Source organism: Cornus florida, unplaced genomic scaffold (genome assembly GCF_030987335.1).
Source record: "Cornus florida cultivar Cherokee Brave unplaced genomic scaffold, ASM3098733v1 CherokeeBrave_3.0.0_Hap2_Chr10, whole genome shotgun sequence".
Classification (NCBI taxonomy): Eukaryota; Viridiplantae; Streptophyta; class Magnoliopsida; order Cornales; family Cornaceae; genus Cornus; species Cornus florida.
The window spans coordinates 76,382,673-76,526,851 of NW_026775580.1; the positions used below are offsets into that span (position 1 = coordinate 76,382,673).

Genomic DNA, 144,179 nt, shown 5'->3' on the forward strand with positions numbered 1-144,179 from the left:
GATCCAAGGGATACCAAACAATTAATATGTAACCAAGCAAGAATACAAAAGAATTAAAAATAAAATAATAAGCTGAAAGTAATTCTAAATACGAAAATCCTCCAAAAATGTTATAGATTTATATAATTTAATCTTCCAATCCGTACAACTCAGGATTTCATCTAGTGGACCCCTAATAGTCCCAAATGAACAATAAATTACAAAACCAAAATTCAAAACTAAAATAAGAAAGGAAATCCTATGTAGTCGAAAGAGTGAGTAACTGTATCTGCTTCATCAAGATCAAGCTCTAAGTCTGCTACTGAAGAACACCTAAAAAATAAGAGTGGGCCCACATGCTAGTTCCATCCTACTATAATCCATACATAAACCCGATACGCAGATACATCCTAGATAACTCGACAATAACTAAAATAGTTCATATAGATATAGATACACACTATAGGACGCTTACTAGCTTATAGTGTAGTTCAGCCTGAATAGAATGTAACATGTAACTCACACATTACGGTGTGCATGTGCCCTAGACCTATCAGGGAACATCAGCAATATCTAGTGACTCATCCCTTGCAATATACGCATCCTAACCATGATCCTGAGACTCAAGCTCCTATCACGGTACCATAAATATATATATAAATTCTTTCTAATACAGAAAAATAAAACAAACTTCTGATATGTCATTCAATTGTTTTAGTTGACAGGACATGCATCTATGTAGGATTTAACTGTTTTAGTTAATCCATTCCGTATGTATGAATAGGTAGGACTTAGCGTTTTGATCTAATCCATCCTTTAATATGCCACCATCCCATACCGATGTATATCATGCATATGATCCATAAATGATACACACACATTTGAACATCAAATACATCCAGAGCCAAACATAATAGAAATCAACTATAGATAAAATCCTATTATGCATCCAGTATATGATTATAATCATAGAACATCTGTTTAAATTGGTAAAGTAATGATAAACAATTTAAACCATCTATATCCATCCAATTGACAAAACAGAAATTAGAATCGTTTATCAATTTTAAAATCCATAGCATGCTATAACGAAAATCAGAAATATTAACTGAGCACATTATATGAAAGTCCAAAAGTATTTTCATAATAGTCCAGTTCGTTTGCTAAAGTAAAACTAGCAATTAAAACCAACACAATCCTTGGCGGCGTGCCAATTAATGTTTAAATTTCATGACGTCCCTTTCATCCTCAATTATAAATCATGTGCCAAATATAATGACACACAGAATTCTACATGGAGTACATTATATGAAACCCCAAAAGTATTCCCATACTAGTCCTTTTAGTTTGCTAAAACAAAACTAGCAACTAAAATTTCTACAACTCCTGACAACATGCAACTTAGTATCTAAAGTTCATGATGTCTATAACCATATCCTAAATCAATCTTTCTGGTCTTCATTAAATTATATATATCAGTTATATAACATCCCATAAGTAATTTCATACCAGTCCGTTTAAGTTGCAAAAACAAACTAGCAATTTAATTCTTCCTCTTTCCTTAACAGCATGCATATTATATGTTTATATTTCATGATGTCTGTAATACCCCTAATTTTAAAAGGACAATCCTATAATTTAATATAATTATTTTTATTTAATTAATTGATTATGTGCTTGTTTTAATTAATTAATTATTTGCTCATTTGATTTGTTTTATTTTTAATTAACTTAAATGTGTTTTTCTTTCATTAATTATTTTAAATTGTGTTTTCTTTAATAATTGCTTAAATTGTATTTGGGTTTGTTTCTTTACGTGTTTATGTAAATGCACTGTTTTGGTAATTAGGGTTTTATGTTTTACATCGTGTTTAGGATTGGAGCCGACATATAGTTGGTTTAGGATTTAATTTAGGGTTTGGTTTAGGATTTAAATTAGGGTTTCAACTTAAGCCTATAAATACATAAGTATACGTCTGCTAGGGTTTCCTATAAACCATATTCACTATATTCACGTACATAAGGATACAGAGGGAATTCAGAGAGAACTTTAAGAGAATAAGGTAGGGAATCAAGGAGGAGTTCTGGATTTAACTAGGAGTGGCAGAGGTTGATAACAACTATTGACATTGCCAAAGTTGCTAGAGACAACAGTTTTGGATTTTCAGTCAGAAATCAGAGGCAAGTTTCTGTTCTGCTCTATCTCTTTAATCTGTGTTCTGTGCATGCCTAGGAGGACTTCAGGGACTTAATAAAGGCTAAAACAATTGTAAACAAACATAATATCATGGATTTATGCATATAAGAATCTGGTTTAAATACTCGTAAGATAACTGTTTTGCCTATTTCTGCTTCTCTGTTAATCTGTTTTTTCTATAGTTGTGATTCAGGTTGTTGTAAATTAAGGTTGTAAATTATATGTGGGATGATTTGTAACTAATCTAGGAGTGAGTTTAAAGCCTGGAACAAGATCTTAAAACAGTTTTGATTTTTACAAAATAAATCTGTTGTAAGTTGCTTAAGGTTGCTATTTGAACGTTCTGTAATTGTGGCTTCCAAACTTGAGTCTAGTTCAAATCATGGTTGCATATCAAGGGGTTAGGATTAATCTATAACTTTGATTGGACCCTAGAACAACTGATTAAAACATTCCAGAGGCTCTGTTAGTTACCGGAGTAGAAGAAGATGAAGCAAGAACGGATGACGGTGTCCAAAGGAGCAAGAGCAAGCTCCAGAAAACCTATGAGCCGCCTCTAAGCCTTTGGAGCCGGCTCCTAAAGGATTGGAGCCGGCTCCTGGCTGTTTTGGAGCCGGCTCCAATAGTCCAGAGCCGGCTCTTGAGGCAATTTGAGCAGTGCTCTCACCCGGATGCGCTCAGTTTTGGTTTAGTGCACTGTTTGGCTGCGTGGGGTGTTTTAAATGGTTTGAATTGAGTTAATGGATGGATACAAGTGTTGTAGATCCATTAAACAATAGAGAAACATAAATTTATAATTTAATTAAGGATTGGACAATGCACAGTTAGGCAAGGAATTTACTGGTTGCACCTTGAATATTAAACTGTTTACACTAGAGAATTTAGAGGATCGTTTGTATATGATTTAATTAGGATTAAACATATATAAATAGGATTATAAGTAACATTAATTACTTAAATTTAACTGAATTTGTGTTGAATCAAGTTAATTTTCACCTTGTTATTCAACTACGGCAGATACGGACAACTTGGAGGATGTGAATGCTTATACTTATTTTGCAGATTACATTATTGGAATATTGATTTTGTTTATGCTCTATAATGAATGCTTATTATTGATATATATGTATCAAATTATAATGATACATATTTTGGATGATGGATGTTGATTATATAGTGTGGTTCAATTAACTACGCAGTTTGGAGGAGTTAAATGCTCAGTAAATTTTTATCAGCTTAAAGGAATTGGTTTAGGATTTCTAAACTTTATATTGTGTGCATAATTTGATCCTAAACTTGATAGGTTATAATAAATGCTTATTCTGAAGTATAGTTGGTTTACATCTATTACTGTTTTAGCGATTATATTAATTGGAGGATTGTATGTACCGGTATGGGACGGTGACATACTAGGTATGGATTAGTTCAAGCACTAAATCCTACCTAATCTGGAATGAGTTGGATTAACCATAAAAAGGTTAAGTCTTACTTGAATGAATGTGTATGAACCGGTATGGGACGGTGTCATATTAGGGATGGCTTAGCTCAAAGCACTAAGACCTACCTATATTGGAATGGATTAGTTCAAAACACTAAGTCCTACCCAAATTTGGATTAAGGTATGGATTAACCATAAATGTTAAGTCCATCACCTACTTGTGTCATGTCAATCAAATAAAGTGAATGACCTACTATGGTTTCAGGATGAATTTGTGCTACATATATCAGACCACTATACAGATGGATGATATTTTGTATTAGGAGTGCGGACTTTATATATTTATTTTATGTGTCATGGTATGAGCTTGAGTCTCAGGACCATGGTTAGGGCGTGTATATCGCCTGGGATGGATAACTGGACATAGGTGTTGTTCCCTGGTAGGTCTAGGTAGTCATGTCCACCTCAGGGTGCGTATTTGCATGTTGCCTTCTATTCAGGCTGAGACAGACCTATTGGACTAGCGAGCGTCCTATTAGTGTGCACTATATACATATATGGACTACTTTAGATATGGTTGAGTCTTCCTAGGATGTATCTGCGTATCGGATTACTGTTTGGATTGTAGTAGATCAGGACTTGCATGTGGGCCTGACCCACTCCTTTATTTTTCAGGTGTTCGTCAGTTCCAGGGTTAGAGCTTGGATGTGTAGAGCAGATACAGATATTCATTCCTCCGACTATGTAGGAATCTTCTCTATGTTAGCTGTAGAATTTATTTCTATGATTTAAACTCCTATTTGAGAATTTTATAAGGGGTCCAATAGATGGATTCCCGAGTTGTAGACTTACAGAGGTTTTGAAGCTTGGATTTTTATAATTATATTTGGAAGATATTTATTTCTAGTTCCTTTCAGCTTTTAAATTTTTATTTCTTAAATCAATTTTGTATTCCGTGTTTGATTTAAAATACTTTAATTATTTGATATCCCTCGGGTTTGGGCCTGGGCCTGATCAACCCGTGTCTCGGATCCGAGGGGTATCACAATGTCCCCTTAAGATTAGCACACTAGCTTGTACTAACTATTTTAAGGTTTTAACAGGTTAATTTTAAACATTTAAAACCTCCCACAAATTTCCAGAAATCACTTTTAAACCCCTGGAACCACTAAAACCTCATAAAAACACCCCGTAGGGGTGCACCAACAAGGGAGCCGGCTCCCCCTTCATGGGAGTTGGCTCTCATGCTTCCAGAGCCGGCTCTCCCTCATGGAGAGCCGGCTCTCTCACCTAGGGAGCCGGCTCTCTCCCTGAGAGCCCCTCTCTGCTTCGTCCTTTGTTTTCTTCGCTTCCGGCGAAGTTCCAAGTCTCTGTCCCAATTGTTTTTAAACTTCTTAGGGTCCAATTTACATCCAAACAATCCTAGAAACTCCTCACATTCCATTATGAATTAATTTACAAAAGATTAAAACCTAATTGAAACAGTTTATGCAAGAAAAGCCATTTCAGTAACAAAAACGTAAAACAGTTTTCAGCATATCTATCATGCATAAACATTCATTTTAAAATTAAATTAGATTCCTAGAGACTATATAGAATGGACAGAACACAAGTTTACAGGAAGGAGATAGAATGAAACTTGCCTTTAGGTTTCGATTTGAAACATTTCAACGTCGTCTCTAAATTCTCCGACGACTGCCAACTACCGGTAAACCTCCTATTGCTCAGGTTCAATCCCACAAGCCATCCTTTCCTTCCTCATTGGTACAACCTTCAGTCCACGGCCGACATCCTAACTGGTTCTCTCAGTTTTTCTCTCAAGTTGCTCTCTGTTTTAGAATAAGGTTCTGTTGATTTCTCCTAAAACCCTAAGCCGACGTCTAGTGTTATATTTATATAGGCTTACACTAAAACCTAATTTTAATTACCTATCCGAGAAAGAAAAATAAAATAAAATATATCTAAGTCGGCTACAACGTAAATTCATAATTATATCTATATAAAACCCTAAAACTACATTATATTTATATAATGAACAGTGACCTAATTTAATCATTAATAATAATTAACTAGTAAATAAACCTTATATACATATATACCCATATATATATGTATAACTATCCATGGGTATTAATTGTACCCATCTCTACAAATCAAAGTAATCCATGTGACCCCAAACGGTTGGTCCATTACTACTGTCCATGTCCATCCTTAAATAAAATTTAAATCAAAATATAATAATTAAACAATTACACACAAACCTAAAATTAAATTAAACCAAATAAGTTAAATAAAACAATAAACCAATTAATCAAATAGGCAGATAAACAAAACCTAAAACGCACATCAAATAAATAAACAATTAACATATACATGAAATAAATAGTCAAATAAAATGCACATTGAAACCAATTTAAATTCCAACTATATCATTTAAATTTCAATTATATCCTTTTGAGAATTAGGGGTATTATAGTGGGGGTTTGTTGTATATATATATATATACCTAATATCGCCCAACTCTGAAGCAAGAAAATAGATCAAAAAAACAATGGCTTCATGTTGGCTGGGTAGAGTCAAAGATCCGATCAAAGATGTATGAAAAAACATTTCGATCAAAAAAAGAGTGGAAATCTTTGTCATAACTCTCATGACCTAAATGAATACTAGATGGATGTTGGGGCTTTGAGGGGAAAAGAAATGGTTCGTTCAAACAACATACCTTATTGGTGCCGCCCAATGCTTTCTTTCTGAAAATTTCTGATGGATGTTGGGGCTTTGAGGGGAAAAAAAATGGTTCATTCAAACAATAGACCTTATTGGTGCCGCCAAATGCTTTCTTTATGAAAATCTCTGTCAGTTCTTATCAATGAATGGTTATAGTATATGGACATTTGAGTCATTTAACATACTAACTTGAGGGCATTTCAATAAATTTAACGGGTTTGTTAGTCTATTTAACGGTTCGTCACTTAGAGGGAATGTCCGTGTAGGATAGTTTTATTTTTTAGGGGAGATTCGAGTAAATTCCCAAACTACTGTGTAATTATGACAAAACATAAAAACTAAATTATCCAAATTTGAGTAGAACCCAATTTTATTGGATAATGGTATATTGAATCATTGATATCTTATCCAATTGTGCAAATATTGAGTGAATTGTAATTTCATGGACTTATTAACTTCCACCATAGTTTGAGCGCTAAAACTGTGAACGTGATGAGACCCCAAATCAATTAATTCATGAAGAGGATCACGATTCTAATACGTATAACATAATTAGGATTAAAATGCAGCGAGACCATTCAAACAAATAAGGTCTTTTTGTTCACTGATACATTGGCACAAGTAACCAGAGTGTGGCCATAAACATGAAACCAAGAAGACATGGTAGCCCTAAAATAGCGATAGTTTACCTGTAATATTTTTGATTTTTGCCATTCTTCATTTTTTTGGAATTTAATGTTTTCGCAAGAGCATTTTCGTCTTTTCACGTGTTACGTGCCAGACACCGTGGGGTGTGCTAAGAGTGTCAGAGAGTTATTTGGGGCATTTCATTGAATTCATAACTCTTTGAAATGTAAGGGTTGTCATTTTTGCATTTTTTCATTTTCCGGGCCTGACGGTCCCGTGTGGGACCCGCTACCGAAATTGTTACATACGGGGATTTTAGTTGGGTTCATTTGCATCTCATATATTTTATTTAATATGTTTGTGTGGGGTTGTGTGCATGTATATAATTTTGTAGTGAAAAAATTAGAAGGAAAATAAATCAAAAAGGATTTTAAAGTTGTGGGACCCACCACTACCATTTTTAGTGATCAAAGAGACCACATTTGGTCTCTCATCTTCTCTCTCGCTGTAAGATCTCTCTCTTCCTCACTTTCCTTTTCTTTTTCTTTTCTCTTTGTTTACAAACTTCAACCTTTGATTTCTTCCTCGTTACTTGAAATTTTTGAGTGTCGTTTGAGCCAATTCGAAGAGCTCGGTGAGATCTTCAAGTCAATATAAACAATTTCAGCTTTTAGCCACTCTAAGAATTCTGAAAATTTGGACCCATTTGGGGGTTTTTCTACAAAATTGAGACAAGGGTTCCTAATCTACAAAATTTCTAATTCCTTTGTTAATTTCCTTTGTTAATTGTTGCCCAGTATGCTTAATCTGTGTTGAGTACCTCTAAAATGATTTATTTTTTGTATATGAAGTTCATAAAAATGTGTATTAGTTGATTTATATGAAAACATGCCTAAATGTTAATTTTCTATGCCTATTGTGTTGTTGACTTGTTATTAATATTTATCAGGACATGGAAAGGAGGTGTCGGACGACCATCTACCGCAAGATTAGACAAGATTTGAGATTTATATTTTGCTATTTTTATTTTAGAAGTTTAATATTTTGTAAATAAAAATCTTGACTATTCTGTAAAACTTTAATATAATTTGTATAATGTTGTAAATTATAGACTTTTGATTTCAGCTATGTTTTATGGACTGTAAATTGATGTAATTAGAGTATGTTCCTTGTAAAGGAGTCTAGGACTAGGTAGTGAACTGGCATTTCCATATTTTTTTTTGAAAGAATCGGAGGAACGGGACTCTTTTTATATGTATATTGTTGTTTTGGGAATATTTTATATTATTTGCGTTGTGCGTTGGGACATGATAGATTAGTTTATGGACAAGTGAGGCCATTACATTTTTTTTTTTTTTTATGCATTTCAACATGTTGTGGTAGGACCCTTTTTAGCAGAGGTCATGCCGAAATTTTTTTATGACTGGTATCATTTTAGGGTTATTACAAACTTGGTATCAGAGCTTTAGGTTGGAAAACCTAAGGACGACGGGTAGGGTTGATTTAAGTAGGACTTGAGTTGATTTAGATGCATTGCATGTTAAAGTGTTTATCGTTTTAAGAAGCATGTTTACTTATTACTTGCTTACATGTTTACAATTTTGAAGGCATACCTATTTGCTAAGTGCTTATGTGTTTAAATGCTAAAATTTGTGTTACATGGCCATGCATGTGAAGTAGTTATATAATCTAACTATGAAAATGAAATGTGAATGTATTTGAAAGCATGTTATACGTGATAAAATGGTAAGTTGTGAGTACAGATTGTACAAGTGTGTATTATATGAAATAATGATGAGGATGGAAGGGATGTTTAATTTCACATAATAATTTAATGGATTTATTGTTTAAACTTATGTGATAGGACATGGTCATGTCAAGGGTTATGTTTCGGTTGTTGTGTATATATATATATAAGTATGTCTTGTGCATTTACCTATATTCTTATGTGTATATACGGTCGAGCACGGGATGGTTGTGTGAGTTTTGACCTGAGTAGGCGAGGAGATCGGTTGCTCTAAGGTTGTTTGGCGCCAGTTCTTATCGACCGAATAGCTTGGTCTTTTAGCTCGCGGATTGAGCTATTTGGTGTGTAGTCATTTTGATTTTCTTGTTGTATTTGTGCGGTGCTTAGAGCACAACTTCAGAATGGGTTCGTATTTCATGGCACAGTGGTTATGTTATGTATGAGTTTCATGCATCGGTGTATGGGTTCTTGTGACCGTGGAGGTTAGGTGTGTGAGTGAGGGTTTTGTGGGAGAAAGGTATGACCTTAGAGGTTAATGGTTGTGACTTGGGTCACGGTTGGGTGCGGAGGTTCTTTTTGAACCGGTCATGGTAGGTGTGACAGAGGTTATTTGAATCACAAGTGTAGTCTATGGGTTGTAGATGTATATTGCGGTGTTCTTGTACGGTTTAGGGGGTGTGTTGATTACGGTTCGTTGAGAAGTGATTCCCATTCCAGGAAACTGCAGGAGTGCGTCGCGGGTAATTGACTCTCGGTGAGTTAATTGCGTGGCTCAGTTGATGAACGGGTTTTTTTTGGGTTAGCACGGTTATTGAGACAGTCTTGAGGTGGTGTATAGTAATCAATTGTAACTGTGTAGTGCAGGATTGCACGATAAGGTAAATGGTATGTAGTCAACAGTGTGCCTGGTCATTTTCAGATGGAGGGATAGATAATGGGTGTTGCGTACCAAATGGATTGTGTTTTGGAAATTAGAAGTTATGGGCTGGAGTTGTATTCCGGGTATGTTTAGAGTATTAGGTGATTGTGCTAGATGTTTGAGGATTCAAGTGATAAATTGTTGATTTGAAGTGATTGATTGCATCGTTGATGGTTTTGAGGTAACAGTTGGGTGTTGAGCATTTTGGTTTTTATGCTCACTTTTGTTTTGAGGATTTGTCGGCATATCATTACTGTATCGAGGTTCTTTTTTAGTGGTAAATAATGGTCGTTGTGGGGAGTAATGAGAGTGATGCCTATTCTCTTGTGATGATGGTGTTATCTTAAGGATGTTGGGAGAAGAATTGCTTGGTAGTGGCTTGATGGTCCAGTGGGATGATAAGTTTGAACTGTTGATTTGGATGAGTGGTAATGAAGGTGTTAAGGTGTGATGTTTAGTGATGATGAGCAGAACAGTTTAAGGTATGATCCGAGTGTGCTTTAAGATTGTAAGTGTTGTTGGATGTTGTCAGGTAAGTGATGGGATTGTGCGCTAATTGAGGCAATTGCGGTCGGCTTAGTCTTTAGAGCCAGTAAGAGTGGTGTTGCCATGTAGGCATCTTTTTTCTTTTGATGAGTCAGTGGGTTGCTATAACTGAGGTCATGGGTATTATGAGCATGGTGTTTAAGGGAGTGTCGCCTAGAAAGGTAGAGATGGAATGGATGGTAAAGTGTTGTTTTATGGGGTAGAGGTTGTCGGTTGGGAGTGACTGATTCTAGGTAAAACGGGACACGGTGTCCGAAGGGCTGTGATTGTTTTTAGTATTAGTGTGTCGTGAGCGTCGGTGCTTTTACCTGATTGGTTTTGGTTAGCAGGGGTATCGCGGTGTATCATATACGAGGTTTCTATGTTAATAGTGTGTGACTGTCCATCAATGGCGAGGTCGCTTGGAATCGAGGTCGTAGTCCTGTGTATGTTTCCAGTTGGTTCTTCTCTTTATGTGTTGGGAGTTCATTTCATCTCAAGCGAAAAATTGGGTGTCCACGGTTGAACGATTAGTAAGTAACATGTGACAGGGTGTCGGGTGCATTCAGGTGCGAGTCGTCAGTCTCTTGCGAGAATAAGGTTCGTTACCCTTTCCGTTTGTTCTAGTCCTAGCAAGGACGTCGTTTGTCATGAGTCTTGTTCTTCGTTTACGAGTTGTGCGCGTCCATGGGTGGATGGACCTATGTGCAGTTGTTATGTTGTTAGAGTTCATCGGTAAAGGTTTGGTTAGTTTGGTCGACTCACTCCCACGGAGGGAGATAAAGTCATTGGGTTTTAGTAGCGTTTATTTTGGGAGTGGTCATGATCGGTGGAATGTGAGGCACGAGTTGCCGAATAAGAATTGTGTTTCCGGTGTTTGGTACTAGCAGAGATGGCTAGGGGATGTGTATTGAATATCGGTTTAAGGACGATTAAATGATGGGAAGTGAATTGTATACTCGGACGTTTCTGTAGGCATTTGATTCGAGTAGTGTCTTGAGGTTTTAGGTATGAGATGGTCTTATTGTGTGTTTTGACGAGGTAAGAATTGAATCGAGTAATGTTATGAGTTGTTTACCTGGTATAGATGTCATGAGGAAATTAGAGATCTTTAGTGATGGTTCATAATTGTGACGTTTGGTGCTGTGTTGTTTTTAGCTTGGTACGAGTTGCATGATTGAGGAGTTATTGAGATTCTTGGAGCTGGTGTGTGACTGTATAGTTGTTGAGGTTATGTGGAACAATGGATGAATAGTGAGTGGATCTCTTAGTTGTTTTGTGGACTGTGTGAGACTGTCTTTGAGGTTTAGACCTGAGGACAGGAACGACGTCTGTGTTGAGATCGAATCGATGATGAGAATGGCTTGGCCAACCATTTCTCTTAAGTCAGTCCATCTATAGCAGGATGTCAGGTCAAAGGTCCATGATTGTTTTGATTTGTCAGGAACAGTGAGAGCACGAAATTGCGGGTTGTGTCGGTGTGATAGTGTGGATTCAGGTGGTTGTCTTGAGTGACGAAGTGTGCTAGGTAAGACCAAGTGTCTGATAAAGGTGTTTGTGGTACAATCATTGATTATTAAAGATCTTGTTTTGAGGATTTGTGACCTGGGTACAAGATAAATTGTTTTATTGTTCTGGTGACTTTTGATTATGTAGTCGTTGGGAGATCTGTTGCTTTGTTTTCTTGGAGTTGTCTAGTGTGATGATCGTCGTATGGTGCGGTGGTGTAGCTATGCGGTAGATAGCGAGTGCTTGGTCTGATTGGGATGTGTAGATTGAGTTTGAGCTTGATTGTGTGATGGATAGGGTTCCTTGTCTAGGATTGTGTGTTTTTAAAAGGATGAGTTGAGTCAGGATGTTGTCATGTTCAGAGATCTTGTGACCGTTTTTCTTTCGATTCCGAAGCCTTGTGTAGCGGTGTAGAGGGACCAGTGTTGGTTTAAAGTCGAGCGTAGAATCCAGCAGGTTTTGTGTATGATGTTGTGAGTGATGTTATGAGTACCCTCATAGGGTGGTGAGCATTGGGTTTTCTGACGACAGTGTGTGATTGTTTATTGGCATCGGGTGTCAAAGGCAATATGGTTGTTGAGTTCTTAGTTCTGTAGTTTGATGAGGTGTTTCTCAGGAAGATGTGTGGTTGTGGGTCTCCTTTTTTAAGGAGGGTAGATTTCGAAGACGAAATCTTTTAAGGAGAGTAGATTGTAATATTTTCAATTTTTGACATTCTTCATTTTTTTGGAATTTAATGTTTTCGCAAGAGCATTTTCGTCTTTTCACGTGTTGCGTGCCAGACACCGTGTGGTGTACTAGGAGTGTCAGAGAGTTATTTGTGGCATTTCATTGAGTCCAGGACTCTTTGAAATGCAAGGGTTGTCATTTTTGCATTTTTTTCATTTTTCGGGCCGGACGGTCCAGTGTGAGACCCACTACCGGAATTGTTACATACGGGGATTTTAGTTGGGTCCATTTGTATCCCATATTTTTTATTTAATGTGTTTATGTGGGTTTTATATGGTTGTGTGCATGTATATAATTTTGTGATGGAAAAAATAGAAGTAAAATAAATCAAAAAGTATTTTAAAGTGGTGGGACCCACCACTACCATTTTTAATGATCAAAGAGACCACATTTGGTCTCTCATCTTCTCTCTCCCTATTAAATCTATCTCTTCCTTACTTTCCTTTTCTTTTTATTTTCTCTTTATTTACAAACTTCAACCTTTGATTTCTTCCTCGTTACTTGGAATTTTTTAGTGCCATTTGCACCAATTCAAATAGCTCGGTGAGATCTTCAAGTCAATATAAACAATTTAAGCTTTTGGCCACTTTAAGAATTCCGAAAATTTGGACCCATTTGGGTATTTTTCTACAAAATTGAGGTAGGGGTTCCTAATCCAAGAAATTTCTTATTCTTTTGTGAATTTCCTTTGTTAATTGTTGCCTAGTATGCTTAATCTATGTTGATTACCTCTAAAATGATTTATTTGTTGTGTACGAAGTTCATAAAATTGTGTATTAGTTGATTTATATGAAAAACATGCCTAAATGTTAATTTTCTATACCTATTGTGTTGTTGACTTGTTATAATTGCTATATGAAAGCATGTTGTAATTTCTTTAAAATTTCTTGTAAAGTATGTTATGTAATTTAAGTTGAATTAGTTGTAAAATGATGATTATTGATATAACATGATGCATTTTTTTTTTTTTTTTTGTATAAACATTGGAAAGAAAATGGGAAAATTGTTTTGAAATGAAAAAAGGGAATTTTTGGGACATAGTTTCGATAAAAAGAGTTTTGAGAAAACTCGGACGCCGAAGAGGTACCGAAGGTCCGTGGAGTTAATATGACCTAGAGGGAATTAGGGAAATCACCCTAGTGTGGTTGAGTTATCTGGGACTCAAATGACGCCGCGGAGGTACCAAAGGTCAGGGACAATAGGCAATCATTCTCTCATGTCACTGTGGAGTCACCAAAGGACGGGTTATATTAACAGTTTGGAAATGATGATGGAAAAGGTTTTGGAAATGAGGAGTGATATTGCATGGCACTGCATTCTATAGCTTGGTCATTTATGACTTGGATTATTATTGTTGATGTTGTGGTTATATTTTTTTTCTTCTGAAAATGGCATGATCCCGGTTCTTTTTCCTATTTTTTGTTTGGATTCACGGGGTCACAAGAGATGTGTCTTAGGCACCTCATACTGAGCCATTGTGCTCACCCCTTTATTATTAATATTTTTTCGAACACGAAAAGGAGGTAGTGAACGACCATCCACCATAAGATTAGACGGGATTGGAGATTTATATTTTACTATTTTTTATTTTAGAACTTTAATATTTTATAAATGAAAATCTTGACTATTCTGTAAAATTTTAATATAATTTGTATAATGTTGTAAATTATGAACTTTTGATTTCAGTTATATTTCATGGGCTATAAATTGATGTAAATAGGATATGTTCCTTGTAAAGGAATATGGGACTAGGCAGTGATTGACACTTTCATATATATATATATATATTTTTGAAGGAATTAGAGGAACGATCTTTTTATATGTATATTATTATTTTGAAAATATTTTATATTATTTACCTTGTACGTTGGGAGGTAATAGATTAATTTACGAATAAGTGAGACTATTAATTTTTTTTTTTATATAGGTTGCTAAAACTTTTTAGCAGGTTCATGTCAAAATTTTATTTTATTATTATTATTTTTTTTTTATGACTGTTATCATTTTAGAGTCGTTACAGTTTACCCACACTCAACTCCGTCGCTTCTGTATCGGGCTCACACAACCACAGAAACCATTCGCCAATCACTCACGTAATTATCTTCCCTCAAACTCAAACGCCTCCCTATAAAACTCTCTCTCTTCGCACCACCCTTACTTTAAATACTCAAAATTCTCTCATTCAGGCCCCCCTCTCTCTCCTCAAACCAAGAACGTGTTCGATTTTCGCCATGGACTTGCCATTGCAGTATCCAACAGTTCGCAGAGACGAATCCGTCGTCGATAACTATCACGGCGTTGACGTCCCCGATCCTTATCGATGGTAAACAATAGTCAATTCAATTACCTCAGTGTTTTGCAATAGCGGTTTTTTTCATGGAAATGTTTTGTGTTGAAGCAACCAGTTTTTCGAAAAATCTGATTGTTTAGTGTCCCTTTTGTTTGGAAAGAAAGTAAATTTTTTTTAGTGCTTCTGTTGTCGTAATATCGCAAATGTCAATAATTTATCATTTGTCCATGTCTAAAACTCTTCACGATTAGGAATTTGTTTCTGGTTTCCTGGAAATGTATTCTCTTCAAACAAACAGGGGTTATTTACAGGCGTTTGGGAGAATTTGATAGATATTGATTTGATTGTCGTGCTTAGGCTTGAAAATCCTGATGCGGAAGAGGTTAAAGAGTTTGTTCAGAAGCAGATGAATTTGACTGAATCGGTGCTTAAAACGTGTGACGCCAGGGAAAAGCTCCGAGAGAAGATCACAAAGCTATTAGATAATCCGACCTATGGAACTCCATTCAGGCGAGGGGACAAATACTTTTACTTCCATAACACTGGTCTTCAGCCCCAAGCAGTGCTCTACGTGCAGGTATAGTATAATTATTTTAAAAGACTTTTTTATTTTTTCATTTGTAAATTAATGAATTCATTGAATAATTTTCTTTCAGGATAGTTTGGATGGAAAGGCAGAGGTTTTACTCGATCCAAATGAGCTCAGTGAGGATGGATCAGTCTCATTGAATACATTTGCTGTTAGTGTAGATGCTAAGTATTTGGCATACGCTCTTAGTTTTAGTGGCAGTGATTGGGTCACAATCAAAGTTATGCGGGTTGACAACAAGACAGTTGAGCCTGACACCCTGTCATGGGTACGTATTCATGAAACTATGAATTTATTTTCTGGGTTTTAAATATATATGCACATTCTTCTTTCCAGGTATGACCCTTTTGGGTTTATATATATGCACAAACATAGTTATATATCTATGTTCTTTCAGGTTAAGTTTGCCATTATTAGCTGGACGCATGATAGCAAGGGTTTTTTCTACTCTACCTTTCCAGCTCCCGAGTAAGCATAAATGCAATTGAGGACTCTATGATGCACTACCCAGTGCCAAAGTTGTCAATCTTTGCCCAACTCAGCATGCGTGAAAAACTTTGAGAAATAATAAAATCTAGCTTTCCCGCAAATGTTATGGGAAAATAACAGATATATTGATATAATATATTTCTCATATATCAGTTGATAAATAATGATACATTACACGAAGAACAATATACTATGTTACATAATAGTTTTCCAAATATTCAGCTGTAGTCTACCTATTCTGGTTTGGGAAGTGTAATCTTCACATTTGGCATCGTGTTTTTTTTTCATAGTTGGTACTCACACACGCATGCCTCCACTGAGGCTTGAACCCCTGACCTCCGTTTGGGAGGTAAGGGGCTGATACCACTAGGCCATTGACCCATTGGTGGCATCATGTTATTCTAATTCTGTTGCACCAACTCTTTGTTTAATCTTTGTTTTCACTCCACACACAGAGATCTGTTTGTGATGTATGTAGCTTTGGTTTCTGTAGGGAGGGAGAAAAATTGGAGGCTGGGATGGAGACTAGTACTGTCTTAAATCATCAGCTGTACTATCATTTAGTCGGAACCGATCAGTCTGAAGATATTTTATGTTGGAAGGATCCTGACTACCCGAAGAGCTTGTATTCAGCAAAAGTAACAGAGGATGGGAAGGTAACAAGCTTTCTAACTTGCCATTATTGACAATTTTATATTCAATTTCATGATATCTTTGTAGGAAATTATTGTAGTAATCCTTTTTTGCTGCTTTTTTTTTCTTTCTGATTTTACACTCTATGGCTTCTTTAAATGCGCGAATAACAAGATCCAATGAAAGTCAAGAAAGCAATCACACAAAAACACAAGATATAACTAGTTCGATCGGAAGTGGTCTACATCCACGAGATTCCACCGTGATTCTTGGCAATATTTTAATCGTTGAGTACCAACATGATATACATGCCTTTTCACCATGTATCACTCCACGAGTTGACCATTGGTATTTTTTCTACTCTACCAACCCACAAACTACCTCTACCCATCAACTCTCTCATGAGACTACATCTCTTCAATCTCCCAAGTCTCAACCCGTAACCTAGGAGCTTGTTTATAGAGTTCCAAACTCGATTCCTTGTTGGACAAGGATTATAATTCCTTAGGAATTTGTTGATTTATGTAGCCCACCTAAAGTATTTATGTAAGGCTTTGTTGAGTTGAGTTTAATTAGCATTAATTTAACAATTGGACTAAAGATAGTTGTGGAGCTGCCATGTGTCATCTAGTTTTGTGATTTAATGCAGGAAGGCTTTGATAAAGGCATTTCTTAGTGCATATGTCAATTTTGTAGTCTGAGGATATACATTTGTCTTGCGTCTTTTTCTTTTTCTTTTTTTTTTTTTAGTTGAGAACTCTCTCTTTTGTACTTGTAATTCAGCTCTCTCTCTTTTATTCTCGTAATTCAGTGAATAATCCATTTCCTATGATGAAAAGAATAATGTATAAATTTTAGAGTAATTCATATCTTGCTTAGCTTAATCCCAGTTAGATCAGTGCTGCCATAAATTATTTTGTAAATCGGATGAAGTAATATTCCATATTGGAATTTGAAGCTTATTTCATTTCTGTAGCATTCCTTCCTGTTGGGGCAGCGGAAGCGCAAATAACAAATAGTTCAAAGAAAGCCAACAAAGCATTCACACACAAACATAAGATATACATGGTTCACCCAAACTCAGGGCTACATCCATGGATGAGAAAAGATTCCACTATGATTTGTAAAGATATTACAACAATATGGCACCAACACCACATACATGTCTTTTCACCATGTACCGCTCCACGAGCCTGTCTCCTCGCTACTTGTGTTACCGGTGTTTTTCCTATTCTACCCATCAACTCCCTCATGAGACAACATCTCTCTCACTCTCATGAGGCTCAACCTATAACCTAGGTATCTATTTATAGAGTTCAAAATCCAATTCCTTGTTGGACTAGGATTACTTGCTTAATAAAAAATTTCCTTACAGAATATAACTCTAAAATAGAAACCTAATCAGAATAGGAATTTGAGACACAATTTCCAACACTTCATGTGCTGACTGGCATTAATCATTAAAATTCTTTTCGGAACTGTGCAGCTGTCCCCCACCCTAACCATGCCTGCAGCATTTTAATTACTGAATTCGGACCTTCCCTCTTGTGATTTTGCTGTCTTTGTTATCGCTCAAGTTTTAGTTTTGTCTGTGCGTGAGAGAGAGATATAGAGACTAATTTGTGTCATTAACTCCTAGGTTAGCATCTTAGAAGTTAGAACTCAATATTGTTTATAGTTTTGGCAAGCTTTATAACGAAGGCAGATATCTCCATTTTGTTTATTTTTGGGCCTTAATCAGCCCTTTGATCATCTTTCTAAGTTCTACAAAATTTTCTTTCTTCTTCTAATCTTGTTCTAGATACATAAGATCTACTGGTTTTACGTAATCTGTGGCATATAGTTTGAGGCTACTAATGATCCTAAATATACTGTGGCATGAGTGTGATTCTTTGTGAGCAGATGATAGAAAATTTTGGTTAAGTTCTTATAAAATGATTGATATGGATGACCAAACAAGGACATTGGTAGAATTCAGTATTTTTAAAATTAGTTTATAGTATGAGGCTGGTGATGACAGTTTGGAGCAAACACGAGGAGCATTATGCTCTTTAGGAAACTTATAGATATCTGTGTCAGGAAAAGTATAGTTGATGGGGCTGAATAAGAAGTGTCCTCGTTGCTGGAATTGGATGTTTAATACGAGGGACATAATTAGGTAACTTTTCTCTAGATATGTGGTTATTGCATCCAAAGGGATCGACATAAGAAACATTATCATGTCGTGAGGATTATATGTGCAAATGTTTTCCTATATATTGAACTAATTTTATTTGCATCACTGTTTGCATTATTTCATGATTGCCTGAATATCCAACTGATTTTTGTTCCTTTTTTTATTTTTTATGAAATAAATTCTTACATAAATGATTATATATATATATATATTTCTAATTTTCCCTATTTTTTGCAGTATGTTCTTTTGTATTGTACAGAGAGTGTTTCAGAGAACAAATTTTATTATTGTGACATGTCTACACTTCCTAATGGGCTTGAAGGTCACAAGGGGCAAAAGGACCTGCTTCCATTTGTTAAGCTTGTTGACAATTTTGATGCAAGTTATGATGCTATTGCAAATGACGATACTGTGTTCACTTTTCTGACTAATAAGGATGCTCCGAAAAACAAGTTAATCCGGGTAGATCTCAAGGAACCAAGTTCTTGGACAGATGTTGTCCAAGAAGCCGAAAAGGACGTGCTTGAATCTGCTGTGGCTGTTAATGGTAATCAAATTATTGTCTGTTACTTGAGTGATGTGAAAAATGTCCTGCAATTAAGAGACTTGCAAACGGGTTCCTTGCTGCATCATTTACCCATTGACATCGGCACAGTTTATGAGATATCTGCTCGGCGAAAAGATAGTACGGTTTTTATTAAGTTTGCTAACTTCCTTACTCCAGCCATTATTTATCAGTGCAACTTAGGGACCGAGCTTCCAGATATGAAAGTATTCCGAGAACTTGTTATCCCTCAATTTGACCGCACAGATTTTCTTGTTAACCAGGTAGATGCTTTGATACTTTCAACATTTAGCATTAGAAACAGGTTGATTTTATTTTATTTTATTTTTTTCTTACATATGTTGAGTTGGTTCTCTGTTTATTGTTCGTTTGGATGTTTAATTTATTTACTAGCCTTTGCTTGTGGATTTACAGGACCCATCTGATCGTAAATTTCTTCAGAGATGATCCTCATGGTTCAGTGCAATTTCTTTTTTTTTTTTTTTTTCTTTTTTTTCACGATGGATCTTACTTAAAAACACCCAACCTCATATATTCTAATTGCTGGTCTTGTTACCATTGTCCTAAAAAGTGTAGGATTTTTTAATTTCTCTTGCAGAAAAGTAGAACAGCAGCGAAGACCTCTTTCCAACTACTTAGGGTCGGCAACATGAATCCCATGTGTCCATTCCGCTCTATCTGCGGTCATATCCTCAGTCAAACCATATTCTATCATACTATTCTTTACTAACTCTACCCGTGTTAACCTTGGTCTCCTCTTTCCCTAGTATTACATTAATGTAGACTATGTCACTGCTCATAAATGGCGCATTTAAAGGTCTTCTTTGCACATATCCAAACTGGTCTTAACCTATTTTCACTTATTTTACCTCCATTTGGTGATACTCCAACCATCTCTTGAATGTGATCATTTCTAATTCTAGTATTTCTAGTCGTACCACAAATCCATCTCAACAATCGCATTTTCGCCGCACTCACTTTTCTCAGCATTTGCATTTCCACCACACTCACTTTATGCATATGTTGTTTCCTAGTTGACCAACTGTGCCATAAAGTGGCTGGTCTAATTGCGGTTCGGTAGAACTTCCTTTTTGTTCTTAAGGGGATACGCCTATCACACAATAGACTTGATGCCAAGGACGGACCTAGGAAATTGTGTGACGGGGTCAAAAGTGATTTTTTATTTTTTATTTTAAAATTTTTTTTTTTTTAAGGGTGGGCAGCATTAAAATTTCATAGTTATATAATTCATAAAGGGAAAAAATACTAACATAAAATACTGAAAAAAAAATTCATTGGGGGCAAGCCCCACGGACTCTTCTTTAGGTCCGTGCCTACTAGGTAGCATACACTATGGAATCTCATCTTGGACGTGTCTTGTCAGCTCATCCATAATTAAGGCAAAAAGGTGTGGGCTTAATGCTGACCCTTGATGTAAGCCTACAATGATTTGGATTTCACTCGTTTTCCCTACAGGTGTTCTAACTATAGTCTTGCAACCATGAAAAAACATGTCTGTTATTGTATCAATGCATCCCTCTATAGCTCCTTTCTTTTCTAAAACCCTCCATATTAGATCTCTAGGTATTTTATCATAAGCTTTCTCCAAATAAATAAAAATCATATGCTCATATTCTCTCTATATATTTTCATTAGTGTCCTCGATAACTAAATAGCCTCCATCGTTGACCCTCCTGACATGAATCCAAATTGATTTTCTGACACTTAAGATTCTCGTCCTAGGCGTTGTTCAATCACTCTCTGCCAAAGTTTCATAGTGTGATTCATTAATTTAATATCATGATAATTATTACAACTTTATATGTCACTTTTTTTATTTTATTTTATTTATATATATAGGCAGTAAGATACTTTTGCGCCACTAATCAGGCATCCTCTTTTTTCTTTTTTCTTTTTTTATAATTTTTATTATTAAACAATTTTGTTAACTACGACAAGCCAACTTTTGCTAGACACTTCCAAACCTCAATAGGATCGTCATCGGGCCTGAAGCCCTTCCAGATCTCATCTTCTGTAAGGCATTTCTAACCTCCCACTCCTTGACCCTACAGAAAAATACCTTATCTCTAAGGCCACTATATTCATCTAAGCGGCTTATATGCGTGCACCTATCCAAACTCGCCTCACCTGGGTGCATGTAAGGCGCTAAAGCTGCGCCTTGATGCGCCCGGTGCCCGATGCGCCTTTAACAACTATCTCCAAGCCTAAACGTCCTTTATAGTTTTCATTTAGCAATTTCTCAAAATAACTTTTCCATATTTCTTTATTTTCATTGTCTTGCACTAAACCCCGTGAATCTTCACTCATAATACATTTAATTTGGCTAAAATCTATAGTTTTCCTCTCCCTTAGTTTTGCAAGGTTATATATATTCTTCTCCCCTTCTTTTGTGTCTAGTTTAGAATAGAAATTGTCTTATGCTTTATGTTTTGCTTCACTTACTACTTTTTTTTTTTTTTTTTTTTAACTTTGTTAGTTTCCTTTTTATATTTTTCAAAGGTTTCACTATTTTTAGTTTTTGGCCAAACTTTATAGCATTCCCGTTTGGTTTTTACAACTTTTGAACTTGTTCATTCCACCACCAAGTTTCCTTAAATAATGATCTCGTTCTTTTTTATTCCCCTATGACTTCTTTTGCAACTCTTTTCATACATGTAGTCATTATATTCCACATTAAGTTTGTTTCATCTTCTACAGTCCATATTGATTCTTTTAACATCTTATTTATTTATTTATAAATAATAATAATAATAATAGTAATTCTGCTTTCTCCCCTCTTAAATTCCACCACCTAGACCTTAGGTTAAAATTCTCTTTCTCCTCTTAGGTTGTCCTTATATATATAAATCTAAAACAAAAAGCCTATGTTGTGATGTTGAACCTGAGTAGATGGTTGGGAAGGAACAGCTTGATCTCGATTCACCATTTGATATCTAGAGCCTCACTGCTTTAGAATCTTTTCAGTTAAGAAGAAATCGATTTGACTCATATTTGATCCACTTTTGATGGTGATTAAGTGTTCATCTATTTCTTTAAAATAGAAATTTCTAATTCTAAGATTATATGCTACCGCAAAATATAAGGTAGCCTCCCTGCATCATATCTATCTCCAAATCCATGTCCACCGGTACCATCTAATATACTCCCACCTCTTCCTACATGCCCATTAAAGTCCCTCCTATATACACCTTTTCTCCTTCAGGCATCCCTTAGTTTAATTTGTCCATATGTTACCAAAATTGTATTTTAATATTTTCATCTAATACTTGGGATGCATAAGCACTTACTTTTTTAACGATTGTGATGTTGTTGCCCGAAGTTGGTGTCGGGTTGCATTGCGACACGATGACCCATTGGATGTTTTGACCCAATTTTTTGTTTGCGGGCTGTGAACCCTATTTAATACTCTCTGGTAGCCTGATATAGAAGGGTGCTTAGGGTTTGGAGTGGAAAATATTGAGACACTGAAAATCGCACAGAGAGAGAGAGAGTGGGGGGTTGAAACTTGTAATCTTCTATTTTTCGCATGAACACTTTCGCCGGATCTCTACTGTGGATGTAGACTTTGCTGAATCATGCTAAATCTTTGTGATCTTTGTGTGTGGTGTGATTACTTTTCTATTGTGTTTTTTGATTTATTATTGGGTTTGATGAGTTTGTCATAACAATTATATTTCCTCCAGATACGAGTTTTACTAATCTTATTCTATCTTCTTTTCTAATAACGGTTTCCTCATCTTCTTTTAAATTCTTATCTATAATTATCCCTACTCCATTTCTATGTCTATCTCCAGTGCAATTTAATTTACATCCTTCAATTTTTTTAGCTTTTGCACGTACCCACTTAGTTTCTTATAGACACACATTTATGCAAAAGTAGAGAAAATAAATTAAAACAAAAGAAAAAGAAAAAAAAAAAAAAAAAGTGTTGGATTTCTTAATATTTTATTGGGATGATATGATCCCTGTTGGGAGTTAACCCTTGTTGGATTTAATCAGGCAATAGAGACATGTTTACACTGGTTGATTTAGTTAGTACTATGTGGTATCTATTGTTTTATTTTATAGTCAGACACCCTATATAGTTGATTTTATTTTATTTATTTTTATTTTTGTATTGCTACGGTGTACTATTTCTTTACTTGTTTTTTCCTCCACGTGTTGGCAAATTCTGCCTTTGTCTTGTCATTTTTCATAGAATTTCCATATGTTCTCTATTATCCTACTCATTGAGGGGGAAAAGTTGTTGCTTTACACTCGCTATAGAAATGCTTTGTATGATCGTTTGGAGCTTTGGGGAAGGGCGTCTTTGAGTTTGCCAAAGCTTGTGTCCTATGTCTGTCTTCTTAATTTTTAATTTTTTTATTTTTATTGCCAGGTATTCTTTCATAGTAAGGATGGTACTCGAATACCTATGTTTATAGTGAGTAGAAAAAACATTCTTCTGGATGGATCACACCCGTGTTTGTTATATGGATATGGTGGATTTAACTTCAGTGTTAAATCATCATTCAGCAGTATTCGTATTGTACTTTTAAGGCATTTAGGTGCTATTTTCTGCATTGCAAACATTCGTGGTGGTGGAGAGTATGGAGAAGAATGGCATAAAGCTGGTTCCTGCGCACAAAAACAGAATTCATTTGATGATTTCATTTCTGCTGCTGAATATCTTGTCTCTGCTGGTTATACCCAGCCCAGAAAGTTGTGTATTGAAGGTGGAAGCCATGGTGGGCTTCTTGTTGGGGCTTGCATCAATCAAGTATGGCATTGTTGGTTAATTCATGGTCACATTTCTTATTTCATCCATAATTTTTGTTATTTTGTGTTTATGCGCTTAATTGCTAAATTCTGTGGTTGCAGAGACCCGATCTTTTTGGCTGTGCACTTGCTCATGTTGGTGTTATGGATATGCTTAGATTCCACAAGTTCACCATGGGTTTGCCTATGTTCTTGTTTTTCTTTTTAAATATATTCTTGGTAAACATGTTCTTAGGTTCACTTGGTATAATTTTTTTACCTATTTCTGATTTCGGCCTCTTTTTATAGGTTCTTTATGCACATTTGAGGTTGGCTGTTCAGATAAGAAGGAAGAGTTTCATTGGCTAGTCAAGTGAGTAATTTTTATGTTCTTTACAGTATCTTGCTGCATCTTCTCCCTGAATGTAAAAGCTTCAATTTTTTGTAACATAATACCTTAAGTTCTAGATTCCGACTAATCCTGCAATCCCAACCACCAATTTTATGGGGATTGTGTATTGAGGGGATGGGGTATTCTAAATATATTTGATTTGGATTATTATTTTCTAACATGTGATTGACTTGGATACAATTTGAGTAGTTTTTCTTATTAGATGAAAGGTCATTACTACGTATTTGTTCCTGTTAAACAAGTGCTCTGACAGACTGGGTTTTGTTATTATTTATAAAAGTGATTGTCCTCAGACTTGACCTGGGTTCTCACACTTAACAGCCCAATTTCTCAAGTACTGCATCATGTAAGGACCCCTGTTCTTTTAATTACATATAAGATACACTAATTTATTTCTATAAAATGATTGGTTTATGTTGAGCTCATTTAACCTAGCCAATAAAAGAAATTTTTTATAGGGCGGAACATAAGCTCATTAAACCTAGCCAATAAAAGAAATTTATTGTTGGGCGGAAGGTCGTAGTTCTAGTTATTAAAAGGAACAAAAGAAAAAACTGCATCTGTGCAGTTACAGTGTTTGGTTCTCCTATGATTCGCCTCGGCTCCTCCTGAAGCAACTTTACTTTTTATTTTATTTTTTGTGTACTGGGACAAGTCATTTCTTGTTTAGAAAGAGAGAGAGAGAAAGTACATTCCGAGAACCACTCAAATAGATCCATATCTTCAGTGCAAGAGGTTTAAATTAGAGATAAGCTTATTTACCAAAAGGGATTGCAAGTTGCAATGATATTATGGATGTCTAAACCCTTTTAAGTTTTAACTTCTATGTTGATGGCATTTTTGGCATAACTATTGATGAGATTTGCCTTCTTGATCTAATGTCTGGAACTTGTTCATTCTTCTTGGGCTACTCCTTACTGACAAAAGGAGAACTGTGTTTGTTTATATCTTTGTTAGAAAGTGATCTCTCTACCATTTTTCGACAGGGTCGTCTCATGAGCATTTATTTTTGGCTTTGGCTTTTTTTCTTGCTTGGTGTTCTCTGGATAGTTTATATGATCCAATGTTATCTTCTTTCTTTCTATCTTGGTAGGCTGTTCTTCATTCTTGATTTTTTTTTTGTTCAACTGTTCTTTCAGGTACTCGCCACTGCATAATGTGAGGAGACCATGGGAAAAATCTCCTGATCAGCCTTCTCAGTACCCAGCCACCATGTTATTGACTGCTGATCACGATGATCGGGTCGTGCCATTACACACACTGAAGTTTTTAGCGGTGAGTTTTCTGTGAATGGAAATTTAGTGTTTTTTATTTCCTTCTTCTCGATAAATGATTGGAAATTACGTGTTTCGCTTCTCACGTGTTGTTTGCTTTCATATGATTAATATTGGAAGATTGGAGTAGTCTGTGATTTCTTGCTTCCGTAATTGCAGTTAAATTCTTTAATACAATTTTTAAGTGGATCCTCTATTTTGAAGAGTGATAGGAAGAGTGACATAGTCTACATTGAGGGTAATACTAGGGAAAGAGGAAACCAAGGTTAATGTGGTTGGGAGTTAGTAAAAAAGAATATGATAGCATGTGGTTTGACTGAAGCCATAGCCGCAGATAGAGCGAAATGGAAACATGGGACTCATTTTTCCAACCCCAAGTAGTTGGAAAAAAAGCTTTGTTTTTGTTGTACTTACGTGTAACAGAAATTAAGAAATCCTACACTTTTAACAAGACCTGCAATTAGAATATATAAGGTTGGCTTTTTGTAAGTAATATCCATCGTAAAAATATATATATTTATATATATATTTTGCACTGAAGCATGAGGATCATGTCTGAAGAAATTTACGATAAGATGGGTCCTGTCAATCCACAAGCAAAGGCTATTAAATAAATTAAATGACCAAACGAGCGCCAAACAGAGAGCCAACTCAACCTATATAAGGAAGAAAAAAAAAAAAATCAACCTATTTCTAATGCTAAATGTTAAATGTATCAAAGCATCTACCTGGTTAACATGAAAATCTGTGCGGTCAAATTGAGGGATAACAATTTCTCGGAATACTTTTATATCTGGAAGCATGGTCCCTAAGTTGCACTGATAAATAATGGCAGGAGTAACGAAGCTAGCAAACCTAATAAAAACCGTAATATCTTTTTGCCGAGCAGTAGTCTCATAAACTGTACCAATCAAGGAAGCCGTTTGCAAGTCTCTTAATTGCAGGACATGTTTCACATCAGTAAAGTGAAAGACAATAATTTGATTACCATTAACAGCCACAGCCGATTCAAGCATGTCCTTTTTGGCTTCTTCGCCAATATCTGTCCAAGCACTTGGTTCTTTGAGATCTACCCGGATTAACTTATTTTTCAGAGCATCCTTATTAGTCAAAAAAGTGAACACAGTATCGTCGTTTGCAATAGCATCATAACTTGCATCAAAATTGTCAACAAGCTTAACAAATGGAAGCAGATCCTTTTGCTCCTTGTGACCTTCAAGCCCATTAGGACATGTCAAAATAATAAAATTTGTTGGCTGAAGAACTCTCCAGAATACACAAAAGAACATACTTCAAAAAATATGGAAAATTAGCAATATATATATAATCATTTTATGTAAGAATTTATTTCATAAAAAAAGAAAAGAAAAAAAGAAACAGAACTTAAATGGATATTTTAATCATGAAATAATGCATACAGAGATGCAATTGAAATTAGTTCAATATATAGGAAAAATTTTGCACGTATAATCCTCACAACAAAATTAAGTTTCTTATGTCCCTTTGGATGCAATAACCACATACGGAGAGAAAAATTGCTTAATTAGAACATATGGATAATTCTGTAATTTTAATTAAATTCTTTGGCCGAACCACGCTATATCTTGTGTTTGCGTGTGTTTTCTATATTGGCTTTCCCTTAGATCTCCATGTTCTTGGGCTTTTTCTGTCCCAACAGTCTTATCTACCTGGAATGTATTTAGTGGAGTAGTTAATTGAGTACAATACTAAGGGTGTCATTTTGTAATATATGAAAACAAATTCAACCATTTTCTGTTTATTTGGAGCTTGGGCAAGAAATTAAGAGGTACGGAATTATAATATGGTATCAAGGTTGTCAGATATGCTATATGGGAAAAAAGAGGATGCTGAATAGTATCACGAGTTTGATACCTCTTAGTCCATTGATCAGATTTTAGAAAAATCTTCTTGGTGAAGCATGATTCTTTGGTTATTTTGAAATTTTGATTGGGAGTTGGATGGAAAGAGCTTTGTGAAATTCATATCGGTGTGGAAGCTCACGGATTCACAGTCTACTTTGTGGTTTCCTATTTTATATTTTGGTTTTTATGCATGCATGTCAAGTACAATTGCTAATTTCATTTTGTTTTGTTATAATCCTATTTTTTCAAATTTCCAGACATTGCAATATGTTCTATGCACAAGCTTGGAGAAAAGCCCCCAGACTAATCCAATAATTGGTCGCATTGAACGTAAAGCTGGACATGGAGGAGGAATGCCGACTCAGAAAGTGGCAAGTGCTCTATTCTACTAGATTTTGATACTATCTCAGCAACTTTGTTTTTGTTTTCATTATTTGACAATGACTTGCCCTTGACACCACAAAACCTCATACTCAAGTAGTGTTGTTCTCGTCCTCCTCAAAGGGGAGGTTGAAGGTCGGGCAATGCGTGCGTGAGTGAATTTATTTATTGAGGGAGATAAAAATGATTTGGCTTTTAATTCCTGCAATGCAGATCAATGAAGCTGCAGACCAGTATAGCTTCATGGCTAAGATGGTGGGACAGTCCTGGATTGATTAGATCATGTTGATGCATGGAAGCAGATAGTCACCAACAAGGCTGGTGGAGAATCATACTATGCCCATGATGAGAATCAAATTGTGCAGTCCTGAATGTAGTCTCTCTTTTTTTTTTTTATTTGGTTGTTGTTGTTGTTGTTGTTATTTATAATAAAGTAATTATAACTAGGGAAAAAAATAATAAAGTAATTATTAATTTTATTATTAATTTTTTTGATTGGGCTTGGTATGTCCAGCCCACCCAATATCTTTTCTGATTGTGCGAGATTGAGTGAGTTGTGATTTCACCAACCCGCTTGGAGTACTAAAAATGTGAACATGATATCATAAATTATTTCTCAATAGTAGAGGGGACCACAAGTCAATTATTTCATCACTAGAAATTTTACGAGTTTGGCAAAAGAAAAAGAAAAACAAAAAAGAAAAAGATTTTGAAATATATATAAAAAATAAATAAAAAATAAAAATAAAAAAAGTGAAGCAAAGAAGGTGGTAAGCAAAGCTAGAGAAAATGCTAGATGCATAGATGGAAAGAATTTTCAACTACCTCTGAATGGGAACTTTATAATGAAGAAGAAATTAAATACGATGAACATGATTCGGGAATGCTGAATAGGATCATTAAAAGATGTGTAATAACAAGGCGATGGAATTTTATGAACTAAGGAATAGAATTGCTAACAAATTTAATCAATAAAATTTTAAAATAATGAACAATACTTAATAATGGAGGGAAAGTATAACTGTCCCAGAGGCGTACTATAAAATTGTATTAATTATCGAGGAATAACTTTAATGACTCATACAATGAAATTGTTGGAAAGGGTTATGGAACAAAGAGTGAGGAATGAAACCATGGTGTCCAAAAAATAATTTGGTTTTATGCCAGAAAGATCTACCATGGAGGGCATTTACTTAGGCAGTTGATAGAAGAATGTTGAAGTAATCAAATAGATTTACACATAATTTTCATATACTTATGAAAACATATAATAGACTTCTAAAGATATAATTGGGTGGGTCTTACATCGAAAAATAAATATATTCCTTTAAATCTTATTAGCATTATTAAGAATATGCACGAGTATACCATGACTGGGTCTATATCGTTGTGGAGTTACTAACGATTTCTCTATAAAAATGGGTTTACAGTAAGGATCACTACTTAGTCCATACCAATTTACGGATCAAAACCCTATTTTGTGTAACAGTAAATCTGTCTCCTAAAATTAGTGATGCATGTTAGGAAAATATTAGGATATAAGTCTAACATCACAATATTTTCCTAACGTGCATCACTAACTTGAGGAGACCGGTTTATTATTGCACATGAGAGGATTTTAGTCCCTTATTTACACTAGTCTTTGATGAAATAACGAAAGACATACAAGAAAATATTTCATGGCGAAAGGTTTTTTGATAATATTGTGTTGGTGGATACTTCTAACAAAAACTTGAGTATATAAATTAGAAACTTGGTGAAATGACTAGAACAAATAGTCTACGAAAAGTAATAATATAATAATAGCCATTGAAGATCATACTATCATAGAAAATCATCTTTTTCGATACTTAGGATTAGTAATACCAAAAAAAAAATAAAAAAGATGATGATGATGATATTACTAGTAGGATTGGAGTGGGTTAGACTAAATGGAGACAAACTAATAGTATTTTATGTAACAAAAAAATATCAAATAGGTCAAAAGGAAAATTTTATAGAACTGCTATTATAATAGGGCAGCGTATTGAACATCAAAAAGGAACGAAGGACAATACATCTTTGTAACTTAAATGAGAATGTTGAGGTTGATTATGGGATACTAATCAAAGCACGAGGGAGATTATAGAAATAACGTCTATTACTTGTGAAATAAAAGAAAATGAACTTAAAGTCTTAAATGGTATCAAGTATGGAGTCTATGGACACATAAAACATAGAACCATTGATGCACCCACTAGAAAGCAAATAGTAGTCCGGGGTTTCCATAGAAGGTAAGAGAAAGCTGTGGGCGGGAAAAATAAACATGGATTAAAAATAAAATTCAAATATTAATTATTATAAGAGACATAGTATGTAATAAATACAATGGAATAGACAAAACAAAATCCGGACCCATTATCTGGATAAGAAAGCAAGGATGATAAAGATAATAATAAATTTAACAAGTTCGATGTCAAACTGGGAAATTGGAAGAATCTTTTTCCAACTTTCTAATGATTTTTGGTATAATAGTTTTTTATTGGTTACACTTACTTTTTTTAAAGTTTAAATAAAGGGTAAAGTGCAAATAACCCCCCTGAACTATGAAAAATTTGCAATTAACCCCTTGAACTACCAAAAATACAAAAAACCCCTCAAACTATACAAAAAAGTTGCAGATCACCCCATCCGGTGACCGGCCGTCCAAAAATGAGCGCGTGATTCACACGCGACAGACAAACTAAGTTTTTTGGACAATAATGCCCTTCTATATATGAAAATACCAAATTATCCTATAACCACCACCACCGTCGTCTACGACCACCACCACCTTCTGCAACCACCAACATAACCACCACCACCTTCTGCAACCACCAACATAACCACCACCACCGTCCGCAACCACCAACATAACCACCACGAAACCCTCCTGAACTCATGCCAAAACACACCGTTAAACAAAATCAAACCCACCACCATCACTACCACCTCCATCGGCATCTCAACGGCACACCACCAAACCCAATCGAACCAGTACACAAACCCACAGCCACCACCCCAATCCCGCCACCACCATCACCCGTCATCACCAACCACAGCCCAACCTTCTCTCCATCAAACCCATCACACACCGTGAAACCAAACCCCCACTAACCCACTGCCATCACCCCCTTCAATCACAATCTCTGGTTCTCCCTCGGGAACGAAGGTGGCATGGAACTGCTACTCGGTGGCGTCGGATTCCGGTCTGATAGCGGAGCACTAGTATGGGCGGCGATGGATCCGTATGCGAGCAACGAAGCTTTCAATTGCAGCAACGGCGATCTGTTCAAGTGGAAGCACTTGTGGAGAATGATTGCGGAGTAATTTGGGGTCGATGAAAACGAGAAGTGGGTGACCGTCCCGATCGGAACAGGGAGGTTGGCGGATGAGGCGAAGTTCGGCCGTTGTGCAGCTAAGCCGCAACCAGCCCATCGCCGCGAGTTAACCATGGTCGAACCAGCCCATTGCCGTTCAGCCCACCTTGCTCGCCGGTCCTCTCCACCATCCGAGCTCGTTCCAGCTGTCACCGCAAGAGACGGTGGCGGGGCAGGCGCAGGAGATGACGATAGCGAGATCCCAGCGGCGACGAGGATGATTTGGGTTTTGACGCGTCGACTCCGCATCGTCACCATAATCGCCGACTTACCTCCTCTTCCGTCACCATAATCGCCGCCGCCACCACCATCTTTTTCCTTCATTTTCTTCATGATTCAATCTCCAGCCTGATGCTTCTCTCTCTCTTCAATCTCCAATGTTATATATATATATAAACACATATATATAAATTCAGTTTAAAACCAGAAATATATATATATATATATATATATATATATATATAAACGCATATATATTTATATACCTTATACAGTAGTGAATAATCATAAGGGCAATTCAGACTTTTTATTTGGCCGGTTAAGTCAGTCACCGGAATGGACTGAAATGCAACAAATTTATAGTTTAGGGGGTTTTTTTTAGTTTAGGGGGGTTAGTTGCAATTTGTCAATAGTACAGGGAGGTTATTTGCACTTTACCCTTAAATAAATTACACGTAGGTAAAATGTTTACCTTTTATTACTTTTTTTACCTTTCCAAAATTTGGTGCGCATACTCAAAGGCAGATGAAAATTTAAAAAATGACTAAGTTACCCTTTTTTTTTTGGTTAAAATATCTCAATATTTTTTTTCATGTCAAAATATACTATGAAATTCAAAAGTATCAATTTTCATACAAATTTTATATTATTAGATTACAGAAGTATATTTATATATTTGTGTTAATTACATTTGATTAACTTTCTTTTTAGGGTTCGATTAGGTCTTTTTTTTTCAAAAAAAATAAAATAAAATTAGGAGGTCAATGTAATATTCTATTTATTACTACTGAAAAACAATTATATATATATATATATTCTCAACACCAGAACCTAAGATGTTCAACAAAAGAGTAACAAACCAAATGCCCAAACTCTCTCCCCCAAAATAATAGTATATCCAATCGAGGCCAACGTTGATGTGGGCCCACCGTCACAATTGGCCCCCACATCATCACTGTTTCTGTTCAGTTCCACGGGTAGAGAGAATCACAATTAAAATGTAACCCGGCCATATTCAAACAAGCAAAGCTCTTTTTATTTCATTGATGCATTGGCACAAGCAACAGTGTGGTCAAAACAAAGAAGACATGGTAGCGCTAAAACGGCGATACATCACCCCACTCTCACCTCTCAATCTCCTCCGTCGCTTCAGTATGGGCTCGCACACCACCGCAGAAACTGTCGGCAACAATGTTCGAGCTCACTCACATCATTATCTTCCGTCAAACTCAAACCCCTCCTCATAAAAGTCACTCTCTTCACACCACCCTTGCCTCAACTATTCAAACCTCTCTCTCATTCACGACTTCTCTTTCTCTCTCCTCAAACCTAGAACGTGTTCGATTTCCGCCATGGACGTGCCATTGCAGTATCCAACAGTTCGCAGAGACGAGTCCGTCGTCGACAACTACCACGGCGTTGACGTCCCCGATCCTTATCGATGGTAAACAAGAGTCAATTCAATTATCTCAGTGTTTTGCAATAGTTTTTTTTTTTTTTTTTTCATGGAAATGTTTTCTATTGAAGCAAATAGTTTTTTCGAGAAATCTGATTGATATTGGTTTGATTGTTGTGCTTAGGCCGGAAAATCTGAATGAATGATTTCAATGTGTTATGTCTATCCTTTTGTTTGGAAAGAAAGTAAAAAAAAATTAGCACCTCTGTTGTCGTAATATCGCAAATGTCAATAATTTATCATTTGTCCATGTCTAAAACTCTTCAAGATTTGGAATTTGTTTCTCGTTTCCTGTAAATGTTCTCTCTTCAAACAAACAAGGGTTATGTACAGGTGTTCGGTAGAATTTGATAGATATTGGTTTGATTGTTGTGCTTAGGCTTGAAAATTCTGATGCCCAAGAGGTTAAAGAGTTTATTCAGAAGCAGGCGAATTTGACTGAATCGGTGCTTAAAACGTGTGACACGAGGGAAAATCTCCGAGAGAAGATCACAAAGCTTTTTGATCATCCGCGCTATGGAACACCATTCAGGCGAGGGGACAAATATTTTTACTTCCATAACACTGGTCTTCAGCCCCAAACTGTGCTCTACATGCAGGTCAGTATAATAATTTAAAAGAGTTTTTATTTATTTATATTTAAATTAGTGAATTCATTGAAAATTTCTTTCAGGATAGTTTGGATGGAAAAGCAGAGGTTTACTGGATCCAAATTCGCTCAGTGAGGATGGATCAGTCTCATTGAATACATGGGCTGTTAGTGAAGATGCTAAGTATTTGGCATACGGTCTTAGTTTTAGTGGCAGTGATTGGATTACAATCAAAGTTATGCGGGCGGAGGACAAGACGCTTGAGCCTGACACCCTGTCATGGGTAAGTATTCATGAAACTATGAATTTATTTTCTGGGTATTAAATATATATACACATTCTTCTTTTCAGGTATGACCTTATTGGGTTTATATATATGCACAAACATATTTATATATCCATGTTCTTTCAGGTTAAGTTTTCCTTTATTAACTGGACGCATGATAGCAAAGGTTTTTTCTACTCTACCTTTCCAGCTCCCAAGTAAGTACAACTGAAATTGAGGATTCTAGGATGCACTACGCAGTGCCAAAGTTGTCAATCTTTGCCCAGCTCAAGATGTGTTAAAAACTTCGAGAAATAATGAAATTTAGCTCTTCGGTCTGGTTTTTCATTAACATTTTCAATTTCAAATGTTTTGGGAAAATGTCAGATATGTTGATATAATATATTTATCCTATAGCAGATAAATAATGATGCATTACACGAACCAGAATAGTTTTATAATTAGTATTCAGCTGTAATCTACCTATTCAGGTGTGGGAAGTGTGAAATCTTCATAATTGGCATCATGTTATTCTAATTCTGTTGCACCGACTCCTTAATCTTATTTTTCTTGGAGTGAATGTGATGTTCATGACTGTAACACACACAGATCTGTTTGTGATGTGTGTACCTTTGGTTTATGTAGGGAGGGAGAAAAATTGGAGGCTGGGATGGAGACTAGTAGTGTGTTAAATCATCAGCTCTACTATCATTTAATCGGAACTGACCAGTCTGAAGATTTTTTATGTTGGAAGGATCCCGACTACCCGAAGAGCTTGTATTCTGCAAAAGTAACAGAGGATGGGAAGGTAACAAGCTTTCTAACTTGCCATTGTTGACAATTTTCTATTCATATTCAAAATTTCTTTTTAGGAAATTATCGTGATAATCCTATTTTGCTGCTTTATTTGTTATTCTACATCTTAATGGCTTCTTTAATGTTGGGGCAACGGAGTTGACCTCGTTGTTTTTGAGGGTGGAATCTCGTGGGGAAAAGTTGTTGCTTTACACTCTTATGCTTTAATATGGTGAAAGGGCATGTGTGGTGCTTATTGTTTAAGGATTTATATATTTAAATTACACCCTCTCTAATAGCTTAAGCTTTTAGAGTAGATGGTAATTGACATGATATCAGAGCATTCTTTACACAACACGTAACAGTAATATTCTTATATCAGCCGCACTATATTGAAGCCACCAACACTACTTGGAATTTCTGAAATAAAATTAAGCAAGTTAGGCATGCCCATTGCCTGCTATTCGATGGTGCGGTTTGATGTGATAATCACCAACAATTCCATTTCTGTAGCATCCACTCGAGTTCCAATAATCTTTAATTGAACTTCACTGTCCTTTTGAATCTTAAAAGATCTGTCTGAAGTCGTGTAGTTAGGCATATCCCCAGATTGGAACTCCATATCATCTGGTATTAAATGATTGGACACAAAAATTTGGACAGGCCCAACTTCAGCAAAAAATCCCATGTTATTGACCATAGTAACAACAGCTTCTAAGATCTCCCCTTTAAAGGGTCGACATACAATGCACTGGTACTTCACAGGGAAGGTCACGAACCCAGTGCCGTCTCGAATAAGCCCTTTGCCGACGTTCTCTATACCCGTAATCGCGACCACAAATCTGTGTCGACCTCTGCAACTGCCCTCCACATCCTTCATGAGTTTGGCGACGAGCTTTTCTCAGAGGTCGCGGCCAAAGTGGCGAGGGTGGAGTTGCATGTTTCGCTCCAATACTGTGTGGAAAAACATTTTTCCAATTGCTGTGTACTTTCAGACTCGAATCCCCTAAGCATTGTCCTTGAGAACCACCAGACCGTCAATACCTACTCTGGTCAAACGTACACTCTTAGACATCAACCGAGACAATCCAAACGGCGGTTTCAGAGTGGAGATCCGTGTTAAACAAATTGAGGTTGAAGTGGGGTTTCATGAAGGGAAAAGAAAGGGTGACAGAGAGATGGATTAGGGTTTTTGTTATTTATAGAGTTCCAAACTCAATTTGTTGTTGGACAAGGATTACAATTCCTTAGAGCCCAAGACTTGCAAAACAAGAAATAACCTAATAAAATACAACTCTGAAATGGAAACCTAATTAAATTAACAATTTGAGACACAATTTCTAATATTTGTTTTTCCTAGTTGGTACTCGCACACCCCCTCCAAGGAATTGTTTGCACCCAAGAGGAATAGAACCTTAGATCTGATGCTTCATGAGGCACTGGGGCCAAGTGACTTCCCCACTTGAGCCAACCCTTTGGGGTTCAACACCATTAAATAACAACTCTCCAAATTACCTGTTATATAACAAAACGTAGAATTTTTAGTTCTGTTATTCTCTCAGACCATGGGGAGACTCATGTAGTGTGATTAGAAGCGCATGGATCTGTTTGCAACCAAATTTTACTTAAATTTTAAATTATTCAGGTAAAATTTTTTTTACTTAAATTATGGTTTATCAAGTGGAAAAACATGATTTTCGTAGCCCACCTAAAGTATTTTTGAAAGGCTTTGCTGAGTTGAGTTTAAATTAGCATTAATTTAACAATTGGACTAAAGGTAGCTGTGGAGCTGCCATGTGTCATCTAGTTTTGTGATTTTATGCGGGAGGGCTTTGATAAAGTCATGTTCGGGTAGTTACGAAAAAAAGAGTTGTGTTCAGGGATTCTATTAAGTTGTCTTAGTGCATATGTCAATTTTGTAGCCTGGAGGATGTACATTTGTCTTGCCTTTTTTTCTTTCCTTTTTTTTTTTTTGTTGAGAACTCTCTCTTTTGTACTTATAATTCAGCTCATTTTTTCTACTTATCAAAAAAAAAAAATTCAGCTCTTTTTTTCTTTTGCTCTTGTAATTCAGTGAATCATCTATTTCCTATGATGAAAAGAATAATGTATAAATTTCAGAGTAGTTCATATCTTGCCTAGCTTAATCCCCATTAGATCAGCACAGCCATAAATTATTTTTTAAATCGGACTTAAATTATTTTGCCTAGCTTAACCCCTTTGATTATATTGCTAACTTCTACGGAATTGTCTTTCTTCTTCTAATCTTGTTCTAGATACGTAAGATCTACTGGTTTTACGTAATCTGTGGCATAGAGTTTGAGGCTACAAAGTGATCTTAAACATACTGTGCGATGTGTATGATTCTCTGTGAACAGATGATAGGAAATTTTGGTTAAGTTCTTATCAAATGATTGATATGAGTGATCAAACAAGAACATTGGGAGAATTCAGTGTATTAAAAATTAGTTTATAGTATGAGGCTGACGATAACAGTTTGGAGCAAACATGAGGAGCATTATGCTATCTAAGAAACTTACAGATATCTATGTCAGGAAAAGGTGTAGTTGATTCAGTGTATTAAAAATTAGTTTAAGAAAGAGTGTCCTTGTTACTGGAATTGAATGTTTAATACAAGGGACATAATTAGGGAACGTTTCTCTGGTATGTGGTTATTGCATCCAAAGTGACATAGGAAACATTATTATGTCGTGAGGATTATGCATTATATGTGCAAGTTTTTTCTTATATGTTGAACTAATTTCAATTGCATCTCTGTTTGCATTATTTCATGATTGCCCGAATATCCATTTAAGTTTTGTTTCTTTTCTGTTTTTATGAAATAAATTCTTACATAAAATGATTTTATAATTTTTGCTAATTTTCCATATTTTTTGCAGTATGTTCTTTTGTATGCTATGGAGGGTACTTCAGCCAACAAATTTTATTACTGTGACATGTCTGCACTTCCTAATGGGCTTGAAGGTCACAAGTTGCAAAAGGACCTGCTTCCATTTGTTAAGCTTGTTGACAATTTTGATGCAAGTTATGATGCTATTGCAAATGATGATACTGTGTTCACTTTTCTAAGGATGCTCCAAATAATAAGTTAATCCGGGTAGATCTCAAAGAACCAAGTGCTTGGACAGAAGTTGTCCAAGAAGCTGAAAAGGACGTGCTTGAATCGGCTGTGGCTGTTAATGGTAATCAAATTATTGTCTGTTACTTGAGTGATGTGAAACATGTCCTGCAATTAAGAGACTTGCAAACGGGTTCCTTGCTGCATCATTTACCCATTGACATCGGTACAGTTTATGAGATTTCTGCACGGCGAAAAGATCGTACGGTTTTTATTAAGTTTGCTAGCTTCCTTACTCCTGGCATTATTTATCAGTGCAACTTAGGGACTGAGCTTCCAGATATGAAAGTATTCCGAGAAATTGTTATCTCTCAATTCGACCGCACAGATTTTCATGTTAACCAGGTAGATGCTTTGTTACTTCTAATATTTAGCATTAGAAACAGGTTGATTTTTTTGATTTTTTAAAAATCTAAAATAGGTTGAGTTGGTTTTCATTTTAGTGTTCGTTTGGATGTTTAATTTATTTACTAGCCTTTGCTTGTGCATTGACAGGACCCATCTGATTGTAAATTTCTTCAGACATTATCCTCATGCTTCAGTGCAAATTTTTTTTTCCACGATGGATCTTACTTAAAAAACCCAACCTCATATATTCTAATTGCAGGTCTTGTTACCACCTAAAAGATGTAGGATTTTTTAATTTCTATTACACAAAAGTACAACAACGAAGCCTTTTTTCCAACTACTTGGAGTCAGCAACATGAATCCCATGTTTCCATTCTGCTCTATTTGCAGCCATAGCCTTAGTCAAACCACATGCTATCAAGCCTATCATTTTCTTCTTTACTAACTCTACCCAAGTTAACTTTGGTCATCCTCTTTCCCTAGCATTACCCTCAATGTAGACCATGTTACTCGTCCTAACTGATTTTCACTTATTTAATTTTCAATTTGTGATACTCCAATTATCTCCTGAATGTGATCATTTCTAATTCTAGCCTTTTTAGGCTTACCAAAAACCATCTTAACATTCGCATTTTCGCCACACTCACTTTTCTCAACATTCGCATTTCTGCCGCACTCACTTTATGCATATGTTGTTTCGTAGTTGACCAACATTTTGTGTGATAAAGTGGCTTGTCTAATTGTGGTTCGATAGAAATTCCCTTTCAATCTAAAGGGGATACGCTTATCACACAATGTACTAGATGCACTCCTCCATTTAACCCATCTTGCCTTTATTCTATGATTAACATTATCTCCAATTTCTCCTTCATTTTGAATAATCGAACCTAAATAACAAAAATGTTTACCGTTTTGTACCTTTTGATTCTCAATTTTTACTACATCGGCAACAAGGCATGGGTTTGTTGCTGACCCTTGATGTAAGCCTACAGTGATTTGGTATTCACCCGTTTTCCCTACAGGTGTTCTAACTATAGTCCTGCAAGCATAAAAAGAAAATAATAAAAAAAAAAACATGTACTTTATTGTATCAATGTATCCCTTTATAGCTTCTTTCTTTTCTAAAATACTCCATATTTGATATCTAGGTATTATCAGAAGCTTTCGCCAAATAAATAAAAATCATATGCTCTTTTTCTCTCTATTCTTTTCACTAGTCTCCTCAATAAGTAAATAGCTGCCATCATTGACCCTCCCGGCATTAATCCAAAATATTTTCTGACACTTTAGACTCTCATCTTAGGCGTTGTTCAATCACTCTCTCCCAAGGTTTCATGGTGTCTTCATTAATTTAATACCATGATAATTATTACAACTTTGTATGTCACCTTTATTTTTATATATAGGCGTTAAGATGCTTTGTGGGGGGTGGAGGGAGTGATTGTCATCTAGGAATAAAAAATTACTTTTGCGCCATTCATCAGGCATCCTCATAGTTTTTTTATTAATTATTATTATATTTTTTTGTATTATTAAACAATTTTGTTAACTAAGACAAGCTAACTTCTCCTAGACACCTCCAAACCTCAATAGGATCGTCATCTGGCCCTAAAGCCCTTCCAGATTTAATCTTCTTTAAGGCATTTCTAACCTCCCACTCATTGACTCTACAGAAAAATACATTATCTCTAAGGTCACTATATTCATCTAATCGGCTTATAGGCATTCGCCTATTCAAACTCGCCTTGCCTGGTTGAATGTAAGACGCTAAAGCTGCGCCTTGATGCACGTGAGGCGCGTGCCCTATGTGCCTTTAACAACTATGTCTAAGCCTCAATGTCCTTTATGGTTTTCATTTATCAATTTCTCAAAATAACCTTTCCATCTTCCTTTAATTTCATTGTCTTTCACTAAACCCCGTGAATCTTCACTCTTAATACATTTAATATGGCTAAAATCTATAGTTTTCCTTTTCCTTAGTTTTGCAAGTTTATATATATATATTCTTCTCCCCTTCTTTTGTGTCTAGTTTAGAATTGAAATTGTCACATGGTTTATGTTTTGCTTCACTTACTAGTCTTTTGACTTTGTTACTTACCTTTTTATATTTTTCAAAGGTTTCACTATTTTTAGTTTTTTGCCAAACTTTATATATAGCATTCATGTTTGGTTTTACAACTTCTGAACTTTTTCATTCCACCACCAAGTTTCCTTAAATAATGGTCTTGTTCCTTTTGATTCCCCTAAGACTTCTTTTGCAACTCTTTTAATACATGTAGCCATCTTATTCCACATTTAAGTTTGTTTCATCTTCTTCAGTCAAATTGCTTCTTTTAACAACATTTTTTTTTAAAAAAAAAAAAAAAAATTTAAAATTCTACTTTCTCCCCTCTTAAATTCCACCTCCAATACCTTGGGTTTATAATTCTCTTTCTCCTCTTAGGTTGCTCTTTCATATATAAATCTAAAACAATAAGCCTATGTTGTGACGTTGAACTCTCTCCGGGGATAGCCTTACAATATTGTTAGTTAAAAAGAAATCGATTTGACTCATATTTGATCCACTTTTGAAGGTTATTAAGTGTTGATCCCTTTCTTTAAAATAGATATTGTTAATTATAGTATTACTTGCTACCGGAAAATATAAGGTAGCCTCCCTGCATCATATCTATATCTCCAATTATATTATTATATGCTACCGCAAAATTTAAGGTAGCCTCCCTGCATCATATCTGTTATGGCAAACGCAACGAACCAAGATAAAATCAAGAATCACGACAGAAAAGTAAACACACCAAACAAAGAATACAAAGATTTATACGTGATTCGGCAACAACTTATGTCCACGGTTGGGATTTGGTGAAAGTTTTCATTATGTGTAAAATCGGAGATTATGAGTTTCAGCCCCTCACTTTGTTTTTGTATGAATTTCGGAGACTCTCTCTTCGACCACTCCAAACCCTAAGCGCCCTTATATATCGGGTTACAAGAGACTAATTAGGTTCCACGACCCATGAGCAAAAACGGGTCAAAAACCAACACAAATCTCATCCAACGGGTCTTCATGTTATAAGCGGGTCACGTTAACCGGCACCAAATTTGGGCCACAACATCACAAATCTCCACAATATCCAACTATTCCTTTCGCCTCCTCCATATGCCCCTAAGGGCCTCAACAACTGCAAGTACCAATCAAGTCCAGACAGTATCTGAACTTGAGTGTAGGAATGACCTTAGTCATCATATCTGCCGGATTCTCTGCTGTCCCAATCTTCCTCACTGCAATAGCACCCTAGCACCCTATGCAACCACATCTTTGATGAAGTGAAATCTGACATCAATGTGCTTGGTCCTCTCATGGAACATATGATTTTTAGTCAAATGTATGGCACTCTGGCTGTCGCAAAAAAATTTCCAAGGGGTAAGCCCCCGAAACCCCAGAAGCCCACCAAAGCTCATCCAATAGGTCACAACCCAGCACCAAAATCGGGCCACAATATCTATATCTCCAAATCCATGTTCCTCATATACCATCTAATTTATTCCCACTCTTTTCCTACATGCCCATTAAAGTCTCCTCCTATATACACTTTATCTCCTTCAGGTATCCCTTGCTTTAATTCATCCATATGTTACCAATTGTATTTTAATATTTTCATCTAGTCCTACTTGGGGTGCATAAGCACTTACTATATTAACTATATACTAGTATTATTCCATCTTCTTTTCTAATAATGGTTACCACTACATCTTTTAAATTCTTATCAATAATTATCCCTACTCCATTTCTATGTCTGTCGTTTCCTGTGCAATATAGTTTATATCCTTCAATTTTTTTAGCTTTTGCTCCTACTTTCTTATATTGATCCCTACTCTATTTCTTTGTCTGTCCTTTCCCGTGCAATATAGTTTATATCCTTCAATTTTTTTAGCTTTTGCTCCTACCGACATAGATTCTTATAGACACAGATTTATGCAAAAGTAAAGAAAATAAATTAAAACAAAAGAAAAGGAGGATGCTCAAACACAAAAAAGTGTAGGATTTCTAATATTTTATCTGCATCATATGAATCCTTATTGGGAGTTAACCCTTGATGGTTTTAATCGGACTGTAGAGATGTGTTTACACTGGTTGATTTGGTTAGTACTGTGGTATCTATTGTTTTGTTTTATGGTCAGACACCCTATATATATATATATATATATATTTTTTTTTTGTACTGCTGCAGTGTACTATTGCTTTACTTTGTTTTTTCCTTGATATGTCAGCAAATTTTGCCTTTGGTCTTGTCATTTTTTCATAGAATTTCCATATGTTCTCTGTTATCCTACTCACTTGGGGGAAAGTTGTTTCTTTACACCCACTATAGAAATGCGTTGTATGAATGTTTGGAGCTTTGGGGAAGGGCGTCTTTGAGTTTGCCAAAGCTTATGTCCTACGTCTGTCTTCTTAATTTTTATTTTTATTTTTTTATTTCCAGGTATTTTTTCATAGTAAGGATGGCACTCAAATACCTATGTTTATAGTGAGTAGAAAAAACATCCTTCTGGACGGATCACACCTGTGTCTGTTATATGGATATGGTGGATTTAACATCAGTTGTACATCAACATTCAGCACTAGTCGTATTGTACTTTTCAGGCATTTAGGTGCTATTTTCTGCCTTGCAAACATTCGTGGTGGTGGAGAGTATGGAAAAGAATGGCACAAAGCTGGTTCCTTCGACAAAAAACAGAATTCTTATGACGACTTCATTTCTGCTGCTGAATACCTTGTCTCTGCTGGTTATACGCAGCCCCGAAAGTTGTGTATTGAAGGTGGAAGCAACGGCGGGCTTCTTGTTGGGGCTTGCATCAATCAAGTATGGCATTGTTGGTTAATTCTTGGTCACATTTTTTTTTATTTACTCCATCATTTTTGTTGTTTTGTGTTTATGCACTCAATTGCTAAATTCTGTGGTTGCAGAGACCAGATCTTTTTGGCTGTGCACTTGCTCTTGTTGGTGTTTTCGACATGCTTAGATACCACAAGTTCACCACAGGTTTGCCTATGTTCTTGTTTTTCTTTTAAAATATATTCTTGGTAAGCATGTTCTTAGGCTCAATTGGTTTATTTTTTTTTACCTATTTCTGATTTAGGCTTCTTTTTCTAGGTGGTTTCGCCACATCTGAGTTTGGCTGTTCAGATAAGGAGGAGGAGTTCCATTGCCTTGTCAAGTGAGTAATTTTATGTTCTTTACGGTATCTTGCTGCATCTTCTACCTGAATGTTAATGCTTCAATTTTTTTTGCAACATAATACCTTATAGTTCTAGATTCGACTAATCCTGCAATCCCAACCACCAATTTTATGGGATTGTGTGTTGAGGGGATGGGGTATTCTAAATATATTTGATTGATTATTTTCTTAAATGCGATTGACTTGGATACAATTTGAGTTTTGTTTCTTATTACTTGAAAGGCCATTACTACGTATTTGTTCTTGTTAAACAAGGGTTCTGAAATACTGGGTTTTGTTATTATTTATAAAAGTGATTGTCCTCGGACTTGACCTGGGTTCTCACACTTGATATCCCAATTTCTTAAGTTTAATTAAATGTAAGATACACTAATGTTGCATTTGGTAGCACCGAATAGGTGCTTTGGATTTGGGATTGGAGGAAATTTAGTTTAAAATTTGAACTACATTTCTCCAATCCCAAATCCAAATCACCAATTCGGTGCTCCCAAACCTAGCATAATTTATATCTGTAACATGATTGGCTTATGTTGACCTCACTAACCCTAGCCAATAAAGTCAATTTAGTGTTGGGTGGAAGTTCACAGTTCTAGTTATTAAAAGGAATAAAAGAAAAAACCTGCATCTCTGCAGTTACAGTGTTTTGGTTCTCCTATGATTGGCCTCCTCCTGAAGCAACTTTACTTTTTATTTAATTTTTATTTTTTTTGTACTGGGGCAAGTCATTTCTTGTTTAGAAAGAGAGAGAAAATACATTCCGAAAACCACTCGGATCCATATCTTCAATACAAGAGGTTTAAATTAGATATTAGCTTATTTAGTAAAAGGGATTGCAAGTTACAATGATATTATGGATGTCTAATTCCTTTTAAATTTTAACTGCTTTGTTGATGGCATTTTTGGCATAACTATTGATGAGACTTGTCTTCTTGATTTAATGTCTGGAACTTGTTCATTCTTCTTGGGCTACTGCTTGCTGACAAAAGGAGAATTGTGTTAGTTATATCTTTGTTAGAAAGTGATTTCTCTATCATTTTTGGACAGAGTCGTCTCTTGGGCATTTATTTTGGCTTTTTTTCTTGCTTGCTGTTCTCTTGATAGTTTATATACTCTGATGTTATCTTCTTTCTTTCTATCTTGGTAGGCTGTTCTTCATTCTTGATTTTTTCTTTGTTTGTTCTACTGTTCTTTCAGGTACTCGCCACTACATAATGTGAGGAGACCATGGGAAAAATCTCCTGATCAGCCTTCTCAGTACCCACCCACCATGTTATTGACTGCTGATCACGATGATCGGGTTGTGCCTTTACACTTACTGAAGTTTTTAGTGGTGTTTTTTCTGTGATTGGATTTTTTTTTTTTCCGCAATAAATGATTGGAAATTACGTGTTTCGCTTCTCATTTGTTGTTTGCTTTCATATGCCTAATATTGGGAGATATGAGTAGTCTCTTATTTCCTGCTTTCTTAATTGCGATTAAATTCTTTTATACATTTTTTTTTTTTTTTTTGGTGAAGGCCGAGTATCGATCTTGTGTAATATGGCATCATTCTAATGATCACAATCATCCAGTTTACATATTTTACTGTTCAAGGTTGGACCCTATGAAGTTTTTAAGACGATTGATTTTTTTTTATTATATTGTATTAAGTTGAAAATTCCGTAATATCTTTGGTCTCCAACTATAATAAACATTTGGCAAAATTCTAAATTTGAGTAGAATTACTCAGTATGAAATTAAATTATAGGCTTTCTATATTCTGGCAAAAGAATGTTATGTTCTGTGAAAAAAGAATATTTGAATAAATTGATTCTAAAAGGGAGTTTTTTTTTTTTGGGCATTCATTTTGGACTTTTAAAGAAAATGTGGTAAAAATACTTGGAGATAATGATGATTTTCTATGTTAGAAATTGAGTTTTGGACTATATAAATAAATATCAATGTTTTGGGTTGAGAGTTATGAGATTGAAAGAGATGTAGACTTAATACTATAGGAATTACAGTGGAAGAAGGAAGTTAATGGATAGAGGTAGTATATGGGTTGGTGGACTGGGAAGAACACTGGTGGTGAGAGGAAGTCTCGTGGAATGGTGCATGCATGTACACGGTCTTTTTACTCGTACTATTTTAATATCTACACATAATAATGGTGAAATATCTTCCCATCCGTGGATGTAGCCCGGTTTTGGCCGAACCACGTTATATTTTGTGTGTATGATTTCTTGATTGGCTTTCCCTATCTCCATGTTCGTGGGCTGTTGCTGTCCCAACAGTCTATCTATAACGAGTGTAGTTAGTGGAGTAGTTAATTGAGTACAAAAGTAACTTGGTAAAATTAGCGTACTCAATTTGAGAGCCTGACTATCATTATATACAAGAGGAAAATTACTAATATGGAAAGAGAATAAAATCAAATCAGAATAAAAAGAATAAAATCAAATCAGAATAAAAATAAAATCCCTAAATATTAGCCTATATTGAAGACCCAATAAATCTGCCACAATCATTGAGTCAACTTATGGTTATGATTTCCAACACTCCCCCTCAAGCTGGAGCAAATATGTTGACTAAGCCCAGCTTGACTATAGAAGACTGGAGAAGAGAAGGCCCAACAGACTTTGTGAACACATCTGCAGTCTGTTTTGAAGAGGGAAAAAAAATAGGATTAATGATACCTGATCGAACCTTCTCTCGAATAAAGTGAATGTCGACCTCAATATGTTTCGACCTTTCATGTAAAACAGAATCAGAAGCAAGCATAATGGCTGATTTATTGTCACAAAACAGCCTTGACGAACCTTTCTCTACAAGACCCAACTCTCCCAAAATTGATTGAAGCCAAAGGAGATCATAACCTTGAGTCATAGCTCGGTATTCAGCTTCAGCAGAGGATCCAGAGACAACAGCTTGCTTCTTACTCTTCCATGATATGAGATGATTACCATAGAAAGTACAGAAGCCAGAGGTAGAACGTCTATCTGTCTTACATCCAGCATAGTCTGCATCAGTAAAACATGAGAGTCCAAACTGATTTCCTGAGGCATAGAACAGACCAAGACCAGGGCAAGACTTAGGATACCTCAAAATATGGTAGACTGCATCCATATGAGTTGAGCGAGCGAGGGGCATGCATGAATTGACTAACCACACTAACAGCAAATGTCAAATCGGGCCTTGTGTTAGTCAAGTAGATAAGACGACTTACTAAACGTTGATACACGGATGGATCTGAAAGTAATTCCCCCGACTCAACATAGAGTTTGAGATTGGGGTCCATAGGAGTGGAAGCGGGTCGACACCCAAGCATGCCAGTATCTTGAAGAAGATCCAAAACATATTTCCTTTGAGATAAAGAAATTCCACGACAGGATCTAGCAACCTCAATTCCAAGAAAATATCGAAGAGGACCTAATTCCTTCACATCAAAGGACTTTTGAAGATGAAGTTTCGCCTGAGCAATCCCTGAAGCATCATCACCTGTGATAATAATATCATCCATATATACCAATAACATAATGCAACGACCATCAGAGCGACGTCGAATAAAGCAAGTATGGTCTGAGTGGCAGCGCACAAAGCCCATGGATAGAACAACATCGCTAAAACGACTAAACCAAGCTCTAGGAGATTGCTTCAGACCATAAAGAGACTTCCGTAACCTACAAACTTTCCCAACATACTCCCCCTCAGCCCGAAATCCAGGGGGTGGATCCATATATATAGTCTCAAGTAAGTCTCCATTAAGAAATGCATTCTTGACATCTAACTGATGCAGAGGCCAAGAATGGGCAGCAGACAAGGAGATAAGCAGTCGCACAGACGTCAACTTTGCCACAGGAGCAAAGGTAGCACTAAAGTCTTTGCCCGGAATTTGAGTAAAGCCTTTTGCCACCAACCGAGCCTTATACCGATTAATAGAACCATCGGCTAAGTACTTCACATTAAAGACCGATTTGCAGCCAACCGTTTTCTCCTCAGCAGGTAAAGCAACAAGTTCCCATATATTATTATGTTGTAAAGCATCCATTTATGTTGTCATGGCAGACACCCAATTGGGATCCTGGAAGGCCTCTGACACGGATCGAGGAATAGAAACGGTCCCAATCTTGCCCAGGAAGGATTTATATGCACCTGAAAGACCATCATAGAAGACATACTGGAAAATAGGGTGGTTAGTGCTACTAGAAAAACCATACCAATTAGGAGGGTGATGATCACGGGTAGGATAACGGGACGTATGCTCAAGAATGGTAAGAGCCATAGGAGAAGGAGAGTTACCTGGACCTGGTTCTGAAGATGATTTTGGCAGGTGACCGGTCCTTTACAAGGGTCGCGATACCAAGTCAAGCTTGAAGAGTTGTGAATTTAGGAGGTGGCCAAGTTTTACATTTATAGAAAGCCACTACTACCTTTCTCTATATAAAATATAGATAGGGCGAGTAGGGATCGTCCCAAGGGATTTGATGGTGTATCGAATTGTGAAATTATGGTAATTAGGGTTAGTAGGTCGAGTGATCACACAATTGATTGGTTGGTTGATTAAGCTAAATTGAATTCAACTAAATAAAATAATATGAAGTAAACAAGAGAGAGAGAGGTCTTAGGGTGTAGAGATCACCACCAAGCAATACTTTTCTATATTACTAACAATACTAACAAGTGATCAATTGAGGGTAATGGATGTGTTGCAATGTGATAAGGGTGTATGTGCATTAGGTTGATTCAATTGGCAAGGATGACAAATCAAGCAAGTATTGTCTAAACATCATGTGAAGAGCACAATATATCTAAACAATAGAGCATATATTGTCTAGACAACATGGGGATAGCACAATAGATCAAAACAAGTCATTAATCCTTAATTAAGCTCACAATCTACATACAACACAATATTAGAGGAATATGCCATTTGGACTCACAAGCATGGAACATCAAATATCAAGAGTAGATTGTCCTCCCATCTAACATTACACTACCACTACACTAAATCTATACTACTAGCATGAAAATAAAGCTATCTAGACTAGGGGAGAGGCACAAACCATCAAGAATAGGCATAAACCATCAAATGAACCAAAATAGCATTCATTAAGCATATCATCTTGATAATCTCTAGATCTATACCATCAATACACATAGACATGCATCAAAAACACTAAATCTAGGGATAAGCACATGAATATCCTACTCTAGCATACATAGACATATGGATAGAATTGAATAGTCAATTGGAAGCATTAAACCGTACAAACCATGAAATAATCAAGATTTATATATACATGAATATCAAGATGTATCATACAACACTAATCCCTCAATAATACACAAGATTAGAGTATAGAAAGCATGCTTGGGGCTAACTCTAGCCCCAAGAGGATGTCTAGCCACTCATGGTAGTGATGATCCAACCCTCAAGGGCTAACTCCATGGCTGCTCCTTGTTGGTGAAGATCTCCTCCAATGGTTGCTCTAGCTTCCCTCCTTCTTCCTCTCCAAGAATAGCCTCCAAGATGATTTTCAATGTGTGACAAGAGACTCCCTCAAAAAGTGTATCATATTCCTTATATAGGTAGGTCAAATACACCCCATGATGAGCTGTGGTCATGCAAGGCGTATTCTCCAATCATTGGATGAAGGACGGAATAAATGAGCTGGACTTTAACTTTTTCTCGCTGGAGGAAGTTCGATCGATCGAACCTTAACTTGGATCGATCGAAAATGGGTTCGATCGATCGAACTGCATCTTGGATCGATCGAAGTGGTCTGACTCCTCCGGATAATGACAAGGCTGGGATATTTTCAAGATATTTATGGGGAAAAAGACAAAAGTGGTTGGTAGGCGTACAGCTGTGGATAAGATCAATCATTTGAATAGGACAAAATAGGGTTCGATTGATCGAAGGTTATGTTCGATCGATCGAACTTGGAATTTCAGCAAAGGCCAAGGTTGGATCTATCGAGAAGTACTATGATCGATCATAGATGTTCGATCGATCGAACTCTAAGTTGGATCGATCGAACTTTTCAGTTGCACAACTTGATTCCTTTTTGCTCCTTTCTTTCTCCACTTTGCTCCCTTCTTTGGTTTATCTCAGGATTGCTTCAATTAAGCTCTTATTTGGCTGAGTTAGCTAAATTTTGGGATTAGTGCCTGAAAATATAAATAACACGTAATAAGTCTAAAACGGCAAAGTAAGATAGATAAAGGTACTAGAATGCTTAAGCTTAACGGGTTTAAATGCGCACTTTTCAGTGCTCATCAGCAGGGGAGGTTAATTACAATGGCGACGAGAGTAGACTTGCAAAGGTGGAGGGGAACCCTGCATGGATGGAGAAGTAGATTCTAGGACAGTGTGATTTTCAAAGAGAGGAATAGGACGGGCAATAGGAGAATTTCCTTCTCCAGATCAAAAGAGAGAGTATCCTGTACCACAGATTTAGTACTTATAAAAAGGAACAGTTTTATGAAATGTCACATCAAGAGAATGATACATATGTTTGGTCACAGGATCATAACAACGATAGCCCTTTGACAAGCAGAATACCCTAAGAAAATACACCTAATAGATTTATCATCAAGTTTATGACGAGAAGGACTACGGTTATGAACAAAATAAGTACAGCCGAAAACACGAGGCAGAAGGGCAAAAGGTGAAACAATGTATAATCAGGCTAGAGAATCTGAAGTGGGGCCTTACCACCCAAAACTCGACTGGGAGTACGATTAATCAGAAAAGCAGCTGTAAGAATAGCCATGTGCCAATAGAATTTAGGCACATGCATACCATTCATAAGACATCGGACCACAGACATAAGATGACGGTTTTTGCATTTAGCCACGCCATTTTGCTCAGGAGTGTAGGGGCAAGTGAGTTGATGTAAAATCCCCTTTTTATTAAGTTCAGTCCGGAACTCATTCGAAACATATTCTCGTCCATTATCAGAACAAATATTACGGACAACAGTGTTATACTGGGTTTTGATCATTTAAATAAACTGGGTAAATAAAAGAAACACATCAGATTTCTTTTTCAATAAATAAACCCAAGTACAACGAGAATAATTATCAATAAATGTCACATAATATCGATGTCCAGAGAAAGCAGTAACTGGTGAAGGGCCCCAGACATTAGAATGAATAAGATCAAACATACTAGGAGCACGACTCATATGAGAACTATAGCTAGTTCTAGTATGTTTAGAAAGCTCACAAACTTCACATTGAAACTTATGGTCCTTACATGCTTTATTTAACAAAGAAAATAATAGACATAGATACTGAAAGTTTACATGCCTTAAACGTGCATGCCACAGACTAAAGGTGCGAAAACAAACATCATAAACACTAGAAGTAGGTAGGACAGAAGCTTGAAGGCTCTTTCCTAGTGGTTCCCCAAAGTAGTAAAGCCCATCACGCTCATAACCCCTGCCAAAAATCCTCTTCGAATAAAGGTCCTGCAACAAACAGTGATCTGGTAAGAATATAACTGCAAATTGGTGGTTTTTTGCAAGCCAGCTAACAGATAAAAGGTTAAAGGCAAATTTAGGTACATGAAGGACAGATGAAAGAGTAATATCAGGAGATAGACAAACATCACCCTTACTGTGAATGTAAGATGTAGAGCCATCCGCAAGATACACAAATTGGGTAACAGGTATGACATTAGAAGAAAAAATTGACAACTCACCAATCATGTGATCATTGGCCCCAGAATCCAGAACCCAAGTGGGCTGCTTGGCCTTAACATGAAATGCAGTAGGAGTACCTGTAGCAATAGTGGCAGTGGGAGCAGCTGAAGGAGCTCCAACTCTAGAAGCATGGGAGCCAAGCTGGTCCTGGATCTACCCAATCTGAGGCTGAAGCTGGCTCAGTCTAGGAAATACAGTAGATCGACCAGTAGTAACAGGAGTTTCTACAATAGCCACAGTACAAGAAGAACCAGTTCCAGATAAACGGTTCCTAGAAAATTTTTACTTCAGTTCAAGATGAAGTTTGAAGCAACGAGCCTTAACATGTCCAACCCCTCCACAATGGTGACAAATAATCTGACCTCCAAAAGCTCGTGACCCAAAGTTGGCTGCAAAAGCCATACTATCCCCAGCAGGCTCAGACACTGGTAGAGGAACAAGCGAGGGCTGAATTAAACGGTGCCTGCGCGCTTCACCATCAACAGTAGCAAAGGCTTCCAACAGGGATGGCATTGGTGATGCATTCAAGATCTGAGACTTTAGTGGTTCAAATTCTGGGCGTAATCCCATCAAAAACTGATATGTATGCTGACGATCAAGACGTTTGACAAGAAGATAGGCTGCCTCGGAAGGAAATTCACTGAGAGGCTCATATTGAGCTAGTTCTTCCCAGTGAGATCTCAAATACCCAAAATAATCAGGTACAGACAAATTCAGGCCTTCCTGCGAGGCCTTAGCAATATCTTGGTATAATTAAAAAATACGAGGAGCACTATTCCTAGAATAAGCATACATTTGATTCAAAGCAATCCATAAGTCATTAACAGAGTCATAAAACATGAATATATTATAAATGCGTTCCTCCATAGAATTAAACATCCATCCTAAAATGGTACAATTGTCCATATCCCACTGAGCATATTTAAGATCTTTAATATCTGGCATCTTTTCAGTACCCAAAATCTACCCTGATTTGCCTTTTCCACCAACATAGAGGCGGAGGGAACGAGCCTAGGATGCGAAATTACGGCCATTCAACAGCACACTAGTAACTCGTTGAGCCGATGTGTGTTGCGCCGAAAAGAGAGTTTCTTTATTATTACTTGATTCAGCCATAATATTAAATAGAATAATTCAACAGATTACCAATAATTTCAAATAAAGGAGGAATAAACCTGATTTTGATCAAACCAAGAAGCCGTAGACACGGTGGTCTGATCCGAAAATGCTGCCGAATATCTCAGCAGCCCCAAAAAATTACAAACACGTCTTCTGACCCTTAGTGCATGAAAAAGACTAAGAGAATACCCCTACAGGGGTCGAACCTAGAGGAGATTGGCTCTCCCTAGGACTGTCGCAACAGCGGTCTGAAAAATAGAGAGGGTCTATGAAGAAAAGGGAAAAAAAGAAATAGAGAAGGGGCTGTGACGAGATAGAGAGAGATTAAAAGAGGCGGTGAAAAAGAGAGAGAGGGGGGAGATGTAGGTTTGAGGCTCTAATACCAAAAAGTAACTTGGTAAAATTGGCGTACTCAATTTAAGAACCTGACTATCATTATATACAAGAGGAAAATTACAAATATGGAAACAGAATAAAATCAAATTAGAATAAAGAGAATAAAATCAAATCAGAATAAAAATAAAATCCCTAAATATTAGCCTATATTGAAGACCCAATAAATCTGTCACAATCATTGAGTCAACTTATGGATATGATTTTCAACAAGTACAATACGTACCTAGGGTGTCATGTTGGAATATATGCAAACAAATTCAATTTTTTTTGTTTTTTTTTTGGAGCTTGGGCAAGAAAGAGGTATGAAATTATCATATGGTATCAAGGTTGTCACGTTTTGCTAGATGGGAGAAATTGAGGATGCTGAATGGTATCATGAGTTGACACCTCTTGTCCATCAGATTTTAGAAAAATCTTCTTGGTGAAGCATAATTCTTTGGTTCTTGTTGGTAGTTTTAAAGGATCCTTCATTTTGAAATCTTGACTGGGAGTTTGATGGAAATGGTTTGGGCAGGGTTGAGAATCACGGTAACATTTGAATAAGTGTCGGAGCTGGGGTACTAGCTCACTGATTCACAATCCACTGTGTGGTTTCCTATTTTATGTTTGGTTTTTATGTATGCATGTCTAGTACAATTGCTTATTCATTTTGTTTTGTTATAATACTATTTTTTCAAAGTTCCAGACATTGCAATATGTTCTATGCACAAGCTTGGAGAAAAGCCCCCAGACTAATCCAATAATTGGTCGCATTGAAAGTAAAGCTGGACATGGAGGAGGAAAGCCAACTCGGAAAGTGGCAAGTGTTCTATTCTACTAGATTTGATACTATCTCAGCAGCCCTATTTTTGTTTTCATTATTTGAAAATGGCGTGCCTTCGACACCCCAAAACCTTGACTCAAGTAGTATTTTGTTCTCCGTCTTCTCAAAAGGGAGGTTGAAGGTCAGGCATGCATGTGTGAGTGAATTTATTTATTGAAGGAAAAAAAATTATTTGGCTTTTGATTTCTGCAATGCAGATCGATGAAGCTGCAGACCGGTATAGCTTCATGGCTAAGATGGTGGGCGCGTCCTGGATTGATTAGATCATGTTGATTCATAGAAGCAGATAGTCACCAAGAAGGCTGGTGGAGTGTCATGCTATGCCCATGATGAGAGTCCTGTTACTTTATAAGTGAAAATGTAGCCTCTCTTTTTTTAAAAAAAAAAATTTATTATTATCATTTTTATTGTTGTTATATATAATAAAGTACCTATAAATTTGAACTCTTTCTTTTATTTTTTATTTTTTTATTTTTTTTACTGCAAAGCAAGTTTATAGAAAGATGAAAGAGCAGGGTCTTTGGAAATTACTTCAAGCAGCCACTGTAGACCGATTTTCTGTTTCAGAGCCCACTTACTAATCAAATGGGCGACCCTGTTACATTTTATTAACCAAGTGCTCAATATCCTTGAGCACATTCAGGGACAATGGATTAGCCAGATGAAATTAATGTTGTGACATTCTAACTGCAGGCCTTCGCATCAGTCACTATTTTTATTGCATAACATGGGAACTTGGGCGCATCGATCACTATTAGGCCCAACTACCCCAATGTCTTATCCGATTATGTAAAGATTGAGTGTAACTTCGATTGCAAAAAGTATGAACTCGTAAGCTAATCATCGTTAGCAGAGCAGACAACATATCAATTAATTCATCATGATCAATGTGGCCAGTTTTTAAAATATCTGCATAATTTTGATTTCTGTGTTAAGATAAACTTTACAAGTTTGAAAAAAAAATAATAATAATAATAAATATAAAAAATTAAAAAGTGAAGCTAAGAAGGTGGTAAGCAAAGCTAGAAAAAAAATGCTAGATGCATAGACGGAAAGAATTTTCAACTACTCTTGAATGACAACATTCCAAAGAAGAAATTACATAGGAATGAGAGAATGGTAAATAGGATTATTAAGAGAAAATTTTAAAAATAGAGAATGCTCTTAAAAAGATGAGTAAATAACAAAGCCATTGAATTTTAGGAATTGGGGAATAGAATGTTAGGTTTTAATCAAATAATTTACATGGAGAAATCAAGAATATTACCATTAATTAAAGAGATAATTTAGTCTCGTATCTGATTGATGATTAACGCAATACATTTAGATTTTGGAGGATAACCTTAGAATTCTTTGTAATCCTGCAAAATATTATAGCGCTTTACCCCTCTTCTGAGAGTTGTCATTTGATAGGGCTAAATAAGAGTTTAAAACCCTTATATATAACAACAATATATAGGACTTCTTCTCTACAAATAAATATACTTAAACCTCCCTTCCTATCATGGAAATTTAAATATAAATGGTTATAATTAAATCATACCAAATAAGTTAGAAAATCACAATCCAACGGTATAAAACCATACCCCCAATTAAACCACCAAATTGGAAAGTACAACTTAATCCATCAAGTATCAATAATTACATTGCAATCCTATTTTTAAAAAATGTAGTGTATAGGACCATAAAATAATTTTTATTATATATAAAAATTTCCAACAATCTCCCACTTGGTCCATGCACTCTAAGTTTTATAAAAATGACACTATGGATTGCAACACACTTTAGAAAAGTCGAGTGGCCACTCATTTTGTTTTTATAAAAAATACAATTATCGAAATAGATGAATTGATAGACTTCCTCAATAGTAGATCAAGAATGTGTAAACAAGTAATATATTAGTCTAAACAGTTCCTTGATCTCAAAACTAATTCCATCTAGGATTCAAGCAAATATAGTGGTTTTTATTATATTTCATGAGATGTGCAAATTGCATATGGTCTAAACGCACACTTCACTATCCGTCCTGCTTCATACCATTGCAGTATGTCACCTGAACATATTACAGCAAACCGTCAACCTTCTGTTCAGTGTGAGGGTTTACCGATATGGAGCCAATCCCATATTTAACCCAAGCTATCTTCATGAAGTGTGAAACACTCCAATGAGCAAACTTTAATATTTATGTTTGAATTTACCAATGAGGTGTCCATCTCACATCTAATCTAAACAACCTTATGAGTGAAATACCATTATTCGACAAATCTTATGTTTGGATTTACTGATATAGTGTCAATCTCATATCTAACCCAAACAACCGCATGAGTGAAATATCTCCCAGACAACCTTTAATAATTATTTTAGATTTACCGATATGGTGCCAATCTCACATCTAGCCCAAACAACCTCATAATAACACGTGTATAAACCATATATATCAAAATAATAATAATGATGCATCATAACTTTATTTTAGATGCAAATAACTATCACCATAAGGTGTAAATTGGAGGAAAATAAGTGTCATGTAGCATATATAAAATAAATATCAAACATCATAACATAATAACTCTCGAACACCTATTTGAATCACGTGCTTTATAAATACTTTATTACTTTCGGCCGAAGACCGTTAGTGAGAGGATCTGCAACAATCTTTCTGTAACCTTATAGGGAAATCTTAATGGCACTTAAACCTTTAACCTTCTCATGCTTGAAAATGTACTTTATGTCAATGAGCTTATTACGTTTGGTCACCCTTAAATTTTTCCATATACTTAATTAATATAAACCTTTAGATAAAGTCCAAGTATGCTAATAGTGTGATCTCTGCCAAGGACATACTCTACATACCCCATGTCCTTCATGTCAAAAACTTTCTATAAAATTCTCAATATCATGTATCACATGAATGTTATTGCTACCTAGAAAAATATTATTAACATATAGAATAAGGAAAACAAAATGACTCCCATTGAACTTGAGATATATGTATTTATCCATAACATTCTCTTTGAACCTACAATTAGCAATCACTGTATCAAAGTTCAAATACCACTGCTATAAAAACTTGCTTAAGTCATAAATAAGCGATAATGAAAGAATGACTCTTAAAGAGTCCTTTAATGAAACTGAAGAAAAAATCTCAAAGAAATCAACACTTAACTTTTGTTTAACAACTTAGCCATCAATTTTGTCTTATATCCATATTACACCTCAAAATCATCAACTATGTAATACCCCTAATTTCAAAAGGATAGTTTCGGTATTGTTTTAATTATTTTAATTGCATTTTGATTATTTATTTGATTTCTTGGCTAATTGTTTACTTGTTTAATTGATTTAATTATTTATGTGTTAATTGAATTATTTGTTTAAATAAATTTGTGTGCTAAAACGTGTATTTGATTTCTTTGTTTAAATAAAATTGTGTGTGATGATGTGTATTTGTTTAGGAATTTAATTGTTTTGTTTTATTTATTTTTTATTTTTTATATATTTTTAAGGAATATATGGATAGTAGTAACGGACCAACTAATTGGGTCCCATGGACTTCTTGGATAAAGGGTTTAATGGGTACGGATAATTACCCATAGATGGTTGTATATGTATATATAATAAATAAATAAATAAATATATATAAGGAAAGTCCTTTAGTAATAATCTGATGTATATTTATATATTATATATAAAAAAGATTACACATAGATTATACGTAACATATATTTTAGTTACTTTTTAGTATTTAAATTTTATTTTATTTTTATTATTAGTTTGATTTGAATTGGGAAAAGAATTTGGGTTATTTTATTTGCCTATAAATATATAACTATAGGATTATAAAAGGGGTTAGAAAGTAATATATTTTAGAGAGATAAAAAAGGAAGAAGAGGAAGGAAGAGAAAAAGAAAGAAGGAGGTTAGAGTTTTTATGAAATTCCTAAAGGCGAGTTTTAATTCTTCTCTTCTCCTTTGATTCATACCTTATGCATGCTATATTAATTCTAGATTTTTTAAATAAATTAATGGGATCTAATTACATGAATTAATTTAGAAATTAAAGCTCATATGTTTTAATAATGGATTTGTGATGAATTTTCATATTTTGACAAATTGAATTTTAATGTGTTTGTTTGTTGGCTGGGTCTGTTTGTTTTTGTTTGTATCATGAATTTTTTTTAAAAGCTTGATCCAATTGTTACGTGTAATTGAAATACACTTTAATCATAAAGTGTTACACGCCGAATGAGGAAGGGGAAAAGACATGCACGTCACACAATTTAGTGCATCAGCTCGTTGATTACAATTGGTAATTGAAATTTCAATTATTTTATTATTAGTATTATTTGTTTCATAAGACATACACGCCGAACAAGAAAAATTTGTTTTTAGCATGAATAAGTTTTTATGTAATATATGAAATCTGAATGTGTTTTTCTTTACTTAGGTGTGCACGCCAAACGAGAAATTAGTATTGTTGGGATATAGGCCTGAAATCAGAATTTGGTTTTTTTACATGAATTAGTTTTTAAATGTTATTTTGGTTATTGTTAGAATATTAAATTAATATTTGTTGGTTTTGATTGATGGATTTGAATTAAATATTTATTTAGTTTAAATAGATTCATTAAGAATTGGAATGCATGATTTAAGTTTATATACTAAGTATGGAATGTAATTAATTTTAAAAGGATAAATTAATTAAATATTGTTGGATTAAATTATTTTAATCAATTGTTTATATTTAAATTAATTTAATCTGAACATGGAGATGTAAAATTTAGTTTAGATGCATATTAATTTCTTGTGATGTAAACTAAATGCATGCTATTTTAGATTGATATTTTTTCTCAAGTAAATACAAATGATGTGTATATAATTTATATCATGTTTATTTGGATTATTATATGTAAATATTATTTACATTATCCTTGGATTGGAAACTTTTATTTGATTATGATATGAATTAATGCACCATTATGGAATGTGGGCATATTAGGAACGGATTAACTTAAGAGTAAAGTCCTACCTATTTTTAATAAGGGAATGGATTAACCATAGTATTAATCCTACTTATTCGTGTCAAGTCAACGGAACAGTTGGATGACATATTATTAAAATAATAATTTGGATAGTTTATTTTGATGGTTGGAGAGGACGGATTTTACATATATAATTATACGCCATGATATGAGCTTGAGTCTCAGGATCAGTGGTTAGGGTGCGTATATTGCCAGGGATGTGTAGCTAGATATAGTATAGTTGTGTACCCTGGTAGGTCTAGGTACTCGTGCCCACTATATGTTTGTTTTGCATGTTACCTACTATTCAGGTTGAGACAACTCTATAATCTAGTGAGGTTCTTTTAGTGTATATATATCTATTTATGGACTATTTAGTTATTGTAGAATTAATTAGGATGTGTATGTGTATCGGGTCTCTGTTTGGGATGTAGTAGATTAGAATTTGTATGTGTGCCCGACCCACCATTATTTTTCAGGTGTTCGTCAGTTCCAATCTTAGAGATTGTTCGTGCCGAGGAGAGACAGTCATTCACTCTTCTGACTCTACGTAGGACTCTTCTTCCTGCTTTAGTTATTAGTTTTATTTCAGTTCAGTTATTTCAGTTATGATTTTATTAGGGGTCCACAATATGGATTCCCGAGTTGTAGTTTAATTAATTACTAGTATCCGAGGATTGGAGGATTTTATTATTGAATTTTTAATTATTATTTATTTGAGGATTTTAAAATAAGGATTTATTATTTAGTTTCCTTCAGCTTATTATTTATTTATTATTCTTTTTATATTCAAATGCTTGTTTATATACTTAATTGTTTAGTATTTCTCGAATCTGTGCTCGGACTTGATCATCCGTGGCTTTAGAATCGAGGGGTATCATGAACTATAACACACTTCCAAGCTCTAGAAGATCTCCTAAGCTAAACAGACTTAGGAACTAGATTGGAAATTGAAAGAAAAGCCTGCAAAGGAGAAACAACTAATTAAGTAGGAATATGAGCTTTAACTGAAACCACTAAAGCAAATGGAATGAAACCTGAAATAAAGAGAATAGTTGCTGAAAATGTTTTTCTGCAAAGAAATTACAATATCTTAAACTCCCACTGGATTCACTACTCTCATTAAATACGCCTGACATATTCCAATAATCTCCATAGGTCTACTGGACAGTAAAAATATTCAATCATTTAATCTTTCAGGAAGTATGCTCCTTGATATCTACATTATATAACTTTGTCTCTATAAGACATCCTATAATACCCCTAATTTTAAAATGATAGTCTCGGTATTATTTTAAATGTTTTAGTTATTATTTATTTATTTATTTATTTGCTTATATGGTTATTTGATTATGTGATTATTTGCTTACATGTTTAATTGAATTGTTTAATTATATATTTTATTTGCTTAAATGTGTTATTTGACTTAACTGATTATGTGCTTGAATGTTATTTGAATTAGTTGGTTTAATTAATGTGTTGTTTATTTGGAATTAATTAAAGATTAAGTAATTAAATGTTTCTTTTGTTTTATTTTATTTTTAACGGTTAGTAGTAATGGGCCAACCAATTGGGTTCCATGAACTACTTGGATAAGGGGTTTAATGGGTACGGATAATTACGCATGGATAGTTATATATGTATATATATAATAAATATATATATATATATATATATATATATATATATATATATATATATTTAAGGAAAGTCCTTTTGTAATAATATGATGTATATTTATATATTTTATATAATAAGAATATACATAGATTATACGTAACATATATTTTAGTTACCTTTTTAGTATTTTAATTTTATTATTTTCTTTATTAGTTTGACTTGGATTAGGAAAATGAGTAGGGTTATTATTCAGCTTATAAATATATAACTATAGGGGGTTGGAAAAGAAAATTAGAAATATATCACGTAATATATTTTAAAGGGAAAGAGAGAAATGTAACGACCCATTCCACCACATGGTATGATATTGTCTGCTTTAGGCCTGAGCCCGCACGGTTTTGCTCTTGGGCTTTACCCAAAAAGGCCTCATACCAATTGGAGTGACACGCCTACATATAAACACTTTACCTTTCTCTTTCCCAGGCGATGTGTGATTGTGAACCCGTAGCTCGTCATTGTGGTAGCCTGTCAGTGTCTCGCACCCGCCCACCTCACACTCGCCCACAGGATCATCACAATCCACCCCCCTTGGAGGCCCAACGTCCCCGTCGGCACATTTCCGGTTAAGTAAGGCTCTGATACCATTTGTAACGACCCACTCCACCACAATGTATGATATGCTTATATATAGGTGTGTCACTCCAATTGGTATAAGGCCTTTTGGGGTAAAGCCCAAGAGCAAAACCGTGGGGGTTTAGACCTAAAACGGACAATATCATACCATGTGGTGGAGCGGGTCATTACGAATAGTATCAGAGCCTGATCCAGCCGGAAGTGTGCCGACGGGGATGTCGGGCCTCCAAAGGGGGTGGATTGTGATGACCTTGTGGGCGGGTGCGAGACAATGATAGGCTATCACACTGGCGAGTTACGGGTGCACAATCCCACATTGCCTGGGAAAGGGAAGGGTGAAGTACTTATATATAGGTATGTCACTCCAATTGGTATGAGGCTTTTTAGGGTAAAGCTCAAGAGCAAAACCTTGCTGGCTCAGGCCCAAAGCAGACAATATCATACCATGTAGTGGGGTGGGTCGTTACAAGAAAGAAGGAAGAAAAAGAAAGAGAAAGAGGAAGAAGGAGGTTAGGGTTTTTATCAAATCCCTAAAGGCAAGTTCTTGTTCTACACTTCTCCTTTGATCTGTGAATTATATATCTCTAGTATAATCTTAGGGTTGTTTAAAGAACAATTAAAACTAGAATTTATAAATTAATTGATCTAGAACATAGGACTTATAAATTATATTTCATAGTTGTTCTTGTTGTATGAATTTGATCTGGGTTCTTTATAGATTTTTACATGTTTTAAATAATGTGTTTTCATATTTGTGTATTGATAGAACTTATAAACATGCCTTAAAATCCTTAAACAATAAAAAATGATTCATAGTAGGGTTTTCTGGGTTGAATTGCGTAATAGTACTCAATCCGCTATTACAGTGCTCGAGCCTTGGAAGTAAAGCTCGAGCCATGGATGAAAAGCTCGAGCCTTGGAAGAAAAGCTCGAGCCATGGATGAAAAGCTCGAGCCTTGGAAGAAAAGCTCGAGCCAAAGGAGAAAAGTTCGAGCTATTGATGTAAAGCTCAAGTTATATACTGAAAGATCAAGCTATTGGTGTAAAGCTCGAGTTATGATTAGGAAGCTCGAGTTATTAAGGTGAAAGCTCGAGCCTTACCTGGGGAAGTTTCATAAACAGCGTTAAATTTTAAAAAATATTTTAAAATTTGACTGCATAATAAAATATCAGCATATTTAAGATTTAGTTTGTGTAGGATATATGATGTAGGAAGTTTAAATAAATTATAAGCCAGTCCTATTATGTGATAATATAATATTATGTTGTTATGTTTATTTCTGGATTATTTGATGTACTTCTTTAATTGTTACATCAACTATTGGGTTGTACGGATGTAATGCATCAGTATGGGATGGTGGCACTCTAGGGATGGATTAACTTATCAGTTAAGTCCTACCTATTTTATAAGGAAATGGATTAACTAAAATGTTAAGTCCGACTTATATTCGTGTTAGGTTAACTGAACAAGTTGGATGATACATAGTGGATTACTTTATATTGGATTTGATATATATATATATATATATATATATACATATGCCATGATATGAGTTTGAGCCTCAGGATCAGTGGATAGGGTGCGTATATTGCCAGGAATGTGTAGCTAGATATAGCGTAGTTGTGTGCCCTGGTAGGTTTAGGTACTCATGTAAAGCTTGTTCGTGCTAAGCAGAGATAGTGCATATCATTATTTCGGTTCTACGTAGGGTTCTCTTTACATTTCAGTTTTGGATTATTACATTTCAGTTGGGATATTATTAGGGGTCCACTAGATGGATTCCCGAGTTGTAATGATATCAGAGGTTTTAGATATTTTATTTGGAGGATTAATTATTTTTTATTTAAAGATTTATTATTTAGTTTTCTTTTCTTCTATTTTATTTATTCTTAGTTATTTCTTTTGTAATCAAATGTTTGTTTATATACTTAATTGTTTGGTATCTCTCGAATCTGTACTTGGACTTGATCACCCGTGACTCTAGAATTGAGGGGTATCACACATCCCCACATTTTCTATTTTCTGCAACTTTATTTTGTTCAAGAAAACTAGAAGTGATGTACTGTGGCACAATGCCCTGCTCTTTAAGTATGTACTAAAAGTATTATGATTTACACTCTCCTTTCCATTCTCTCATTAAAACTTACCACCTTAGTCCAATCTTAAAACCATAATCTTTATACCAACTACTTTCAACTTTATTCTAGTAGATTTTACATATATCAATTACTTCGGACTTCTGGTGGATTAAGTGCACAATTATACCTTGAGAACCCATCAATGAAGATAATGAAGTACCTTTGCCGCAAACGAGCTATAATAAGAAATGGACTATAAATGTCGGTATAAATATAGTCCAAAAGACCAAATGACTAACTAGCTTCAAAAATTGCATTTCCTAGCATCTGTCCTTTGACACAACCAACACCTAAAATTTGTGTCCCAATAATCTCGTCCTTGATTAAGCGTTCAAGTCTCTTTTGAGAGACATTCCCCAATATCCTATACATAGCATAGAGGAATCCTCTCTAACCAAAACACGATTTTATTTGGAAGGTATCGAGTTTATAGAAAAACAAGAAACAGGTAGGATCATATCCGAATCCATCTACCATGTCTATACCTATATTTTTACCAAGTTAGGCTCCAATATTAACATGAAAATTTTCTTTTATGCTTTGTTTTTCTTTTTCACCACAATGACCTTTTTTTTTTTTCTATGTCCTTTTATTTGTACAGAACCAACATTTATCATTCTATGATCAATATCTTTTCATGTATTGTTTTGCCTTTTTTTTTTTTTTTTTTTATTCTGTTTAGCTTTATACACTTTCTTACCGCCTAGTTTCTTCTTGAAACTATTCTTGCTATCACGGCAAGATAAGCTGACACGATTTTAACACCTTTGAGTCGTTCCCCTTTAATCACACAAAGTGCTAACAATTAGTTAATGCCACATTTAACTTCTTGTGAATTATAATTCACCTAGAAAAAAACCTAAGCAGAGAATAGATCACCATGTGAACTAATAGCTTATCATCAAATATGATTCCTCACTACCTCAGATCATTAACCAGCTTGCACATCGTATAGATGTACTCCCTCACTGAACCATTGACATCATATCTAACTAACATAAACCATGTCAGATAATAGTATTGTAGTTGCTTCTTAATGTCCATTAACTCTTTCTTGATAAAATCAAGAAACTCATTGGCAGTATCAAAAACCAGAATACCACCCTGGATAGTATTACCAATAGAAGCATAAATTAACCTAATGGCATAGTAGTACCTTTAGTCCACATAAAAATGTAACAACTTTTCTTCCTAAGAAGACCAGGCACTGGCATACGGGTTTTTTTCTAAAAAAAAAAACACAGACTCGTAGTCCAATAAACACAATAAAATATCAAAATGTGTCTTCTAGGCAAATATAATTTTAACCATTTAATGGTTCAATCCCTATGAGTTATCTTTAAATTACGGAAGCGTCTGTAACCTGAATAAATGTTATATTGAATAACACCACAAAAACAACATATAAAATAATATGTCATAGTTTTAGGGATTATTACTTTAATTCGTGTTTAGGGTTTTAAGCCGAATTTTTCAGTGTGTTTTATTATGTGCAAAAACCGTCCACCCTGCATGAACAAATAAAATGACATCTAAAAATCACCTTTTGATATAATTTTAGATTTTACTTTACCCCCAAACCTGCAATAAAATCGCACATAGACCTATTTGATTATACTTGAATTATTGATAAACAATTCCACTACCTTTTGGTTTAGTTACAATCAAAGCGCTCTCAAATATTCTACTCACTTATCCCACACTAAGACATTGATCACCTTTTGGCAGAACAAATGCATTTATGTGGGTAAGTGCACTGTAAGACCTCAATAAAACCAATGCCTTAAAATTTCAAAAAAAAAAATAATAATAATCTCCATGAGCGTGTCACCTTTTAGCAGGCATCACCCACTTTGGCAACCACCTTTGAAACGGTCACTTTATCGGTCTTCCTGAAGAACCTATACTGCAGAAGTTCAATTTATTTAAGTTCAACAACTTCTTTATAATGCACATAAACTAAACCCAAATATTATGGAACACTTGATTTCACTGTAATATGAATGGTTTTAACAAAAAAAAAAAATTAAGCCTCTTCATACATATCAAGAAATTACTGTGACTAATATAATAACATGCACATCAATCAAGATTTAAATAATCTTAGTTCTTTTTATACTTTAATTGAAAAAAAATTATAAATACTTGATACATGTATATTATATATTCAGTAAATAATTTAAAAATACTCGATTATTTAAATCAATCAAGTTAATACTGCTTACTTATAGCACACAAACCCCATAAATTTTTCAAGCTAAAGCTGACTTGTATATGTAATACAATCTTAAGAACATCTATAGCATTTATTATTCACTATTCATGAATAAACCACTTGTTCACAATATTGTCATGCAAACAATCTAATTAATGATAAAATTTCAAAGAAAATTTCTATTCAACTATTCTTTGACATCAACTAATTACTGTACACATATTAGAACTTGAATTGAATATCATATTGATTAAATATTTAATTAGTTCACCACAAATCAGTCAATTATGCACCATTTATTCACATACTGAATATATACCGAAAACAATAAGATAAATAATCTATGAACAGACATCTCAAATAGTATGAGATGAATCATCATATGTGTAAAACCCCTAATTTAAATGGATTTAATTGTTTAACTTGGGTTTTTATTTAGTTAACTGTGAATTTGTGTGATTTAATTGTGAGTTTTTAAATGACCTGTTTTATTAAGTGTTTTATTTAAATTGTTAATTATTTTAATTGTGTTTTATTTTATTTAAATTGTTAATTATTTTAATTGCATGGTTTTTGTAATTGAATTAGGTTAAATGTGTTTTTATTAAATTAGGTTTTCATGTGTTGTTAGAAGTCACGTTTTTAGCCGACAAGGTTTATAAACTAGGTTGTGTTTTATGGGCCGAGTTTCAGTTTAGGGTTTAGTTGGACTTAGGTTTAAGGGTGGCCTATAAATATGTGTGTTTCGTTCTGTTTAGGGTTTTAGAACCCTATTCACGGCATACAGAGAACAGAGAGACGTATAGAGGAGTCTGGGAGAGAACAGAGAGGGAAAACCAAAGGATTGCCGGAAAAGCTTAGGAGAAAGACGTTGAGATTTTGAACCGAATCTCACAGGCAAGTTCTAAACCTATCTCTTTCCCTTAGGCTCGTGTTCTTTGCACGTCTAATACAATTCCAGGATTTAATAGGGATTAAAAATTGAACTGGATTGCATGTTTTAAATGCTTAAAACTGGATGTGTGTTCAAGTTGTTTAATGTTTGTATTAAATTCTTCATTGCGTAATTTCTGTTTTAATTCATGTAAGTTGATGAGTAATGATTTTAATTATTTCTATACCATGTTGGGAATCACTGGAATTAATTTAGTTTGCAGGTTTGGTGTGTTAAAACAGTTGGGATTCGGGAATGCATAAACTACTCGTATTAAACTCTTGATGCAAAATTCATGCTTTAATTGATTTTGGTAACTGAACAAAGAATTTAGTGGATTCTAGAATAATTTGGAATCTTATTTAAACACTTAGGAACCCTAGGGATGAAGGTCAGTTCATCAGAAACTCACTGGAATTTAAAACGATGAAAAACAGAGAGAGAGACGGCTCACTGTTTTTAAGAGCAGGCTCTTGGAGCCAAAGAGCAAGCTCTTAGAACCAAAGAGGCGGCTTTTAGGGGTCTTGGAGCAGGCTCTAAGATTAAAAGAGCTGGCTTTAAGTTTAAGAGAGCAGGCTCTTTCTTTTGTAGAGCAGGCTCTTTCGTCGGGTTTCGGTTTTTCCGTTTTTCAGCAACTGTTTGGGCTACGGGACTTGGATTTTGGGATTTTCAGATTCTGGAAGAAGCTATATTGGGGTGTTTGGAGATGTTCTAAGATTGATTAAAATCTATGAGAGAAAATTTATGCAAAATAAAACAACTTTGTTTTAATGCGACAGTGGACAATGCTTAATTAATCAGTTTACTGTATTTTTTTTATGAAAGGATGCAGAATTGCTTAACACTTGGAATAGCAATTCTTAGTAATAAAATTCTCAATTAACCCTGTCCCAGTGTTATAAAATAAGCATGTGGATTTATATGATTTAGTATGCTTATTTGGCCCTAAGTTGGTTTACAGTTTGGATGAGAGGAACTGCAAGATGTTTAAGCCTTGGTATTAAAATTCTCAGTGATGATTTGCAGTTAGTCACGTTCCAGAATTATTAAAAAAAAAAAAATTAAACCTGTGAACATTTATATTCTGATTTGGTTGATTAGAATTAATTGGTTTACATGTATAACATGTAGTATCAATTAATGGACATTTCGGAGTATTATGGATTAAGCCTGTTAATTGACAACTATTTCATCATGCTTAATATGGAACAATTGATATTTGTACTTAGTGTTTTATTGTCAATTGTGGAATGTATGAATTGGTTGACAGTTATATTTTTTATTATTCTATCAACTGTTGGATGGACTGGATTGTATGCACCGGTATGGGACGGTGACATACCAGGTTTGGATTAGTTCAAATTGCCAAGTCCTACCTACTTTGGAATAAGGGTACGGATTATAAAAATAGAATCCTCCTTAAGTACAAGTCTGTGCGGTTGAATAAGCTAAACGACTTAAGTCTATGCGGTTGAATAAGTTGAACGATTTACTGGATTTCTTATGGATGAATGTGAACGGATTTTAAATATATTATTATCGTACCATGGCATGAGCTTGAGTCTCAGAGTTAACGGTTAGGGAGCATATATGCAGTAGGATGCGTAGCTGGTTATGCTGGTTGAGGTGTACCCTGTTAGGCTTAAGTAGTCATGCTTACTCCGGTGCGTTTTGCATATTACCTTCTACTCAGGTTAAGACCCGTATCATAGTCCAGTGAGAGTCCATAGTGTGGACATATATATATATATATATATATATATATATATATATATACACACACACACACACACACACACACGGATTATATAGTTATTGTTGAGTTAGTTAGAATGTATATGCGTATCGAGTCTCTGCTTGGATTGTAGTAGGGTAGAACTTGTTCGTGGGCCTGACCCACTTTTATTTTTCAGGTGTACGTCAGTTCTAGGCTTAAGCTTGTTCGTGCTGAGTAGAGACGACCACTCATTCTTCCGACGACGTAAGATCTCTATTCATATGGTTTTCTTTTAGTTTTACAGTTCAGTTTGGTTTTCTTATTAGGGGTCCACAGGATGGATTCCCGAGTTGTACCCTTGGAGGTTTTGGAGTTGGATTATCTAATCTTTGTTATTTGGGATTTTAAGTATTTAATATTAAAAGATTTTATATTTTAGTTTTCATTCAGCTTTATACTTTTATTTTCTTAAATTCACTTTGTATGCTGTGTTCGTTTTAAAATATTAATTGTTTGATATTCCCTCGGGTTTGGGCCTGGGCCTGATCAACCCATATCTCGAATCCGAGGAGTATCACGATATGTGTAAAGAAACTTTATATTTGTGAATTTACAAACTTCACCCGTGGGTATCTCATCAAAAGCAAATTCTAAATTACTATATACATTTATATATATTTACCATGACATTTAAAGCATTTAGTGCTCAATTGTGCACAATATAATATTATTTAAAAACTCATGTTCAATAACCTTATTGCTTACATACTACGGTATTTATTTATTTTAAAATAATATATATATATATAGAATTGAGTATATAGACATATATCTATATTGTGCATACACAATTATTTGATCGTGCAAAATATTAGAGAATACAAAAATGACCCAAAAGTATAGGCATCAGTCTCAGGTTTAATCTAATGAGTTTATCTCCATATATGCTATCAAAAAAAATACTTTCCAATGCATGAAACTCAAGACTTGAACAAATCATAATCTTCCACCAAAAAAAATTTGATGCATGTAATAGTGACTTTATTTTGCTTATTTAATTACATGCTTCGAGAGTGGGCATCAAAAGCAATGGATCAAAAAACACAGATTAATTGACTCGATAGCTATGAATTTATATATAGCTATATGTGAGTACACACGTTCCACGAAACCAAACCTGGCTTACCAATGCATCTGGTATTTTGATTGTCGGAATACATGGTCATCAATTGGGTCATGATTCATATATAATATATATATATATATATATATATATATATATATATATATAATCTATCCAGCACCTATAAGTATATGCATGCAACAGTGGGTAACAATGACGCTGCTACAGGAATATTGATAGCAAAACCACCAATAGTAAAGATTTGCACGCCATGGAAAGTCCATAACAATATGAATCAATATTCATATTATATTTATTCAATTTTTCTTTTTTTAATTTCTACACTAAAAATTTAAACCCTAACATTGCTCCCATACCAGTTGTTGAGTTTTAATCAAATGATTTATATGTAGAAATCAAGAATATTACAATTAATTAAAGAGATAATTTAGTCTCGTACAGGGCTGAATAAGAATTTAAAACCCTTATATATAACAACAACAGGAGGGACGATTTCTCTACAAATAAACATATCTAAGCTTCTCTTCCTATCATGGAAATTTAGATATAAATGGTTAAAATTAAATCATACCAAATAAGTTGGAGGTATAAAACCATACCCTCAATTAGCTTACCAAATTAGAAAGTACAACTTAATCCATCAAGTATCAATAATCACATTGCAATCCTATTTTAAAAAACTTAGTGTATAGGGCCACAAAATAATTTTTATTATATATAAAAATTTCCAACATAGAATTGCTAACAAATTTATTCAATAAAAATTTAAAATAATGAACAATACCTAATTAATGGAGGAAAAATATAATTATCCCAATATACAAAAATAACTGCAAACTACAAATTTGTAATAGCTATTGAGAAATAAAATTAATGAATCATCTAATGAAATTGTTGGAAAGGGTTTGTGCCCTACCTCTATATAACACCGGATGCGATTACGACTTTGACATGTAGTCTGAAAATTCTAGACCAGTAATGTCTTTATATGTTGCTGGGATTGGCCCTGGGCCTATTTTTGTTGGTTATTTGTCTCACTCCAAGGCATGGGCCTTTGTAATTTTGTAACTAATTTTTATTTATACAATTATTTACCTTCAGAAAAAAAAAAAAAATCATAGTGTACAAAAAAAAATCAAGTTGATAGAGGAAGTAAGCAAATAAATCTATACATAGTTTTCAGATACTTGAATAAAACATATGATAGAGTTCTAAATTAAGATATAATTTGATGAGATCATGAGTCTTACATTTATATATATTTATATAAAATCCCTTTAAATCTTTATTAGCATTATTAAGGATATGTGTACGAGGATATAAATGTATATTGTGCGACAAATAATTCAACTTGATTACTCACGGGCAGTGGGTCGAATTTGAGTGAGACAAGTAATTGTATTTTGTTTTGGGTGGGCATACCAAGCTAGTGCTATGCCCCAACTCATTCAATATCTTCTCCCTTTGTGCAAAGATTGATTGAATTTTGTGCTCACTGCCACCATAGTTGGAGTGCTAAAACTGTGAACGTGATATCATAAATTCATCAATACCAAATGAGACCACAAATCAATTAATTCATCACGGTCAATGTAGCCATTTTAAGGGCATCTTTGTAAATTTGATTTTTTTATTTTTTATTTTTTTGTATCAAGATAATTTTTTACAACTTTGGCAAAAATTTAAAAAAATTAAATAAGGTTTAGAAAGTTCTAAAATTTTTAAAAGTGAAGCAAAGAAAATGTTTCACTTTTAAATTTTTTATAAAGTGGTAAGATCAATAGGCCGGTCGCTTAACGGTACTAGACTTGTACTTTTCAAAGGAAGGTTAGGGATTCAAGTCTCGGTGAGATAAGTGTGTAAGTACCAATTACAAAAAAATAAAAAATAATAATAAAAAAAAAAAATAAAGGTGGTAACCAAAGCTAGAGAAAATGCTAGATGCATAGATGGAAAGAAGAACATTGCAAAGAAGAAATTACATACTATGGACATAATATGGGAATGGTAATAGGATCATTAGAAAATAGAGGATGCACTTAAAATTTTAAGATGGGCAGTAACAAGGCCATGAAACTTTAGGAACTGTGGAATAGAATTGCTAATGAATTTATTCAATAAAATTTTAAAATAATGAACAATATCTAATTAATGTAGGAAAAGTATAATTGTCCCAACGTAAAAAATTATAGTAATTATGGAGGAATAAAATTAATAAGTCGTACAACGAAATTGTTGGAAAGGATTATATAACAGAGATTGAAGAATGAAACCATAATGTTCAAAAATCAGTTTGGTTTTATGCCAGAAAGATCTACCTGAAGCTAGGCCATTTACTTAAGCAATGTCGAAGTAAGCAAATATAGACTTTTACAGTTTTCATGTACTTGGAGAAAACACGTGATAGAGTTCCAAGGATATAATTTGGTGGGCCGTACAGGAAAATAAAAAATTACTTTAAATCTTATTAGCAGCATTAAGGATATGTAGGAGGATACCAAGACTGGGTTTACACAGTTGTGAAGTAACAAAGTTCATATTTACTTACACTAATCTTGAATGAAATAAGAAAACATTCATGATGCATGTTGTTTGTCGATGAAATGGTGTTAGTGAATACTTTTAACAAAAATTTGAATTTTAAAGGGGCGGATCTAGAAATTGTTGATGAGGTTGGCTAATATTAGTAAGAAAATATATATATTTTATGAACTGAGTTAAAATTGACTATAGTATAAAAAAAAAAATTATTTTTTTGGGGTGGGTACGCCCTAATAAAATTAGAAACTTGACAAAACGACTAGAAGCAAATGGTCTAGAAATTAGTAAAGACTAAATCAGAATATATGAAATATAAATTTAATAAAAATCAAAAAGTAACAATATAATAATAGCAATAGAAGATCATAGGTCACTGAAAATCATTTTTTATTGTTTTTTTTGTACTTCGATTAGTAATGCAAGAAAATAGAAAATTAAATGAGGGAAGTTTTCTAAGCTAGCTAGTGGGTCAAAAAATAAAAAATACCAAACAAGTCGAGAAATTTTCATTGAATTTATTAGGTAAGTTATATTATATGAGGCGGAGAGTTAAACAGTATATTATACGCGAGGCCGAGTGTTAAAAGAAGAAGAACGCATGCATTTAATTGAAATGGGAACGTTGCGATTAATGATAGGAGTGTCTAAAGAAAGCTATAGTGAAAAATTAGGCACGTAAAAATGTTGCGGGTGGTTGCAAGCCACAGTGGGCCCGACATATCACTGTTGGCGGCAAGAGGATAACGATTCCATTCATAATTACGATTAAAAAGAAGAGAGGCCATTCAAAACGACTGAGGTATTTTCTCTTCATTGATGCATTGGCACAAGCACAACAGGAGTGTTGGCCGCAAACATGAAACGAAGAAGACATGGTGGCCCTAAAATGGCGATAAATTACCCACTCTCGCCTCTCAATCTCCTCCCTCGCTCTAGTATCGGGCTCTCACCCCACCACATAAATCATCTCATGCGCGCGCAAATCAATCACGCCATTATCTTCCGTCGAACTCAAACCCCTCCTTATAAAAGTCACTCTCTTCACACCACCCTTATTTCAAATATTCAAAACTCTCTCCCTCATTCACGCCTTCTCTTTCTCTCTCCTCAAACCTAGAACGTGTTCGATTTCCGCCATGGACGTGCCATTGCAGTATCCAACAGCTCGCAGAGACGATTCTGTAGTTGATAACTATCACGGCGTTGACATACCAGATCCTTATCGATGGTAAACAATAGCCAAATCAATTATCTCAGTGTTTTGCAATGGCCCTTTTTTTTTTTCTCATGGAAATGTTTTCTATTGAAACCAACGGTGATTTTTTTTTTTTGAGAAAATCTTATTGATATTGATTTGCTTGCGGGAAAATCTTAACATCAATCAATCAATTATCTCAATGATTTGCAATAGCATTTTTTTTTTTTTTTTTTTTTTTTTTTTTTTTTTTTTTTTTTATCTGGAAATGTTTTCTATTGAAACAAACAGTTTTTTTTGGGAGATCTGATTGATATTGGTTTGATTGTTGTGATTAGGCGGGAAAATCTTAGCATCAATCAATTATTTCAGTGTATGTCCTTTTTGGTCGGAAGGAGAGAAAATTCTTTAGCACATGCTTTTATCTTATGATGATATTGTAAGTGCCAATTACATATATCATTTGTTCAGGTGTGAAACTCTTTGTTGTGTGTGTCCTTTTGTTTGGAAAGAAAGTAAAATTCTGTAGGACCTCCGTTGCTATAATATCGCAAATGTCAGTAATTTATCATTTGTCCATGTCTAAAACTGTCCACGATTTGCAATTTGTTTCTGGTTTTCTGGTTTTCTGGAAATGTGTTATCTTCAAGCAAACAGGCGTTATTTTACAGGTGCTTGTGAGAATTTGATAGATGTTGGTTTGATTGTTGTGCTTAGGCTTGAAAATCCAGATGCCGAAGAAGTTAAAGAGTTTGTTCAGAAGCAGGTGAATTTGACTGAATCGTTGCTTAAAACGTGTGACACGAGGGAAAAGCTCCGAGAGAAGATCACAAAGCTTTATGATCATCCTCGATATGGAACTCCATTCAGGCGAGGGGACAAATACTTTTACTTCCATAACACTGGTCTTCAGCCCCAAACAGTGCTCTATGTGCAGGTTTGTAAAATAATTTTAAAGAGGTTTTTTATTTTTCATTTGTAAATTAATAAATTCGTTGAAAATTTATTTCAGGATAGTTTGGATGGAAAAGCAGAGGTGTTACTGGATCCAAATGCGCTCAGCGAGGATGGAACAGTCTCATTGAAAGAGTATAATATTAGTCAAGATGCTAAGTATTTTGCATACTGTCTTAGTTTTAGTGGCAGTGATTGGGCCACAATCAGAGTTATGCGGGTTGACGACAAGACTGTTGAACCTGACACCCTGTTATGGGTAAGTATTCGTTGAAACTATGATTTATTTATTGTATATCAGTATATGGGTATTAAATATATATACACATTCTCAGTTGTGAACTTATTGGGTTTATATATATGCACAAACATATTTATATATCTATGTTCTTCCAGGCTAAGTTTACCACCATTAGCTGGACGCATGATAACAAAGGTTTTTTCTACTCTCGCTTTCCAGCTCCCAAGTAAGTACAACTGCATTGAGGATGTTGCAAAGCATAAAGCGGAAGTGAAGAGAAATAAAAAAGTAGAACAACACAGATATTACGTGGTTCAGCCATTAAGGCCTACGTCCATAACACAAAGAGCCCAAAGGGCTATATCACTTTTATAATGCTCTCTTAACTCATACAAAATACAATGGTGGAAGCTCTTTATATAGGAGAAGAAATTATGAGAATGGAAATAATTAGAAAATAGGAAATAAGGAGGGTTTTTCTCTACTGATTCCTCTAGGAACCCCAAATCTTCAATAATAAGAAACAATATCAATTACTGAAAGATTTTCCTCCACTAATTCCTCCATTAAATCTTCGATACTCCTCCTCAAGTTGGAGCGTGAATGCTCAACTTGTCATTGAGATGATGAGTGATAACAAGTGTAAATGATGAAGAGAGAAGACGAAGAACAATGCTATCGAACACACCGACAGTCCAAACAAGTCAACAAAAAAATGTCGGAGACACAGCAAAGGCGAGGTCAATCCTACCGAATACATCGGCAACCCAAACAAGTCGATAAAAACTGCCGGAGACACGGTAAAGACGAAAATAATGTTACCGAACACACCGGCAGCCCAAACGAGTCACAAATAGTACCGAGAAACCCTTAGCAACATTTCGGATGCTAAGGGAATACCCCAAAATAGAGGTCCGAACCTAGAAAGAGAAATTAGGTTCTAATACCATGTTGCAAAGCATAAAACGGAGGCGAAAAGATAAATAAAACAAGTAGAACACACAGATATTACGTGGTTCATCCATTAAGGCAGAAAGAGCCTAAAGGGCCACATCACTTTTATAATGCTCTCTTAACTCATACACAATACAATGGTGGAAGCTCTTTATATAGGAGAAGAAATTATGAGAATAGAAATGATTAGAAAATAGGAAATAAGGAGGATTTTTCTCTACTGATTCCTCCAGTAACACCAAATCTTCAATAATAAGAAACAACATCAATTACTGAAAGATTTTCCTTCATTGATTTCTCCATTAAATCTTCAATAGAGGATTCTAGGATGCACTATCCAGTGTCAAAGTTATCAATCTACCAAAGCACTAGTGGCCTAGCGGTATCAGCCTCTTAATTTCCTAGGGGTTCAAGTCTCAGAAGAGACAAGTATGTGTGAGTTATCAACTAGGAAAAAAAAAAAAGATGTCAATCTTTTGCCCAACTCAGGATGTATGAAAAACTTTGAGAAATAATAAAATCCAGTTCTTCCATTCGGTTTTTCATTAACTCTTTCAATTTCAAATGTTTTGGGAAAATATCAGATATGTTGATATAATATATTTCTCATATATCAGATAAATAATGATATGCATTACTGGAAGAACAGTTAAATATGTTACACACTAGTTTTTCAAATATTCAGCTGTTGTCTACCTATTCTGATCTGAGAAGGGTGAAATCTTCACAATTGACATCATGTTATTCTAATTCTGTTGCACCAACTCCTTAATCTTAGTTTTCTTGGAGTGAATGTGATGTTCATGACCGTAACACACACACATATCTGTTTGTGATGTCAGTAGCTTTGGTTTTTTTAGGGAGGTTGAAAATTTTGATGCTAGGATGGAAACTAGTACTAACTTAAATCATGAGGTGTACTATCATTCAATTGGAACCGATCAGTCTGAAGATATTTTATGTTGGAAGGATCCTGACCACCCGAAGAGCTTGTATTCAGCAACAGTAACGCAAGATGGGAAGGTAACAAGCTTTCTAACTTGCCATTATTGAGAATTTTCTATTCCAATTCACAATATCTTTTTAGGAAATTATCGTGGTAATCCTATTTTGCTGCTTTTTTTGGTTTTACACTCTTAATGGCTTCTTTAATGTTGGGAAGCGGAAACACGCGAATAATAGGATCCAATGAAAGTCAACAAAGCAATCACACAAAAACACAAGATATAATGTGGTTCGACCAAAACCGGTCTACATCCATGAGATTCCACCATGATTCTTAGATATTATAATTGTAGAGTACCAACACCGCATACATGCCTTTTTACTATGTAGCACTCCACGAGTTTATCTCCTTGCTACTAGTGACCCTCGGTGTTTTTCCTACTCTACCAATCCACAAACCACCTCTACCTATCAACTTCCTCACGAAACTACATCTCTCTTAATCTCGTAAATCTCAACCCATAAACTAGGTGTCTATTTATAGAGGTCCAAAATCAACTCTATGTTGGACAAGGATTACAATTCCTAAGAGCCCAAGACTTGCCAAATAAGAAATTATCTAATAAAATACAACTCTAAAATAGAAACCTAATTAAGTTAGGTTTCTATTTTGGGACTTCCACCCACAGAGCCAGTTCCTCATTTTCTTTCCAATTGAATGCCAAGAGGTCACAATCCTCTTGCAAAACTTTTATTTTCTACATTGTAGACTACTCGATCAGTCAAACTTCGGCTCCACCTTGACTACTCGAGCTCCATGCTATGTAACCCATGTCGATTTTCTGACCATAGTGACCAACCAAGCCGATTGACTCCACTTGTAACTGAAACTTGTTTTAGCACTTGTTGAGACTCCTTGTGTTTTCTGGATCTCCTTCACCTTTGCATCCGATACCAATTTGTTGGGGCAGTGAAAACACGCGAATAACAAGATCCAATGAAAGTCAATAAAGTAATCACACACAAACACAAGATATAACGTGGTTCAACCAAAACCGGTCTGCAACCACGGATGAGAAGAGATTCCACCAAGATGCGTGGAGATATTACAATTGCAGAGTACCAACACCATTTACATGCCTTTTTACCATGTACCACTCTACGAGTTTATCTCCTCGCTACTAGTGACCCTCTATGTTTTATCTACTCTACCAACCCACAAACTGCCTCTACCCATCAACTCTCTCACGAGACTACATCTCTCTCAATCTCATAAGTCTCAACCCATAACCTAGGTGCCTATTTATAGAGTTCCACACTCAATTCCTCGTTGGACAAGGATTACAATTCCTTGGCGCCCAAGACTTGCCAAACAAGAAATTACCTAATAAAATACAATTCTAAAATAGAAATGTAATTAAATTAGGAATTTGAGACACAATTTTAAAAATTTTACAATACCATTAAGATGATTGGTCCAATTTCATGTCTATCACTGGTAGTAGTTTATTCTCCTTTCCATGTTTTTAGCTGTCATGGGAAATGCTTATACTAAGATGTTTATACTCTTGCCAAGATTCTTGATCACCCTACTCAAAGGTAAGAGTTGGATTTTATCATTTCTCACTAGGAAAGAAAAGGTGGGGTACTTTTTTTTTTTTTTGGGGGGGGGGGGGGGGGGGGGGGGGGGGAGGAGAGAGAGAGAGAGACCAGTTATAGAATAGGTGATTATGTTTTATATGGAAAGAAAAAAACTGAAGGTTTTAGTAATTTTTATCTTTTTGAAATATGATCCAAGCTGGTGGCAAGGATGACGTTGTTTAAATTGTTATATTAAAAAAATATTCTACTATTTGGTAATTATCAATATTCCATATCAGTTCCTTTTGCCAAAAAGATTTGTTTTGTCTGCCAAAAAATGAAACTAATACTTGTGGAGTTAGGCTTCATTTCTCTCTACTGCTCTCCAGTCTAAGAAGCACAGACACGGATACGGGACACGAGTACGACACGACACCGACACGGCGACACGACAAATCCAAAAAAATTAGGATACGGACACGGCGAATAGTATATATATATGTATATGATGTAGTACTTTAAAAATTAATGAGTGTTGCTATTTTTCATCAACCTCACAATGAAAAAAAAAACCACAAATCATAACTCATAACTAATAAACTATAAAAGAACAATGTTGCAGAGTTATAAAACCAAATAAAAAACAAGACATTAGAATAATAACTAGTATCATTTAATCATCATTGCAACTTTACTCCAAATACAAAAGCATGGGCATAAAGGACTATTAACATTCATGACTGTTTAACATTCAGGACTTTATTGTTAGCACTTAACATTCACAAAAACCTAAAGGCTAATCCCCAAAAAAGATACAAAAACAAGTCAGTGTACTATCATTTATTCCCATCCATCATTTGACATAGGACTTTTACCATTTACAATACCAAAAGGGTAGTACAAAACAAAAAAAAAAAAGAACATATCAGCATTCAAAAATAAAAAATAAAAAAAATTCCAGAAGTGTCCGTGCCGTGTCCGTGTCTGCGGAGTGTCCGTGCCGTGTCTGAAAATTCAAAAAAAATAAAAAATTCCAGACACGTTTTTTGGCATGTCCAACATGTGTCGAACATGGATTCTTCGCCCATTTTGGAGTGTCCGTGCTTCCTAGTCTCCAGTATGTTTGTCAAAATTATGTATTAAGGCCAAATTACCTGTTAAATAACAAAATTTAGAATTTTTAGTGGTCTATTATTCTCTTCGACCATGGCGAGGCTGATGCAGTGGGATTAGAATGCAGGTGGATCTGTTTGCATCCATAATTTTAAAATTACTTAAATTTTAAATTATTCAGGGAAAAAAAAATATTCAGTAGGAAAAAATTAGTTAAATTATGCTTTATGGAGTGGAAAAACAGGATTTATGTAGCATACCTAAAGTATTTTTGAAAGGCTTTGTTGAGTTGTGTTTAAATTAGCATTAACTTTAACAATTGGACTATGGATACCCATGGAGCTGCCGTGTGTCATCTAGTTTTATAATTTAATGCGGGAAGGCTTCGATAAAGTCGTATTCTGGGTAATTACCAAAAAAAGAGTTGCGTTCAGGGATTGTATTAAATTGTCTTACTGCATATGTAAATTTTGTAGTATGGAGGATGTACATTTGTCTTGCCTCTTTTTCTTTTCTCTTTTTAGTTGAGAATTCTCTCTTTTGTACTTGTAATTCAGCTCTATCTCTTTTGTTCTCGTAATTCAGTGTATTATTCATTTCCTATGGTGAAAAGAAAAATGTATAAATTTCAGAGTAGTTCATATCTTGCCTAGCTTAATCCCGGTTAGATCTGTGCTGCCATTAATTATTTTGTAAATCGGACGAGTAATATACCATATTAGAATTTGAAGCTTATTTCATTTATGACAGCATTCCTTCCTTCATGTGCTGACTGGCATTCATCATTACAATTCTGTTATGAACTGTGCAGCTGTCCCCCTCCTTAACCATGCCTGCATTATTTTACTACTGCATTCAGACATGCCCTCTTGTGATTGTGCCGTCATTCCTATCGCTCAAAAGTATTAGTTTTGCCTGTGTGTTTGTGTCAGAGAGAGAGAGAGAGAGAGGCCAATTTGTGGCTGATGATGACAATTTGGAGCAAACATGAGGAGCATTATGCTCCGTAAGAAACGTATAGATATATATGTCAGGAAGAAGGTATAGTTGATGGGGCTGAATAAGAAAGAGTGTCCTTCTTGCTGGAATTGAATGTTTAATACAATGGACATAATTAGGCAACATTTCTCTGGGTATGTGGTTATTGCATCCAAACGGACATAAGAAACATTATCATGTCGTGAGGATTATATGTGCAATTTTTTTCCTATATAATGAAGTATTGAACTAATTTTAATTGCTTCTCTGTTTGCATTATTTCGTGATTGCCTGAATATTCATTTAAGTTTTTTTTTTATTATTATTATTTTTTATATATAATAAATTCTTACATAAAATGTTTATAAATATATATATTGCTAATTTTCCATACTTTTTGCAGTATGTTCTTTTGTATATTTTGGAGAGTGCTTCAGACAACAAATTTTATTATTGTGACATGTCTACACTTCCTAATGGGCTTGAAGGTCACAGGGGGCAAAAGGACCTACTTCCATTTGTTAAACTTGTTGACAAATTTGATGCAACTTATACTGCTATAGCAAATGACGATACTGTGTTCACTTTTCTGAGTAATAAGGATGCTCCTAAAAACAAGTTAATCCGGGTAGATGTCAGAGAACCAAGTGCTTGGACAGATGTTGTCCAAGAAGCCGAAAAGGATGTGCTTGAATCGGCTGTCGCTGTTAATGGTAATCAAATTGTTGTCTGTTACTTGAGTGATGTGAAACATGTCCTGCAATTAAGAGACTTGCAAACGGGTTCCTTGCTGCATCATTTACCCATTGACATTGGTACAGTTTATTCGATTTCTGCACGGCGAAAAGATAGTATGGTTTTTATTAAGTTTGTTAGCTTCCTTACTCCTGCCATTATTTATCAGTGCAACTTAGGGACCGAGATTCCAGATATGAAAGTATTCCGAGAAATTGTTATTCCTCAATTCGACCGCAAAGATTTTCATGTTAACCAGGTAGATGCTTTTATACTTTTAACATTTAGCATTAGAAATAGGTTGATTTTTTTTTTTTTGCCTTTTCTAAAATAGGTTGAGTTGGTTCTCTGTTTAATTTTTGTTTGGATGTTTAATTTATTTACTACCCTTTGCTTGTGGATTGACAGGACCCATTTGATCTTATATTTCTTCAGACATGATCCTCATGCTTCAATGCAAATATATATATGTATATATATTCACGATGGATCTTACTTAAAAAACCCAACCTTATATATTCTAATTGCAGGTCTTGTTACCATTTAGCCTAAAAAGTGTTGGATGTCTTAATTTCTCTTACACAAAAATACAACAACAACAACAACAAAGCCTTTTTTCCAACTACTTGGGGTCGGTTACATGAATCTCATGTTTCCATTCCGCTCTATGTACGGCCATAGCCCTAGTCAAACCACATGCTATCATATTCTTCTTTACTAACTCTACCCACGTTAACCTTGGTCTTCCTTTTTTCCTTGTATTACCCTCAATGTAGACTATATCACTCTTCCTAACTGGCGCATTTATAGGTCTTCTGGGCTTAGTCGATTTTCACTTATTTTATCTCCAATTTGTGATACGCCAACCATCTCCTGAATGTGATCATTTCTAATTCTAGCCTTTATAGTCTTACCACAAATCCGTCTCAACATTCACATTTTCGCTACACTCACTTTTCCCAGCATTCGCTTTTCTGCCGCCCACACTTTATGCATATGTTACCAACATTCTATGCCATAAAGTAGCTGGTCTAATTGCGGGTCGATAGAACTTCCCTTTCAATCTTAAGGGGATACGCTTAACAGACAATATACTAGATGCACTCCTTCATTTAACCCATCTTGCCTTGATTCTAAGACTAAGGTCATTTCCAATTTCTCCTTCGTTATGAATAATCGAACCTAAATAAGTAAAATGTTCACCTTTTTGTATCTTTGATTCTCAATTCTCACTACATCCTCATTTGTCTTTCTAAATTTACTAAAGTTACACTCTATTTGTTCAATTTTATTTCTAGTTATCTTAAAACCCTTTTAATTCTAAAGCTTCACTCCAAACCTCCAATTCGGCATTAACTCCTTCTCTAGTCTTAATGACTAAAATAATATCATCGGCAAGAACATACACTGGAATCTCATCTTCGACATGTCTTGTCAGCTCATCCATAATTAAGGCAAAAAAGTATATGCTGACCCTTGATGTACAGTGATTTGGAATTCACTCATTTTCCCTACAGGTTTTCTAACTATAGTCACACAACCATTAAAAAAAAAAAAAAAACATGTCCTTTATTGTATCAATTTATCCCTTTATAGCTCCTTTCTTTTCTAAAACCCTCCACATTAGATCTCTAGGTATTATCATAAGCTTTCTTCAAATAAATAAAAATCGTATGCTTTTATTCTCTCTATATCGTTCCATTAGTCCCCTCGATAAGTAAATTGCCTCCATCATTGACCTTCCTGGCATGAATCCAAATTGATTTTCTGACACTTCAGTCTAGTCTTAGGCGCTGTTCAATCACTCTCTCCCAAAGTTTCATAATGTGATCCATTAATTTAATACCATGATAATTATTACAACTTTGTATGTCTCCTTTATTTTTTATTTTTTTCATAATTGGGGTTGTGTATTGCTCAAAAAATCAACATGATTACAGGAGTACAGAGGGCATACCCTCAGAGAATTGACAAATATAAAAAACCAGGAACATGTGCTTTAATGAAAAAGCCCATTTCCAATACAAAAATACGACCTCAACAAAAGGATTACAATATAACATCAGTAAAATTAATCCTCCGCAGCCACTACTTCAATTGGAAGATTAGTTGAGCCATGAAGCCTGCTATTTCTTTCCTTCCAAATATACCATAAAACAGCAGCAAAAAGACTTTGAAGTTGCTTAGAATTTTGATACAGCTTATCCATCCAAAGGAATAGATCCCACACTGTTAAAACCTCCTGGAATTTATTTAAATCCCAACCCAAAACCTCACCCAACCATTTCCAAACTCCTTGAGAGAAAGGACAAAGAACAAACAAATGATCAGTAAAATTGATGCTATGCTGACAGAGATCACATCTAGGAACCAGGCATATATTTCTTCTCTGCAGATTACACAAAGTAGGCAATTTATCCCATAACACCATAATAGCAATTGTGGACCACCTGGGCCTTGTTTTGCCCCAACATAATTTGAACCAAGGCACTTCTAAATCAGTAATCCTGGCACTATTCCAAGCAGTTTTGAAGCTAAATTTCCCTTCATTCCACTGCACATTATCCTCTCCATCTTTAATGCTCGTATTCTGCAGAAACTTCAGTGCTGCAAAATTCTCACCTTGCAAAATATGAAAATTCCAAGCTCCATTCAATATTAAGGAATTAAGTTTGACATCCCTGTGAAAATGTAAGCTTCTAACAGTGCTGTGACCAAACACAGCACTGAAAAGTTGCCCACTACACCACGGATCCTTGAACAGACTAGTTTGGCAGCCATTCCCAATCTGAAAAGTAATATTCTGCTGCACCAACTCTCTAACAGATACCATTGATTTCCATATAGTGGAACTTGTTTGCTTAACAACCACAGTCCAATAGTTTGTACCTTTAGCATATCTGAATTGAAACCAAGAAATCCATAATTTGTCTTTACTGTTTAAATAGTCCCAAACTAACACACATCTAGCAGCAACCTGAACATCTGACAGCTTCCACAGCCCCAAACCTCCTTCAGCTTTTGGAGTGGTAACCTTCTTCCAATTAAGCATATGGATCTTCTTTGTAGTTTCAGTACTTCCCCAAAGAAAGTCACGACATTTCTTCTGAATTTGATTAATAATAGCCATAGGAATATCATAGATACAGCACGAATATTGGAAAATAGGAGTAATAACAGCCCTTAAGAGCTCCAATCTACCTGATAGAGAAAGCAGCTTTGTGTTCCAGCATACAATTTTATTTGTAATTTTATCCAACGGATCCTCACACTGAACCCTCTTTAACCCAGCAGGGCACAAAGGTAACCCTAGGTATTTAATGGGGAAGTCATCTTCAGTACATTTCAGAACCTGTAGCAACACATGTCTTCTTCTCACAGCTCTGGAAAATAACACCCTGCTCTTTCCATGGTTAATTTGAAGCCCTGTAACAGATTCAAATCTCCTGAAAATGTCCTCCAGAATAGTTGAGTTATGAGTTGAAGCCTCACAAGCCAATATAAGATCATCTGCAAAAAATATATGACTGATAGGCTGTTGATACTTTGCCATAGATTTCAACACTACTAATTCTTTTCTTTGAACTGCATCTGCTACCAAAGTTGAGAACAATTCTGTGATCAAAGTGAACAACATAGGAGATAGGGGGCAGCCTTGATCAATGTCACCTTTATTTTTCATAGTGTGATCCATTAATTTAATACCATGATAATTATTACAACTTTGTGTGTCACCTTTATTTTTATATATAGGCATTATGACACTTTTGTGCCACTCATCAGGCATCCTCTTAGTTTTTTTAATATATTATTAAACAATTTTGCTAACTAAGAATAACCAACTTCTCGACACTTCCAAACCTCAATAGGATTGTCATCGGGTCCTAAAGCCCTTCCAGATTTCATCTTCGTGCAGGCGTTTCTAACCTCCCACTCCTTGACCCTACGGAAAAATACCTTATCTCAAAGGTCACTATATTCATCTAAAGCCTAAGGGTCCTTTATAATTTTGATCTGGCAATTTCTCTAAAATATTTTTCCATCCATCTTTAATTTCATTGTTTTTCACTAAACCCCGTGAATCTTCACTCTAAATGCATTTAATATGGCTAAAATCTATAGTTTTCCTCTCCCTTAGTTTCTCAAGTTTATATATATTCTTCTCCCTTTCTTTTGTGTCTAATTTAGAATAGAAATTTTCATATACTTAATGTTTTGCTTCACTTGCTACTTTTTTAACTTTCTTAGTTACCGTTTTTTTCTTTTTTTTTTTCCTTTCAAAGGTTCCACTATTTTTAGTTTTCTTGTCAAACTTTATAGCATTCCCATTTGGTTTTTACAACTTTTGAACTTGTTCATTCCACCACCAAGTTTCCTTAAATAATAATGGTCTCGTTCCTTTTGATTCCCCTGGGACTTCTTTTGCTACTCTTTTAATAAATGAAGTCATTTTATTCCACATTAAGTTTGTTTCATCTTCTACAGTCCATATTGCTTCTTGTAAAATCTTTTTATTTATTTTTTTATTAATAGTAATAATAATAAATCTACTTTCTCCCCTCTTAAATTTCACCACCTAGTCCTTGGGTTTATAATTCTCTGTCTCCTCTTAGGTTGTGCTTTTATATATAAATCTAAAACAAGAAGCCTATGTTGTGATGTTGAACTCTCTTCAGGGATAACCTTACAATCTTTTCTAGTTAAAAAGAAATCGATTTGACTCATATTTGGTCCACTTTTGAAGGTTATTAAGTGTTAATCCCTTTCTTTAAAATAGATATTCCTAATTGTAAGATTATATGCTACCGCAAAATATAAGATGTCCGCATAATTTCTATCTCCAAATCCATGTTCAGCATGTACTATCTAATATACTCCCACTTTTTCTCCTTCAGGCATCCCTTGCTTTAATTCGTCCATATGTTACCAAAATTATTAGTCCTCCAACTATATTTACTCCTGATACGAGTTTTACTAATATTATTCTATATTCTTTTCTAATAATGGTTGCCACATCTTCTTGTAAATTCTTATCAGTAATTATCCCGTCCCTACTCCATTTCTATGTATGTCCTTTCCAGTGTAATATAGTTTATATCCTTCAATTTTTCTGTCTTATGTACCTACCCACTTGGTTTCTTATAGAAAAATATTTATACAAAAGTAAAGAAAATAAATTAAAACAAAAGAAAAGAAGATGTTCACACACAAAAAAGTGTAGCATTTCATAATAATTTACTGGAATGATATGATCCAGGTTGGGAGTTAACCCTTGAAGGTTTCAATCGGACAGTAGAGACATCTATTGATTTGTTTTATGGTAAAACACCCTAAATAGTTTTTTATTTTTTATTTTTTGTTGTACTGCTGCAGTGTACTATTGCTTTACTTTGTTTTTTTCCTTTATATGTCGGCAAATTCTGCCATTGGTCTTGTCTTTTTTCATAGAATTTCCCTATGTTCTCTGTTATCCTATTCACTGAGGAAGAAAAGTTGTTTCTTTACACCCACTATTGAAATACTTTGTATGATTGTTTGGAACTTTGGGGAAGGGCGTCTTTGAGCTTGCCAAAGCTTGTGTCCTATGTCTGTCTTCTTATATATCTTTTTATTGATTTTTTTCATTTCCAGGTATTTTTTCATAGTAAGGATGGTACTCGAATACCTATGTTTATAGTGAGTAGAAAAAACATTCTTCTGGATGGATCACACCTGTGCTTGTTATATGGATATGGTGGATTTAACGTCAATATTACATCATCATTCGACATTGATCGTATTGTACTTGCAAGGCATTTAGGTGGTATTTTCTGCATTGCAAACATTCGTGGTGGTGGAGAGTATGGAGAAGAATGGCATAAAGCTGGTATCCTCGCAAAAAAACAGAATGGCTTTGATGACTTCATTTCTGCTGCTGAATATCTTGTCTCTGCTGGTTATACCCAGCCCAGAAAGTTGTGTATTGAAGGTGGAAGCAACGGCGGGCTTCTTGTTGGGGCTTGCATCAATCAAGTATGGCATTGTTGGTTAATTCCTGGTCACATTTTTTATTTCATCCGTCATTTTTATTGTTTTGTGTTTATGCACTCAATTGCTAAATTCTGTGGTTTCAGAGACCGGATCTTTTTGGCTGTGCACTTGCTGAAGTTGGTTGTTTTGACATGCTTAGATTCCACAAGTTCACTATAGGTTTGCCTATGTTCTTGTTTTTCTTTTTAAATATATTCTTGGTAAGTATGTTCTTAGGTTCACTTGGTATAATTATTTTTACCTATTTCTGATTTAGGCTTGTCCTTCTAGGTCGTATGTGGGCATGTGACTATGGCTGTTCAGATAAGGAGGAGGAGTTCCATTGGCTAGTCAAGTGAGTTATATTATGTTCTTTACGGTATCTTGATGCTTCAATTTTTTTGTAACATAAACTGTATAATTCTAGATTCCGACTGATCCTGCAATCCCAACCACCAATTTTATGGGGATTGTGTGTTGAGCGAAGGGGTATTCTAAATATATTTGATTGGGATTATATACTCTGATGTTATCTTCTTTCTTTCTATCTTGGTAGGCTGTTCTTCATTCTTGAATTTTTTTTTTTTTTTTTTTCAACTGTTCTTTCAGGTACTCGCCACTACATAATGTCAGTAGGCCATGGGAAAAATCTCCTGATAAGCCTTCTCAGTACCCACCCATCATGTTATTGACTGCTGATCACGATGATCGTGTTGTGCCATCACACTCACTGAAGTTTTTAGCGGTGGGTTTTCTGTGATTGGAAATTAAGTTTTTGTTTTCCCCAATAAATTATTGGAAATTAGGTGTTTAGCTTCTCATGTATTGTTTGATTTCATATGTCTAATATTGGAAGATAGGAGTAGTCTGATTTCTTGCTGAAAAAAAAAAAACAAAAAAATCTTACAAAATGTAATTAGTGGACTAAGGTGTCACCCATTTTTTGTTTATTTGGAACTTAGGCTAGAAAGAGGTACGAAATTATCGTATGGTATAACGTTATCAGGTTTTGCTAGATGGGAAAAAAGAGGATGCTGAATGGTATCACGAGTTTGATTCCTCTTAGTCCATCAAATTTTAGAAAAATCTTTGGTTCTTGATAGAAGTTGTATAGGATCCTTTATTTTGAAATCTTGATTGGGAGTTAGATGGAAAGAGCTTTTGTGAAATTCATATTGACGTACTAGCTCACTGGTTCACAATCTACTGTGTGGTATCTTATTTTATATTTTGGTTTTTATGTATGCATGTCAAGTACAATTGCTAACTTCATTTTGTTTTGTTATAATCCTATTTCTTTCCAATTTTCCAGACATTGCAATATGTTCTATGCACAAGCTTGGAGAAAAGCCCCCAAACTAATCCAATAATTGCTCGCATTGAATGTAAAGCTGGACATGGTGAAGGAATGTCGACTAAGAAAAAGGCAAGTGTTCTATTCTACTAGATTTTGATACCATCTCATTTATGTTTTCATTATTGTTTGCATTTGACACCACAAAACCTCGACTCAAGTAAGCATTGTTTCACCTTCTCAGAGAGGAGGTTGAAGGTCGAGCTTGCGTGTGAGTGAATTTATTTATTTTAGGAATAAAAATAATTTATCTTTTGATTCATTCAATGCAGATCGATGGAGCTGCAGACCGGTATAGTTTCATGGCTAAGATGGTGGGCGCGTCCTGGATCAATTAGATCATGTTGATGCATAGAAGTAGATAGTCACCAAGAAGGCTAGCGGAGAATCATGCTATGTCCAGTGACGGACCCAGGAATTTTTTAGAGGGGGCATCGTCGAAGAATAAAAAAGAAATTGTAGACAAATTTGAATTTTTTTTTTTTTTTTTTTTGTGAAGTGGGCCATTCTAAAAGTTGAGTGGGGGTAGTTTTTTAATTTTAGCTAAAACTTTAGGTAATAATATAAATTTCAAAAAATCCAGTGGAGAAATTAGTGAAATAAAAATGTGAAGGGAGATTTTAAAAAATTGAGTTGGGACATTTTTAAAAATTTAATTAAAATTATAAGTAATAATGTAAATTAGAAAAAATTTAGTGAGGGCATCCGCCCACTGGTCCTGAATTTGGTATGTGCCTGGATATGCCCGCGATGAGACTCGCATGACTTTATAATTGATGGTACCGAATGTAGCCTTTTTTCTATCATTGTCATTATTGTTATTGTTATTTAAAATAAAGTAATTATAAATTTTAATTTAATTTTTTTATTTTACCTCAAAGCATGTTTATTAAAAGAAGCAAAGTAATTAAAAATGAGAAGTGATAAACTTTAATTTTCGACTATTCTTTCGAATATAACGTGGTTGGGAATGAGTTGAAGAGAAAGAGACGTTTTAAGAGTTTTAATAGGATCCAACTACGTTATATTCAGAAGAAGAGTCAATAATTAACGTCAGAAAACCTATTATTTTTCTTTAAAAATTACTTGAGATGGCCAAAGATCCCACCATAGGGTAGTGTGGTTTTCTTTTTCAAAGCCCAACCCAGTTACTAATCAAAATGGGCAACCCTATTACATTTTCTTGAACACCACCGGTTCAAACGAAAACTCCCATTTGCTACTAAGCAAGTGCTAAATATCCTTGAGCACGTTCATGGACAATGGATGAGCCGGATATAATTGCACAATGTTGTTATAGGCTAACCTGCATGATTTCTCAGCACCTGCGGGATCTCTCAGCACCATGCCGTCGTTTGTTCGACCGATATGGGAGCATCCATGGTGACAGGTGTTCAAATCCATCAACTGAAAAGGAACAATATCCTTAACCTCAACCATAGGAACTACAATTTCTTCCCAAAACTTGTGCAAAAAATAAATAAATAAAACTTGGACAGGATACCAAGTAACCCCATTGAATTTCTAAATGTTCCCCCCTTTCCAAATTTGCCAATAGATAAAAGGACAATAGATCTGAGATTATGTTGAGCATCTTTTCACAATTCTTGAAGCCAACACCATCTTTGAATGCTGGAGTGACCAATTTTAGGAAATTTCAATCTAAGTTTGGCTGAATTTCCAAATTACTTGAATTGGAGGGCATTCAAACAACAGCTCTACGCATCGTCTACAATTCCTCTCTTCTTTATATTCCAATGGGTTCTCTTTTTACTTTTTGGCCTATCACTCACTATTATTATAATTATTATATAACAAGAGAACTCGAGCACATTGAAGCCAGCAGTCTCTAGTTTTGACAGGATCGCATGGTCATTGGTATTGTCCACTCAAATCAATTTTATGACCAATTGCTTTTTTCAATATCTTCTCTAACTGTGCAAAAATTGATTCCATTCACTTATTTACTTGCATCAGTTCGAGTGCCAAAAATATCATAAATTAGACATAAGAGGGGGACCATAAATGCGGCCCGTTTTAAGAGCATCTTCGTAGAGTTCAAATATGTGGATTGTAAATTTAATAAAGAATAAAAAAATAATATTATAATAATAGCAGTAGAAAATCATAGGGTCACTATAAATCATCATTTTCATACTTACAATTAGTAATACAAGAAAATAGAAAAATAAAATGATGATATTATTAGTTTAGATTGGATAAGGATGAACTTGATGGGACTGGCTATAAAAATGTTTATTAGTGATAAAATAATCATTATTTATTATATAAATACTTAATTTATCATTATTTATTTTTAATACTTGCACAAAGTATGAGGGGATCATAGAAATAAAACTTAAATGGCATGAACATAGAATGTACATCCGTTTTAGAAAGGAAAGAATAATTTGTATAGAAAGCAAGAGATAACAAGGATGGCCAAAATTAACATGGAATGAATAATTAAAAATAACTTTACAACATTAAACATTACAAGAGACATATTATGTAATAGAATAGAATAGAGAAAGAGGCACCAACCCATTAATTTGACAAAAGACACCAGCCCGTAGTTTGGACAAAAACAAGAGGCAAAGTATGATGATGATTTAACGATATCAAATTGGTAAATTGAGAAAAATCATTTTCTAACTTTCTAATGACTATTTGGATAATATTACATGTATCGAATAATTTCTCATTTACCAAAAGAATAATTTCTCATTTACCAAAAGAATAATTTCTCACTTATTAATTATCTCATATATATAGTCCTGACAAATAACATAGCTAGACTACAACCTAAGATGCTGAAATGGACAGAGAAAGATATAAAATAAAAATTAAATTCGAACAGAAGGTCGTACAAAACCCTCCTTTTTTAAATAAAAAATAAAAAATGTTTTTCCGCTTTTCTTTCTGCTAATTGACAACCTGATACTAGGAAAATGCAAGTAGAAAGTACTTACAATCTCAAAGTAAAAGCATCTATTTAGAATACTCGACAGCCGTATCAACCAAGGAAGCAGTCCATTTTCACGTCCGTGACATCAAGTTGCGATATCTCTGCCCTGCATCCAAGAATTGAGCCAATGCTGCAACGCAACAGAATATTAAATTCGTAAAAGAATAATGTAATAAGTGATTCACAATGTGCAGGATCATGCCAAAGGTTAATTTTCTATCGTCTCCAACTCTTACAGCATCCTTCAATGATGGGACTACCGCTTGAGCAATGGCAAAAGCAGCATACTACTCTTATTTGGTTCATATCACTGAACTGAGATTAAATGGTACACAGCGACTTATTCAAGGTGTCAGGTTATTTTTTATGCGTGACAACAATTATCACAGATTCCTATGACATGCAGTTTCATTTTATTGCCATAGGTCCAGTTCACTTACCGTCTACTTCGAAAAATAGAGGAGATACCACCCACTAGATACTAAGCATCATGCCTATGGAATTGTCCTTGTATAGCCGAATTCAGGAATAAAAAAAATATAAAATTGTCCTTGTATAAACCAGTGTACATTGAAGCACTAGAGATCTTTAGACAATTGTCTACTTCTTAAAATAAATCAATAAATAAAATATTAATTATAATAACAGTAATAACTAAAGGAAATATGTCATGAAATCAAGGAAGAAATCTGACCCTACAAAATGAATTAGAATAGTTGAAAAATGTCTCATACCTAGGATGGGTCCGCCCGAAATCTCCGTGGACAAATTCCTTGATATAAGTTCCAGCCTGTGTTTCAAATACAATCATTAGCATTCAGTGTGCCGTAATACATAAACTATTATCCATGAAATTCATAAAGTGGTCAGGATGGGCCGATTCTCGCCGTCTGACCAATTAATACTTGTCACCTAAGAAGAAATACTTTTTACCTAAGACTTGCAGACATACACAGGTGAAACTTTATACGAAACTGTGGTATATCCTTCAAACCAGCCATAACTTCAAGGACATTTTTAGACATATGACAACACCTGTTGGCATGTCTGTAATTTTAAATAAATTGTGCTATTTCAAATGCTTGACCAACACATTTTAATCATTTTTCAACACACGACTTCTCAACTCAACTCAAGAGAGTTTCTCCCCAACTATTTAGAGTCAGATATATAATTATATTTTACCATTCCGTTTGATATTAGGTCATAACCTAAGTCAATGACATGTTATCATATCTTTCTATATTATCTCAATCATATTAGTTTTGATCTCCCCTTTTCCCATCATCATCCTATGTGAACCATATCACTTCCTAACATCATCTTAATTGATTTCTTCCAGGACATGACCTATACAACAAATACATCTTAACATGGGTCATGTTCGACACTTCTTGAAACAAGATAAATATAACTTCGAAATGGTTTATATTTCTTTTTATAAAATATTGAAATTCTACACATGGTCACTACTAATCAAGCATGCAATGAACATTCTTTTAGGGTAAATTATCCTGACCTCCCATGATGTTTGACCTTTGCACACACAGATTAGACTTTGTTCATATCAATCCGACACCCCTGTTAGAGTTTGTCAGATAAATGATATTAAATTAATTCATTTGATTGACATTTTTATTCTCTATTTATTTACCAAATGGAGAGGACTAGAATCACTATTACACCCTCCCAAAAATTCTTTATTTTCTCCTCACGTCTTATGCTGAGTCTTTGTTCCTTTCCTCTCAGCCAGCGTCCCATCCTCTCTCCCTCCCTCCGTGTGTGTGTGTGTGTGTGTGTGTGAAGCAGCCTCTTAGTTTGCTTGTGTCAGGTTCTTAATTTGGTTTGGTAACAGTTTTAGGAATATACACACAATCACGTATTTATATATGTTACATGTACATATATAGATTTTAGTATATATACATTCCTCCTCATGTATCAGTTAATAGCACCAAATTAGATCAAATACATGTGAAAGTTTGATAGTGAACCTGGGTACATAGATGCAAGAGAAAATATTGTGAACTTTCAGTAATTCTCTCAATTTTCATCCTGAAAACAGAGCAAGTCTGATTAGGCTTTCATAACACAGAATCGTGAACTAAGACAGTGGTATACTACTTAATTGGAAATGGGCTCTTACCAATGTATAACCTTTTGCCGCTCTAATGGACTTCGACGATGAAGAACCCTTATTGGTGTTCTCTGCAAAATTTGCTGCAAGAAAACAAAACAAGCAAATGATGGAAAGTGTTTTTTGCATATGAAAACAAGCAAATGATTATGTAATAAATTTGAATTATTCGATAATCTTATTAAGTGCATTGTCCAAACATACATGTTGGACACATTTGCCACACCCATGACCAAGTCTCGTGTGTCCAACACGTGTACATCACACATTTTTGAAGAGCTCATGTAATGTAACTACAAATTCTATGACTACCAGAAGTATACACACCAAAGGTTTATGGGAAAAACAAACACCACTCCACAATTCTATTTTTACACCAAAGGCTATCATTATGCATTTAATAAACGCGTGATGCTTTTCACATGAAAAGTACAGTAAGGTTGGATTATTTTTACTTTATAAAAGAGTGATGAAGTTCATCAAAAAACGATCTTGAGCAACAAATTATGGAATCATCAGAATAGAGGTGGTGCTGGAAGCCTGGAATCCACAAGCAAAACTAAAGTTTGAAAATAAAAAAGAACATATGAAAATAAAAAGAAAAGCCTGCATAACAACTCACCATTTCCTTCAGTGAAGCTATCCTTTGCAAGTCATCATCCTTGAGTGGCCGAGAAATCCACACTAGCGCAGTATATTGTTTCTATATGAAATACATGGGGTGGAAATATAAGCCTTGCAGATATATCTTAAACTGTAAACCATGATGCCAAATTTAACCACAAAGCCAAATTCAACCTGCTTCTCTGCTTCTCCTTCACGCATCATAGTCCACCCCTCGTTACCTAACATCCTCAGATTTTTTACTTTAACCTGAGCACATAATGTAAGAACAGCTAAAATATTGATGTTGCAAAAATAAAAACACTCGAATTTGAAATTTGAACTCACTAATTTATTTTCCAGCATATTCATTTTCCCTTCCGTTTCTTTTATGACCACCTCGGAAGGGACATGGCGTGCATTCTGTATCTCAACCAGGAAAGGCCGACCGGAACCCAACATCCGGACCTGTGAAAAGCAAATTCAAAATCAGTATAGGATTCATCCAAAACAAATTTGTATTCAGAAAATCAGATTTTAGTACATCGATGTCCTCTCTACCGGCCGCATGAAACTTGTAATTATCACCCTGACACATAGGAAGGATGCTGCTACCTATTATCTCCTAAAGAGTAAGCACTTTAGACTGTTAGCTTTTTCAATAATAGTTTGACAACAAAACCATGGTAGAATGACAATTAACATTAGCTGAAGAATTAGGGAGTACCTCAACAGATGCTTCGCCCATTCTTTCATCATCAATAATCCAACGAGTCTGACTCACATTTCTTGAATACTGCATCGTAGATAGTAATAAAATGAATTGCAAGTTGCATAACGATAGTAATACAACCACATAGTCCAACAAACTCACTACCAAAATTGTTCTTGCCTTGTTATATATGTTTCACAAAGAGCTCTGCTATTTTTGCCGACCCCTGGCTCAGCCGACTAGACCCAACCGCCTCGTGAGGCCCACCAACCATGGTAGGTGGAGTCGGCAAAAATAGATTTTTCCTTTCATAAAAAAAATGAGAAAGTTAATAAAATTATGTCACAAAAAATGGGGGTTTAATAATACGAACAGAGGAAACTTTGTGCAACAGAAAACAAAAAGGTGTTGTTTGGACACTTCCCCTAACTAGTGGAAACACATAACAGTTAGATGTACGCAAATGGCTTGAATAGATGGAATGTCTTGATACAGATTCTTTGCTTAACAAGCCTTATCGATTAATGAATCAACTTGAATTTAATGGAAGAGAGTTTCCTACTTCATGCATTTACTGACCAGATGCATGCATCGGGATATGTGAGTTTTAAGTCTCCATTTTACTACAATGAACAAAGAGGACCCTCTTTCGACATTTTGGGCTTTTAGTTTAATTCATTCCCTCCAAAGTAGGAGGAGGAGGAGAAGAATCGTATAGAGTATTTGATTTTTTTTAAAAAAAAAGGGTTAGTGCTTGGCACAACTGTGAAGCTCTCAAGCTTAAGATCATGGTTGAAATTTAAGACTAAGCACTCAAAAACACTTGGTAACATTTATGTTACTCTTATCCATCAACTTCATTCGTCAAAGAAAATTCATTCTATTTTAGAGTTCCAAACTCTGTACAGCCTTATCTCATACTCAGTGAAGTCCAATAGAGAAGGAGGGTCCAGAGCTATGTTGAAATCCCAAAAATCAATTCACTCAAGTGAATGGCACTTGGCTTACCTTCAGGTATCTTCCACCAATGTAGATAGGGGCCCTACAGCAAAGTAATGTCAAGTGGCAAGGTTCATTGACCTAAAAAGGAGAGAGAACACACATCAAATAAAGAAGCAATATCAAATCAAATTAATAAGCACCAGTTTACTGATACAACACAAACTGTGAGGTTGAAGCATGATACTGAAACAACAAATTAACTGCAAAAATTCATGGTGCATTGGTGTCAAAAGTCACACACCTTCTCCAACTGGAGTTTAAGACAATCAGGAAAGTCATGATCTTGCACCCCATTAAGAGACCTTTTGGTGACATGATTTTCATTTGCAGATATATAAGAACACTCTATGCCAGCAGTGCCCAAGTCATCACTGGCACCTGTTACATTTATTAATTTTCAGCTGAGCATCCAAATTTCAAGAAGCCATTAAAGCAAATATGAAATAATCTGGAGGAAATTCATGATTTCTTGGTATATATCTTAAGATGTATGCCTGTGACCAGTTTTCTGGACAGTATCACTTGCAGGACTACTTCAACTGTGTAACCAAAAAATAAATTATCAGGATAGAATGTCAAATAATTATTCTTCTCTTCAGAATGTGATCTTGTTGTGAATTACCACAGAACTATATGTTCCAAGAGGATATTTACAAGACATGTGCTTCTTGATAAATAATTTTTTTTCCATATGGTCCTTCCATGGGAAATTGACCTGCCAATTATGTAAGAGAAAATTAACACCCCACCAACCCCCCCAACCCCGCCTTTATTTATTTATACTTTTCCTATGTCCTTATTAAGAATTTAATACAAATGATCTATTGGAGTTGGTTCATCGATTACAGGTATTCATGTCCAAGAAGTTCAAGACATTGGTAATATATATTACAAAATGAAGTGAAAAATATATACTAGCAATTATGAACTCTTACAAGAAATGCAATGCATGTGGTTGACATAAACAAATTGAAAATACCTGTTTTCCTTCTCTTGTTGCATTCTTTTTTCTCTACAAAATCTGGAACCTTTATTGATGCTTCAGAGTGGCCGAATGTCAAACGGATCCGAAAAGAGCTTAGACCACATTGAGCACCCTGCGAAATTCAAATTTTATGAAAAAATCAATTGAATGGAAGAGGATTTCAGAAATTCCCAGCTATTTTATTTATTTTTTGAAACATATGAAATAGCAATTATAGCAGTACTTGATTAAAAACATTCCTCTTTTCTTTTGTTCCAAAACCCTAAAATGGAGAAATCATAATGTCGGCTATCATGCGTTTTATCTTCCACTCATACATAAACTCATTGCAATTTGAAGTACATATTTTAGAATTATTTTCAAAAGAGTTTCAAGATTTGAAATTTTGAACATTAGAAAAAATAAACAAACCAAATAAAAAAAAACAAACAAAGAAGTAATTTCAAATTACCAATAACGTTTCAAGTGGAGTAGCTATAGACAATTTTAAGAACTCCTTTGCAGGAACGCATTCTGATATAAACTTTTCTCGGAACCAAACTTCTGAATTGTACTTCCTTTGCATATACAGCCTGAAAAAAAAAAAAAAAAAAAAAAAAGAGAGAGAATATTAAGTGTTTCACCAGTTATGCTATGATACAATTTATATACATGATGAGAACGGACTGAAAGAAGGAAAAAGTAAAGATCAGTAATAATAGAACAACAATAAAGGGCAAACCCGGTGCATGAGGCTCCTGCCATTACAGGGTTTTGGTGGGTGGGGGGCTATGTTACATGGACTTGGGTACGTGTGTCGAACACTGGTATGTATCCACGTGTCAGACGTGTCAAATCTCCAAACATAAGGACACACGGACACTGCTAAATATTCATTTTATTAATTATTTTATTTTATTTTTTAGAGTAAAGTAATGTTTTTATCTTATAAAATGATCAATATAGGCATTTAACTCATTTTAAAGTAATAATATAATATAATTAAATGATTGGATATGTTTTTTTAAGTACCTGTTCAACCAAAAGTGTCGGACACGTATCCCATACTTTTGGTTGACACGGATAGGTGTCTGACACGGATACTTCACTACTTTTGAAGAGTCCACGTAACATAGTTGGGGGGTCAAATGTACGCAACTTTACCTCCGCATGCAGAGAGGCATAGAACACCAATAACAGATAAAAAAAAGTCAAAATTAAGATGGTATTATTCCCTAAAATGATGAAGATTAAACAATGACCAGAGATGTGAAGTTTAAGCCCCAATTTGTCAAGGTAACCAGGCAAGTCAAATTCTAACATATGTTTAAGGAAATCACTAACGTGAGAATATTGCCATATTTGTCCAAAATTCAAAAAACTTGACACGTCTACTTACATCAATTTAAAAAAAAGAGATCATTTATCAGCAGAATGCAACTCACCTAACTGCTTGTTCATTTTCTATTATACTAGGTGGGACGGAGACTTCAAGAGAAAAGTTATCAATCTGATGGCCTCCTTGCTTTACTACTTCCGCAATTATTACAGCAAAGTCATGGGCACTATCCCTCCTCACCAACATATTCTTGTCATCATGATAAACAAACTGCAAGATACCTAAACATATTCTACAGAAGTTTGGCTCGATTTCCAATTCTTTAGTAGAATGTTGCTTGCTCGGATCTTCATTTGCTCTAGAACTATTATCTACCAAATCTCCCTCTAAATCCAATGCTTTCCCAAGAATAGAATACAAGATTGATGGTGAGAGCAAGGTGCAATTGTAAATACATTCACGAACACCAAAAAGTCGGAAGATGCAGCGAATGCATACCTGCATCATGAAAAAAATTTAAGAACTCCACAAACCATCATCAAGACTATTAAGTTAGATAAAGCTTTATGGAAGAATGAAATCAGCACTCATTTTCTTCACACAACTGTCTGACTAACTATGGCTATTTTTCTCCCTATCATTGAAAATAATTTATCTGACAAAAAAAAAAAAAAAATGGTATAAATGAGTCCATCTTGCAACTCTAGTACCCTAGAACATGCCCAATAGATGAATTCTTTCATTCTCGCCAAGAAGAATGTACTAGAGTATTAAAATTATTCTATCTGATCAGTGTAGACTTCCACCGCATTTATAGACAAACAACTTCAGATGATTCATTATATGGCAAGATGTTTAGGCTATGTGCTCTTATTCATTCTTTCTTTCACGCAAGCCAATGTTTAAGTTTTATTTATTTTTTATTTTTTTTTAAAAAAAAATTTATTTTGTAGATTATCTCTTATTTCTGTTCCTTTTTTCTTTTATAAAGTTTTCAAATCAAAATCAATAAAAGCACTTAAAAGGTACAAACAGATTAAAAAAAAATAAAGAAATAAATATATAAATAAGATTAAAGGAAAATGGAGACACCTTTTAATCCTGAAGACATATAGACAACTAAGACAAGTACAAGACTTAGAAAAAGGTTTGGAACGTATGATTAATAACAGGATTACATTCGGAGTGGAAGTTGAAATATTCCAAGTTCTGTTTATTTTCCTTATAATTTTCCCTGCAAACAAACAGAACACACATACCGAATCAAGTAAAGCGCCTGATTCGCTTACGATTTTTCACTAGTAATTTAATTGAATATCAAAGCCATTTGATACTTAATGGTAAACAACTAGAAACGCTAATCATCAACGAATAAACCACAACCCTAAGAAATATTAGCGGACAGAACGAACCTCCAAGGACAGCAAGTCCTTCACCGCTTGCGGATGCAAAGTACGGACGGCGTCGGTGAGAAGCTTGACGACGTCGTCGCCGGCGGAGATAACGTGCGCCTCGTCCCGATCGTTGATAACCTCCGCAGGAGCGTCGGTCCCGCTCACCATCTCGAAACTGCGATTCTAGCAGAACGCAAGAGTTGGGCGGGGCAGTTCAGAAGCTCAAACTCGAGTGATCAGTTCACTCAAACGAGCTTTTGACTGACCAAGTGAAAATAGCTTTGCAAGTTCGCTTCTTACCTTGCCAAGTTGCCATTATTGTGTAGTTTTTTAAAAGACCATTATACATTATTTAGACCTAGTTTTTTTAAAATAAAAAATAAAAATTATTTAGACCTAATTTGATTGGTAGAAATGGAAGAAAAAGAAAAGAAAGTTACATCTCAAAAAAAAATATATATATATATATATACACAAAAAAAGTTAATGAAATAAATATGCAAATTAATTTCCATACAAGTGAACTGGGACTCACCGGTATGGAAATTCTTCTATAACATCTTAGTTGATAGCCTAATTTTTAATAACCAATGGGTCCAACCAAGCTGAATATAACTGCACCAATTCTTTCAATCAAGAAGTTTCATTTCACTAATCCAGGAACTGCCCCCACCATCATCTAATCTAGATTGCATTGCATTGAATGGTTGCCTAGTCCTACCGAAGTGTTCACAATGGCACATACCCTAAGCTACTTCAACCCTTCATCTCTAATTTTTCCATGGCATAAAATAGTGTGGTTCAAGCATCATATACCAAGAGTTGGGCGGGGCAGTTCAGAAGCTCAAACTCGAGTGATCAGTTCACTCAAACGAGCTTTTGACTGACCAAGTGAAAATAGCTTTGCAAGTTCGCTTCTTACCTTGCCAAGTTGCCATTATTGGGTAGTTTTTTAAAAGACCATTATACATTATTTAGACCTAGTTTTTTTAAAATAAAAAATAAAAATTATTTAGACCTAATTTGATTGGATAGAAATGGAAGAAAAAGAAATGAAAGTTACATCTCAAAAAATACATATATATATCCTGGATTAGTGAAATGAAACTTCTTGATTGAAAGAATTGGTGCAGCTATATTCAGCTTCGTTGAACCATTGGTTATTAAAAATTAGGCTATCAACTAAGATGTTATCGAAGAATTTCCATACCAGTGAGTCCCAGCTCACTTGTATGGAAATTAATTTGCATATTTATTTCATTAACTTTTTTTGTATATATAAAAGAAATGAAAGTTTCATCTCAAGTAAGCTGGGACTCACTGGTATGGAAATTCTTCGATAACATCTTAGTGGATAGCCTAATTTTTAATAACCAATGGGTCCAACGAAGCTGAATATAGCTGCATCAATTCTTTCAATCAAGAAGTTTCATTTCACTAATCCAGGAACTGCCCCCACCATCATCTAATCTAGATTGCATTGAATGGTTGCCTAGTCCTACCAAAGTGTTCACAATGGCACATACCCTAAGCTACTTCAACCCTTCATCTCTAATTTTTCCTTAGCATAAAATAGTGTGGTTCAAGCATCATGTACCAAAGCATAGTCTTATCCTATGCCTAGCTGTGCTAAACTAGTTATCTACAAGCACTATACAAATAGCTGTTATCTTTGTAATTCGATTGGAAATCCATTGACCATCTCTTTTTCAAATGTGAGTACACTTTCCACATATGGAGGTTTATCCAAGAGGTCGCTGGATTTTACATTATGCCAAACTGCTGGTCAGAATTGCTTTAGTGGTGCTCGTCACATTAGAGTTCATCAAAATTTTTAGTTCACAAACTGTTATGGGCTGCAGTGGTATATTTTATTTGGATGGAAAGGAATGCAAGAGCATTTAGGAATCAGTCAACTTCATCCCACAGCATTATAGCCCAGGTGGAGAGTTGTGTTAGAGCCAGACTTGTAACAATTAAGCTTAGAAGTAGTTCAAAATTGAAGCAGATCTCCTCTCTGTCACAGCTGCAGCTTCTCTTCCAGCAGGGTTGTTCCACAGCTTGTGGACATTCCTGGCTATTATCCCAAAACAATGGGAGGGATGGTAATCATATTATATATAGCTGAAGGATGCAATTGCTGGTGTGGCTCTCATCTGCTGCCATGATTGATGTATGTAATTTTTGATGAGTGTACATAGTTGATGTGTTGATGTAGTTGGGGTTGTCACGTTGGTAAAAGATGTCTTTTGCTAGAGTTTTTCTTTCTTTCCTATTTGGGACACAATGTACATTATTTCCTCTATATATACAAGCTTATTCTTTAACTAAAAAAAAGTAATAATGAGTGGTTTTGATCTCCTCACGGAAGGAAGAGTTCTTTGGTACAATGGAAAAATTAAAAATTAAAAAAAATAGAGGATAACATTTTATCGAATTTGATTAAATGAAGTTCAAAATAAAAAATAAAAATAAAAATAAAAAAACCGAATTGACTCGATACCTTTTTGAAGGTTTGTCTTTTATAAAACTAAAATAAATTTAGCACTAATAAAATTTTATTAAAAATATTTTTATTTCCTTTAATTTTTGAAGGGATAAAAAGGCATCAAATTTTAACATATTCCTCCAAATCCTTTCCATTCCCTTTCTTTTCCTTTCAAAAATATTACACCTAATACAAAAAAATCATATTCCACTATTTCCATTCTTTTCTTTTCCTTCCATTTCTTTCCAACCAAACTGTGTTTTAGTGAATGAGCTTCAGCTTTTTTTTTTTTTCCAATGCCCGAGAAAGAAGATAACAGAAGCCATTTCCGGGCAGGGATTGCAGAGGAAAAGGTATCTCGTGTTTCCCTTCTTCACAATCACGCTCTCATCCGTGACGAAGTACGGTGTAGCATAGTGACCATAAGGACAAATGGTTGTAAATTTCATGCGAGAGGAAGATAAAAATAAAAAACCCACTCGTATCTATGCCTTTCTTGAAAAGGCTTTGTTATTTTTGTGTTCTGATCACCAAAGCCCTGTTCACAAAATCTATACGTGAGGCTACAGAGTCATTTTATAAATGTCAAATGGATTGAATGTTGAAGAACCAGAAAGAAAAAGCTCTTTTGAGATTTCCTCCTCTCCCTCATAGGGCTTGTCTTTTCTCGCTGAAAACTCCTGGACTAAGAGAGGTGAACAAGCTCAAAAGGAGACCAACACAGATCCAGGTACGACTGAAAACCATTCGACGATATAATCTCAGCACATTTTAATACAGAAAATTGCAGAATATGCAATTACTTGCAAACTGATGATATTTTCTTGCACCAAAGAGAAATAAAAATAACAAAATATGATCTCTCTGAATTATTCATGAAATATCACAAGGGATGGTCCAAAGTACAGCTTATCTAGATATATTTATTCTGTTAAGAACTCTAGGAACAATTCTTCAAATGGCATACACGATTTGAAGTTTTATTTTTATTTGAAATGCCGCATGAGAATTTACAGCGATGAAGTTATATGATTGAGATCTACGAAGCCAGAAAGCACTGCCTTGTTCCGCTCTTTCACCCGTACCTGATATATAACCCTGCACAATTCAACTTCTTTTAGGTCCTCTAAACATTTAAATAGGTCTCACAAAGGTTGATCTGTCGTTAAAACATAAAAAGCTTTAACTATTACCACTAGGGACACAGAGGTGACTCTAAACAAAAACCAAAAAATTGTGAGAATAAAGTAAAAACTCTACCTCAAACCTTCAAGCCACATCTCTGTGATCAACGTTTCCCAAGGGTAGACATGTAACAGGAATCTGCCTGATATACTTTTTATCATGTTTTGGTCCCCTCTGCATATACATCTGATAATAGCCCTCACTGCAAAGCCTAGTGTGCACAACCCGTGCAGTATTGGGCGAGAAAATCTTTAACAAAATAAAGCACAATAGAGCATGAGTTGGTTGGATTGCCAGTGAAGACAAAATAATATCATTCTTTTTCATATCTTAAATGCAAAAACAACAGTTTGAAATTAAAATTCAAAAAGAAAAGTAAATAATGCCATGTCATTGAATTATTAAGTGAACCTCAACATGAAATAGGTAATGAACTCCTTTCATATCCCCACAGAAAACAAAAGCAGTTTTGTTTCAAATGATGCCAAAAACAGAATTGGAAAATATCATCTTCACAGTAATTCTGGGTTAAAAGGATTTCTTTCTTTCTTTCTTTCTTATTTTCTTTCTTTTTTCTCTCTGTTGTTCTTTCTAATTATGGCAATAAATGAACCCTAACTCTATTCCTGCCACTCTAAATTTCATGCCTGCGCCTCTAATGTAACTCTTAGTAGTTTTGCACACATCGCATATATGCAGACATGCATACACACATGCTACAAGTACTTCAGCTACAAATCACTTTAAACAGGTCATAAAATTAATTAGCAAGGCTGGCTGCAAACAATAAGATAGAAAGTAATATATACTAATATCAAAACAAGGCTAGATATTATCCAGTTTCAAGACAGGCTGATGCACCAACCCTGCAATTTCCGCAACCATAGGATCCGAATGCAAAGGGTTATAATCACCAGATAGCCTATACAGCAACGCCTGCATAAAGCAAGGATAAAGTTTAGGATCTGTGAATAAATTCAGATATCAGAAAAAATATACAACCTACTTCATTCCATATAAATGCAGGGCATAATAACACCACAGTATATATGGCAGAGATAGATTAACAATTTCATAATATCATTTTCAGATTAAAAGTGAGCTACGTGCCTGAGATGGCTGGGTACATTCCTCAAATATTGCAAAGGGTTGACTTTTTGGAATTTTCACAGATGAAACCTGTTTGATTGGATTCTTAGTGTATGAATATGGGTGAGACGACTTTGAGAAGCCTCCAATACCCCTCAAATACACAGACATCCTGCAATGTAAATTCATTGCTGTGTTAATTTGCATAAAAACAGCTTGAGACAGTCATATAAAAAGAGCTTACCGGTTCATGCATAGTGGTTCATCAGAGTCTTTCTCATAACTTACAATTTCAATCTCGAGAACAGTTGCTTTACCTGCATGTGGGTAAAACATCTACATCATGTTTATAAAGTGTTTTGTCCTTAAACAGATTAAGAATACGACTTATAATCAAGTCCTATCTTCCTGATATCTTTTGTGGAGAATATTTGAACTTTCAAATTGATGCATCATAGAGATCCCCTTCATTGGAAATCATTAAGTTTCGTACAAGTAATTTGTCTTGGAAGCGTGCATTCTTCCTACCACAAACAGAAAAGACATACTTTCCTTAAGGCAATAATTAGAAAAGCCACTATTCTTTCCCAGCCAGAGAAACTATAATTTTTCTTTTCCTCAGACAAATGCAGGACCGAAACTAGAGACCCTGATATAGAGATGCGCAAGGCCCAAAATAGATCTAAAAGGAGGGTCAATAGATCTCGTCTATTTTAACTAACAATATCTGACTTTTAAATTATCACAATAGTATTTCCAAGTTTACAATATTAATCAATTAAAGCATAGAGAGCAGAAAAAAACAAACCAAGTTATACATGAACGCACAATTTTAACGTGATAAATCCCAAGGGGAAAAACCACGGGACCTAATCCAGGCACAAATCTACTACAAGAAAGAAATATTCCAAATTTACAACTAGGTTACCAGTTTCCCAAACCATAGGAAACCCCTAGTTAATTCCTGACACAGGCTAATCCACCAAACTCTCCACTAATTCTCCAAGTACAGTCCACTCTGTCAACAGATTGTGATCCGCTTCTCCACAAGAACTTTAATCTCTTCAGCTAGCCGTCCAACTTGCATGCTCATTGTGTATTGAATTCTCTATGTTATTTTAAAATTTATAATATTCAACACCCTGAATAATATCTCACCACCTACTCTAGAAATATATGCTCTCTCAACGTGTAGAGCAATATCTGTAGCTATATGTCTGTGTTAAGAGAACCCAAAAGAATTAGGGTTTCTTAAATGTAATCAGAAAAGGAAACCTAAGATGCTAAGCCTTTTAGAATTCTGATTTGAGAAGTTTTTATAAAAATATTTAGTACCATTCGATTGATCGAAAATTATTGTTCAGACTTTGATTGATCGATCGAGCTATTCTAGACTCGATATTATTAGTCTGGGAACTTTCTATCGATCAAAATCGATCAGGCCATTCTGTTTTTGTAAAACCTTCTTGTTTAAATATATTTATTTCAAAAACAAAATCATGTTAATCCAAAAACAACTTCATGCATTCCAAACATTTTTTCATGAATCAAAACGTGTACGCATTTTGCCCTCAAATGAGAATCCATGATTATGAATCCAAATTAGTGAGTTAATTATTCAAGAGGTGATTTACCTTTTTGCCCTTTGATGTATCTTCATATTCTGATTGTCTTTGGACATAGGTACCACCACTACCTACCTAACTAAACTAACTTTAATAAACAAACAAAAATTAAAGATAAATAATCAGACTACACCTTTTGTTACGAAATTTTCCTAATGTCAAATTCTAATCCTGTCATCCTCTTTCCCTTCTCTCCTTTTTTTTTTAAGGTCCAATGACTTCCAATAAATAGATAGAAGTATTATCATAACATATTAATTTGCTAGTGTTTCTCCTTTATACAAACCTTTATCATGCAATCCAGAGATATATGCTTTGTTTTGTATCTGCATCAAAAACATTGAGCAAATAATTAATTATACCTTGACAAATCTTGAAAAGATAATAATAGATATGGTTGATCAATCTTATAAGTAAAAAGGAAATAACAATGAATCGTAGCACGTGTGACTGTTGGCTATTCTACAGGCACTGCTGTGTAATATATCATATATAATTAATAACACAAGTTCAAATGTCCTGGAAATTTGCAACATCAATCCTACTCCACAATTTAGCAAGTCAAAAGCTATATCTTCCAGTGGAAGATCAGATTTCAAATCCAATCTCACTAATACCAACCACATTAATTTCAGTCGCCACCCCTCCATTTAGCGACAAAATTTGAACCTCACATCTTTTCATCCACAACCTCTTTGGTATCTTTAGTTCAGACCATCTCAATCGGTTTCCTTTTCCTTATTCATTACATTATTCCTATTTTCTGAATGTGTTGCATCTATAAATCAAGACTTATGAATATATCAGTATAACCCATCCTTCCCCAAACTATATCTATGTTGTTTGGATAATCATTTCTTATGTGCTTAACAATCTCTACCCCTTGTATGCATAATTCTCTTAGAGCATCACGAGTGCAAAAGCATTTGGATACTATCTCTCCAAGTGAGAGCATAAGTGATTGGTGTGGGCATCTCCACTTTGTGAGGCCCACACCATATTATCCACTCCATTCTCCAAATGTGGAGAATGGGGTGGATAATATGGGTCCAAACTGGTGGGCCAATGTGCAAAAGTGGATATAATAGCGGAAGTTATGATGTGGGCCCCACAAAGTGGAGATGCCCACACCATGGACTTTGAGTATCCAAATAAAATGGATGGCCACATCAGCACAATTGCTAACATGGCACTCCATTTTCCTGCAAAAGGAGAGCCAAAGTGGTCTCCCACTCCTGATGCTATTAAGATACCTAGCATTCAAGGTTGTTGACAGATTGTCAATCCGGCACACTATTCACCTTGATTTGATTTCTTGGTAAGGAAAATTGTGTGTGTTCTTTGTTTGACTTGGTTTAAAATCTTTAGATCCCAAGAACTTCTATGTAACCTCTTAATAACATATATCAAAAAATTCAATATTTACTAGCTCACTTATGAGTTATGGATCATCATTTCAACTGCAAAAAATTATATAACTTGAAACAAACTCCAAATGTACACGTTTGTGTATGGCATACATTTCCTCGACAATGTCAATGTATTTACATAACCTCTACTCCCTTCCTCATGTCTATGAAATATGAGAACTGCATCAATAGACTACATGTAAATTTTATATCTATTTAATGATTATACTAATATAGCATGACTAACAAGTCACCACTGTATTTTATTCAATTAAAACGATGTGAATTTATTTAAAATAGAATAAAAAAATAAATAAATAACATGCATATATTTTCTCTTCATATCAGGAAAAAGAAAGAAAAACGAGTGATGCTATTTGCCCTTCAAATATAGTGGCTGGCACTACAACACTTTTTCTGAGCAAATGAAATAACATAATCACCTTTTTTCATTCCTCCAAAACAAAAGCCCATTATACCTTTCTTCCCTCTCCCAATGGAACAATAACATCTCAAATATCTTTTTCTGGTGCATACCCTTTTCTTTCTCTCTTTTTCTTTTTTTTTTTCCCTAGTTGATCTCATCCATTTCTCATCGTGGGCTTCTTCTTTTTTTCTTTTCTATTTTTTTTTTTTTCCTCCCTATATGGGAGAATCGTAGAAAAAATAAGCCCATGATGAGAAATGGATGAGATCGCTGCTGTTTGTGATGGTATAGAAAAATGGGGCAAATTGGGCAATAATTGGATAATTTAGATTACACTAGGAAGATGGTGATAATAACGAAACAATAACGATTCAAAAGACCAGATTGTGAGAATTAGAGTTGTGGTGACACAAGAAGAATAGAATCATACATTGAATTGCAAAGGACTCTTAAGTACAACAAAGTTGGAAAGTTGCAATTGCAGCTACATTGATGTTTATATTGCCGGGTATGTAGCAATCTCCTATTTAACTATATTTAAGTAGCTTCATTGTGGATACTCTCAGCTTTGCTACAAAACATTGGATCAGTTTTGTAAATTTATATCACCACTTACCAGCTTTTTACTAATTCTGGTGAACGGCATAAATAATTTGGTAACTCTGGTTGTGGCTTTATTTTTCTCTAGCTTCCTTATTTTATTTTATCTACTTCCATCATCTTTCCATGGGCAAATATATGAGAAGACCAGTTGGTTTTAGGTTTCGAGTTCTAGAAGCTAGACATATAGGGGTAGAATCTGCTGGAGTAAATCTTTGGTACTCATGAAGCATCTCAAAATACAGAAGAACTACTACTGACTACACTCCCAAGGGAGGTACTAGAGCCTCTATCTTTGCATTAAGAAAGGATGATTCGGCGTGTTATAATGCTACTACTCAATGAGATCTTATCTCCCAAAAAATCTGGTTTAGTTCCAGATTCTCATCAACAGAGATTGCAGAAATAGACACTTATGCAAATAAGAGTATCTTTATACTGCGCATAAAGATACAAAATTCTAAGATGTTTTTTTTTTATCAAAACATATAAAAACAACTATACAGGAATAAATCTTTCCACATCATCATGTTACTGTAAAAGTGTGACAGATAATAGGTTCCCTTGGTAATATCTCCGATTTGCATTAAAATGAGCTGCTAGCCTACCATTAATTGTCTTAGGCCGTTAATCTTTCAGAAAAACAGGTAATTAATAAGACTGAAGCTCTCAACTTAAGTAATATAATGTTGGGCTGAAATTATACAAATTTAAAATCAGTTTCACATCAAATACAGGACATAAGCAAACAAGAAAGAATATTTAGGCACATTATCTTCATCAAGAGCTTCTGGTTAGGAGGCTTACACAACCACTAGAAGGAAGTGCCTTGTAAATTTCTATGTATTGTTGTCCGTGCAATAAAAGACGTGGATCAAATCTAGCAACAGAAAGCAAAATTTTAGTTAGTTTTCAATTTACCAAGGCGAATGCATGTATCGATGATTTATATAAAGGAGAGGTTATGGCCTAACAGGCTAACAACATAGTTTTTGTAAATTATCAAATACCAGTGTGTACAAAGATGGAAAAGAACCTCAACCCCCTTTTAAGATACATGAATACATACCGCAACCCTGGTAGCTGAGAAATTTGAGACGCAAGTCCATGAGAAAATAGAGCAGCAAAAGTTGGCAGGACCTACAAAGTAGGAAATTGACATGAAACCTTTCTTAATTTTGCAGTCAATGCCATCAATTACAAAGCCACAAGACCATCACCCTTTTCGAAATCTAAAATAATCTTGACATGCCACAGGAAGAAAACAGGCCACTGAAAAGAACGTCCAAGTTTAAATTAAATCCATAAAAATTCCATTAAATAAAGTGAAAATTATAACTATTCTATTTTAAGATAGCTACCAACAATCTTCAAACCAAATACGAGACTTGAGCAGATCTTACAAAGATTTTGATAAGCTAGAATAAAACAGAAAATATAAGTGATATAACCTACTAATCTCACTTTTATCTTTTGAAGAGAAGGAAGAGAGATAGAGATCGAGAAGAAGGCTACTACATAGTGTAATCAACATTTATATTATACGGACTTAGATACATGTGTCTGGTGTAGGTATGTATCCAAGTACCAGATTACCAAGTACCCACCAGGGACATGGAGACTCTCACTATATTCATATTTTTTGAAGTTCTTTTGTTTCTTAAGGTGAAGTGGTATTATTTATACAACATAGAGCATACAGTTTGGGCACTCCACTCATTTTGAAGCAATATTGTAACCAAAGGAACTTGATACATAAGTTTTACGTATAATGATATGGCAAACTTGAATTATTGGAATTAATTACAAGAAACATATAGAACCAGACAACCGGACAACATACCCCATACCCATACTCAGATGTAATGTGTTTGACATAATTGTTGACTTTAAGATATAATCAAATCAAGAGTAAGTGATAAAGAAGAAGAAAAGAAGAGAAGAAAGCGGATAAGAGAAAAAGAGAGAGAGATGGGGAAAGAGAGAGAGAATGAAATAATACTTTCATCCTTCCACCACATTCTATTTATAATAACAAGTTTTAGAAATTACACATAAGTCCCAACATTATATTAGTAATAACAAATAAGCCCCTGACAACAATAATATCACATGTATTTAAAAAGAATCCGTGTAACATAATCAAATGTTAGGTTTATATTTGATACATCCTTACAGCACCTTGGGTTATTAATAACTGATGTTTATGTTCCGAAAAACATGAAACAATTCCATGCAAACCAAACTGCGTGAATCTGTAGTACCTGAATAGATTGCTGCCCATCTGGGTGGTAAACATATTTGAGGTCATTTTCATCCAATGCATCTTTTGCACATGCTCCAATACCTAGAGCATAGAGTGCTGCATCTCTATTTATAAAGAGAAATATCACCTTAACTTGCCAGGACCAAAGTATGAACAAGATACATAAAAATGAACTACAAATTTTGAACAACTACGATAAACTGAAGAGAATGCACATGATCATTGTAACCAGTTCGATCAAGGACCGTGTATTATAGAAGCAATATATGACAAGGGCTGTACCTTTCAGTATAGGTGTATGTCGCCTATCCATCCCATATATGCAACAGCGCAGAAGGAAATAAATTATAACCAATATTGATAAATGAAATTTTAAAATCATATTTTAAAGCAAGACTGTTGTTCAAATAAGACAATTCCTTAGCACAAGCAGTTACAAAATATGAAGATAAACTGTCATAAGAATGTAAGGTCAATAAAGGCATAAAACAAATGATATGATTGAAAGAGTGTGTCTACTTGTAGAGAGACCTCGGACATTTCAATGAAAAATCAAACTAAGAAAAACAAATGAAGCTTTCAATGTTGGGATGGACGATGGCGAGACCAAGAGTAGGGATGGCATAATACCCCGCCCCGTTTAGAACGGTTATGGGGTGGGTGGATAAATGGTTTTGGGAGAGGGATGGGGATTAGAATAACCCGCATTGTTATGGGGTGGGGATGGGGAAAGGTCACCCCGCCCCGTTTATATTGACCAATTACAATTTTTTTTTTTTTTTTTGATAAGTAAAATGTATTAAAAAGCGTTCAAAAGGGGAACGCGTCCCAAGCTATACAAAGACAAAACGGAACCTATGAACTCAAAGAGCCCATGAAGTCAACAGTATCCTCAAGAGAAGAGTAGTCTCTCCCCCTACCCCAACAAAAAAGAGTACAAATAATAGAAAATTTCAGCACCCCAATGGAGGACTCCTTCCCATCAAAAGATCTTCCATTCCGCTCTTTCCAAAGGCTCCACCAAATGCAAAAAGGGGTCACCCTCCAGAAAACTCTCGCCTGAGCCCCCACCCATTGGCCCCTCCAAATGTCCAACAACTCCCGAGAGGTCCGAGGCATGACCCAATGAATACCAAACAAGCCAAAAATCATACTCCAACAATCATGAGCCACAAGACAATGCAACAGAAGATGATCCACTGACTCCCCATTAATCTTGCAAAGACAACACCGATTAACAATGATATGCCTTCGCTTCCTCAAGTTGTCCAAAGTCAAAATCTTACTCCAAGCTGCAGTCCACACAAAAAAGGCCACCAGAGGCACACAAAAAAGGACTGGACCTGTACCCTCCACCTCCTGTCTGTAAAGGAGAGCCAAAAACCCAGTGACATCATCCAACTCCCAATCCTGAAAAACTCGCCGGAAGCGCACATCCCAAGACAGCCTTCCGTTATTAAGGCGATAGCAGTCAGCAACGACCAATTACAATTTTATCCTTATACTTTGTTTTATATTCAATAATATTAGGTATATATTAAGCAAATCCTAGTTTATTCTATTCCAGCAACAAAATGTCCTTTTAAGAATTATTTTTATTTGAGAATTTCTATGTATTATTTTGATATTCCTAAAATAATATCAAGTCTCAAGTCCTAATTGAGAAGTTGAATCTTGTTTTTATCCGCATAAGACAAAAAGAATTATTACTATAGTTGAAATTTTGTTTTCATTATTTACTTTTGTTAAATTCGATACAATTACGAAAGTAATCTACAAAACCCGCTCCGCCCCACCCCATTTAATAAACGATTTTGGATGGGGATGGGGGTACCTATTCTAAATGGGGATGGGGATGGTATTCCCCAACTCAAACCGCCCCGTTGCCATCCCTAGGCGAAAGCCACCGCAACTAACTCTAAACAAGCAATCATTTCAAGGAGTTGTAATGCAAAAAGCAGTCACCAAAATATCCATTCAGAAGTCAAATGTTCCCAAGGCAATTTAAAAATATTATAGAAAAAGACACTCAGATGTGGCTCAAGTAAAGTGATCAACTAAATAAATCCTTCAAAATCTAAAAAGAAGAAAAGTTATCTCCCGGAGTGGTAACTTTCAAAACCTGTTTGTTGCTGTTCAGATGTGTCAGTGTGTGTGGAGTATATATATGTATATACCATTTTGTGGTGGGATAAGTAGAAGTGTATCAATGCTCTATCCACTAGATGGACTGTATTAACAAACTAACAGTAAATTTTGTAAGAATAATGGAACAAAAGCCACCAAAGAACACCTGATGCTGAAATTTCAATCAACAAAAATAGGGATTCTTTACGAAGTCAGGAGTTCGATAAAATCAGCTGACTAAATCGAATTGACAATATTCTATGAGACACTATAGTATGGTAGAATCAAATAAAACTAGAACCTTATGCTAAAGAAGTTAAAAACAGAAGTATAAGATTCAGGTCAACATATATCTGTCTACTGCATGCGGAGTAATTGATCAAATTCGCAGGAGTTCATATGAAGAAACACTTATGTTATCCCATTTTTTAAAATTGTTTATTCAGCAGCCGCGGCAAAACCAATTACAATCTGGTGTAAGTTTCATGGTAAACAATGTCAAATAGACTTCTTCATTCTTTTTTTGGGTATATTTTACCTAGCAAAGCACAAGTAGTTTCTCTTTTGTGGTCAATCAATATAAATTCCACCTCTTGTATTCTAACAGTAAAACTATACCAACGTTCATAATATGGTGTAGAGAAGTTTGAATTTCTGACCTTTCACTCTTAAAAACTAAAATAAAAATTAATGAAAACTTGGACAGCAATGATTATATACAAATATTGAATTGGAATAGAAATTGTACCTCGGGGAATTTGTGAGAAATGATAAGCTCGGGATCGATCACTGAATCGTCGGCCATGAGAACTGTTGAAGATAGTTTCGAGACTTTTTTTTTTGTTCAAGTTCTACAATAATTGCAGACAATAAAATAGAATTTGGTTATTATAAACCCTAATTAAGAAACAGATACAGATACAGATTCATATAAAAGAAATTTGAGGAATTAGAAAAGAAAGATCTTCATTTACCTATGGATATGTTTTCGAGTATTTAACGCTATCGTCTAAAAAACATCGATTCCACTATGAATGAAATACGAAAAATAATATATTAGGACAAGATTAGTCAGAGACGAGTGAGAGAGATAGTCTAGATAGATAGATGGATGTACTTTGTTTTCTTCTGTTGTTTAGTGTTTCGATAAATGGTGAGGAAAATAAATGGGAAGTACAGTAGTGACGTGACATGTTCGATTTGGTTAGAAAAAGGTCAAAATTGTAAAACGGCCCCAGCAATATAAAAACTGTGCATAAACATATATTAAGGTTTAAAAAATAACACACAACGTCTCAACATCTCTCAGCGACAATCTTTAACCTTCCCGTTAATTGAGCAAGTAAAAATGTCCCCTGAGTTGGGAGTTTGAATAATTATAAATAAAAAAAATAAATAATAACAAAAATTAAGAAAGAAAGAAAGAAAGAAATGGAATATGAGAAAGGACCAAAAAAAAAATTAGTGCAGTAGTTGTAAATTATATTTAATGACAATTTAAAATATAACCTACAATGTATTAATTGCAAATTTTGTTAGGCACAGATATTTTGTTGACATAATTTTTTGCATTGAACAAAAGTGCACTGAGCATTTTGAAAATTTCAATTATACTTTAACTATTAACTATTTTACAACTATTTTTATTGAAAGATGTTAGTAATCAAGGAATGGGTGATACATTTTTATTTTTCGAAAAAAAAAAGATGGAAGGATTCAAGTTTAGTGTAATAAGTGGTGATTTTCTTACCAAATGGTAAAATCGGACATCTTAAAGTACTCCTAATTCATCATCGGACACATGCAACCCTCCATATCTTCCATACTCAAAATTGATCTGAGCAACATACTATTCAAAGGTCATGGGACCAATGGTCCACGATCGCGTAATAATTTTTCTAGATTTAAGGCAGTATTAACTTGACCACACCAAAGGATATGTAACCTAACGGTATCTCATCAATTTCAAAAGAAAAAAATTAGGAATTCAAGTACCATGGGAGACAAAGTGAGTGTAATTGTGTTTCTTACCTTATATATATATATATATATATATATATATATATATATATATATATATATTAACGTGAAATAAAGTAACACAAAAATGTGATATTGTTTTGTTTTTGTAAAACATTTCATAAAATCCAACCCCATATAACATAGCAAAATAAACCCGGATTTTCACCCGAATCATAATTGATGAACTCTAACAAAGAATGCTTATTATATGATTAAAGATCTGTAGTGGGGTTAAAAAAAATAAAAAATAAAAAATAAAAACCTAGCTCCATTCACTTAGAGAATGGATGTTCCGAAAAATAAATTACAACAGTTAAAATAAAATAGGATATATGAACCATCCCCATCACCACTAGCTGAACAGCATCGATTTATTTGACAGGGAAAAACTACTAAACTCTCTCTCTCTCTCTCTCTCTCTCGGGACAAAATATTCCATAGCAGAAGAACTGCGGACACATCATTATTAACACTCCTAAGATTTTGACGGGAGGTTTTGAATGAGGACTAAATTTCTAAGCTCATCAATCGGACGCGATTTGTATGAGCTGCATCAGAAGTCCAAAGTTCCGCATGGTTTGCTCTGGATATTGTCCGTTCCATTAGTTTGTTTCATCTTTTGATTACGGTCATTATCGAGACCTCGACTTCGGCCAATGCCCAATTTCGGCAAACCCCGGTTCAATCCTTCCAGCAAAACGCAGGCTTTACAATATTTCTGCAAATTAAAACAACAGAAATGATGAATATTCTGATTTCTACATGACAATTAGTGAATGTATGTAAAGCATTGTAAAAACATAAATCCATGAAGGCACTTCTCAATAAATCTACAAGGTTATAGGCAGTCAAGGCAAGAATTAATCTGACGATGGCGATCAGCTCTTATTATAAACCAGAAGTTCCATCTCCCATTCTATTCACTATTAGAGGCAGTAAAATTGATATGATCACAAGGGCACCTAGCAGGAATTGATCCTGATACCTGATACTTCATGAGGCACCAGGGTCCAAGTCTTTTCCAACAAGGCTAACCCCTTGGGGTTTCTACCTTTTTTTTTTTTTTTCTTGGGCTTTAAACCATTCATAGGCTCGATGATTAGGCCATGAATTTATCTTCCATGAAGTACTTTCAAACCAATTTTCCAGATCTTTCTAAAGAGAAGTTTGCCGGTCTATCCGGACAAAAATTTCCCCCTTCATAGCTCAATTATACAATTTTTAGGATGTTCTTTCAATATTCACTGAACAATAACAATGCTGTAGTTTTTTAACAAGAGAAGTACTAAAAGGGAAGCATAAATTTAACAAGTGAATGGAAGTTCCATAGATATTGAACACACAAATGAACAATTATGCTAAAACCAAAGTGGGGAGAAAAAAGAAAAAAAAAAAAAAAAAAAAGCCAATATTGAAAAAAGGATATATAAAAATGACAATGAAAAGGAACATTTTCATGCAAATATTTAGTCAGGGATGCACACTAGTATATCTTCACCAAAACCAAAAGCTAGAAGAGTTTCAAATACGGATGAGGAATGGTTATATAAGTTCTAATTTGTATTGTGCACTTGAAAGTCCTTTTTCAATTTTTTTTCTGGAGGGGTATGAACTCATTAGTCTCAATAGGATAAGGTTCCCCCTAGAATAGTCCAATATATCACATGAATGTTTTTTTTCTACTTGTCACTTTTGTGTATTGAGCCTAATCAGAAGGTTTCATCATAGAAATACATCATTAATCATAGAAGAAAACTTACCTGGCTAGAAATATAACCACAGCGTTCACAGGTTCCCTGCTCTGGCATTTTTGTAGAAGTGGAGATCCTGAAATTCTCTCCTGATTTAATAATGTCAAGTATGGCTCTGGGTCTGCATTAATAAGCCATTGATAAGATAAAGCAAAAAACAAGAAGGCATTTTAGGATTTGAAGAGGTACAAATGATAAATATTCAACCAAGTAACAACCTGATTCTTTCCAAATCCTTAATGAACTCACGAGCAAAGCCACGGTAAGCATTAGGTGAATAAATGCCTGCAATTAAATAACAACAAATTTTAAAATAATATGGACAAAGGTATATGAAACAAAGTAAACGATTATGAAAACAAAGTTTGAATGTATAAAATGATCAAGGGAGGAAAAACAAAAAAACAAGGCCCAAACCACCATTTCAAATGTGAAGGTAAAATCTGGGGTCTACCACCCCAGAGTGCCAGAGGAATATGTAGATCTGGAAATAAATATATAAAGTAACACTTGAGAGAATATATATATATATTTATATACATATAGTAAAACTGGAAAAAAAGAAAAAAGAAATCCAAGAAAACACCACTTAGTGGAAAGAGCTTCAAAATTGAAAATTGACACACCAAAAATAATCTTCATGTAACTAAACTCCAAATGGCACCGCAGTACAAGTACAATTAAAGTGTCAAATGAAAAGATGGAAATGCAGGTGCAGCTAAAAACATTTAACTGAGAAAGATTAAGATGGTTCAGCTAATGAATAAAAAAACTCCAACTTGGGTCAACACCCAAGCTCCTCCTCCTGTACTGATTGAGGAACAAGCTCCTGTCAATTCCATCTACACAGGAAAAGGCATTTCAACTGAACATGCCAAGTTATAAGCAACATCACATCAGCACAACAGTTCAGACTTCAGACATAGATCTGTCACTTCCATCAGTCAGGTCATCTCACCCATAGACAGATAAACAAGAAATGGAAAAGGCCAAAGCAGGAACCCCAAACAGGGATAGAGGAAAAGAGAAGAGGACAAAATCATCCAACAGTACTAGAATAAAGAAACTCAAAATTGAATATTGGGAAAAGTTAGGAAAATGATTACATTCGGTAGAGAAGTAGTCCAGCCTCTTAAAATACGCATACGTGGACAGCTAGTTAAGGTTGTGCAACTATCACCAATCAGAAAATAGTTAAAATAACATGTAATGCAAGAATTATCCGCAATACAATTCATTGTCAAGGATATATAACAATTTCCTTCTCAAAGGTGTATTTAAACGGCTTGCATCTTGGAATTGGTCCATCTTCACCAGTGGTTATATATGTGCATCTGCTCAACCTATAATGTGAAGGGCACAAACTTTGTTCACCAAACAAAGCAAAGGAAAAATAATGATAATAATAAATTCCTAGAGAGAACCCCAAAGTAGAATGATGCATTACCTAGCAATATCACCTCGTAGGATGTTTAAGAGAATCGTTTCAGCAATATCGTCCGCATTATGTCCAGTAACTAGCTTGTCTACTTTCAACAATGCAGCACCACGATCAAGGGCCTAATAAGTAAAATGGCCCATCGTTACGATTCAACTTATTCTATCTTCTTCATTTTACAACTCATCGAAGTTATGAAATTTGCCAAAAGCTAGTAAACAAGTGTACAAAAGGAACAAGGGATCTTATGAAATTGAAGGTATTCAAAAATACAGAATTTAGCCTCACCCCAAAATGTTTAGACAACTTCCCATTACTGTAGCCACTTACTATTTATATATAAATATATTCTTTTATTAGTATAACTACATTAGCAGTGAAATCTTTGTGCGGAAAATGCATGACACGGATTGAAATTCCTCAAACGAAAACCAGAAGAACAAACCTAAAAGACAGTTTGCTAATTTCATAATGTCAGATGTACAGTTTGCTACTTTTCTTGTTTGTTTCTTTTTTCTCTCGTCATGCGTTCTTTCTTGGAAGTCACTCGACTGCCTCGCTTGTTTCAGGGTGGTTTCGCGAGATACGATTCCACTTACAGAGGTGACTCGATCTTCTTGGATGATGACTCGGTTGGTAAGAGAAGGGAGGATTTAAAGACTTGCTTGGTAGGAAAATTTGACAAAGAAGTGGGGAATAGAGATCAGATTGCAGCTTGGGCTTCACGCGCTTGGAAGGTCTCGCCGGCGGTGGTCGTCTCGCCTTTGCCGGATTCTTTGCTCCTCTTTCGATTCCCATCTAAGGTGGAGGTGCTCAAAGAGGGACGCCGCGACTGAGGGAAGGCCACTCTTTGTGTGGATTCGTGGAATTTTAGGGTGGGATGCTCGGAGGTGTTAAAAGAGAAAGGGCTGAAGAAAGTTCTGTTGTACGGCCTTCCTCTTCACCTATGGAACCATGCTCTTTTTGTGACGGTTGGGGATTTGTGTGGAGGGTTCATTTGGGTGGATGAGGATGAATCCATTGATGCTGAGAGGGTTCGGATTACCGTGTCAGATGGTTGTGCTTGCCCGACTTTCATTTTTGTTCATGATGACCAATTTTGCTATGAAGTGGCTGTTTGGGAGGAGACTCTTCCACAACTCGTCCCGACAACGGACAGTCTAGAAGGGGGTGATGGTTCTCACTTGCTGAAAGAAGTGGAGTGGTTGAGGTGGGTCTCCATGGGTGAGAAAGGGATGGAGGAGTTTCAGAGATGGAAGGAATGGAGAGATAAGCTTTGGGATCGCAACACTGCCTGTTTTAGAAGGATCTTTACTCAGCGTAGGAGGGATAGCCATTCTTCCTCGAAGGTTGGTGGCCGGAATCTTGGTCGCCGGGATTTGCAGAGGCGGCAGATGTTTTTGCAGAGTTGGGAACGAAGGTTTCATCGAGGTGGCTTTCACGCGCATCGGGCGCGTAGATGGGGAAGCGACGGTGACCACACACGTGGTTGGCGCAGAAATGACAACCGTTTCAAATGGGTTACAACTGTAACCAATTTGAATTCTGGCATTGGGGCGAGGAAAGTTAATTTGGGCTCAGGCGGTGGCGGGCTTGCTTCTGGGCAGTGATTGGCCAGCGATTGGGGCTATTGTTGTGCGGGGTCAAGACTCATTTTCTGATGGGCCAGTTTCTGGGCCTAACTTTAATAATGTTCATGGGTCTATGATGTGTGGGACTGATAATGGTGAGGCGGCCCCTCTTTGCTCAGATGGTCCATCAACTGTTTTGGGCTGTGGGCCAAGTTCAGAGCCTATTATTCCCGGGCCTTTTTGCTCTGGACTGGATGCGGCCAACCGGTTTGGACCACTCTCTATTGCTGGTCCATCTCAGTTGTCTGGTTCATCACTCTCCAAAGACGGACGGCGTACAAAGTCTCATTCTCAAGGGCACTGACTGAGATTTAAGAAGAGGATCCTCCTCCCGGCCATGCGAAGAAAATGGACTCAAAAGGAGAAACAAAAATGGATTCCTAATTCAGACTCTCTCCTGGGTAAGTTGGTCTCTTTGAATTGTTCTTCGCCTGTGGGTCCTTCTTCTTCTTCCCATTCTTTTTCTTCTGATTTTTCGAGGAGCTGCTCGAAGGGTTTGTTGAGGCCTGTGTCTTCTCTGTCCAACAACCTTTCCTTGGACTTGAAGGATGGTTTGAAGAATGGGCGGAAGGATGTTCTTGGGGATTTCCAGGTTGACGGATTGGGTCCATCTCGGTCTGTGGTTCAGAAGGGTGAGAGTGTTACAGTGTGTGGGGCGTGATTTGAAAATTTGTTTAGATGATGCTTCTGCGACTGTGTTATTGAGTGAGTTGCGGACTCACTTAGCCTTTAAAGGTTTTCAGAGTGGGACAAATGGGCCTTTGACTGCTGAGGAAAAAAGGACCCCGCTGGCTGGTCTTTGTGGATCATGTTCTTCTTTTTTTAAGGATTTGGGGATGGGTCAGTGGAATGGCAGTGAGACGAATTTTGATTTTTTTGCTCCTTTGGCTGTTGTTCATCCGGATGAGGTTTTTGAGGATGGGGCTGGTTTGGATTCAGGAAGGGCTGATAGGGAGGAGAATTGGGTGAGGGAGAAAAGAGTTAAGATTAGCTCTTTGTTGGGAGTTTCTTTTGAAGATAGAATGGAGGAGGCGACAAATCTGTTTCTGGAGGTTTTGAATTCTCAGCATTTGGAAAGAATGGGCGGGAGGGGGAGTGGGGGGAGCTTTCCGGTGGAGGTGGAGGAGAGGGGAGTGTTGAGCCCAACGACACTTGTCACTTATGAAAGAAGAAACAAGGGTTCTAGGGAGAAGGGTTGTGGAGGGAGCGGTGAGTCTGTTTGCTCTATTGTTTCCTTATGAAGCTACAAATTCTCTCATGGAATGTTCGGGATCTTAATAACCCGGCTAGAAGAAAAGTGGTGAAGGCGGTGATTCGTAAAGGAGGTGGGCATGTTGCGTGTTTGCAAGAAACAAAGATTGAGACGATGACGGATTTGTTGGTGCGTAGCTTATGGGGAGGAAGATTTGTGGAATGGTTTGCTTTGGATGCTATTGGCTCTGCGGGTGGTGTTCTTGTGATGTGGGATAACCAATGGGTCTCTATGATGGACTTTCAAGTTGGGCTTTTCTCTGCTTCCTGCATTTTCTCTGTGTTGGAGGATGATTTTCGTTGGGTTTTTTCTGGCATTTATGGTCCTACAGAGGACAGTGTGCGTCATTTGCTTTGGGAGGAGTTGGGAGAGGTTCGCAGGAGATGGTCTTTGCCTTGGTGTATTGACGGGGATTTCCATGTTGTTCGTTCCCCGTTTGAGAGGTCATCGGGTGGTAGGTGGACGGTCGAGATGGAGTCTTTTTCGGAGTTTATTGATGTTTTTGGATTGATTGATCTGCCTTTGGTGGGAAGGCCCTTCACTTGGTTTAGTAGTCATTCTCCTCCTACCTTCTCTCGACTTGATAGATTCCTTGTGTCGAGCGATTGGGAGGAGCACTTTTCGGATGTTGTCCAGGCCACTTTGGCTCGTTCTTTGTCTGACCATGTTCCGTTGCTGTGGATTGTGGTGGGCAGCGCAGTAGAAGATCCCCTTTCAGGTTTGAGAATATGTGGCTTCGAGCTGAGGGTTTTTTGGATCGTGTCCGTTCTTGGTGGGTGGGGTATGGAGTTGTTGGCACCCCTAGTCACTCTCTTGCAGGTAAGCTGCGTTTTTTGAAGAATGATCTTAAAGTCTGGAACAAAGAGGTTTCGGTAATCTTGCGTGGAGGAAGAATAAAGTTTTCTCTGATATTGCTGATATTGATAGATTGGAGGTTCAGGGTATTTTGACAGATTCCTTGAAACTTAGGAGGGTGGAGTGTCAGGCGGAGTTTGCTGAGATTGCTGTTATGGAGGAAATATCTTGGAGGCAAAAGTCTAGAGCTTTGTGGCTCAAGGAAGGTGACAACAACACGAAATTTTTTCATAGACTTGCAAATGCTCACAAAAGAGGCAATCATATTGGGAGGATTCGGGTGGATAAGGAGATGTTTTTCAAGGAAGAGGAGATTTGTAAAGGTTTTGCTGATTTCTTTTCAGTTTTGTTCACTGAACCGGTTGGGTGGAGACCTTTACTGGCTAGGCTTCATTTTGACTCTATTTCGGGTGAGGAGAGTTCATTACTGCAGGTGTCTTTCTCTAAAGAGGAAGTTTTGTCTGCTTTGAAGAGATGTAACGGGGATAAAGCCCCAGGTCCAAATGGTTTTTCCATGAGATTCCTTTTGGACTGCTGGGAGGTGGTCCGAGATGATGTGATAGGCTCTTTTCTTCACGCTTTCCATGCTCATGGCTCTTTTGAGAAGAGCTTGAACGCCACTTTCATTGCTCTCATTCCGAAAAAGTGAGGTGCGCTGGATGTAAGGGATTTTCGTCCTATTAGTTTGGTGGGATGTTTTTACAAGTTGATTGCTAAAGTCTTAGCCTCTAGGCTAAGGAAGGTTCTGGACGGCGTCATCTCTGATTCTCAGAATGCTTTTGTGGGAGGCCATCAGATTTTGGATTCTGTTTTTATTGCTAGTGAATGTGTAGACTCTAGGTTAAGTAGTGGGGTGCCGGGTGTTTTGTGTAAGCTGGACAGTAAGAAGACTTACGACCATGTGAGTTGAAGTTTCCTCATGTACTTGATGGAGAGGATGAGGATGGGGTTCTGGGGGGGGGATGGAGGAGATGGATTCTTTTTTGTATCTCTAGTACGCGCTTTTCTATCCTTGTGAATGGAGCTCCGACGGGGTTTTTCTCTAGTTCGAGGGGATTGAGACAGGGGGATCCGCTTTCTCCTTTCCTTTTTCTTTCTGTGATAGAGGCGCTTAGCAGGTTGTTGAAAAGGGCTGTTGAGATAGGATTGTTAAGAGGCTTTCGGGTGGGTAGAGATGTTGCTAGTCAGTTGGAGATTTCTCACTTGATGTTTGCGGATGATAGCTTGGTTCTTTGTGATACTGATGCGTCCCAGCTGAGACATTTGAGATGCGTTTTGATTTGGTTCCAAGTTGTCTCTAGGCTTAAAGTGAATGTCGAAAAGAGTGTTTTAGTGCCGGTTGGGGATGTTCCTAATATCGAGATGTTTGCTCAGATCCTTGGATGTCGCACTGGCTCTTTTCCCATTTCTTATTTAGGTTTGCCTCTGGGTGCTCCTTCGAGATGTGTGGGGAGTTGGGATCTGGTGGTGAATAGATTTGAGAAGAGGCTGGCGGGTTGGAAAAACCAATACCTCTCCAAAGGGGGGCGGGTCACTCTGATCAAAAGCACTCTCTCTTGCCTTCCCACCGATTTTATCTCCCCTTTTCAGATTCCTTCTTCGGTGGCTAAGAGAATTGAATGTTTGTAACGTAATTTTCTTTGTTTGGGGGGGGGAGGAGTTCAAATATTATATAGTTCAATGGGAGCAAGTGTGCCGTCCTTTTCGGAATGGAGGTTTAGGGATTCGAAGGTTGTTGCCTTTCAATAGGGCTCTTCTTGGGAAATGGCTTTGGAGGTTTGGGGTTGAGAGGCTTTGGCTTTGGAGGAAAGTTATTGCCAACAAGTTTGGGGAAATTAATGGTGGGTGGTGTTCTCTTGAGGTGCGTGGTCCTAGGGGTGTGGGGGTTTGGACTTGCATTCGAAAGGGATGGGATGTTTTTCGTAATCATGTTCGCTTTTGGATCAGGGATGGTAGGAGGATCAGATTTTGGGAAGACCTTTGGTGTGGAGAGCTTCCCCTTGCTCTTCTTTCCCTCGGCTTTACAGGATTGCTTCTGACAGGCAGGCCTTGGTGGTTGACTGTTATCATCTTGATAATGGAAGACTAACTTGGGATGTTCAGTTTAGGAGGCATTTTCAGGATTGGGAAATTGAGGAGGTCACTCGTTTTTTTGAGTTACTGTATCGTTAGGTGATCTCTCATGAGGAGTCTGATTGTTGGCTTTAGAGTCCACACTCTCAGGGTCGGTTCAAGGTGAGATCCTTTTTCAGGTGCCTTTTTGTTGGGGAGGGTGGCCCTTTCACTTGAAAGGCTATTTGGCGCTCCAAAGCTCCCCTTAAGGTGGCCTTCTTTGCTTGGACTTCTGTCTTGGGTAGGATTTTAACCCAGGATAATTTGAGAAAGAGAAATCAGGTGGTTATCAATCGCTGTTACTTGTGTCGACGCGATGAGGAGACTGTGGATCACCTTCTGTTGCATTGCAGTATGGCCAAAGATTGTTGGGATTTGATGATTGGGTTATTTGGGGTCCCCTGGGTTATGCCATGTTCTTACAGAAGGTTGATTGAGGCTTGGAGAGGCTTCTCAGTTGGGACTCTCATCCGGGATGCTTGGAGGGCTACCCCTCTCTTGGTGGTGCTCTTGGCTCGAGAGGAATCGGAGATATTTCGATGGCAAGGAGAAACCCATTTCAATGCTTAAGTTTTCTATTATTTCCACTCTTTTTTGTTGGGTCTCAGGGAGAGATTATCGTTCTGTTGAGGAGATTGTTATTTTTTTGGCCTCTTTGACGGCTTGAGGCTTTTTGTGGCCTTTTGTTTCCATGGGATTCGCTCCCCTTTTGAGCGCTTTTTATAAAATTCTTACTTATCAAAAAAAAATATATATATATATATATATATATTTGCTAGCCTGAATTGAAGTTCACCACTTTCATGGTGGCAAAAGCAAATGTTTGAAGCCCTAGACCACAGAAGAACACAAAGATATAAGATAAACATTTTTTTTTTCCTGAATATTATTAGATAAGCACTGAAGAGTCGAGAATTGGGTGTGCTTAGGCTAGTATCCATTTTCAAGCCCTGAACAAGTGGTCTAATTAAAGAAGAGTAGGTGCCAAATACCAAAAGTCCGCCGCATGTAGTAGAATAGTGGAACTTGCAGAAATCTTTCAAGCTCATTAATTTTATAATGAATAATTCCTTTACCTGGCGACGGAAAACACCACAAAAAGTGCAATTATTCTTTAAACCTATCATCTTCACTATATCATCCATTGTCCATCCGTATAATTCCTTGTAGGAAACAACTTTTAGTGGGAGTCCGTACTGAAACAAATAGACAAAGAATTGAATTACACGAACAGAGAAGGATCGAAGTAAAAATAAAAGAAAAAAATTTATAGGAAAAAGAAAAGGAAAAGAGATATGCTCAGAACAATGAGCATGGAAATTAAAAGGTCAGTACTGATTAATAAAGGAAAAGTGATTTATAAAAGAATTTCAACAGCAATACACATAGTAGTAACAAAATGTAAGCAATCATTACAGCTGCTCCCAAACACCAGAAGCAGCAAAATGAATAATATAATATGTATTAAGTTCTACACACCCATCCAGTATACAGTGTATAGCCTTTACCAGTGGCTGAATGTATAGAACTAGAACTACTCAAGCTTGCATAAATTACCTTAAGTATACTTCCCCAGAACTTATATAAATTACCTGATGTCAAATTTCCTACGACTTCAGTATATATGTAATTTGCAGAAAATTCTGAATGGGAAAATGGAGGAATAGGCATTGCATGATTAAGAACTAATTTTATTACTTTTTTCACTTGGCTTCATAATGGTTAACTCTTACAAGTCCCTGAAGTTTCAACACATAAAATTAAATAAGAGCCAATTAGAATGATAGGAACTACAAAAACAAAATGCCTTAAAAAGGTTTGGCTCTTACAGGTTGACAGCACAGCACGACCTCCAGATGAAGGAAAATACATATATTTCGCCAAAAATAAATGGGAACAGGCAATATACAACCATACATTACATGCATGAAAATTATCATATAAACTGCCCCAACAAGCTCAATGACTGAAACTGATTCAACATATCAAGAAGTGCTCACCTGAATTTCATTTCTTTTGACAGTTTCAAGTGAGTCATCTCGGTACCCAGTGATGCCTTCATCAACCGATAAGAGGAAGAGATCCAAGCCGTAATTGTGCCGACGGTTCAATTCTGATAACACATAAGCAAGCACCGTCGAATCTGCAAAGAACAGGGGAAAGGGTGATGAAAAGAAAAAGAAAAAAAATTATAACTTTCTGTGGTTCATGATTCGCAATGGGATGGCAACATCATGACACAAATTGAGTCAATTCCACAAAAGTAATTATGCATCAATGACGTGCATGAAATGAAGATATACATGAAAAATCCTAAAGATATAATGAAGATACTACCCAACAAACAAACAAAGAAGAAGAAGAGACATACATGAAATAAAATAAATCAAAATCCTGAATTTGCATATCAAGAAATGGCTTGAAATTGATGGGTTTACACCCATATAGTAACGGCATATTCATATTCCACAAGTTTTCTCTCCATACCTTAAGGAAAAGGTACACAGCTTGAGGATACCTTTCACAAAAGCACCTCTCTCAATTTGTAAAGCCTAAGCAAGAAATTCTATCATGAAAGATCAAGAATAATGACAGCAAAAGTTCTCATTTTGATCCCCCTAGTTTTTATCTAAGGAGTTAGGAAGTAAAATTACAATAATCATAATAATAATAATTTTTTTTAAAGGAATTCACAAATGATTATTTTGATTCAGCAAAGAGAGTCTATCTATAAGATGGTCTGATCAAACAAATTAATAGATTCACTTGAACAATGATAAACCATCAAACGCGGATTCCCCCTTTGAACAATTTTTGTTCCATCACTAGTCAGTCTCACAAAAAGTATTTAAAAAGCGTACAACTTCATATTTGTGCAGATGAGTAAAATTGCATTATGCAACATATCACAGCAATAACATAAGAACATCATTCTTGTATTCAAGTGCAATGAGGTACTTAGATGCCTAAAGTAGACACTACATTCATAGTCTATCTTTTAACTAATATTAGAATTCGTTGTTCCCAACTTTACACTATGGTCACTCAAACTAAATAAGAAAATCCAAGCTTAACAACTACATATTAAGAAGGTTATATTATATCCAAACAACCCATTTAATTGGACTGCACAATACAGATTCGAGAATATGTGGCTCTGTGCAGAGGGCTTTCTTGACAGGGTCTGGTCGTGGTGGGAGGGTTATGGGGTGGTTGGCACTCCAAGTCAAGCCCTTGCAAGAAAATTGCGTCTTTTGAAGGTTGACATTAAGATATGGAACAAAGAGGTTTTCGGGAACTTGGAATGGAGGAAGAATGAAGCTTTGTCTGAGATTGATTGCTTGGAGCTGGGGAGTAAGAGGGTGGAATGCAAGGCGGAGTTTGCCGCTATTGCCATTATGGAGGAGATCTCGTGGAGGCAAAAGTCTAGAGCGTTGTGGTTCAAGGAGGGTGACAGAAACACAAAGTTCTTCCATAGACTTGCCAATGCTCACAGAAGGGGCAATCATATTGGGAGGATCCGGGTGGAAGGGGAGTTATTATGTAAGGAGGAGGAGGTTTGTAGGGGTATCGCTGATTTCTATTCGAAGTTGTTCACAGAAACCCCTTGTTGGAGACCTTTGCTTGGTGGGTTTCAGTTTGACTCTATTTCTAGTGAGTAGTGCTCTGGGTTGGAGGAGCCATTTTCTGAAGAGGAAGTCTTGACCGCTTTGAAGAGTTGTAATGGGGATAAAGCCTCGGGTCCTGATGGTTTTTTCATGAGATTCCTTCTGGAGAGTTGGGAGGTGGTTAGAGGGGAGGTGATGGGTACCTTTCAAGTTTCTTACGATCAGGGCAGTTTTGAGAAGAGTCTGAATGCCACTTTCTTTGCTCTCATTCCGAGGGGGGGGGTTCGTCCTATCAATTTGGTGGGACGCATCTACAAACTTATTGCCAAGATTCTTGCTGCGAGATTAAGGAAAGTCTTAGATGGGATAGTTGGAGGTCGTCAGATTTTGGATTCAGCCCTTATTACTAATGAATGTGTAGATTCCAGATTGTGTAGTGGGGTTCCTGATGTTCTTTACAAATTGGACATTGAGAAGGCGTACGATCATGTGAGTGGAGTTTCCTTCTCTATTTGATGGGGAGGGTGGGGTTTGGGGTGAGATGGAGGAGATGGATTCAGTTTTGTATTTCTAGTACTCGATTCTCTGTTCTTGTGAATGGTGCCCCGGCGAGATTTTTCTATAGTTCGAGGGGTTTGAGATAGGGGGATCCGTTTCCGCCTTTCTTATTTCTTATTGTGATGGAGGCTCTTAGTAAATTGATGAGGAGGGCTGTGGATTTGGGTTTTCTGAGAGGTTTTAAGGTGGGCACTGGGCAGGGATGTTGCTAGTCAGTTGGAGATCTCTCATTTGATGTTCGCAGATAAGTTTTGTGATGCGAATGTGTCCCAAATCAGATAGTTGAGATGTGTTTTGATTTGGTTCTAAGTTGTCTCCGGCTTAAAGGTGAATGTGGGGAAGAGCGTTTTGGTGCCGGTTGGGAGGTCCCTAAGATCGCGTCATTGGCTGATATCCTTGGATGTTGTGTTGGCTCCTTTCCCATTTCTTATTTGGATTTACCCCTTGGACCATACTCGAGGTGTGTGGGCAGTTGGGATACTATTGTAGAAAGATTCGAGAGGAGACTGGTGGGATGGAAGATGCAGTACCTTTCCAAGGGTGGAAGGGTCACTCTGATTAAGAGCACATTTTCAAGCCTCCCCACTTATTTTCTCTCTCTATTCCAGATTCCCTCTTTTATGGCTGAGAGAATTGAGAGATTGCGGCGGAATTTTCTGTGGGGGAGGAGTTCAAGTATCATCTTGTTCGATTGGAGCAAGTTTGCAATCCAATCCGGAATGGAGGTCTAGGTTTTAAAAGATTGGTGCCTTTTAATAAGGCTCTTCTTGGGAAGTGGTTATGGAGGTTTGGGGTGGAGAGGCATGGCCTTTGGAGGAGGGTGATAGCGAGTAGATTTGGGGAGAGGAGGGTGGTGTTCTCTTAAGGGATGTTTTCCAAAGGGTGTGGGGGTTTGGAAACTCATTCGGAAGGGTGGGATGGATTCTCTAAACACATTATATTTCAACTCAAGGATGGTAGGAGGATCAGTTTCTAGGAGGACGTTTGGTGTGGTGACCGCTCTCTTGCTTTGGCTTTCCCCCGACTCTTCAGGATTGCCACGGATAGGCAGGCTATGGCAGTCAACTACTATCGGCTTGATAGCGGGAGATTGTCTTGGAATGTTCGTTTCAGGAGACACTTTCAGGATTGGGAAATTGAGAGTGCCATTGGTTTTTTGGAGTTGTTGTATCATCAGGAGATCACGGGTGGTGTTTCTGATTATTGGATTTAGGTCCCTACTTCTCAGGGTCGGTTTGATGTTCGGTCCTTCTATAGGTGTCTCACGGAAGAGTCTGTTGTTTCCTTCCCGTGAAAGGCTGTTTGGCGATCTAGGGCTCCCCATAAGGTGGCCTTCTTTGCTTGGACATCTATTTTGGGGAAGATTTTGACCCAGGACAATTTGAGGAGAATGAATCAGGTTGTGGTCAACTATTGTTGTATGTGTCTTCGTGATGAGGAGATAATGGACCACCTCTCTTTGCATTGCACCATTGCTAGAGATTGATGGGATTTGACGCTTGGTCTGTTTGGAATTCTGTGGGTCATGCCCAAATCCTCCAGGGTTGATTGAGGCTTGGAGAGGTTGTATAGTGGGGGCCCAAGTCCGGGATGTTTGGAGGGTTACGCCTTTGTGTGTTTGGTGGTGTATTTGGCTCGAGAGGAACAAGAGATCTTTCGAAGGAAAGGAGAATCCAATTTCTATGCTTAAGTTCTCTATTATTTTTACTCTTTTTTATTGGGTTGTAAGGAGATATTATAAATCTTTAAAGGAGACTGTTGATTTTTTGGCCTCTTTGAATGTCTAGAGGCCCTATTTGGCCTTTTGTAGTTCTCTTGGGATGCGCTCCCTTTTCAGTGCTTTTATACAACTTTTACTTATCAAAAAGCACTAGTATTCTCGATTGTCAAGATAGACTTTTCAAGCAGCAGCAAGAGAATGAGAGAAAATTCAAGCTGAAGTTGGATGAAACTCCAGTTACTTTGCTACATATATTGGGTTCTTAGTTCTTATAGAGAGAAAGTACCCCGGAACCTCAGCCATCGGATATTTTCATGACGAATTAAACATACAACCTCAAAGAAAATGAAAAAGTGTAAAAAGAAAACAATTGAATCAAGTCCTTTTATACACAGAAATTATTTCATCTTCGATATTTCTGAAAAAAACAAGACAAGGTGATAACTAAAACATCTATTACATTGGTACTATATGACAATCAACCAAACATTCATTCTACAAACCTCAACTATTTATAAGTTACGCTAACAAGCTTCTTTGTGGTTGAATTTAACGGAAGGAAATTTTAATTTAATCACCAAATAACTCGTGTGTTTGGGCAATCCGCAATCCATAATGAGCAGAGTTATAAAATAGTCAGTTACAGATATGCATTCACCTTTTCCACCAGAAGCCCCGATGGCAACGCGTTCCCCAGGCTTGAATAGCTGGTTGTCAACAATTACCCTATGGATTTCCTCCTCAAACACCGCATAAAAACACTCCCTGCAGATCTTTAGACACACAAATTTAGCCTTTATATAATATAACACCCACCCAATTGGTTAGAGGGAAAAAAACAAAGCTGTTGAATCCAAACCCATTGCATAGCACGGTTGTGTGTGTACTTATGAATGTGTGTCAAACAATGCTAAAAAAATTATCAGTGTTGCCAAATTCTCCTGTGTCCATGGACGGAGCGACATACAAGTCAGGAGGGCAATTGCCCCCCCCTGAATTTTTATTTTTTTTAGTAATATACCCTTATAATTTGTTTATTTTCAGTAATATACCCATAAAATATTACTTTTGCCCCCCTGAAATTCCTAAAAAAAATCCAATATTGCCCCCCAAAATCCTTCAGTTTTGCAACAAGTTAACAAAATTTACTTGAACATAAGTCTCTGCAATTATTCTATCTTCTCAATAAAATCTTAAATCAACCTTATTCAATCTATAATTTACAGGAAAATAAAATAAAATAAAATAAAATCTTATTCAATTTATGCTAGGTTTCATAGCTGACAAGGAAAAAGAAAAATTGTAATCCAGTAACAGTAATTTCATTTCAGTGCCGAGACTGTATAATCAGAAAGGTTTCGAGAGAGAAACAAATAAAGCTTACTAGGAAATTATTGAAAATGAAGTATCTCAATCTTATAACAGCCACTGTGCAAAGGGCGAGAGAAAGACATAATACAAAAGAAGTTACAGAAGCAACATATATAGATATACATATATATATACACACACCTGTATATGTTTGTGTGCAGACTATGAGAAATATGCCGAGTGAATTACCTGTTCTAGGGTTTTGGGTCGCTTAAGGGCGGCCCTTGTTTGGTTACAGATGGAGCACAGTCGACTCCCAACGGCAGTCCTCTTGCGCTTAACCACCTCGCTCTCTTCCATTCCACCCTCTGCGAGACGCTATTTACATAAACTCTGGTAGGACTTGTAACAAAATAAACCGGTTTGTGACTTGTGCGAGTCTTACAATAAATCTTTCCTTTCGCGAGACTAGCTGTATAAAAACGCCGCCCTTTAAACGGCCGATTGGTTTAGGAAGGTGTATAACAATATATTTTTGGGTTAATTCCACCTGCATTCCACAAACACTCGTATGTGTTTCATAATTTCACCTACACTCCTGTAAGTAACCACCATCCAGTTTACCGACGAAAATGTGTGATTTTACTGTTTTATCCTTGAATTATATATTAAAATTTATACTTTAAAGGAAAAGACTTTAACACCCTCACACATATATACATACATACTCTTTCTCTCTCTCTCTCTCTCTATATATATATTTCTATTTCTTTTCTTTTTTTTCCTTTCTTCTTCATTGTTGCCGGCGATGAAGAAACTATGCCACCGATAGAATACACAAACAGCAACCACAGAAAAAGATGGTTGTTATCACAACCGAGCCGTTCTCCTTACTGCCTGCCGTGCAATTGCAAGGATAGTTCGTTGCCCGTTGTTCAATTGCAAGGACAGTTTGCTAGTTTTTATCACAGTCGCTATCCTCCATCGCGAGACCACCAACGTGCAATGAACAAACCGCGAAGCTTCGCTGGACTGAGCTGGGTCGAGTTAGCTGTGAACTTCGCCGCCATGGTCTTTGATCCGGCTTACCTCGTTCTTGTCCAGCATTACGACGGTGATTACACTCTCTTTGTATCACAAAAAACTTGGGGTGCACAAAAGAACCGGAACCGTGAAACCGGAACCAGAACCGTTTTTTCTGGTTCTCACGGTTCCAGTTCAGGTTCCGGTTCCGAATTTAGGAACCATTGACATACGGTTCTGGTCCCTGTTCCGGTCCGTGTGAACCGGTAAGAACCGGAACCGTATATATATTTAATTATATAAAGTAACTATACTAACTTAATAGGCTAAAAACGTAACCAAATAGTACTCTAAGTCTCTAAACACAATAAACACTGATCAGGCAGCCACGTGGTCCTAAGCTAACCACAAAAGAAAAAGTGAAAAACTTAAATAAAACATTACTTTTTCAGTTTTTGCCCTAAGCTTCAGACTTCAGTCATAGCCTCCAACCTTCTCTCATCACCTAAACCCTCGCCTCCTCTGAGTCCTCTCATCAGCCATCGCCCTCGCCTCCTCTCATCGGCCCTCGCCCTCACCATCGCCTCCTCTTATCGGCCCTCACCCTCACCATCTCCTCCTCTTCAGATCTTCAAATCAAGTCTCATCTCAAGCTTGATATATATTTTTTTTATATAAGTCTTTCTTGTACACCTAGAATAACTTCCGCGGCTAGCTACACATCACTGTTTGGTGTGTGTTTGGATCATATAAAAAACAAACATATTTCAGCCACTACATGAATAGTTTTCCCAATGAGATTGAGGAAAAAATCTTAATCTTGATATAAGTCTCATCTCAAGCTTCAGACTTCAGTCATCGCCTACATCTTCAGATCTTCATCCTCACTAGTCACTCCTAATCTTCTCTTTAGATCTTCATTAACAGTCGGTTCCATGGAATCAAACCGGTATTCATGGTTCGGTTCCGGTTCGGTTCGGTTCCACCCTATACGGTTCCGGTTCCGGTTCCATTTTTAAGGAACCGTTGTGAACGGTTCCGGTTCCGACCGGAACCGTGTGCACCCCTACAAAAAACTAATCTTCTCAAGGTCATCACAAATAAAAATAGGGACTTTAAAACACTAAAATCCTCTAGCTTTTCTTCCATTAGGATGATGAGTGAAAGGACCCATAAATCAAGCTATTTGTTTTCCCCTCTGAAACCTTTCATATTTGATATATTTTCTAGCAAACAGCCCAGAACCTGGGTATCAAGTGATGAATCTCCGGTGACGACATCTTCAACACTGACGGCGAGAGCTGAAACTTCCCCTGCGTTTTCCAATGGTGCATCTGTGCTATTACAAACTGATTGAATCTTTGAATTCTTACTGTTGGAGTCATTTTGGAAGGGATTTCATCATCAGAGTCCTTGATATCACTAAAAGATTACCGGCTGCCGACGATACACCACGAACTGCTTCATTCCCCAAGATTGGGATTCGCGGCGCCTGAAATTTTCTTAAGCAAACCAATGAGGAAACTTCTTGTTTTTATCTGGTCGAGGAAAAAAATTGAAAGAGAGAGAGTGAGAAAAAGTTGAAAAAACCCATATTCTCTTGCGACAGTATCTTTAACGACGACGGCGAGAGCTAGAAGTTTCATCGTCTGTCAATTCAATCTCGCCATTTCTCACCATATTTGCCCCAAAAAACTCCAACTTCAAACCCAAACGGCCAATACCCAAACCAGAAGCCTTTTCTCATCGTATGTAAGTAAATTGTTCCTCACAGGAACCAGTCCAATTGATGACTTCAAAGAATCAAAATCGCCAAGGGAAAATCCCCGAGGGACGAAGGATGCCATGCTGCCATGGAACCCACACCTCCGTCGCGGCAGCGTGTTCAGTTGTCACCGATGAGGGCCTCTTTGGGTATGCTCCTGGGATGGCGCATGGGTTGCCATCTGCAAGGTATGCTGGGTCGAAAACATTATTGAAGGATTCGACCGCCTCCCCCAAAAAAATTATTGAAACCCCCCCCCCCCAAAAAACATTATTAAAGGTCATCCATGACATCAAGGTTTAAAGCTTACAATGGAAGATTGCATCTGTGGCGTACCAAGGAAGCTTCAATGTAAGCCTATATAAGGCCATGTATGTGTACTATTGTTGGATATAAAAAAATACAAGATTTTCATTCTCTTTCTCTATCTCTTTTCGCTTTATCTCTCTGTCTCTCTAAAAGTTTTCCTTTTATTTCTCTAAATAAGTATTGTATTATATATATATACATACACATATATTTATTACACGTTATCAGCACGACCTCGATCGATCTTAAATTTGAAGAAGAAGTTTTCTCTCCCTCTTTCTATCCAAACTATATATCTATTTTGTGATATTGGTTTTGATAGATTGTTGGGTTGGTTTGCTTTATCGAAGAAAATAGTATTTCTGACTCCAAAGGGTAAGGAAATTTTAATTATGGATTATTGTTCATAAAATAAATTTGTTCACTTGAATAATATATGTACTTACACTATAGTCGGTTCTACCACCTTTATTATTTACTGATCCACTAATTATGGTCGGTCTTACCACCTTTATTATTTACTGATTTATGGCCAATTTTACCGCCTTTATTGTTTAATAATTTATTTACTATGGTTGGATTTACCATCTTTGTTATTTAAATAATTTATATTATGTTATTATTTCATTTAATGCCATTTTATTTATATACTATGCTAAATTATATTTTTATATTATTGTCACATCTAGTTATTCTGAAAATGTCAAATTTGACAAAGTTGGAATTCGTGGCCCTGGATATTTCTGGCAAAAATTATTTATCATGGATTTTGGATGCTCAGATCCATTTGGATGCCATGGGTCTTGTAGACACAATTAAAGGAGACAATGATGCATCATTACAAGATAAAGCAAAGGCCATGATTTTTCTCCGGTGCCATATTAGTGAGGAACTGAAAACTGAATACCTCACTGAAAGAGATCCACTTTGTTTGTGGAACAATTTGAAAGAAAGATATAATCATCAAAAAACAGTTATCCTCCCAAAGGCCAGGGCTGATTGGCAGCTAATGAGGTTGCAAGATTTTAAAACTGTGGCTGAATATAACTCTGCCCTATTCAAAATCAACTCTACCTTGAAATTATGTGGTGATACTATTACTGATGAATTTTTGCTGGAAAAAACATTCACCGCATTTCACGCTTCGAATGTACTCTTGCAACAACAATGTCGAGAGCGTAGATTTAAAAAATATTCAGAGTTAATATCATGTTTGCTTATGACAGAGCAAAATAATGAGCTTTTGTTAAGAAACCACCAGTCCCGTCCAACTGGATCGACACCGATCCCTAAAACATATGTTGCCTCATCCCGTGGTCGTAGACGCGAACGTGGACGTGGTCGTGGTGGTAGAAATGGCCACAATAATAAATATGGTCGTGGTAAAAATAACTACAATTCTTATTACCGTGAAGGATATCAATCATCACATTCTCGCAATCAGAGATCCACACCATATCCCCAAAAGAGAGATTATAATAAAATGTGTAATACCCCTAATTTTAAAATGATAGTTCTGGTATTTATTTAATTGTTTAATTGTATTTTTAATTCATTTAATTTGTTATTTGTATTTGTTTGTTTGTTTGTGTGAATTACTTGTGGGTTTGTTTAATTAGATTTTGTTTTTTTTGCTTTAAGTGATAAATTGATTAATGGTTTTAAATTGGTTTTAATTGTGTTGGTTTAAGTAGTTGTCTTATTTATGGATTTATTTGTTGTAATTTAATTATTTTTAGTTGAGTTAATTTTATGGATTTTAATAATTTAATTGTTTTAAGTTAATTGTTTTAAATGACTGATTTAGTTAGGTTTAGTTAGTTTTCAACGTGACTTTCTTTTAGGGTTTACAGTTTACATAGGAAGCCGTCAATTAAATATAGCTTAGGTTGTTCTATGGGCCGAGTTATATGTGGATTAAGGTTTAGTGTCTAAACCTATAAATAAGTATGTTACAGTGGATTAGGGTTTAAAAACAACACAAAACAAAAGGTGAGTTAGTCTGTAGAACAGAGACTTGTGAGAGAACTGAGCGAAAGAAAACAGAACAAGGCTTAGGAGAAGAACGGAGAGGACCAAGGGAGAGTTGTGGGGGATTAAACCAAAACCATAAGAGGCTTGAAGGTGGTCAGTGGTTGCCGGAAATTAGGAAGATGACAACACAGTTTTGAGACCAAAACTATAGGCAAGTTCTTCTCTTTCTCCTTCTCTTTGGCTCGTGTTCTGTGCACCTAGATAGTCTCTAGGGTTTAAATTGAACATTAACTGGAACCTATGTGTTTAATACATGTTATATCAATGATCTTTAGGTGTTGATATTTATTCTGTAAAACAAAATTTATGCATGTTTTCTTTTCAGCATTCTGTTCTTAAAGCATGTTAAGTTAGTTGCAATTTTAGCCTCTGTAATTCTTTTCAACTACTGTAAATAGACCATTGGAATGATACTAGGTATATATAAGCCTATTAAGTTCAGTATTTAAGAGAAACAGAGGAACTGGAATGACCGGAGGTGGAAAAGATAGGCTAAAACGGAGCAGAACGGGGACGGAGGCTCTCAAAGGAGGTGAGAGCCGGCTCCATAGATGTGGGAGCCGGCTCCCACACATGAAGAGCCGGCTCTAGGGCTGCTAAAGCAGGCTCCAGGCTCAAAAGAGCCTGCTCTTTAAAATCTAGAGCAGGCTCTCTTCAATTCTCACTTCCAAACTTATTTTTCCACGTCTTGTTTGGTACTGTTAAGCACGGACACTGTACTAATGGGTCTGGGTCTTCACAGAGGGACTAAGAGGTTGTTTTAGGATGTTATTAGGACCCTAAATTAATTAAAGTTTAATTCTAAGTGGTCGGGATTAACAGTATACAGTTAATGAATTTTTTTCTATGTTTTTAACGGATGGAAGACAAAATAATTGCTTAATTAAATTTCAGTAATTTAAATGGATTTAATGTGTTTATAAAACTTGTTTTAAAAGCACGGTGAAGTCTTTTATTTAACAAACTAGACTTGTAGCATAGTGTGGCCCTGTGCTAAAGGATTAAACGGAATTCAAGTATACAACTAAGTACGCTGTTGCCGGATGGAAAGAAATGATTTGCTTAAATTAATGTAACAATTTATTGGCCTATAATATGATTATAGGATTTATTTTAAGTACATGATAGAGTCATTGATATATTAGATTTGATCTACGCATGCTCTGAACGTTAGTTGTTAAATTATTAAATCGATTCCTGCAATCATATGATTTAATTCTTGGATTTAAATTGTTGAAACATTAAGCACTTTTCTGTAATTATTTGGATAGTGGTTTTGGACTGTAAATTACTAAACTATTATATATATGTTGTAATTTACATGGATATGGAGGATTGAATGCAATGGTATGGGACGATGTCATACTAGGGACGGTTTAACTCAAAACGTATAAACCTAACCTAATGGATTAAAGGAATGGATTGGAAAATATTGAATCCTAACTGTGACTAAGTCAGATCAACTACGAATAAGTTGAATGGCTTCCTGGATTAATGGATGGTAGTTAAGTCATATCAACTGAATAAGTTGAGTGACTAACTAGTTGGTTTATTGTATGTCAGTTTAATAAATATTTGAACTACATACCCTGGTTTTTGACGGACTTTATATATATGTTTATGATACCACGAGATGAGCTTAAGTCTCAAACTCGTTGGTCAGGGTGCGTATATGCAGTGGATGCGTAACTGGTTGTAACAGGTTGTGGTGTACCCTGTTAGGTCTAAGTACTCATGCCCACCTTCGGGTGCGTTTTTGCATGTTGCCTTCTATTCAGGTTGAGACCTCCATTATAGACCAGTGAATGTCCTTAGTGTGGATATATTTATATGTATGGATTAGATAGATATTGTGAGGTGTTTACGGTGTATCTGCGTATCGGGTCACTGTATGGATTGCAGTTATAGTAGAACTTGCTCGTGGGTCTAACCCATTCCTTTATTATTCTTTTCAGGTATTTGACGGTTCCAGTCTCAAGCTTGATCGTGCTAAGTAGAGACTCTCATTCGTTCCACCGACAACATAGGATTTCACTTCACGCTTTAGTCTTGGATTTTTTTTGCTACTTTCAGTTATTTAGTTTCAGTTGGAGTTTTATTTCGGGGTCCACTAGTTGGATTCCCAAGTTATAACCTTAGAGGTTTTGGAAGGATTAGATTATTAATATTTTCAGTTTGGAGGATTTTATAATTCTTTTGGTTTCTTTATTTAAATTCTTAAATTTCTATTATGTGTTCGCTTTAAAATACTTTAATTGTTTGATATTCCGTCGGGTTTGGGCCTAAGCCTGATCAACCCGTGTCTCGGATCCAAGGGGTATCACAAAATGAGACAAGTAAAAGGGAAAGATGTGGCTCAACCTCCCAAAGCACATAATAATACTTGTTATCGGTGTGGCATGACAGGGCATTGGCAAAGTATTTGTCGTACACCTAAGCATCTGGCTGAACTTTACCAAGCCTCAATGAAAGAAAAAGAGAAACAAAAGGAAATGAATTTCCTTGATCATGATGAGCCAGTTGACACCACAAATCTGGAAATGAATTTCATTAATCATGATGAGCCAGTTAACATCACAAACCTGGATGTATCAGATTTTTTTGAGAACCGTGATGAAAGGATAGACTTCCTGATTGGTGATGGAAATGTCCACACCAATTAATCCTATTTTCTTTTCATATTCTGTCTACTATGTTTTCCTTGTATTAAAGTTTTTATTTTCTAGTTTGTATTAAAGTTTCTTTTGTTATAAAATTTTTTTTCTGATAAAGAAATTTGCATGAATAGGAATGGATCTGACTAGTTCCAAAATAAATTGAGAAGATATATGTCTTGCAGATAGTGGAACAACACATACAATCTTTCGAGATCAAAAATATTTTTCTCACCTAACTCTAACAGACACTAGTGTTAGTACAAGATCAGGTCCCACCAACTTGATTGAAGGCTCAGACGAGCCAACCTCATTTTACCACATGGAACAAGATTACAAATCAATGATGCCTTATATTCTACAAGATCTCGGAGAAATCTGGTAAGTTTTAAAGACGTGCATCGTAATGGGTATCATATTGAGACCACAAATGAAAGATATGTGGAATATCTCTACATTACTTCCGTTACCTCAGGCAAGAAGCTGATATTAGAAAAACTCCATGTTTTCTCTTCTAGGTTATACTATACAACCATTAGGACAATTGAGTCAAATGCTGTGATCCATAAAAAAGAGACAGGACCAAGCACATCTCACCAAAAAAAATTTATGCACATGAACTGCAGAAAAAGGGTGATATTGATATTCAGTAGATACGTTCATGTGAAAATCTAGAAGATCTATTCACTAAAACGCTTCCAACTACAACATTCAAGAAACTGGTGCACAACATTGGAATGCGTCAACTAAATGATCTTCAGGGTTGATCTAATGAGGAGGAGCAATTGATTGAAGAGGTATTGGCATACTGTACTCTTTTTCCTTCACTGGGTTTTCTTGGCAAGGTTTTAATGAGACAATTTTAATCTATGCAATACCATTTTCAGATTCATAAGAATACTGTACTCTTTTTCCTTCGCTAGGGTTTTGTCCCACTGGGTTTTCCTTAACAATGTTTTAACGAGGCATATTCTTAGTGTAGCATTGTAGACCCCAAGGGGGAGTGTTATGTATATATAATTGAGTGGGGTCCACAATGAATCATGTCATCCATGACATCAAGGTTTAAAGCTTACAATGGAAGATTGTATCTGTGGCGTACCAGGGAAGCTTCAATGTAAGCCTATATAAGGCCATGTATGTATACTATTGTTGGATATAAAAAAATACAAGATTTTCATTCTCTTTCTCTATCTCTTTTCGCTCTATCTCTCTGTCTCTCTAAAAGTTTTCCTTATATTTCTCTAAATAAGTATTGTATTATATATATACACACACACATATTTATTACAGTATAGTTATATTTAGCCCAATATTTAAAAAAAATAAAAAATAGTAGTAGTATTAGCCCCCCTCCATTTTAACCCATCCAAACAAGCCCAATATCTAAGCCACAATTTTAAAACAAAGGCCCAGCCAAATAGGTCCAAGCCAAACAAGCCCTAAACAATCACTAAGTCAAAGCACAGAGAACTCCTAAATTCCTAATTGTCGCACAAATCAGAGAGCTCACTCCTTCTCTCCTTCTAAAGTCTATTCTTATTTCCTCTAAAATTTTCCAACTCTTTAATCTTTCGATCCCCAATTCCCCCTTGTTTAATATTAACCCCCCCATTGACAATTCCTGGATTCACCATTGCCTCGAGTTGGAGTGTGTGTGTACAGTGAATATTAGAGAGAGACCCTCGGTGAAGCTCATCAATGCCAGATTAGAGAGAGACTCAGTTATTGTGTGTGTGTGTACAGTGAATATATGTGTGTGAGAGAGTCAGAGAATATATGAAGCGTATGATCTATTGTTGTTCTTGTCACAAGGGTAGTTTTGTAACCCTGCAATACTCTATGAGGTTAAAAATGTCATTTCAGACATTGTGACGGGCAGAATTGACCTTGCACTCATTTATCCTCCTGACATCAGCACTAGCCGTCTATTACTTAACGACAGGGGGTAACTTGGTACGTCTGGTCAAAGGTTAGGGGGTGTGCGTGGAATATTAAAACCTAAAGGGGGTGTAAGTGGGATGCGGTCAAAGGTAAGAGGGTGTAGGTGGAATTGACCTTATAATTTTTTTTCTTAATTGGTTACTTGCGCACATTTGTCTTGAAAGGTAAGAAACTATATTACTAGGCCACTGACAGATTGATATGTATAACAATATAAGATACATACAGCCAACATCGTACCTGATTTATCCTCCAAACTCAAGAAATTAACCATTCAATTTGTGTATTACTTTTAGGGAAATTTATTTATTTATTTCATTTTATTTTATTTTTTGACGCCTAATGCGACAGGTATTTCATTATGATAGCACTAGTGCACAAGATCACGAGAGAATAGGAGATCCGGTCCGATTCAGGCTGACCTCGCATTTCATTATGATAGCACTAGTGCACAAGATCACGAGAGAATAGGAGATCCGGTCCGATTCAGGCTGACAATACTAACTATAACCTCTCCTCTTTCAAGTGATGGTTCAACTGGTATAACTTTTCCTTTGGAGCCCCATAGTAGATATGTGTGTTTTTCTTTTTTCAAAAATATAACAATGTACTTACCCCAAAAAAAAGAGAGAATAATGTAAAAGAAATCTCATGTTCTCATTTAGACATCAAGGAAAACACATCATGAGTGAAAACAAGGAAACGTAATCTATTTATTAAACTTTCTCCTTTTAATTTTCTGAGAAAGTTTTGCTTTCTAATCTCATTTTTCCAAACGAGCAACCAAAAACCAGAATATAATGCAGTCATTTTTCCATGGATCATACCGAAACTACAGAATTAAGTTGATACAGATCGATATATTGTCGAATTGTTTCCTATTTTCGGACTGCCCAGAGACGATCCGACATCGGAAATCCAATTACAGTATATAAAAGTCGCATTACTAACTAGAAATAATTTTTTGGTTCGCAACACATCCAATCATGCACATCTGGAAGAAAAACTGCTGATACTATTTAAATTCACTGAAATAAATACAAAGATGGATCTACATCAGGTAGATCAGCTGTAACTTAAATCACAAAAAAGCCCCAACCCAAATTTGATTTATACAAGGACTAACTAAGAGTGACCATAAATTCCACGTCACCCAGAAGTAATGGCAACCATCAATTCCATCATCCATATAAATATTACAATGATATCATAAACACTCCCAACACCACCAGTAACTATAACTTCTCCGCGGACCCAGTTTCACCCTGAAGTCGTTTACGAACGTCATCATGCAGCATCTCCAGATATTCCTGCAAGAGAAGGGAAAACAAATCCTTTTAAATTCCATCCCCATGGCAACCTTTAAAGCTCAAGTCCACTGAAATCTTTGAGAAGTACATGACAATGCAGTTATCATCAATTGGTCTAAACTAGAGCCACAAAGTGATGTTCAAAATAGCATAGAGCACACAGAAAACGCGAGCAGACCAACAAGCCAGTGGCCTAGCGGTACCAAACCCCTACTTTCCAAAGAAAGGTCAGGAGTTTAACCCTCGGTGGAGGCATGTGTGTGTGAGTACCAACTAAGAAAAAAAGAAAACGCGAGCAGAGAACACTTACACTTGCAAGACCTTCACTGCACAATTCATCTAGAAGATCTTCAGCACCAGTGCCGTTATCAAACAACTGAACAGCATTTTCAACTATACCTTGAAAAATTTCCCTAGGTGGATTCTGGTTTTGAATTCTCTGAACCACTTGTTGGAGGTCAATCTAGAGAGAAGAAGCATTCCAAACAGGAAAAGGGAAGGTTGTAATTCTCACTCATGAAACATAAAAAATCAATTTTTGAAAGACAAAATCAAACTGTATAGATGTAAGTGTGGTGCAGCTTGATTAATATTTGTATTTCGGTGGAAATAAAATGAAGAGAAATGGAATTGGAGAGAGGTCAAGAAAATTATAAACCGGCCGTTAAAAGATAGCCTTTAGGAAGAGAAATTCAAAGAGGTAGCAAGTAATATTTCAAGATTTTCTTCCCATAATGTGACCCACATCAAAGTCTTTCACAGAAAAACATTTATATCACAATATGCACACACACACACACACATATATATATGGAGATGAAAAAGTTCCATAAATCTTTAACAGGAAGGAGCAAACGGAAAATAGAACAAGATAGTGCTAAAATCTACAGTATATGGAATGCAAAAGAAAATTTTAAATTATATGATTAATAAAATTAGTGTTAAATTTACAAGGAGGTTTTATCCAGAAGAAGCTAATCTGTGCATCTGCAAAAGCAATCCACCCATATGATCCTTTTGATAGAGCTAAGATTCTGGTTAGCAGCACAGAAAATGTAAACAATTTTTTTTTTTTTTTTTATGCCAGAAAATGCCTGTGCCAAACCATGTCCAACTCCTTATAAGGACATTTGCAGGACCGCCTGTATCTACGTTACATGGATTAGATACATGGACTCAGGTACACGTCGAATTTCCAAACTGGCAAATATTCATACTATTTAATATTTTATTTTATTTTCTACAGTAAAATAATATTTTGCAGAAATAATATTTTTATGCAACATAGTTTTCAACACCCGCATTTCACTAGTTGTGAAGCAATACTATAATAAAACTGAATTATTGGATATTATTTTTTTAGGTGCATGTTCAACAAAAAGTGTCAGAAACATATCCCATAACCATGTCCAAGTACTATAGGTCCAACACAAGCACTTCACCTGCTTTTAAAGAGTGTATGGTAAAGAAGAGATTTATAAAGTTCAGAAAATTTTCACAATCATGTATTATATTGTTCTTCAATACATATACACAACCCAAACAAAAAATTATTATAAGCATTCGATTACGCTTGCATTCCTTTGGTTAGATCAATAGCTAAAACCCAAACATCTCAGGTTTTTTCTGAAAGAAACCAGATCCATACACATGGATCATGGGTTGTTAAATAGTGATCAGTGAAGTATACTGATAAAAATGTCATCAAGAAGTAAAATATACTGAATATGCTAAATAATTATGCTTGTAAGATATCCGCAAGAATGATTAGAATCCAGGCAACGAAGGACCTTGGCAAATGAACTGGTAATAGAACCTCTTAAGCTCAATCAGGTTCCAGAGTGGAGGCAAATGCATAATATTTTGTTCCCCCCTCCTTAATGGTTATGCATAATTTACTCATAGCTTTTTATAAGAGCATCGAAGGAAAGCTACTCCTCAAGCTCGTGCATGCACAGATGTCCAATAGTCCAAAGAGGAAAATAGATTTTACTTTGTATAAGTTGCTATTAAAGCATTACGAACCAACAACATGATTTCATATACAAATGGCCCAGAAGAAAGGAAGAACCAGAAACACGCACACAGACAGATAATAGTTAATATAGATTGAAGAGAAAAGGAGACGTGGCAAAGCGCTAAGATAGGATGGAGAAAAAACATCACTTGTAGAAATTAGATGTGATAAAAATAAATTGTAGTAAAACTAGAGGAAGAAAAGAATTAGGTTGGAATCAAGGCAAGGATGATGATGAGCATGACGAGGGAGATAATGATGAGAAGGCCCAAAAAAGATTGAATTGCAGTGTCATGATTATATGAATAAACATGTGGACTCACAAAATGGTTCCTGGTTCCTCTTAATTATGTGCTCATTGATCAATAAATAGTTCTAGGAATATAAGAATTAAGCACTTGTTTGTGCGCAAAGGTATGTTCATGCTACATTATATTATATTATTTTATTGTTTTATCTTTGTGGGTCCAAACCTGAGAATTATGATCATTGTCCTCATCTCTGATTTGCCTTCTCTCGTTGTACTGGGATTCAGGTCCCATAATAGTTGTTGGTTGAGAGGCAACTGACCCACCACTAAGAGCTTGAGAAACAATGGGCATCATCTGTTGAACCATCCTAGATAGATCAAAGCCACCACCTTGGCCCATTCCAAAACCTGAAAACATGTTTCCAAGATCTTGGCTGTCAACTTGTTGAGCAATTTGATTGACCGTGTTCCTCATTTCCGGGCTCTGAGTAAGCTGTTCCAACATGTTCCTCAAAACATCAGGAGAACCAACTCCAGTTTGCTGCGAAACCCCTGCCAGTAAACCATTTAAAGCAGGACTCTGGATAACCTGAGACATGACATTTGCAGCATCAATTTGTCCACCAGCACTCTGCCCGCCCAATGGTACACTCCCCATTGTCTGCCCAAGGGCAGGTGGCATCTGTCCTGATGGCAGAGTATTTGCATTCCTCCTATTTGCAAGAGAAGCAAGAGACTGCAAAACCTGCTGACCATTTGTTCCAGTTTGTTGATTCGGATGTTGAGAAGCACTAGAAGTCCCACCATCACTATTACTGTTTCGTGATCTTGCCTGCCTAGTTCGCCTCTGATTGCATCAGCAAACAAGATTGCAGGGAAACCATAAGAGATAAAGTATACATATATGCATATACAAACAGAGAGACATTGAAATGTT

At 35.7% G+C, this 144,179-nt stretch overlaps 6 protein-coding genes and 2 pseudogenes across 11 annotated transcripts in view; 3 read left to right on the forward strand and 5 right to left on the reverse strand.

The window, feature by feature from the left end:
* Positions 1-14,482: 14,482 nt before the first annotated feature.
* Positions 14,483-28,333, forward strand: LOC132276375 (uncharacterized). The gene is made up of 12 exons (XM_059777778.1): positions 14,483-14,720; positions 15,045-15,264; positions 15,344-15,544; positions 15,674-15,744; positions 16,259-16,421; positions 18,812-19,402; positions 23,539-23,919; positions 24,021-24,096; positions 24,207-24,270; positions 25,449-25,584; positions 27,724-27,837; positions 28,061-28,333. Exons 1-12 carry the CDS (start codon positions 14,629-14,631, stop codon positions 28,124-28,126), a joined length of 2,175 nt encoding a protein of 724 aa, XP_059633761.1. The 5' UTR covers positions 14,483-14,628; the 3' UTR covers positions 28,127-28,333.
* A 3,988-nt stretch (positions 28,334-32,321) lies between these two features.
* Positions 32,322-54,008, forward strand: LOC132276418 (uncharacterized; annotated as a pseudogene).
* On the reverse strand, positions 35,031-35,547 carry LOC132280022 (DNA-directed RNA polymerase II subunit RPB7-like; annotated as a pseudogene).
* An 18,083-nt stretch (positions 54,009-72,091) lies between the features above and the next one.
* LOC132276409 (uncharacterized) lies at positions 72,092-87,831 on the forward strand. 3 transcript variants are annotated; one of them, XM_059777818.1, is made up of 13 exons: positions 72,451-72,512; positions 72,818-72,918; positions 73,197-73,416; positions 73,492-73,692; positions 73,830-73,900; positions 75,489-75,651; positions 79,649-80,239; positions 85,612-85,992; positions 86,094-86,169; positions 86,281-86,344; positions 86,599-86,734; positions 87,302-87,415; positions 87,616-87,831. In XM_059777818.1, exons 2-13 carry the CDS (start codon positions 72,908-72,910, stop codon positions 87,679-87,681), a joined length of 2,094 nt encoding a protein of 697 aa, XP_059633801.1. In that variant the 5' UTR covers positions 72,451-72,512; positions 72,818-72,907; the 3' UTR covers positions 87,682-87,831. The 3 variants fall into 3 exon arrangements, with proteins under 3 accessions (XP_059633799.1, XP_059633802.1, XP_059633801.1); XM_059777816.1 differs by lacking the exon at positions 72,818-72,918 and having other exon boundaries at positions 72,092-72,512; XM_059777819.1 differs by lacking the exons at positions 72,818-72,918; positions 86,599-86,734; positions 87,302-87,415; positions 87,616-87,831 and having other exon boundaries at positions 72,092-72,512; positions 86,267-86,328.
* Positions 87,832-88,414: 583 nt separating this feature from the next.
* On the reverse strand, positions 88,415-98,779 carry LOC132276410 (uncharacterized). Of its 2 annotated transcripts, XM_059777821.1 has the most exons (16): positions 98,481-98,779; positions 97,175-97,566; positions 96,202-96,322; positions 95,745-95,862; positions 95,007-95,143; positions 94,772-94,843; positions 93,779-93,847; positions 93,596-93,676; positions 93,400-93,519; positions 93,247-93,321; positions 93,071-93,151; positions 92,458-92,531; positions 92,306-92,366; positions 91,046-91,101; positions 90,316-90,441; positions 88,415-88,750 (listed from the first exon to the last, which is right to left on the reverse strand). In XM_059777821.1, the coding sequence occupies exons 1-15, from the start codon at positions 98,628-98,630 to the stop codon at positions 90,360-90,362; spliced, it is 1,689 nt and encodes a 562-aa protein (XP_059633804.1). In that variant the 5' UTR covers positions 98,631-98,779; the 3' UTR covers positions 88,415-88,750; positions 90,316-90,359. The 2 variants fall into 2 exon arrangements, with proteins under 2 accessions (XP_059633804.1, XP_059633803.1); XM_059777820.1 differs by lacking the exon at positions 88,415-88,750 and having other exon boundaries at positions 89,952-90,441.
* Positions 98,780-101,796: 3,017 nt separating this feature from the next.
* LOC132276419 (enoyl-CoA hydratase 2, peroxisomal) lies at positions 101,797-112,818 on the reverse strand. Its single transcript, XM_059777832.1, has 12 exons — positions 112,653-112,818; positions 112,427-112,529; positions 109,834-109,856; positions 109,550-109,655; positions 108,355-108,425; positions 108,093-108,165; positions 105,136-105,175; positions 103,469-103,541; positions 103,246-103,396; positions 103,001-103,071; positions 102,211-102,384; positions 101,797-102,048 (listed from the first exon to the last, which is right to left on the reverse strand). Exons 2-12 carry the CDS (start codon positions 112,481-112,483, stop codon positions 101,961-101,963), a joined length of 927 nt encoding a protein of 308 aa, XP_059633815.1. The 5' UTR covers positions 112,484-112,529; positions 112,653-112,818; the 3' UTR covers positions 101,797-101,960.
* A 1,063-nt stretch (positions 112,819-113,881) lies between these two features.
* On the reverse strand, positions 113,882-130,465 carry LOC132278573 (cytoplasmic tRNA 2-thiolation protein 1). 2 transcript variants are annotated; one of them, XM_059780393.1, is made up of 10 exons: positions 130,186-130,459; positions 129,284-129,398; positions 124,740-124,882; positions 123,816-123,935; positions 116,899-117,011; positions 116,702-116,794; positions 116,558-116,598; positions 115,670-115,736; positions 115,461-115,572; positions 113,882-114,418 (listed from the first exon to the last, which is right to left on the reverse strand). In XM_059780393.1, exons 1-10 carry the CDS (start codon positions 130,294-130,296, stop codon positions 114,254-114,256), a joined length of 1,080 nt encoding a protein of 359 aa, XP_059636376.1. In that variant the 5' UTR covers positions 130,297-130,459; the 3' UTR covers positions 113,882-114,253. The 2 variants fall into 2 exon arrangements, with proteins under 2 accessions (XP_059636376.1, XP_059636377.1); XM_059780394.1 differs by lacking the exon at positions 123,816-123,935 and having other exon boundaries at positions 130,186-130,465.
* A 10,195-nt stretch (positions 130,466-140,660) lies between these two features.
* The window catches only part of LOC132276434 (ubiquitin-like domain-containing protein CIP73), a 17,922-nt gene continuing 14,403 nt past the window's right edge, over positions 140,661-144,179 (reverse strand). For both annotated transcript variants that reach the window (XM_059777851.1, XM_059777852.1), the window contains exons 16-18: positions 143,466-144,089; positions 141,286-141,438; positions 140,661-140,975 (exon numbers count right to left, since the gene is read on the reverse strand). In XM_059777851.1, the coding sequence (XP_059633834.1) occupies positions 140,901-140,975; positions 141,286-141,438; positions 143,466-144,089 (852 nt within the window). In that variant the 3' untranslated portion in view covers positions 140,661-140,900. The remainder of the gene's footprint in view (positions 140,976-141,285; positions 141,439-143,465; positions 144,090-144,179) is intronic.

Coding starts and splice junctions, on each gene's coding strand:
- LOC132276419 (XM_059777832.1), bottom strand. CDS start 112,483: ATGGCCGACGATTCAGTGATCGATCCCGAGCTTATCATTTCTCACAAA. Junction 108,426..109,549: donor ATGGGCAGCAATCTATTCAG/GTACTACAGATT, acceptor CCTACTTTGTAG/GTCCTGCCAACTTTTGCTGC. Junction 102,049..102,210: donor ATGTGGCTTGAAGGTTTGAG/GTAGAGTTTTTA, acceptor TGAATTGTGCAG/GGTTATATATCAGGTACGGG.
- LOC132276375 (XM_059777778.1), top strand. CDS start 14,629: ATGGACTTGCCATTGCAGTATCCAACAGTTCGCAGAGACGAATCCGTC. Junction 23,920..24,020: donor TTGGGGCTTGCATCAATCAA/GTATGGCATTGT, acceptor CTGTGGTTGCAG/AGACCCGATCTTTTTGGCTG. Junction 24,097..24,206: donor ATTCCACAAGTTCACCATGG/GTTTGCCTATGT, acceptor CTCTTTTTATAG/GTTCTTTATGCACATTTGAG.
- LOC132278573 (XM_059780393.1), bottom strand. CDS start 130,296: ATGGAAGAGAGCGAGGTGGTTAAGCGCAAGAGGACTGCCGTTGGGAGT. Junction 115,737..116,557: donor GGACTACTTCTCTACCGAAT/GTAATCATTTTC, acceptor ATTTAATTGCAG/GCATTTATTCACCTAATGCT. Junction 115,573..115,669: donor AAGGATTTGGAAAGAATCAG/GTTGTTACTTGG, acceptor TTATTAATGCAG/ACCCAGAGCCATACTTGACA.
- LOC132276409 (XM_059777816.1), top strand. CDS start 72,421: ATGGACGTGCCATTGCAGTATCCAACAGCTCGCAGAGACGATTCTGTA. Junction 73,901..75,488: donor TCTCGCTTTCCAGCTCCCAA/GTAAGTACAACT, acceptor TGGTTTTTTTAG/GGAGGTTGAAAATTTTGATG. Junction 86,170..86,280: donor ATTCCACAAGTTCACTATAG/GTTTGCCTATGT, acceptor TTGTCCTTCTAG/GTCGTATGTGGGCATGTGAC.
- LOC132276410 (XM_059777821.1), bottom strand. CDS start 98,630: ATGGTGAGCGGGACCGACGCTCCTGCGGAGGTTATCAACGATCGGGAC. Junction 93,848..94,771: donor TTGGTGGAAGATACCTGAAG/GTAAGCCAAGTG, acceptor TCTACGATGCAG/TATTCAAGAAATGTGAGTCA. Junction 92,532..93,070: donor TAGCTTCACTGAAGGAAATG/GTGAGTTGTTAT, acceptor GTTTTCTTGCAG/CAAATTTTGCAGAGAACACC.